Genomic DNA, 141,382 nt, shown 5'->3' on the forward strand with positions numbered 1-141,382 from the left:
TTTCTGTAAATACACATATGCTAAATATAGATAGGATCGGCAATCATATATATATATATATATATATATGGACCATATATTTTGTATATATACATGCTTAAGCAGGAAATTATATATATGAACATGTACAATAGTATCATAGAGTATGTATAAAAAAAGTTGTTTTGGAATAAAAAAATGGAATAGAAAAGAAGCCATGAAAAAAAAGAAATCATGGGTAAAAGAAGAAAACTAATCAAACAAGAACTAAATTGGTTTCCAAACCGGGAGTATAGGTCCCCTATGCACCGGTCTAGAGCCGGCGTCGTACCAATTAAACGCCCATATAATTTGCCGACCAATGGTATGTACGTACCTAGAGTTTAAAAAAAAAGGTTTGAAGCGCAATAAATACTGTGATATATTTTTGTCTTGTTTCATGTGAACGGATTATCATGTTCCATTGAGTTTTATAATTAATCACAGTAATAGCATATAAGGGCGCGTTTGGTAGGCTGTATATGCAACATCTCGCCACGAGCTGGCCTATGAGGAAACGGGTTTTATTTCTGTATCTCGGGAGCCACGTCTTGGTACCATAAAAATTTAAATACTATACTATTTAAAGTGTTTAGAGCACTAAAAACACCATAAAGGACCCAACCGTTCAGCTGTAAATCACATGTTCCAGAAAAAAAATTATACTTTTAAGAAAGAATGTTAGGGATGACGTGAAAGCAAGGACATGACACTAATATGGGTGTAGTATATTTAAGTTATTTAATGGTGTGCTCTAAATTTTATACAAATTTGTAAATAATAGGCACATTGTTTTTTTTATGAGTTGAGCCCTCCTATATTTTAAGACAAGACATGAATTTAAAGCAGTGTTGATGAAGGGAGGCTATACTACACGCTAAGCAAAGCCGTGATGTGGTCGGCGCGGCCACAATTTGGCATGTGTGTAAGCGGTCCTTGCGAGTTTTAAGCTGAGGTGAACGAGGGAGACGACGACAGAGGGGTGGGGTCAATGGTCCCCCTGCTGCTTGCATTGCTACTGCTAGTGCTAGTGCTAGCTGCAGCAGGTCGTCAACAGGTCTCTGCTAATAAAAACCATTGGTCCGTTTCCTGATCTGATACTGATGGTGGGTCACTCCATCGTCAGGACACCACCACCGGCATTCGATATCTTTCTCTTTCTTCTCCATATATTGTTGCCTAGCTACTTGCTCATAATCTCTCTCTCTCTCTCTCTCTCTCTCTCTCTCTCTCTCTCTCTCTCTCTCTCTCTCTCTGCATGCATGGACCATTCAGGTTCACTCTCCTACCACACCACCACTAGCAGCAGCTGCTCTTGTTCTCTCATCGTCAGCACATCGTCTTCCTCTCTAGACCTACCTTGTTTGAATGCACTTATTATATTGTACTCAGTTAGTCAGTTGTTTATGGTAGGAAGAATCTATACGTGCCATGCCATCAGATATGGATTTTTGGTATCTTAATTATTCGGTGCGAGTATATATGGTGGCCGAGCATATGTCTTTTATACCATTGTCATCCCTAACTACCGTATAAACATGTTCTTTCCCATGTGTGTGAAGGAATTATATTCTTCCAGAAACGACCGAAGAAAGGACCTAGTTACTTTAACATAAGACTTAGAGAGTGTTTGGTTTCTAGGGACTAATATTTAGTCCCGTCACTTCATTTTATTTTAATATTTAAATTATCAAATACGGAAACTAACTTTAGACAAAAAAGGTAAAGTATGACAAGTCACTACACGACGGTTCACTTACAGCGACCTACGGTTGGTTGCTAAAACGGCCTTCAGCGACCTACGGTTGGTCGCTAAAAACTTTTAGCGACCCATAAGGATGGTCGCTGTAAGTGCCGTCGCTAAAGGCTTTAGCGACCGGCATCTTTTTAGCGACCGACCGTCTGTTGCTAATATTGTACATTTAGCGACCAATCGTGGGTTGTTGTACTATAGATTTAGCAACCAACCGTAAGTCGTCATACTATACATTTAGCAACTAACAGAAAGTCACTCTTTTACAGTTGTCATTAATAATAATATACATTTAATTAAGCAGCACAAATCACTGATTTTTATACACAAATCATAAAGATATACACAGTTAATCAATATACCATAGCCATAGATCCATCGCATAAACACAAAAGCACCACAATTATATATTCACAAAAGCATCACAATTATAATATCATTCACGACTAGATCATTTACAGATAGCTAGCTAGATCATTCACAAAAGCTCCAGAGATGATCAGTCACAAAAGCACCACAACGACATCACTCCAGCTTGAAGCAGTTCAAAAGCCCACAACTACATCACTAATATTTCATATCACTCCAGCTATTGTTCAAAAGCCCACAACTACATCACTCTAGCTGCTCCAGAGTTGATCAGTCACAAAAGCACCAAAGCTACACTAATGCTTCAAGCAGTTCAAAAGCCTTCAGACAACCACTCCAGCTTCTTGTATCCTCCTGTTTTAAGGTACAAGCTTTCTTTGTCCAAAACACCCTAGAAAAAAGTACATCAAATTAGTATATTGTTGCTACATTTGCAAATAAAAATACAGTTTTGATGCCTTATCTACCTCCACTAGACGGTGTTGCAGCCTTATGCACCAACTTCCAAGCTCATTTAAAGACCCCTCCAAATAGTCCATATTATTATACTGATTCTTCAATATGACATCCCCGATGCATATGATACATCCAAGGAATAGGGAAACTTTTGAACCATCAAGAATAAATCATTTTACTAGGGAACATTTAAAAGAATTGACGGTTGAGGATCATTTCACAAAAGGATGTTTTGCAGAACCCTATGGATGAACATAGGTTAAACAAAAGACTAACATGTCACAAACAATTACAAAAATATGTATCCTGGTAAACTGCAATAATTTTAAAGGGTGAATAGTCAGTCATATAAGTATCAATCATCAGAAAAAATCATGAAGTAACATGTTACTCAGATTAAACGTCATATGGATCATGATAAAAAGACACACAAAATATGCATTAAATCACTAGAAAAACAATAATACCTTTCATAACTCATTTGGTTGTTTATTATTTCCGTCCGCATTAAATCACTAGAAAAACAATAATACCTTTCATAACTCATTTGGTTGTTTATTATTTCCGTCTCAATATTCACCCACTCTACTGACCATATATCCCTCTCCCTCAGTAAATATTTGAACTTTTTTTATTTAGTTCTTGAGTTCTCATGTGTTCTCTGTTTTTTTATGTTTGCTAATTAGAATGCGCTCAAAAGGAAGGTTTAATTTATTCAGATGCGAGGTAAACTGTTACCATGTAAATGACAAGTGGTTATAACTTTGAACAATCCCAGTCTAACCTTATTTGTCCTGTTATCCCACCAGTCAAGAGGATTAGCAAAGAACACTTGCAATTACCTTGCAATTTTAGATTCTGTTGGGAGTACCACAAAACGGAATATATAAAGTTAAGTTCATTACCTTGCAATTTAGTTTCTGTTGGGAGTACCACCGAACTAGCAAGTCAATGGAAGAATTAGCTCTCCCTTTGATTCCTATCCTAGCCAAAACTTTTGCAGAGTTATGGATACAGGAAACACTTGCATAGAAGCTTGCAAGCCAACTTACCTTGATTCTCATTCTCACCGCATTTGTTTTCTCTACTGCTGTCCCTTGTACTATTTGCAGTTGTAGCTAGGGCCATTACATACTACTAACACGAATTTTTGCATGTACAGGGCTACAGGCAGTGGATGCAAGTGATATGTGCCAGTCTAAGAACTTGCATAAGCTATATTTAGCTAGTTTAAGTTCAGAGTAATTAACCAAGCATGGAATTAGGAGTCTACTGCTAGTTAATAAATAATTAAAAGCACATATCAAATACAAATCAAACATAAGCAGTCAAGAGGTTAGCTGTCCAGACAACTCTACTGATTTTTTTTAAAAAGTGGAACAAGTCATCACAAATTATGAAACCTTTGAACAGTGTGCCCTCGGAATGGTACTTCTCAGGGAAACTTGCTCATTTAAGTCATATATAGTTATCACACTTAACCATCACTTTGTCTCATAAAGTAGAATTAAGAGAACTACAATACCTGAGCTCTTCCGAGAGCAAACGTTGGAATTAGAACTTTACCTCCACCAGAAACACATTTATGTACCTAGAGGAAACATATACTCAGTTATGCTTTGGAAGTAAAATCAACTGTGTACACTTCAGAAGATTGGTTTAATACAGTCAGAGTGCATCTTCTTGGACGAAAACATCAGGAATAAAAAATATAGATACACTTAGTGAACTGTGTTGTGTGCCCAAATAATATTAAGCACATACGATCCAAAACCTAGAAAATAGAGTAGTACACCATCGGAAAAGCATTAATTACGAAAATCTACAAATATATACACTGCAGGCTGCAGCAAAGTTCAGATTTTCATACCGCTTTTAAAAACTCCCTCTCTCGGGCAGGCTATATCTCACAAAAATATAGGCAAACAAGAATGGAGAAGGCAGTAACTTTATGATAAAAAAGGCTTCACAGCCTAACAGAGATCCACACCTAGGGCATCCTGGCTTGCCTCTGGTTCATATAATCAAACTGGCTGGGACTCGATGAAATTCAACTGTTGAACTGCAAGCTGAGAAAGAGTGCCATTAATTCCATTATTATCACAGAAAAGAGAAAAGAGGGATAATGAAAATGGGCGTGTAATGCAAACAAGTGAAGATGATACCTTGTAGTAAACATGCCGCTTCTCAGGTTGTAAGAAAAAAATTGCAGGTAGCAACATACTAAGGGAATGTGCTGATCAATATTCATTGCTCCAAAATAAAGTCCCTATTTAACTAAGGGTGTAACTCAATCGTAGTAAAGACTTTTTACACAACTTCATCGGTATTTCAAGAACACACTAATCATGCGTGTGAGATTGGAAACTTAAAGAACACAGACTTAATAATCATGTATGGAGGAAATATGGCACACATGGGACTACATTTCAGGATTCATGGCAGATCAGTGCAAGAAGTCAGAACAATCCAATGTTTAACTTATCTATAAAATTAAGCGGTTTGACATTACATCAAACACAAGGCATGCGGGGACAGTGAGGTCTCACCGGGGTTTGACGACACCGCAACCGGGCTGCCCAAAAAACCCACGGAGCCGACGACGTGCTGCTCGACCACTACCAAGGCGCTGTTGCCGGCTTCAAGTGAGGAGAGGGCACCGAGCTGGTCCCTAGCGAGCAACAAAAGGGAGCTGGGGCGTCCATGGCTGGAGGGTAGGGGGATGGAGGGTTGGCGTCCAGAACATGGGGCGAACTGCAGGTGGAGGAGCAGAGGAGGCGCCGAGTTGCAGAGATGAGGGAGAGAGGAGCAGCAGCCATGGGGTGGCGACCTGTGAGCTATGGCGAGGGAGGAGCTCAAGCAGAGCCGGTGGCGCGCTGGCGCGGAGAAAACATGGGGACAGCGCCACGACACAGGAGCGCGCGGGATCCGTCGAGGCCACGACCTGGGCGACCTGCAGAGATGCGGGAGAGAGGAGCAAAGATGAGGTTGGCGCCAGCGTTCAAGAGCAGCGGCTGGTGGAGCTCAGCGCCGTGGAGGAGCAGAGAGCACCATGGTTGGGGGAGACGCCATGGGGGAGCTCGGCCAGGGGCTTTGGCGGTCGTGTTTGGTACCATGGGCGGCGGCGTGCAGGAGAGGCTGAGTAGGGAGAGATGGAGATGGGCGCCGCGCCTCGCCGCCTGGCGGCCTGGCGGGTGGGGGCCTGGGCATGGCCGGTTGGCCTAGGGTTAGAGGCGTAGTGTGGGCTGGAATAGGATTTCGTTTGTTTAGTAGGCCTTTAGATGGGCTTTGTTGAGTAAATAAGAAACACAAAAATCACGTACCCCTATAGCGACCTACCATCAGTCACACATTTACCTCTATAGCGACCGACCATAAGTCGTTAAATTTTTAGACTTTTAGCGACCCACAGACCGTCGCTACAAACGCATTTAGCGACCAACCGTCAGTCCATAACTTTTAGCGACCAACTGTCGGTCCCTAATAAGGGTCGCTAAAGATCACCCGTCGTGTAGTGAGTTAGGCGGCGAACCAAACAGGTCCTCATCGATTTTATTAAATTTAGAAAATAACAAATGAGTACGAAAACCAGAGCGTAAAGTACACATACAATTATATTATCGTAATGTAGCAATACTCATGATCAGAAGGAACCTAAAACATCTGAAACAATTCCATCTGTAGGCTGTAGCTATGAACTCGTGGGCGCAAGAATTTGGATTCAATGGACGCTAGTGGGCCCTTCTTAGGAAACGAGACCGACTTGCGGGGTGCTAATGGGCTGCCATGTGCCGCTTTGCTGGGCTGAAACCTCAATACAAGCGAGGCAGCGGGAGAAAGCTAGCTGAGCGCTGAGCCAAATAAATAAAAGAAAATGGAAATAGTTACTCAATGGACTTTCAGCCCTGGTTGACGAACTTTCGGCCCGGGTAGGGAATCCAATGCCAAGGGGAAGGAGGGGGTACAGGTGGGTTTTGGCCCGGTAAATAAATTAAGGACTACCTCCTTCATCGTTCTTAGAGATTGAGTGAAAAACTAACTTATTTTCCTCTCAATCTCTAGAATCCTGAACAGAATTTAAGTTTTCAAACTAACCCTAGGGACCGATACGAGAATTTTGAAGGGCTTGCTTGATTCAAATCGGAACGAAGTTTCTAAGTTTACGAGTTTGGATGTGATTTAGCGGAACGACTAGAAGAGCTCAATAGCACACACAAATACAGCCTGCATGTGTGGGTATGATGCATGATTCTCTCTATAGATAAAATAACTTTTTTACCTATGCTACGACAATATACTCCTTTCCCTTCAAAAGTGACAAGTGTATTCTAAGTTTACGAGTTTGGATGTGATTTAGCGGAACGACTAGAAGAGCTCAATAGCACACACAAATGCAGCCTGCATGTGTGGGTATGATGCATGATTCTCTCTATAGATAAAATAACTTTTTACCTATGCTACGACAATATAGTCCTTTTCCTTCAAAAGTGACAAGTGTATTCTACGTTTACGAGTTTGGATGTGATTTAGCGGAACGACTAGAAGAGCTCAATAGCACACACAAATGCAGCCTGCATGTGTGGGTATGATGCATGATTCTCTCTATAGATAAAATAACTTTTTTACCTATGCTACGACAATATAGTCCTTTTCCTTCAAAAGTGACAAGTGTATTCTACGTTTACGAGTTTGGATGTGATTTAGCGGAACGACTAGAAGAGCTCAATAGCACACACAAATGCAGCCTGCATGTGTGGGTATGATGCATGATTCTCTCTATAGATAAAATAACTTTTTACCTATGCTATGACAATATACTCCTTTCCCTTCAAAAGTGACAAGTGTATTTTGAGTAAAACATCTTTTATATGTAAATCCTAAACTTGCATGTATTGACTAATTATCAATCAAAATACTGGATTTACTATCTAATTTTGTTAATAACCTTTTTATTGTCCAATTTTATTAATGATAGTTTCCATAATAAAACTCAAAGGTCCATTTGAGTTTTAAATTTTGTCTTGTCTTGCGCAATAAGTTCGAAACTAAATTCATGAAATCTAGAGATCGTAACCAAGTTTGTTTCGGTTTTCTATTCTTTTGTGTATAGTAATCCTAAATCTATCCTCCTATATAATCGTGAGTGTGTTCTCACCAAATGATACGAGTAATAACCAATCTTCTACGAGTTAGATTTTAGACAAGGAAGTTATCGGTACTACGCGATCTCAATCCTCTCCATCCCTAATGTCGATCTAACGAGGAGAAGGATAACAACGTCTGCAGAATCTCGCTCCGCTAAAGAACTTGTGTGAGTTGAAACGAATTAGGTTTGTAGGCATCGACCACACGATTGATCACCGAGTTGACCTATACCACAACGTCTAGGGACTTTAGCAACACTGCAAACTCATCTTCGACCATACTAGAGTAATCCTCGTCATGAGTAATTATGAGTTCATTCAAGATAGATTTAATCTACTACGTTAACATGTTTGTATTGTCGTGCATTATTTATCCATTGTTTATATAGTGTTTGCCTTAAGAATTAATTTAATCTTAAAACACACAACTATTTAATAATCCAAAGATATGATATGCACTTTAAAATAGGTAATAACATTGTTGAGGCGACAAACATAAGTTTTGTGGATCGGTCTTTTAAAAATGGACCATAAAATTTGATTTGTGGCTCACTGCTATGAACAATTTTTGGGTTGTCAAGCCTTATATATGTCCTCTAACTGTTGAAAAACGGGCAGAGGTCAGCAAGAATAATATGATAACAATAGGCTTCATCTTAAACATGTTGTCTGACAAGCTCTATGATATGTACATGGACATAAAGAGTGTAAGAGAGCTCATGGAGGCTATCGAACATAAGTATGATGCTTGCAATGCTAAACATGAGTTGTATGTCATTGAGTATCGTCATGACTACACGATGGTTGGCATCTACTCTGTAGTTGAGCAATCTCATGAGATGAACTCATTGTTGGTAAGCTCTAACAACTTTGAATGTATCTTGCGCTAATGCATTTGTGGCTAGCGACATTATTGCTAAATCACCTTCAACCTAAAGGGATTTCGCCACAGCTCTAAAACACGAGATGGAAAACATATCGCGTGAGAATTTGTTAGCCTCTCTTGATGTTGAAGAAAAGGCTCATGCAAAGAATGGTGCATCCAAATCGTGAGACATAGTCTAGTACTAATGTCACATAACATGCTGCAAAAAAGAAGGGAAAGCCAAAGGTAATACAGATAACTAAATATAATCTAATTAAATAACTAATTACATATATAAGAACTACATGGTAAGACGAGACACCTAATTAGTCTATGACCCGTTCATGTGATGCTACAAGATTAAAGCCATGTTTGGTTCCTTTTGTCACATGACTAAACTTTAGTTACTGAAGTATGATGTTTGGTTTTAATGACTAAACATTAATTATAATACACAAATATTATTATCCTATTTAATAGGGCACATGTAAGAAGGGAATGTTAGATATAGTAAAAACGTCATTTTAGTTATTTTTAGTCGTCATTGTCTTGGTTACTAAAGGTCTAAAGTTCAGTAGTGGACTTTTAAATTGTGTTTGGTTCATGACAAATATTGGAAATATGTTTTTAAAAATACATTATGTAAAACTTAGTTCATTCTTGGCTTTGGATTCTGTGCCGGAGAAATAAAATCCAAGAATGAGGTGTGAGCTGCATTTTTTGGGATAATGTGCAAGGGTCATATTCTATATTACACGGAAAATCAAACACGAACTTAGTCACTCGACAAATAAAAAAAACGAAAAAATCACTATTTAGTATTCATCTATATAATTAATATTAAAATTAGATTATATTTAATAATTACATCCAAATACTCAATGGGAAACGAGCAAACGAAACACATACGAAAACAAACCGTAGCAGTTGCCCTGCTCCGTGCGATACGACGCGTGGGCAAATGAGTGATGGGGGAGGGCCCATCCCACGGTGACCGAACAAACAAGTACCACCCAGGCAGGCAGGCTTCTTCCTGCGGGATTCGACGCGGAGCGGAAGCCCCAGTGGCCAGTGCCCACCACCTTCACGCCTCCTCGCGTCGTCGCAACCGCAGATCTGGCCAACGGCCCCCGACCGATCGACCCCCCTCCCCCTCGGCGCGGCGAGGCGCAGGTGAGGCTCGTCCTGTTGCGCGGCTTCTTCTGCTTTGGTAATTTTCTTCTTCCCCAACGCCATCGTCCCCAGCGAGCGGCCTCACAACAGCACTAACCCAACCTCTTCACGCTCTTCCGGGACTGGGGGTGGCGGGATCCTCAGCTGCTGGCTCCAACCCCGCTCTGATTTAGTTTCCTAATTAAAAACGTGATAAATATGTCCCCCCTCCCTCTGTTCCCCTTCCTCCCCCCGTGCAATTCCCACGGCCGCCGCATCCAGTTAGTTGCGTTGTGTATTAGGGAACTCCACGCGGGAGGTCACATCTGCTCGTCTCATTTATATATCTCTAGTTTTATTTACCAGTACTATACTATATCTATCTATCCTTACGAACCCCGTTGCCCGTCATCATCTCCTTGTCAACTTCGTTGCTTCTTCCATAAAAGTAAAGTGGCCTGCGATTTTTCTAGCGCCGATCCGCCCTGCCACGTCTTGCCATCACGCGCATCAGCGGCTGGCTGGTTCTACATGCCAGCAGCCCAGCACACCTTCCTTGCGCTACTATTATTATCTTAATATCCGCGGCTGCGCTTTGGAAGGTTCTTGCTTCGGCATACCGCTAAGTAGTTCCCCTATCATGGATCATCACCCATGTTGCACTGACTCGATGTTGTTCTGCAGCAATTCAAGTGTATCACCGTTGTTACTTCCATAACGTGCTAACAGGTATAACACTGTAGTTTCTTTTTAATATGCACTAGTCAAGTTACTGTCAGTGCTCCAGTTATAGTAAAAAAAATTCATGGGAGAAGGCACTGGTGATAATTTAGACATGTCAATTCTAACAAGAATTGCTACAAACGATGCACCGCTGTTGAAATTTGGAATTATTCTGTGTCTGTTAAAGTTTAGGTCTATCGATGTGAAAAGTGCCTCTAGTTTCACTGCTATCCTTGCCATCAAAATCGTGTTCTTGCGTTATTGTCACTCATGTCCATCATGATGCCCTGGGCACCTTCATTGCTTAACCATGAAGCAAGCTGCAATTTTCTAACGTCTTTGCGCTCTGTCCTGTTCGTCATGTGCATCATACCTTGCATGTTTCAATCGTCCACTTTGCACATTGCATATTTACTGAGCTTTGTAAGGTTCTTGCTCTGACATAGGGCTAACTCTGAATCTGGTGCCGCTCAGATGCTGGAATCATTGATACCACCCGAATATTGTTCATTTTTTGTAGTAGTTAGAATAACACCTTTTTTTCCTTTGCATTATGCTGCCTAGTGGTGTGGTACCCATGGTAGTATTCCCCCATCATGGATCATCACCCATGTTGGCATGTTGCACTCACTCAATGTTGTTATGTACAAATTTAAGTGCATCAGAGTTGTTGCTTTTATAGTATGCCAACATGGATAACCCTGTGATTACTTTTATGCAGTCAAATTTGTCAAGCTACTGTTGATGCTCCAGATATAGTAGAAAACCATGGGAGAAGTTAGTGATGATAATTCCAACATGTCCTTTCTAAAAAGAATCGCTACAAGTGACGTGCCACTGTTGAAAGAGTATGGTGTGAATGGAGTTGTTGTCGCCCTGCTTCTGGCTGTAGTTACTCCTGTCCTGCTTTCCATGATGTTTGGCAAGAAGACAAAGCAAAGGGCGGTGCGAGCTGATGTGGGTGGAGAGGAGGGATTTGCAATGCGGAACAACAGGTTTTCCTCCTTAGTTGAAGTCCCATGGGAGGGCGCCACGACAATGTCAGCTCTGTTCGAGATGGCCAGCAAAAAGTACTCTCGACAGAGGTGTCTTGGCACGAGGAAGCTAATTAAGAGGGAATTTATGGAATCTTCTGATGGTAGGAAGTTTGAGAAACTGCACCTTGGTGAATATGAATGGGATACCTACACTGAGGCATTTAATCGTGCATGTAATTTTTCTTCTGGACTTATCAAGATGGGCCACGACCTAGATAGTCATGCTGCTATCTTCTCTGATACAAGAGCTGAGTGGATCATTGCTGCTCAGGTAATCAAATAATGCATGCCACTGTATCAGGACACCCGTTGGAACTTGTGAAGCTCTCTGACTGTAGAATCATCTTTTTTCTTTTAGGGATGCTTCCGACAAAATTTAACGGTTGTAACAATATATGCATCTCTTGGTGAGGATGCATTGGTGCATTCACTAAATGAGGTAATGTGGATTTGGTGCACTGTCATACAGTTTTTATTTTTTTGGTGGGGGGGGGGGGGTCATCTTTCCTTGGACTCTATCCAGTTGAGAACTACTCCGTATGCAATTAGCCAATTACGTTTGTATGTAGTCTTTATTTAACTTGATAGCTTTAGAAACAAACCTGTATGTCAGTTGTTTATAAGTGCTTGATGTCCGTATCAGAACGTGCTTAGTGCTTACTGGTATACTCCCTCCGGTGCAGTAAAAGAAGTCATCCTGCGCGTGACCGAGCGTGCACAAAAAGAAGTCATAGCACGCGTGGGTCTGGGATTTGGACGTTGTTGCCCCTAGTAATTGCACAAAAAAAGATGCATTTAATAGGAATCGAACTTGAGACCTCCAGTCTAGAATGCCTTGGAGCTGCTGCAGCAACCAATCAAGCCTGATTGTTTTAGTGATGTTAATGCACCCATATCCCTATTTAATAGGGGCAAACAGGGAAAACTCTATGATAATTAATCACTCCTTGGTATGCACAATCATGTCCTAAATGACTACCTTTACTGCACTGGAGGGAGTACATTATTTCGAGTCCAAGTGTTGAAGTACTGGAGGAACTCAATGAGCACTGAGCAGCAATTCATTTGGTCACACATCTTAAATACTCCTTTGTTGAATTTCAGACACAGGTTTCAACTCTGATATGTGATTCGAAGCAACTTAAGAAGATACCTGCAATCAGCTATAAATTGCAGAGTCTTAGGCGTATTATCTATATTGAGGATGAACCTGTCGAGGCTGAGACACTGAACCAAGTGAAGCATTTGACAACATTGTCTTTCACTGAAGTAGAGGAGCTTGGCAAGACATCTCATGTTGATGCAAGGTTACCTTCAGGCTCTGATACTGCAGTTATCATGTATACAAGCGGAAGTACTGGTCTTCCCAAGGTATACTGTTGATCAAAGATTTTGCAATTTTTTATGTGTTCATAATCTTGTAATTTCCATGAACATAAACAAAAAAGTTGAAAGGAGACTGGTGCTGAATAAAAAATCAGAACCCACAGTTGGTCCCAATATTTGCTTGGATATATGTGAGTGTCCTTACTTGATGCAGAATCTACAGTGGCAGGACCAATTGGGTCATTACGAGTGATGTGGAACAAATGAGCCACATCTTGATGTTCATTGCAGAATTTTTTAGTCTAATGCATAGATGATAACTAACACTGCAAAATTTATAGTGGTCAAAGCTTTCACTTGACATTGCTTATAAAATATGCATACCAAACTCTGATGCTAGTGCACTAAAATGTGTAAGAACTGAAAGACTAGTTTTCTGGAGTTTATCATGCCACATCGACTAGTTAGTTATGTTGTAGCATGTTAGGGGTTTAGTTTCTTCCTATGATTTTTATTGCTGAAATCATTGTTTTACTAGGTGTGTTCCTCTCCTGTAATTTAATTATTCATTTCGATGTAGGGTGTAATGATCACACATGGCAACATGGTGGCCACAACTGCAGCAGTCATGACAATAGTCCCAAACCTTGGCATGAATGATGTTTATCTGGCTTATCTTCCATTGGCTCATGTCTTTGAACTAGCAGGGGAGGTGATATATATATTATAATTCATATACATGTTGTTTTACAAGAGTTGCCACTATCTTTAATGATACGATGTTGTCAATCCAGACTGTCATGTTAGCTTCTGGCAGTGCCATTGGATATGGTTCAGCATTAACTATGACTGATACATCGAACAAGATTAAGAAGGGAACAAAAGGAGATGTTTCTGTACTGAATCCTACTCTTATGATTTCAGTTCCTGCAATTTTGGATCGTATCAGAGATGCAGTATTTAAGAAAGTGAGTTTATTTCTTGAATTTTATATTTCCACCAAATGCCCTTGATTAGCATTGTTACTGTTAGAATATTCTATGTATATGGTAATTATAACCTAGCATAGAATGCTTTGGCTAAACGTTCCTTTGTATAGTCACCATTGTGCTCAGCTTTTTGTGGTGCAACTATGCTCAATTGATAAAAGTGGTACATAACTTGACCAAGCTTTAGATTTTGAGTACCCCTCTCTTTTGGCATATCTTGTCACACTTTTAATTTTGTGGCTAGAATATGAGGTCACTGTTAAGAGAGTTCATTTGTTTCATGTGGTAGGATTTCCAGGCAGTTATACAAGGTCACATACTATGCAGACAACCATGCTTCTATGTCTTTGAATTAGATTGGCATGCTGATTTTCAATAACACATACTCCCTCCGTTTCTTTTTATTTGTCGCTGGATAGTGCAATTTTACACTATCCAGCGACAAATAAAAAGAAACGGAGGGAGTAATTAACTTCCTTTAATGGCATTAATCATGTAGGATCATGAGTAAGCAATCAACAATTTTTTATTGGGAAAATTAATGTTTCTATTTCTCTTTCCAGGTTGGTGAGAAGGGTGGCCTGACAAAAAAGCTGTTTGATTTTTCATATAAGCGAAATATTGCAGCAATTGAAGGGAGTTGGTTTGGATCTTGGGCACCAGAGAGGATGTTATGGGATCACATTATTTATAAACCAATACGGGCAATGCTTGGAGGACGTCTAAGATTTGTTCTTTGTGGTGGTGCACCTCTGTCAAGTGACACACAAAGATTTATGAATATATGTCTAGGGTAATGTCTTCTCCCCTGCTTATCTCAAATTACAATTTATTATCTTAGCTGATCGAATGTATGGTATAATATGATTCTTAGTTATGGAACAGTATATCATTGAGATCCTATATTCCACTAGGCTCAGAATCTTCAACTAGTTGTTATACATGAAACTCTTAAACATAGTTACTTGGTTCGTAGCAGCTGTAAATTCATTCCCATACATTTGACTAGGGATTGTTAGACTATGAATTTGCAATCATAGTTTGCTTTTAAAAGCTCTTGACCAGTGTTCTTGTTGAATTAAAAAAAAACTCGGCCAGGGAGGGTAAGGTATTATCTTAATAGAAGGCCACGACAACGGTCCCGACTGAGAAACCCCTGATTTCTTGTTGAATGTACACAAATGACAAATTTGACATGCTCATATTGGGTCCAGGTCCATGTTATCCTGATTCAGTCATTATCAGTTGTATTAGTTCATTCTTAAATATGTAGAGTTATTATTATTCTGAATTTCCTTGCTGATTCAAAGGTGATAAACTGAAGAGTACTAATCAGTGGAATTTTCTACATTCAATCGCATGTGTAGCCTATGAACTTTCCTGACAAGGCAAGTTGTTTCCTTTGTTTCTTGTCCTTAATATGCTACTTAATTGTTGCTGCAGTGTCCCAGTGGGTCAAGGCTATGGATTGACTGAAACTTGTGCTGGAGCAGCTTTCACTGAATGGGATGATACAAGTGTGGGTCGTGTTGGTCCACCACTTCCTTGTTGCTATGTGAAGGTTTGTGTTCACGAATTTGATGTTTGCTGGATCTGTTAACAAATATATTTGATATTCATGTGGCAGATGTAGCAGATGAAACCTGCATTAAAAGGAATGAGTGATAGATTTAAGTGTCTGAGAGTGTCATGCTTGGCACTTTTTCTGGATGCACTTTATCAACCACATAGCTAAGAATTTTAGTTTCTTTCAATGGAATGCTCAAACTTTCCTGTTACATACTTGCCCCCAACTATTTATCTGATTTTGATTCCCTAACAAGTACACTGGACACTTCCACTTCCCTGAAAGACTCCTCTTACCAGCATGTCCAGGCCTTAATTATCTGAAATATGTTATTTTTTTTCGTTGAACCAATGTAGCTTGTCTCATGGGAAGAAGGTGGTTACAAGATTTCTGATTCTCCAATGCCGAGAGGAGAGGTCGCGGTTGGTGGACACAGTATAACAAAAGGTTATTTCAACAATGAAGCAAAGACGAACGAAGTATACAAGGTAAGATTCTATCAGAGGTCCAGAACATTATAGCCTTAGAGGGTTGACTTTATTTCCATTTCATATGACCTACAGGTTGATGAGAGGGGCATACGCTGGTTCTACACTGGTGATATTGGTCAGTTCCATCCTGATGGGTGCCTTGAGATTATTGACAGGAAAAAAGATATAGTAAAGCTTCAGCATGGAGAATATGTGTCTCTTGGCAAGGTTTGTTTGTTAGTTTTTTTTAAAAAAAATTCCTACTGTGAATATTTTGTTGAACGAGTGATTTACCGTCTCTCTTTGCAGGTTGAATCGGCTCTAGCAACAAGCAACTATGTGGAGAACATCATGGTTTATGCCGATCCATTTCATAACTACTGTGTTGCCCTGGTTGTTCCAGCGCACCAGGCCTTGGAGAAGTGGGCTCAGAATTCCGGGATGAACTATGAAGGCTTTGGAGAGCTTTGCCAAAACGACCGAGCAATTAAGGAGGTTCAGCAATCGCTATCAAAGGTTAGACATAACTCAGTTGATGGCGTCTTACATGACTAAAAAACTATACTAACAGAGTTCAAAGGCCGTGTGTCAAAGGAAGAGTACCTCTTTGGTTTTCAGAGGCACAATTTTGCATCTGAAAGGTTGCAGCGTGTTCTGCTTTGCCTTTTCTCGTACCAATAGCGAGCTAGGCAACAGTCATGTGCCTTGAAACCTTTTTTTTCCCCATGGTGGACATGTTACTCATGCTAGGTTTTTTGTTTATGTTGCAACGGTGGATTAGAGCCTATGTGGACCATTTTTTTTTTTCAATTTTACAAAGGTGTGACATACTCGAACTGGTGCAGGCCGCAAAAGCAGCGAGGCTCGAGAAATTCGAGGTGCCAGCGAAGATCGTGCTGTTGCCTGAACCGTGGACGCCGGAGTCCGGGCTGGTGACCGCAGCGCTTAAACTGAAGAGGGAGCAAATAAAGGCCAAATTCAAAGGCGATCTGGACAAGCTCTACCACTGAAGAAGCGACAGAGGACGGTTTAATTTGCACCTACTGCTTCCAGACGCTTGCGGTGCCAAAAGCTGCCTGGATGGAACTTTTACTGACCTGCACGAGTGGTGTGTGTGTGTGTATCCCAGCTGCTGATACACAGGAGCTTCGTTCTTCTGTGACTGTGACTGAGGGAAAATAAACCCAGTGTTGGAATGATCTTGATTTGTAATAGCTTCACGTCATGGGATTTTAATTTTGTCATAGCACAGAGGATGCTCAATTTCACGTCCGTTACGGGTCAGTTATGACACTAAGCATATTGTAAATGATGTTTTTTTATATAGACACAATAAATAGGCCCTGGGCACATCACCTAATGGTACTCTATATCGCCATCTATTGATTTGTAATGGGAAGACGGACGAGGTTGGTTAGTTTTGAGGTTAAAGTAGGATGAGGCGGAGGCGATCCCCTCGATTTTTTAGACCACGTCATCACTAAAAGTAGCTTTGGTGTTCACCTTGTTCTCATGTGACTTGTATCTAAACACTAAAGAAAATATGACTAACTATTTCTATCCTTTCTTGTAGGTCCAACCAAACACTTGGCAATCTCTTTCTATTCTTTTTTTTTGACGTCTAACCAAACATAATATCGCGCGTCCATCCATCTGACTGCGTCCAACCAATCCATCCATTTGACTGCAAATAACGATGCTTGCAAATCTTATTCCTGTGTAGGACTGGGTATAGGACTGGAGAGTCTGGAGTATGCATGTATGCGTGCTCTAACATTGGAACCATGCATGATAGTCTCATTCCCATCATGCCCCACGTACGTATGTGGGACTTGGGAGCATGCATGCAGATGCAACGATATGCACACTTCAGATAAAGTTCATTCATGCAACAAGACCGAACTTAGTAGAGGTTTCATAAAAGTTTTTTTATGGATACGACGACTAAATATACACTGACATAGCACCGTATTGAGGAAGATACACGATCAAAGTTTTACATGAGCGGGGGGATAGAGAGTTTTATGGAGGATCAATCTCTCCTACATTGTTCTCAAAATATGGGTGTGTCGAAAAAGCTGGTCTTGTCGTGAATTCAAATGAGTCGAATATTTGCCCTTCACGACTTTGCCATGGTAAATTTGATTATTTGACACAACTATCAAATTTAAATTTAATCCCGAATTACTTTAGTCAACGATTATATGTGTCACGTGCGCGTAATCTAAGAACCTCTCAAGCCTCACAAGGTAGCAAATGTGAGTTATTTGCCACTGTTAGAACTAGTTTATTCTGATTTGTCCAAGATGAATGTTATAATTAAAGGTAACAAACTACTTCATGATGCTTATGGATGATTGTACTGTATTTTGCTATGTATACTTGCTAAAACAAAAAAAGATTAAGTTTTCAATTACTTAAGACCTAGAAAGTTGGTGCAGAAAATTAACGTGAAAGGAAAAGTGAACATTGAGCTCGATAGAGTTTGCGCTTATTACTCTTAGTGATCGACACACGAAGTAAAACATAGTCAACTTTAAGTAAATATATATAAGATAGTCATAATATTTATGATATATGGTACGTATAGTAATATTAGTCATTGAATATATTTTTTATAATGCAGTTATTCATCGATACAAATGCTGTTAATATTTTTTAATCAAACTTAATTAAATTTTTTTGACTAACACTTTTTTTTGTGGCACTTGACGAAATTAAGGACGGAGTAGTAGCGAGGGAGTAGTTAGCTAGTATTAATTTCTATAGAACTAGGTGAGTGCCCGTGCGTTGCAACGGAAACATATAATAGCATGATAATTTATATACAAATGTATGTTATAAGAAAAAGATTTCGTAATCCATTTGTGATCCTAGTTATACATAAATTTTATTATTTTTATGTAGCTATTTCACCACTACATTGCAACCATCAGTACTATACAGACTTCTATATATGATTTTAATAATGTCATATCAATTGCATCATTTAAATACTAAGACTATCACAATAAATTACAAACTTATACAAATCTTTAGGAAATATCACAAGGCCTTACAATTCAAACAGATACTCAATATATATAACAGTACATTCCATTAATAACATGTCCACAAGTCATCATATGCCATATGTCTTTTACCTTAAACTCCTAGTAACAACGAAATTGATCAATGACACATATCGCAACAGTTATCTTTTGTGCCGGTATCTTAGGGGATTCATAGAGAGGTCGAAGAACCTCAAGCACACAGTAAGCCTGTATTAAAACACAAGAAAATTTAGATACATATCTGCTAAAAATTAAAATATGAGTAGATGTATATCTTAACAACCTGATCACACGAGATAGAGAAAGTGCACTGGAAGCTCGTGGTGGAGCAAACAACAGAGAGTTTTAATAATTAAGATGTTGCTATAAAAAATTTTCAATCTCTCTAGGTTGTAAATGTAGGATGTAACTATTGAGAAATTGAACAAGATCAATAGAAATAGAGATCATACCCGTCATCATGGGTGTGGAAAAAGCAAAATGTCAGCTAAAGTAGGCCTATATAGTATCAAATATGGAATTAACTAACCTCAATACAAGAGAACAACATTTCGAACACTTTGGTTCAAATCATTCATTAATTGCAGGACCTGCGCAAGACAAAAATTCTTGGAGCTTCTAGATATATCACACCATACAAAAGGATACAAATTTGGATATGATGTCAACAGTGACATCGGAACCCCCAACACTGTCTTCGAGGTAATTCAGATCTAGCACAATACATTATTATTGTTTGACTTTTATTACCATAAGACTACTGCTAAAGTTATGAAAATTAGGTAGGTTCCTGTGGAGCAAAGGAGTAGAACACAAATAGACAACACTACAAGATGTGACAGTGTCTCGCATTGGAAGCCTAGCATATACAAGAGCTAGTGTTGTAGCATTGATGCAAGCTGAGTAGCTGACCTTGTTCCTGTTGTGCATATGGTGATGGTCAAGACGACAATAATTTTGAAGCACAATCTATGGTTACATTATTTCCAAGAAGCAAAAGAATAATATGTTATAACATGACTCAATAACATAGGTTAAATTATTTTCAAGAAGCAAAAGAAAAATATACCATAGCATGAGTAATAATTGACTAAGATAGAAACAAATAGTATGCTACACTGGGTAATGTAGATAAATATAAAAGGCATACAACATAATTGGTATACATTCTCCAGATTGTCTCATCATGCCAAGTAAAAAATCTAGATTTACTCAACCCACAGAAATAATGGTCTTGCTTGATCTCATTTTAGGACATAACAAAAAAGGAAGCTTTGTTCAAAAATAAATAATAGAGGGGTTCTAAGAGTGAATACAACCTGGGACAACTTCAACAATGAGAAAGAAGTGAAGCAGAACACCTACCATCATCAGCTTGAAGAACTTGGACATGACATCAATCTGCAAAAAAGTATAACAAACATTGTAAGTTGGCCCTGATATCATATTAAAAAACTGATGTTTTTTAAAAGACCGACCTGAGTGTGGCATTAAATGCGTTAATATGCTTGCCTTCGTTTTATGTCGAATAACAAGAGAAGTTTCTGTTGATCGCCTGTCAGATGATTGTAGCGTTATTTCACTATCATAGTTATTTGGGAAATGAAAGACCATGTACCTTCAAGCTGAACCCACTTTAGTTCACTATATTTCATGCAGCTATCGATTTTGCACAATGGGTGTTCACCTAACAACAAATAAAGCAAGTCAACTAAATTATACTGCAGAAATATAGTATTGTTTGTTATGCTGGATGCTACTCGTGAAATTCCTGGTCTTAACCACCATCCAAATAAAATATACATTTCCTTTCAACTACCACTCATTTTATTTTCTATTGATTATTTTCCAAAACAAATTGCATAGGCATTGATGTGCTAATATTCGAAATTATACAAATTATTTATAAACTTTAATTACATATAAAATAATCTTAATTATTCCTGCAATTGTATAATACAAAAACAAATTATGTTGTACTTCAGTTTTTGATGAATACAAAAATGAAAGGCACAAAAAATTATTTTGTAAACAATTTGGCAAAAAAAATTTGTATTCGTCCACCTTTCTTTGTTGCAAACTTCACATGCATGACAGTAACATATGCATCTTTCGAGTCCAAGTGTGATCCACTTTTGACAGTGCACACATCTTGCATCTATTTAATTGATGGGAATCACTGGAAGAAATGAGTTGCCTTGAACATGTTACCAATTGCATTAGCTTAACTAATCTCAAAATGGATCCCGATTATATTTGGGACTTGGGAGCAATAGGGAGACAATAAGGGGTAGAGTACTCACAAGTCCTAACAGCCGAGAAAATTGTGTTCCTAAATCTTCTCCTTCATTATCCGAAGGCATGACCCTGTACCATCAAATAGGAAGGACAATTTGATTTTCAGAGTTCGATTTCAAATTGAGGATAAATATATGCACATGATTACAAATACAAATTGTTGAAAGGACAGGAGATGATTCAATTGGCTAAATAAAAAATACCATGTTCACCTAGAAAATGGATATAGGCATTCAAAGGCAATCAGAAAAATGACGCCCACATCATGTATATAAGGCCACCAATTGTACTCCACTGAGGAAGAAAGAATTAGTGTAGCCATAATCCTACTATGATCATAATGAATGGATTTTGCATTACTTCAGGAATAACAGATCCCACCCTCACCAACACCAAATGGATACAAAAAGTTAACAACCCAAGCAATACAAAAGAACATGCATAAAACCTCTTGAGGCTGAACCAAGCAAGACATAACAGATTATGCTAATACTTGATGACAAATCTATTGCTCTGGTGTCCAAAGTTAATTATATGAATCCAAGGGGAAATGGAAACAAGAGGTCACAAAGATGATACCGTTCATAACAGATTAAAAAAGTTTTCTTCGACATAAGGTTTATTGGTCTGATATTAGAACAATAGAAAGTCATTAGGTTGTCAATGTGTATTTGCAGAATTAAAACGAAGACAAACTAACCTTCAACCTAAATCCAGTAAAAATAATACACCTAAACAATACTGGCTTCAAATTGGCTCGATTTCACTTCCACACAAGAATCGCTAACATTAGCACATGATGTATTTAGTCACCTGAGAAACAGAAACCTTGTAGTCGAGTAGCATCTGGGGCATCTTCTTCATATGATCTAGGTCATTCAAGCTAGGCTGCTAGCTTCCGCTGCCCACCAGCCTCATGTGGTGCACAGTGCAGACGTCGGAGCCGGGTAGGAGGGGAGCAGGAGGATGACACATAGAGTCGCCGGTCGATGTGCGGATGACCGGAGGCAAGGGCGTGAGGCGATTGGCGAGACACGTGTGGGAGAGCCACTTAGGCAGACATGGAGTTTAGGATTGCCCTGCTGTTGTTGAGTGCCCAAGTATCAGCGCCGACGTCGCTGCATGCCGAGGGTAACTCAAGGATGGAGCGGAAGCCAGTAAGGATTTAGGATGACAATAGTGACGCGGGATGAATACCCTGCACTCCAGGAACTCCTCAGAAAGTCCGGGAGGCGGGGGAGACTATCGTCGCCTTGAGCGTTGCCCGAATACCATTTGTTGCCAACCTCGCCATGAACGCGGGAGACAACGAAGTTGGCGACCGCTCGGTAGAGTCCAACATCATCTGGAGGGAGAGAGAAGCTTACCATGATTTGGCATGCACCATAGGGGGCACCGCTGCAGCGTGTAGCGTGCTCCTGTAGCCGCTAAATAAGTGGTGGGGACACTCCAACAAGAGACTGTAAACACCATGTACCCTAAATATAGAGGTTTTACATGTCCAATATTGCTCCAACAAGAAACACTAAAACTTCTGCTAAAATATAGCATGCGAACATTTGGCGGAGTGGCGGCCGCTCGCTATCAACTGTTCACGCGCGCGCCTCCTCCTCTTGTTCTCCCCTACGCTACCTCAGAAGCTTCTAGAGGTCAAAGAAGCAATGTTGCCGAGGGGAGCAACTTGGTTCAGTCGCAACGCTGACGACATCAGAAATTTGTAAAACAGGGTGCTAGAACGAGGAAAGAGAGGAGATCGAGTGGATACTTGGGATTCAGAGATCGAGCGCGGAGATGGAGGTGGCATTGCCCGCGATGTCTCCAAGCACGACAATGTCGACCTCCATCATGCGACGTAGCCACATCTGGTGAAGAATGTTGAGCTCGATGGAGGCGACGTTGGCCACGGGCTCAGAGCTAGGACAGGGTGAGGACGGACACACGATGCATGTCTGGGACGGGGCAAGAATAGAGTAGACACGAATCAGGGGGGTGCCGCTAGCCATGGGCGCAGATCAGGGAAGGGTCGACGTCGGCCATGTGCGGAGGAGGACATGGTTGAACACTGGGGCTGCCTTCTATCTCGTGAGAAGAAATATGGTAGGTCAACGACGAGCAAACCCACAACAGAAATTATACGACCCATTTATGGCCCAAAACATTGATTATGTTGATATAGAGGATGTAATTCAGAGGACGCTGCTAGAGATGTAAAAAATGTAGAGGATGGAATCTTTTAGAGAGAACTGTAAATGACGGGAAATAATCATTTACGGGATGAAATTTAGAGGATGTTGCTAGAGACAGCCTTAGACTGTCTTCAGTGCCCCCCTAAATTATGCCCTCTATATCCCGCTTTCACACCACATCAGCAATCGCTCTCTGTCCCTATATCTTCGCACTTCGCAGGACCATCCCAATAAAATATACATTTCCTCTTAACTACCACTCATTTTATTTTATTTTTGGGTTTCCAAAAGAAAAACCATACTTGCAGTTGGGATTAAATTATTAAGCTTAAAAGTATTAATAAACACACATTAGATGATCGAGTCTTATTAGAAATAGTACTAATTCATTCGTATTCAATAATATCAAACAAATTAATATGGATGAAGACATAACCATCAAAGTGTTATATACATTAACTAATCAGTAACAGAAACAATTTCAAAGAATAATACAAAACACATTGATCTTCATTGTTCAGACTGTCGGTAAGCATTTGTAGAACACAACAATACATTTTTATATTCGTTTGTAATGGTGGTTTGTTCGTAAATACTGTCAAGAAAGGGAAAAATGAAGACTTTACAGTTTTCCTTGCATTAGAAAAAGAAACATGAGTTCACCATATAATCGGTGTGAATTTCCATATTCACTCGTTACTGATAGAACACAGGTACTCCAATGGTTTTGTTGGTATTAAATCCACGGATTGCGTCAAAATGAAAACAACAGGGAAGAACAATACTATGTTAATCACTTAATCTTTGGTAGACAAGTCGCAGTTGTAAGTAATTGCGCTCACAAAAAGGAAGGGGAAGCATGTACTAATTTAAGTCTGTACCCACTAAATGTCATGTACTGCTTCATATTTACATTCTTGTTATAAACAAAACCTTCTTTGTTTCCTCGTATTGCAATAATGTTGCAACTACCAACTACGGCATTGCTTGAACACAAAATATGCTAGACAGTAGAGGAATTTGTTTTAATCTTCTATCATGCCTGAAAGCTATTTTCCTTTGGTCTGAATTCTACGCCTAGTTGATTCTGATGGAAAGCCTGCTGTGGCATTCATTTACGATCTAGTTAAATTTGGATTGGTCGAATGAGTATACTTTACTGGTAGTAATTAAGCTGAAATGTCCTACATAACGTTCAGATTTGTACCTTCATATAAAGTGAACAGAAACAGCTTGCTTAATCAAAGCTTCAACAACACAAACCGCTTCAAATCGTGAGACGCAGTCTCTGCAAGCAACAATGATTGATTAAAAATTAAAATCTTTAGGGCATTTTGGATAAAGCATAAACCAATCAACCTCCAAGCGGTGCGGGGGGGATGAGACGCAAAGGAAAAAAGAAAAAATGGCGCTCGGTCCCCTGGGCCGCTTCTTCTTCCTCCGGCGACCTCCTTTCTCCGTTGCATGGCTTGCAGCGGTGCGGGGCTCGGTCTCCTGTTGTTGGGCCGTCTTCTTCGTGCCGTTCCCTGGCCCAGGGATACAGTATCCCGTCGCTTTCAGCGGAGCGGCCCCTGAAGGCGCGTTTTCCTTGGGTCGGGTGGAGTCCGGGGGTGTCGCCGGTCTCTTCGCGTCTGCTTCCCCTCTCGGGTGAGTCGCCTCGTTCGTTGTCTTCTCCGCCCGCAAAACCCTCTCCCTCGCTAGGGTTTCCTCTGGATTTTGTTGGTGCGCATTCTTTTCCTCACTGTGCCGCCTTCCTCTCGCACCTCTGGTCTCTCCCGTCCTCGGTGAGGTCTAGTTTTGGTGGGGGTTGGTGCGTTTCGTCCTTTCGTCCTCCGGTGGTTGAGGAGGAGTGGCCGCGTCTGGGTTCTGGTGTTCTTCGTTGCCCTTCGAAAATCGCTGCTATGGATCCGAAAGGAAAGACCCCCCAGAACTCCCAATGGGATCGTTGGGGTCCGTCGGAGAAGCCGCAAGGTTCTCATCCTTGGAATAGACCAAGAAACCTTAGCTGGAAGCTGAAGCCTAATATCGGCAAATCTGAGCAGCAGGAGGGTGTGTTGTCTCCTCATCCTGTTGAGGGAAATCAACCTGGTAACTCTTCTGTCTCTCCTGTTCCTTTGAAGAAAGATCTTGATCTCGTTCGCCCTGCGTTCTGTCAGAAATGTGGTGTTGAAGGACATCATGCCAGAAATTGTTTTAACGCTTTGTGGTGTGATATTTGCCGCAAGGAGACACATGTCACTTCTCGCTGTGTTCTTCCTAAGCAAAACAAATCCACCATGCCCATTGTTGGTTTGGCTGCTGATGGTTTAGGGTTTTATCTGTCTCACTTCGCTAAACCATTGACCAAAAAGCCAAAAAGGGTTTTTATCGGTCTGGTTAAAGTGGTTGAGGGACTTGTCTCGGCTGAAGATCTTGAGAGAGATTTCGGGTTTCACTTCCCATGGAACAAAAGGTGGAAAGCTACTAAATGCCATTCAGGATTTCTGATGCACTTTCCCTCCCAAGAACGTCTTGAGGAAATGATAAGCTTCCCGGAGCTGAAAATGAAGATGTCTGGGGCCAAGATCGTTGTTGTGCCTTGGAGTTCTAGGGCCAAACCTAAATCTAGACTCCATACTGTGTGGGTTATTGCTGAAAATGTCCCTGAGGAATTACAGAATTATCAATCTATCTGTGAAATTGGTTCAATGATAGGCGCTGTGGAGGAAGTTGACCTTATGTCTCTAGATTCTGATGATATTGTGAGATTTAAAATCCACATTAAAAGTGTGGCTATGATCCCTCCTGTGGTGGAAGTGGCTGTCAAGCCTTTTCTTTATGATATCTTCTTTAGAATTGAGTCTATTTGTGATGAAGGATGGAATGATGATTCTGTGAATTTGGGTAAGAGAGCCTCGGTTCAAATTCATGGGTCTAATGATCCACTCTTTGACAAATCTGGGAAAAAACCCAAGAATTTGGATGATGTTACCCCCGAAGAGGAGCCTAATCCTAATCTCAAAATTGGGGAGTCTTCTTCTCAAGGCAAAGAGTTTGCCAAAATGTCTGACCCTAATCTTGTGCCTTCTAAAGATATGTCTGATGATGAGCAGAAGCTTGATAACCTTTCTGATGAGAAAGTGGATTTTGATCCAAATGAAGACGATCTGCTTAGCTCTCAAGAATTGGAAGAATTCGCTAAGGATATGGAGGAAGATCCAACTGATTTTCAATCAAAAATTGGTGCTATGATCTCGATTCCCCCCAATGATGAGATGGTTCTTGATGAGAAGAACAAAAAGCCTCTGGACTTGCCTGCTAACACGGCTGATGGCGTCAGGAAAAGTTCTAGATTGGAGAAGAATGATGATGTGAAGGTGGCTGATAAAGCGATATACAGAGCAGAAGCCAAGGATGCCTTCCTCAATAAAGGTATGTGTTCTAATTCCTTTTCTTTGCTTGATTCTAATAATGATGATTTGATAGATTTAGCTTGTAAACTTGGAGTTTCTTTGGGTCCCTCTGACTCTGATGTCATTGATAATTTGGAGTTGATCAAAGATCTGGAACGTTCCAGGAAAATTTTGGCCTTCCAAGCTTGCAAAAATAAAATGACCCCAAATGTGGAGGTCCCCTCCCTTGTTGATCACATAAATATGGATAGTAGTGTCCATGATGATTCTGACCTGAATATTGATCAGGACTTACTTGATGTGATGGTTTTACGAAAAGGTAGGAAAATTAAGCATCGGAAAAAAACGATTAAAAAAAAGGCTTCCCCAAAAAGTAGAGGTTCATCTACGAAAAAAGGGGAGTCTGTCTGTTCTGACCTCCCTCCTGATCCGTTTTAAATCATGAGAGGCCTTATTTGGAATTGTCAGGGTTTGGGTCGCGACACTAAGTTTGATTTCCTGAGGGAAATCATTAGGGAAGAGAAAATTGACTTCGTTGGTTTACAAGAAACTAAAAAAGAACATTTTAATGACTCTCTTCTGTCCTCGCTTGCGGGTAGCAAGCTTTTTGCCTGGTTCTCCTCTCCTCCCAATGGGAGATCGGGAGGTCTTTTAGTGGGTTTTAATTCTGAGGTGTTTGATGTTAGAGAATTTGAAGCGGGTGAATTCTTAACTCGCTCCCTTGTCCTCCACAGAGAAAAAAAATTTATCTGGAATTTCGTTAACGTTTATGGGGCTGCCCAAAATGAGCACAAATCTCGCTTTCTCAGTGAATTGTCTGCAGTTTGTTCGAGAAGCCAGGTCCCCATGCTAATTGGTGGTGATTTCAATATTCTCAGGAAAGCTGAGGAAAAAAATAAACCTGGTACCCTCAGCAAATGGAGTTTTCTGTTCAATAGTATTATAGATCATCATGGTCTAGTTGAATTTGATCTGAAAAATAGACTATACACGTGGTCTAACAACCGTAATGATCCTACTTTTGAAAAACTTGACAGATTTTTGGCCAGTCCTGACTGGGATCTTGCTTATAATAATATTAGTGTTATTGGATTAAATAGATCCTTTTCGGATCATGTTCCCCTTTGCCTTCACACTGATTTCCTGCCCTTGGTGCGTAAGGATTTTCGTTATGAGCTGTGTTGGAAGGTTAGGCCTGATTTTCACAAATTAGTGGAAAATGTTTGGACTCTTCCGGTTGGTGTGTCCAATAGTCTTGATGTTTGGAAATTAAAATTGAAACGTCTGCGTCAGAAGCTTAAAGGTTGGAACAGTAATATTGTAGGTCACTACAAAAAGTTGAAGAAAAACTTGATTGAAAAAATTGATATTCTGGATAAGGTCAGTGAGACCTCTGGCTTATCGGATGCTGACAGATATCTGAAATTAGATTTGGAATCTAATCTCAGGAAGATTGTTGATGAGGAAAACATTAGCCTTAGACAAAAAGCTAGAGATAAATTCTTATTAGAGGATGATGAGAATTCCAAGTATTTTCATTTGATGGCTAGGCACAAAAAAAGGAAACTGAAAATCTTGACTCTTTCTCACGGTGATATCGTGGCGCATGACGATCATGGCATTAATCAGTTGGCGACTTCCTTTTACAAAGATCTCTTTGGTCCTTCCCGAGAATCGAATATTTCTTTGGCTAACTTGGACATGAAACAGCTTGTGGAGGGTGATAGAAATCTTCTCACCAACCCTTTTTCTTTGGAAGAGATCAAAGATGTGGTGTTTGCTTTGAAACACAATAGTGCACCGGGCCCCGATGGCTTCCCTTCTGAATTTTTTCAGGAGTTTTGGGATGTGATCAAAAGTGATTTGTTCAATCTCTTTAAAGATTTTCATGATGGCTCTCTCAACATTGAAAGACTAAATTTTGGTATTGTCACTCTTATTCCTAAGGTCCCTGATGCGACTGATATTAAAGCCTTTCGCCCCATTTGCTTGCTTAATGTTTGCTACAAAATCATTACCAAAGTTCTTACTAACAGATTGGCTCGTTGCATTACTTCTGTGATTAGTGACCTCCAATACGGGTTTATAAAAGGAAGATATATTATGGATGGTGTTCTTTCTTTGCATGAGATTATTCATGAAGTTAAACGGAGGAAACAGAATGGGGTTATTTTCAAAGTCGATTTTGAAAAAGCTTATGACAAGGTTAATTGGAATTTTCTTCATAATATGATGATAAAAAAAGGGTTTGGAGATTTGTGGAGTGATTGGGTTTTGAAGACTGTGAAAGGTGGCAAAGTTGCTATCCGAACTAATGATGTGGTTGGGCCCTACTTTAAAACTCATAAAGGTGTTCGCCAAGGTGATCCTTTCTCCCCTCTCCTTTTTAATGTGGCTGCTGATGGTCTTGCTTGTCTGATCCAAAAAGCCAAGGATGAAGGTGTTATCAAAGGTCTTATTCCTCATATTGTCCCTGGTGGCTGCTGTTGTCTTCAATATGCAGATGACACCATTTTTCTGTTTCAGGATGATTTGGAAAATGCTAGAAATTTGAAGTTTATTCTTTGTATCTTTGAACAGATTTCTGGCTTAAAAATTAATTTTCATAAAAGTGAAATTATCTGCCTGGGAAATGCTTGCAACAGAGAACATCTATATGCTGAGATCTTCACCTGTCCTCCCAGTGGTCTTCCTATGAAATACTTAGGGGTTCCTATTGATAACAAAAAATTGTGCAAATCTTTGTGGGATCCCATAGTTGGAAAGATTGAGAACAAATTGGGTTCCTGGCAAGGTCGGTTCCTTAGTTTGGGTGGTCGGTTAGTCTTGCTTAACAGCAGTCTCACCAACGTTCCCCTGTATATGCTTTCCCTGTATAAATGCCCCAAAGCTGTGTTAAAAAAATGGATATCTTCAGGAAAAGATTATTATGGCAGGGAGGTCATGATCAGAAAAAATATCATTTGGCTGCTTGGAATTTAGTCTGCTCCCCTAAAAATATGGGCGGTCTTGGTGTTTTGGATTTGCAAAAAATGAATGAAGCTTTGTTGGCTAAATGGATTTGGAGACTAGAAAATACTAGTGGTTTGTGGCAATCCATTATAAAAAGCAAATACATTAAGAATAAACCTATTATTTCGGTGAAGGATAGACCTTCAGATTCTCATTTCTGGAGAGGTATTCTCTCGGTTCAAGACAAATATTATAAATACTGCAAAATAAAGATTGGTGATGGTAAGAGTTCCAGTTTTTGGAAAAATATTTGGTGTGGCAATGTGACGCTGGCTGACAAGTACCCTAATTTGTTTGAGGTGGCTTATGACAAAGATATCACTGTTCATAAGGTTGTCTCCTCTAATTTTCAGTTGCTGACTTTCAGAAGAAGACTTATTGGTGCTTTAGGAGAGGCCTATAGTGACCTTATGGATCATTGCAGCCAGGCCTTGCTTTCTGGAAATGCTGATTCTTCAAATTGGTTGTTGGGGTGCAAAGGTTATTCGATAAAATCCTTTTACAAAATGTTAAATAATTCCAGGATTGTGGTTCCTGTGAATTTTATGTGGAAAACCAGACTTCCGCAAAAAATTAAAGTGTTCTTATGGTTGGTCAGAAATAATAAGATTTTGACCAAAGACAATTTGGTTAAAAGACACTGGCATGGGAATACGGCATGTATCTTTTGTGGATTATTAGAATCCATAGATCACTTATTTTTTCATTGCCCTGTGGCCAGATTCATTTGGAGAATCATCCAAATTGCTTTCAAACTGTCTTCTACCCCTAAAAACTCAGCTGACCTCTTTGGTCCCTGGATTGATAGTTTCCATAATCCTGAAAAGAAACTGATCCTTTTTGGATGTGGTGCTGTTATTTGGGCTATTTGGCGTACTCGTAATGATTGCTGCTTCAATGCTAGGCTGATTGATGATCCATCTAATGTGATTTTCTCCTGCTGTTATTGGATTGATGCTTGGTCTATTCGACAGACAAAGAAGGGAAAAAGACTGGTGGAACAAGGAAGCCGCAGAATTCGAAAGATAACAAGTGATATCTACAGCAAGGCCCATGGTTGGAAGCCGGTTGACAGGCGTCTCCAGTGACATTTTGCTGCTGCTCATGCATCTTTTGCTTCTGGATGTATACAACGTGTCTGCTTTTGGTAGATAAAATCTAGCGTTCTAGTCATTCCTGGTGATGCGATGTTCCTGGCTGCTTTTGGGATCTATCCTTTGTAGATATTCAGTGATATCTGTTAGACTGTCGGTCTTCTGTTGGTTGGCTGTGTTCCTTCTGCTGGGTTTAATACTTTTGTGTTGCTGATAATGTGGTAGGCTTATCGGCTTGTGACTGTTGGTTTGTCGTGAATCCTGTAAGAACTATGTTTGGTTTCTATTTTTTAATGAAATAGGGGGTATCCCATTGTCAAAAAAATCAACCTCCAAGCGTGCTTCCCCCAAACTTTCCTCTTCCCGTCTTCTAGACGACGACTCTGTCACCGGCCTCCACGGTCTTCAAGCGTGCGTGTTAGAGAGCAAGGAGGAGCAGAGCTGGCAGAGTGGATTTAGTGGAGAGGGAGCGTGTGGGCATGGACTGAAGATGGCGCAGCGGTTGTGAGGAGGAAGGCGCTACCGTGTCTCGGGAGATCGATGTGAGGGAGCGCTTGCAGGGAGAGGTGGAGGGAGGCCTGCTGGGCAGGGAGAGCAGCAGAGGTGGACTCGAACGACAGGCTGGACCGGGGCCAGAGGCGTGCAGCCTGCTAGGCATGCGACATGGGCCGCACCAAATAAGCTGTGGGCTGCCGTCGTCGTCACAACTTGCAAAATATAGTACCATACTGGACAGCCAACAATTGCGGTACCAACTTATAAGCTATGCTGCTTCAGAAGAAGTAATTGTGGTTAAGTGCTCTTGCCAGTCTCTACTCCTGGCAATTTTTTGCGCGAGAGAACGTTGAGTTGCGACATGAAAAGGAAGAGAGAGACTGTCAAGTGGACCTCGGCGTGCAGAGTATTCAGAACAAGAATGGTTTGCGTGATGGGAATGGAGGAGTGTGCTGAGAACAGGGAATCCACTATGAATGGCAGAATCGGGAATGGGAAATGGCAAAGGAAGAGAGAGACTGTCAAGTGGACCTCGACGTGCAGAGTATTCAGAACAAGAATGGTTTGCGTGATGGGAATGGAGGCGCGTGGATTTGAGTGTGCTGAGAACAGGGAATCCACTATGAATGACAGGAAATGGCAGAACCGGTAATGGGGCAGCCTACCCCAGGAAGTCAAAGGGAGAAGGTACCCTAGTGAGTGGCAGCATGCATGCATGGTGGTTTTGTGGTCCGATCCGATCCAAGATGAGCGTGCGCCATGCTCAGCTGCGCCTGCACGGCTGCACGTCGTCGATCCCAGCAGCAGCGGCAGCCTGCAGGCGCGCGAGATGGATCATGAGAACAGGCGCGAGCAGCAGAGCAGAGAGCACCTGCAGCACGAAGCAGGCCGTTGTGTGCGGTGGCCGCGGGAGGGGACAGGGTGACGACAGGAGCTCAGGACAGGTCGACCAAGCGCAACGGCGCCCGCGCTCGATTCGAGTCGTTGACCGAGGCAAGCAGGAAACCGCGCGCGCGCGGCGCACGTCGTCAACCTCCCCCTCCCTCCCCGTCCCCGTCCCCGGCCGCCAGTCGTCACGTCACCACTCACCAACCAACCACGACGACGCCACGACGACGCATGTCGCCATCGCCGGCGGTTTCCAAACCACCATCACACGTTTTTTTTCTTCTTTTTACGGGGCGGAGACTATTAGCTATAGATCACCGCCTCTACCTAAACATTCGCGCTCCTTCTCTTACCTTGGTTGGTTCTATCTCTTCTTAACCACCACCTGTTCGTTTTTCTCTCTGCTTGCGTAGTTGCGTCTCCCCCTCCGCCCCGCCCCTCTCCATTTGGCAGCAGCCAGAGCCACGCGCGCGCGCCGGCCTCCCTCCTCGCGACCTCCTGGCCCGCTGATCTCTGGCCGGCCGTCGTCGGTGTAACCATGGCGGCGGCGGCGGCTTTCGTCGTCGTCGTTGTCCAACTCCAAGCATCATCAGGAGGTATTACTCCCCGTTCCTTCCTTTGCTGCCTGTTAGTTAACTAATTAGTTTAGTTTCTTCCTTCCATTAACTCCATCGCTGCTTCGCTCGTGCCTCGTCTCCCCTCTTTCCTCCCTTACACACTCACACCTTCGATGATGCTGTATATGCATTTCCATGTTCCTAGAGAGCTCCGATCCTGCTTTTGCATTGCATGCATCTTTCTATATGCCTTTTCATTAATAATTCCGTTTATTAATCTTTACCTAGAGAAGGACTTTCTCTCTCTCTATCTTTCTCCCTCTTCCTTTAGTCCTTTTCATTGCTCACACAAAACAATCAGTATTGCAGCTTTTCTCCCTAGGCAAGTAACTATATACAATATATATAATACAATCACCGCGCTAATCACAATGAAGTTTCATTCGCCCTTTGCCAGCCCTCTCCAGTTAAATCCAGAAGAAAACACCAAAACCCGGGTCAATTTCCCTTTCCCCTTGGAGCCTCAGCCCCCCCATCCTCTGCGTCCGTCCATATGATTTGATATTTTGATTTGCATTGCACCAGCTTATTATTACTACGAAGAAGGGCGTCAAAGCATTGGTTGGTCCTGCAGCTGTCTGGCCTGTTCCTCCTGTCTGCATCTGCAACTGTCTTGGAGGTTTCTGCAGGAGGGCACGTACTGTCCAAAGAAGCTTTCCTGATTTCCAGCCATTCCGTTGCTAAGCTAGCTAAATAAGGTGATGGTTCCTAGAGCAACTAACCATTGCCCCGCCCTCCCGGCCCTCTTTTGGACGATCGAGGAGCTGATGATAGTTGTTAATTAACACAACTTGTTAATATTAGCTGTTGACAGCCTGCTAGCTAGGTTAGGTTAGTTAGTTTATTCAGTTCTTGGCAGCAGCTAGCTAGCTTTCCTTGCTTCCTCCTTACTATAGCTTAGCTTTTCTGGTGGAGAGTACATGGAGACAGCTCGTCAAACCCCCAATTTTTTTTTCTCAAGCGTATTTTGCTCCCCTTCATCCGGCCATTCATTTCATTCATCCCCTCCTCTCCCTCGCCATGCATCATGTGTAAGATCCTCATCAGACTCCCTTTTTTTCCTACATGCGCGAGCCTTGTTCTAGAGTTCCATCATTCACGATTCTCTCTATCTCCCTCTCTCTTGTTTTGTTCGTTGTTCAATTCGTCGATCGATTGTATCGAGAAGGAAATGGTACGTACGCGCAGCAGGTTCCCTGCACTGGCCATTTGGATCTTCCAGAGAATTAGGATATACTGGATACATATATATAGCCTATTGCTGCGCCTTCTCAATTGCTTTGTTGTGCCTTTGAATTTCCTCTGGCATCCGTCCGTCTTTGTCCAAAAGAACAAGTCTTTGAAACCCTCTGTGGGTCGGCTCGTGGCTACGACGCTACGTACGTTTGATTTGATTTCCTGTCTGCCTCTTCTGCATGCGCAGTTTCGTTCGCCCTGCAGTCTCCGTTCCGTGATGAGCTGCTCGCCGTTTGAAGCTGGTCGCGGAAACTAAACCGGCCGCGCGCGGGTTCAGAGACACATGGACAAGAGCGGCGGCAGCAGCAGGAAGACGAGGAGGAAGAAGAAGGTAAGCATCTTTTCCGTTTCGTGTTCCCTTCCCTCCGGCCGGCCAAAAAAACCAGCTGAAACACTAGCAGCCAGTTCATTTACACAGCTTCTCTCTTACCTCTCTCCTTTCCAGTCTCTCTTCCCAAAACTCCACGGAGCAGAAGATGATGTTGGGAATAATGATGCCTCGCCGAGACGTCTCGCCGCAGGTCATCAGTTGATTAATTTGACAAGTTGCTATTATTAATATTGTAACTTGAACTTCAGTCAAATTAATTCAGAAAAATGCCGTTGGTTTGGTTTGGTTTGGTTTTTTTTTTCTTTTTCAGTTGCTGGCTTGAAGGAGTCCCCTGAACGGTGGTCAGTGGCAGCAGTGGCTTCCCCGTCAGCGTCAGCGTCGTCCTCATCCTTCTTCAAAAGCCTTTCGGGTCCGCTCCGCTCCGCTCCATCGAGATCCAACGCTACTCAGCCTTTGACTTCGCTTCCCGTTTTTTCTGACTCCATCCATCCATCCATCTTTCTTGCTCCAAAACTAATTAACAGAGAGCAGGAGTCTAAAGTTTGGCGGCGGTTTCGGTTCGCCTGCACCAGCCAGCGCCGCTGCTCATACGGAAGCTTTCAGGTGAGCCTAGCTACTCATCCGTTTTTCTTTAATTCACAATATAATATATATAATGTTGGTTCATTTCCTACTACTCCTTTTTCGTAGGGTGTTTGCAGCCACATGGAACGTAGCCGGGAAGGCCCCGGACAAGGGTCTAAGTCTCAACGATTTCCTGCCTTCTGATGACTACTCGGACATTTATGTGCTAGGGTAAATCTGACTGTATCTACTAATAAATTATAGCGTGGCCAAATTAAAGCTGCATATCATTAATTATTGCCATCGTCGTCTTATTATCGGATTGAGACTTGGATCGAAACATCACATCTCTTCTCTCCAGGCATCGCATTCGGTTCAGAGACACGTATATATGCTTGCTTAACTTTCCGGCTTTAAATCGCCGTCGTTTTCGTGTCTCCGCAGCCACAAAAAGAGATAATTTTCAGCACATTTTTTTAAGTTGCGCTCTTCTTCATCTCCTGAACCACACGGTTTTTTTCTTCCTTGTGGTTATCCTGCATTAATTTCTCTAAGGTCTTATTCCACTGACAGTTACCTAGCTAGCAACCACTGACACTGTTATCTAGCTAGTAGTTTCAGAGTACTGGGAAATCAGTTACTGTACTATGTATATATATATATATATAACCTGATCCACATACGTAGTAACTAATCTGACAACCGTAATTACGTACAGTTTTAGTTTCAACAAGTAATGTAACGAGGGGTGGGAAAAACTGCAATTTTAATCCATATAGACATAGACTCTGACAAGTACCACCATCAACCACAGTCTGCTTACTTAATTTGAAGCTTGAAGCAGTTTTAACTTGGTGGGTAGGACTTTTTTTTTGGGGGGGGGGGGGGGGGGGGGGGGGGTTAAGCTGGTGTCATCAGATTTTTACCCCGCCATAATTGGAACCGATGCAATGCAGGTTCCAGGAAGTGGTCCCGCTGAACGCCGGCAACGTGCTGGTGATCGAGGACAACGAGCCGGCGTCGAGATGGCTGGCGCTCATCAACCAGGCGCTGAACCGGCCGTCGCCGCCTTCCGACGCCTCCGCGGCATCGGAAGCTCCAGCGACCAGCTGCTCGTTCAGCCGGTCGTCCCTGGACACGGCGGCGGCGGCGGTGGCTGTGCAGACGCCGGCGACGCCGAGCGCCAGCCCGCTGGACCCATCCCGGTTCCACAAGGCCTCCAACAGGGAGATCCGGCGCGCCGCCATCACCCGCGGGCGGCGGCTCAAGGCGTGCACGTGCCCGTCGCCGGACCACCAGCACCGTCGCCGCCGCCGCCGGCGCCTGCCGCTGAGGGCGCCCTGCCTGATGGGCTGCGGCGGCAGGGGCGCGAGCGCCGCAGCCGTCGAGGGCGACGACACGACGACGACGTCCGACGAGGAGGACGAGGAGGTCAGGGCCAGCAGCTTCGCGGCGTCCGACGTGACCAAGAGCCCCGCCGCCGCTGCCGCCTGGGCGGCTGCGGGTGCGGGGGCGCCGGGCCGGCGCGAGAGGTACTGCCTGGTGGCGTGCAAGCAGATGGTGGGGCTGTTCGCGACGGTGTGGGTGAGGCGCGGGCTGGTGCCCCACGTCGGCCACGTCCGCTTCTCCTGCGTCGGCCGCGGCATCATGGGCTACCTCGGCAACAAGGTCATTATTTCTCATTTCCGATCCTCCCAGCTGCAATTCTGTACTCTTGAATTGCCAGTTGTTGCCACGCCGTCGTCAAGAGTCAAGACTCAAGACCAACCAAGTGATGCCATCGTTTATTTTTGCTTGTGCGACGACGACGACGACTGCAGGGGTGCATCTCGGTGAGCATGTCGCTGCACCAGACGAGCCTGTGCTTCGTGTGCAGCCACCTGGCGTCGGGGGAGAAGGAGGGGGACGAGCTGAGGCGGAACTCGGACGTGGTGGAGATCCTCAGGAACACGCAGTTCCGCCGCCTCTGCAAGCGCTCCGGCCGCCGGATACCCGAGCGGATCCTCGACCACGAGTAAGCCAGCTACCCCTGCCCGCCGCCGCTCATCCACTCAGAACGCACCTGTGAGTGACTAATCCGACAGACGACGGGTGCATGGCATGCATGCAGTCGTGTGATCTGGCTAGGCGACCTCAACTACCGGATCGCTCTGAGCTACACGGAGGCCAAGAAGCTCGTCCAGGCCAACGACTGGGCCGCTCTCTTCGAGAAGGATCAGGTAGGTAAAACCATGCAATGCAATGCAACAAGCATCTGGCATTTCTGTTGAGATCCAAAGCGTTGAGCAGCTCAAGACTGAAAGGGAGAGCGGGGTGTTCAGAGGGTGGAACGAGGGCAAGATCCTCTTCGCCCCGACGTACAAGTACTCGTGGAACTCCGACACCTACGCCGGCGAGGACGTGTCGTCCAAGAAGAAGAGGAGGACGCCGGCATGGTGAGCCTTCGCCTCCCCTTCTCCATCGTTGCTGCTGCTGACGATGAAAACAAAAACAAAAACAAAATCCTGCCTGCGCCCGCAGGTGCGACCGCATCCTCTGGCACGGCGAAGGGATAGTGCAGCTGTCCTACATCCGCGGCGAGTCCAAGTTCTCCGACCACCGCCCTGTCTGCGGCGTGTTCATCGTCGAGGCCGCGGTCGTCCCCGACAGCAGCCGCCTCGTCAAGTTCGCCTCGGGCCCCAACATGAAAGTCGGCGCGGAGGAGCTCCTGCTCGCCTCCTCCAAGTATGATCTATAGCAGCGCATGGCAATCCAAAGCAGCGGCCCTACTAGAGAGACTCAGGAAGGCTAACCGAAAAAATGATCAAGGACCACACCACACGCCGTTCTGTTCATTGCTATTACTTCAAGAACCAAGACTGCTCGCTCCCATCCACAGAGTACCATCAGTACAGACTACAGAGTACAGCACTGATACAGCATCTTCATTCTATATATGGGCCGTGATTCATTTGATTTTATTAACTTAAAGTTGATGTTTTTTTCTTCTCCATTTCAAGAGGGAAACAAAAATGCAGTCTTGTGCATGTTTATGCAATGCCCATACACGTCTGACTGGCAAATGAAATAGTTGCATAAATATATGGAGTATGGTATTGTGCTTTCTCTGAAACACTCAGATCCGGCGGTTCCTTCGGGCTTGGTCGACCCTCATCCCTTTCTCTCGGCATTCATCGCTGCAGAAAGCGCTCTCTCCCCTGCACCGGCATCAATTGATCAAACAAAAGGAAGGAGCAAAAAAATAAAATAAATAAAATAAAATCTCCAACTTACTCCAGGGCTGAGGGAAAATAATACACATGCTTACAACATCAAACTGGTTCTGTTGGATGCGTCATCATTAAATATACTTCTGTTTGAAACTGTAGATGCTTCATATATCTTTCTATATACTAGGTCAAAGTTACGAAGACTGGTAGGAGTAGAAGACTGAACAGCATATATATAAAACGAATAGGATCCTTACTTATGAAGAGTGACCTGAACAAACCTCCTTGCATGAACAGAGAACATGACAAAAAATCTCAAGAACCAACACACGTTCTGACGAAAAGCAACCCGATTAAACCTAGCTCATTGCATGAACACACTTACGGTCGCAGATCAAAAGCTAACGTGACTACAAGTTCCAAACTCGAGTATAACAGCCAGATGATCGAAGTTAGGGGGAGGAGCTAGGAAGCTGTAACTTTTTATGTCGTCGACACAGTATCTAGCTAGGCACCAAGGCAACAAGGCCAAGAAAACGTACTTGTAGATGTAGATGTCAAGCTCTGGGCCAAGCGCACGGTTGCACAAGGCACAGTGCTGAAGAAAGCGCAGGGGCTGCATCTGCACGCCTGCAGACGGCACTGAACGAACAGCACAGGTCTCGATGTGGTGACCGTGTGCTCCGCCGTCCATACCTGTCTCTGCCGTCTGAGCAAGGTTCCGCGACATGGAGGGCGTGGTGCTGCTCATCGTGAACGAGAGGTTTATTAACCTCTCTCTCTCTCTCTCTCTAATGGCGCAGCACAGTGACGCTTTATTTATAGTTTGCCAGTTCCTGTGCTTCTTCTTCGCCTCTGTTTCTATGGCGCCGCATGTCCTTGTTTCTTGTCAGGTTGCCTGTCTCGCTGTTCTCGGCGCAGGAAGTGAGAGGATGATATGTACGCGCGGATTAGTGATCTGTAAGAGTCGGCAGGCGCACTTTTTTTCCTTCTTAAGGGAAAGAGGACACGGTAGGTTAGGTACCATTTCGGCAGGTTGATTGGTGACGCTGACATGATGGGACGCTACTAGTCTTCTTCTTCTCGGTAAGCATGTGGTCGTGTACTTAGTAGCGATGCAGTGATGCTCGCCATGGTAACAGTAAGGAATCTGCTCTGTTTTGGGTAGTTTGTATTGAGCATTATTTGTGTCACTGGACACGATCGGACTGTCCGTTCATAAAAGCGGACGGTCCACGAATAGATCAGATCAGACGATTAAACTCATATCGTCTCATATTTTTATTTCTCTAATCTCGAGGGAGTTGTCGGAGAACGTTTAGGAATAAGTCTAGAACTCCCTCTTATATATTTGATAGGGTACGACCGATTGAACAACCAACATTCGATCAAACAACTAATTTATCTTCAATTTTGTTATAAATAAATGCGACACAAATAGGATCAATCACAGAGAAGACACAGATTTAACGTGGAAAACCCCTCCAAAGTGAAGGGGAAAAAACCACGGGCGCCGGCCGGCAACTTCTCACTATTTTCGGGTGGTTACAGATCGCAGGAGATTTTCAATTGAGATGAATATCTCCTGCGGCTTACAAAGATATTTATAGAGGTGAAACCCGGCCCAAGCCTCCCGGCGACGGGCCTCCGCTTCGCTCGCCAACTTGGTCGTCTTCTTCAGAATTTGGATCACAAACTCAACAAATTTTTACCTTTTGCCCTAAGAGTAGACTGTAACATAGATTTCTCCCTTGAACCTTCATCATACTCTGGTTCTACGTCGTTTAGAGACGTCTTGGGTGGCCTGTCGATCTTAAGACAAACCCTAAGATCTCTCACCCCCGACGGTGTCCCTACCGAAAGCGAGATGCAGGTGCTGTCGGCGAACTCCGTCACCTCTGTGCACGCGCTGACCGTTCAGCCACCAGGCGCGGATCGTTCGACTCGTTGAGCAGAAACCTAGCCTCTGCGCCAGGTCACATCCGATCCTCGGTCGTCGACGCCTTCATAGAGAACACCGCCGCCGGTACTCAGCATAGTGATTGGCGTTCAGATCGACGCCAACATATTTGGATTATATAGTTGAAGAGCTGTGCTTTATGGATCATCTCAATTCCCATGGGGATGGGATGGTAGGATCTGCCTGCATGAGCATTACTCCTACGCCTGCGCCAGCTGACTGCAGCTGATGCGTTTGTTTTCCTGAAGAAGAGTTGTTTGGTTCTGTAACCTGTGTTGGAAATGACTATACATTCCAGCTTTTGTTGGTTGGCATGATTGTTATCGCTCTGATAACTGAGGAACCGCAAGTTGTTTTCACTAGGCAGAGGGAGAGCGAGAGCGAAAGAGAGAGAGAGATAGAGTTTCGGTTTCAGAACGTAGCATCATCATCATCGATGGCCCTTTTCGGATGTCAGTTTTACTCCACTGTTTCGATTTCGTTTTCCTTGTCTTTATCCTGCAAAACGACGAGGCGCCGAGGTCCCGGCTCCTCGAGACCGCTGCAAAACGTATAGCCAGGAATTGCAGACGAGTGGCCGTTTTTGGTTAAAGGTTCGAGATTCTAGAATTATGTTGGTCGCAGTGGATTTGATTATTGCGAGTATGTGGTTGATATACGTCTAAGGTTTTTAAATATGACGAGTGATTGTCAAGAAGATAATCAATTTTGGTTTAATTTGTAGACTAATCATAGCGTGAGTGTGGTGTCCTGCAACATGTCATTTGGTTTGTGGTGTAAAAATGTGAAGTATAATGACGATGGTAGGCAGGGAAGGCAAAGGTCATATGGTAGACAAAACAAACATTGAGGGACATCTTATCTTTTATTCTAAATTTCATCTTATGAACAATGTGGTATATAGCGTAAAACAATGTTTTACGCGATTATATACACGATATGCTGAAGACAGTCTAAACATGGTCGATAATACTTGAGTCATCAACAAACTAGAGGACGACAGTAAGCGGATGATATTTGTGGTCATCCACAAGTGCAAGAGAAAATGGAGAAGTAGACCATGTTGATGATGGTTGATGGAGTCAAGCGAATTCACGTATCAACTTGACTATCAGGCGGTCAAGAACCGGAGGTAATGTTAAGAACTGGAGCTAATCATGAGTGGTTTAGTGGTTCGGACCTCAAAACCTTCCGCGGAAGGTAATCATCAGTCATCACGCTGAAACATTACAACGATTATAAATAGACGATCTAGAGTACCAAATCCTCCAAATGAAGGCATCAGATCAGACATCAGAGGCGCGGAAACAGCACACCAAGGCGAGGCTTGCTAAAAAGTTTCACAAAACAGTACAAGTCTCAGCATTCTGAACTGGAAGTGAAGCCTTGAGCCAACATTTCAGCCAGTGACAGCAACACACGACACCACACCATCGATCGATTGGTTGGTTGGTTGGTGCTAAATGCTAATGAGGTTGGGATGCTAACCATTCCCTAGCTTCTCTGGGTGTTGGATAAGACCATGCTGTACCAGCAGCAGGTCCGGGCTCCTGCACCAGCGCAGTCGTCGCCCTGAATCACCCACATAGCAAGCTCTCCACCTGTGCCAAGAGAACTAATGAATTTGTAGACTTCTCGAGTCGGCGACAGGCAAAATGAGGTCGCGAGAAGCATTTTTTCAATAAGAGCAAAAACTAAGGGCACCGGTAGATTCATGTGAAGCTAGTGTCCATTTCCCAGCCCCCCCACTACGCTAAATTGTTAACTGACAACAATATTTTCTAGGTTCGCAGCAGTAATGGACATGAACCGGCCGTAAACGTTCCGACAAAAAACCTAAGGAACAGCTCACCTGCATATTTCACCAGGGAACGGTGGGAAGGTAAAGGGAAACTGCGTGAGTTTTTTCGGTTCCCTCTAGATATCAGATAGATGTACATGAGTCACGGGCCCGTTAACCCGGCCCGAGGCCCTTTTTTTGGCCCGGTTCGCGCCCGGCCCGGCACGTATGGAATGAGCCCGGGCTGGCACGGCCCAGTGGAGCAGGCCGTGCCTGGGCCGCTGGCTAGGCACGTGGGCCGACACGGCACGACCTGCTCCGTGCGGACAGCCCGGTCGAGGCCCGTAGCCGACGCCGTGGCCAGCCGCCCCCTTAACTCCTCGGCCCATGGGCCCCACCTCTCAGTCCATCGCACTCGCATTCGCACCCGCTCGCTCCCTGCTCCCTCTCTCTCCCGATTCGGCGGCGATTGACTTGGCGAATCGGCGAATCCCCTCCGTCGCGGCGCCGCCCCGATCCAGCGACCTCGGCTTCCGTCCCCGACGCCGGTGACCTCGATCCACCAGCTCCTCTCTAACCCTAACCCCTCTCCCCTATCCAATCCCCTCTCTCTCGGTGAACTATGTGAGTTCGTGTTGTCGTCTCGCCCTCCCCTCCGGCCCTCCCCCGCTCGCCGTCGTCTCTAATCAGTCTCTGTCTGTCGTGTGTCGTCTGGGTGGCCCCCGTGTTCTCCGGCATCGGGCTCCGGTAGCACAGGTAAACCCTAACCCTAGATCTTTCGTAAACCCTAACCCTAACCCTAACTGTATATTGTTTTGCTCTTTTGTAGGTCAGTTGCTGATGCCTCGTCTTCCTCCTCTGGGGTAGATCGGGCACGGCGACTGCGTGCTCCGTTGAGGGACGGTGCTGGAATTACAGAAAAAGGTCATTGGTCTTAGGCTTATTGAGGTTAGACATACTGGTCAAAATATTGCTGAAAGAATTGGTGTTGTGGTTGAGGAGTTTTGTCTGGTTGACAAGATTTTCTCTGTCACTCTAGACAATGCTTCTTCTAATTCAAAGGCTATGGATACATTGACACCTTTGTTTGCTGGTTATTTGGGTCCTGATCCTTCTTCTAACTACACTCTTATGCATCAACGTTGTGCTTGTCATATCATTAATCTCATTGTCAAATCTGTAATCAAGAGACTGAAACCTTTTTTGGAAGATTTTAGAACTCTAATTAATTTCTTAAATGCTTCTAATTCTAGAATAGCAACATTTAAAGAGTACTGCTTAGCAAGGGGTGTTAGACCCAGAAAATTTGGTTTGGATATGGATGTTAGATGGAATTCTACTTATTTGATGCTTAAACACTTGGTCCCATACAAAACTGTTTTTTCTGTCTTCATCAATTCACATTATGAGTCACAATTGTTGCCTCCTAATCATTGGTATGTTGCTGAGAAGATTTTAGAGTTTCTAGAACTGTACTATGACTCTACTGTTGTTCTGTCTGGTGTTTATTATCCAACTAGTCCACTAGTTCTTCACCATATTCTGGAAATTGCATCTCATTTGAAAGCATGTGAAAGATATTTAAATCTTAGAACTATTGTGTTTCCAATGCAACTTAAATTCCTTAAATACTGGAGTGACATACCTTTGCTATATTCATATGCATTCATTTTGGACCCTAGAGCTAAGATGAGAGGTTTTTTTAATGTGTTGCATTTACTTGGAGAGTGCACTGAGTGTGAGTACAATACATATTATGCTGATGTCAAAAATGAATTGTATAAACTGTTTACTAAATATGAGACTAAGTTTGGTGCAGTTAGGGCTCAAAGGGCTGCTCAGCCTTCTATTCATACAGGTAAAAGAAAACAAGCTTGAGGAAGAATATTTGGAGATTCCAGTTTAGGTGTTGTTGGTCCTCCCCCTAGCTCTACCCCTTCTGCTTCATCTTCATCTGCTATTTGTGAGCTCTCAGCCTACTTAGACAGTGATAATGTCACTTCTTATGAGGATGATTTTGATATACTTCTCTGGTGGCGTGACCACAAGCTAACATATCCAGTTTTATCCATAATGGCTAGGGATATTATGTCTGTTCCTGTATCTACTGTCTCTTCGGAGTCTTGTTTCAATTTGACAGGGAGGATAATTGAGGAGCGACGACGACGCTTATTGCCTGAGAATGTGGAGATGCTGACTTGCTTAAAAGATTGGGAATTAGGAGAAAAGAGAGAACAACATGCTGTTGACAATCCAGAGCTTGAGGACTCATTCCAGAACTTATTCCTTGATGAAGATGAACCTGTTGCTGCTTAGTGACTTTTGGTATTTACTACTTAGTTCTAGTCTTCTAGACTGTGATGTGGTCATCTGATCTGTGCTTTCACTGCTTTGTGCCTTTGTCATTGAGCGATTGTGAGATAGTCATTTTGTATTGTAATATACATTTGTAACAGATACAAACTTAGTGATTAAACTTTGAGCTGACTGCACTCTTTTTTCTTTTCTAGGGTTTCTCACAAGGGTGAGTTTTACCTAGAAAGGTTTTTAATGAGGCAGCATTGCACAAAACAACTCATTTATTATATTTGTCTATATTTTCTGCAGTTTTTTTTAAACTTTGGTTAAATTTATCTATATTTTCTGCTGTTTGGGAACATTAGCGGGCTGATGCTGGCACGACCCGTTTTTTTGAGCGTGCCTAGCGGGCTGGCCCGACACGAAAAGTGACCCAGAGGGCCGTGCCTGGGCCAACGGCCAGGCACGTGGGCTCTCTAGGCACAGCCCGTTCAGCCCGTATACCCGGACCGGCCCGTTGGCTGATGGGTCGTGCTTCCCCGGACCCGTGCCAGGTCGTGCCGGGCCGGCCCGTTGGCCATCTATACATATCGTTGATCTCTGCCATGAGACGTCACGGGTGTCGACTGTGGGCTCGAACAGACACAGACCATCCTGGGCATCGAATTTGCAAGAACCGTTCTGACCGGGTTTGCTGGTAGGGTTATTATCTTCTAGGTCCACGTCAGCAGCTAATATGGAGAGAAACAACCAGAAGCTGGGGCAGCTTTTCTTCTATCTGACAGTGCGTTGGCTTTCCGCTTTGCTCTGTAGCATTTCAAGTTCAGTGGTCTCCCAAACATACCGTTTATATCATCCATAGCCTCCTTTAGGTTGACAGTTGGATCGACTAACCCATGGTGGCATGCATTTTGCACCGTTGATCCGACAAATCTGTGAATGGCAGTATCTTCTCCAAGCCCAGAAGAACTCGCAGAATGAGAACCTTCACGATATCTTGTTCCTGAATCATCTCGAGCTGGACAGGACAAAGTATTATTATCGTCGTCATGACTTTTCTCACATTGTTCGTCGTCGCTGTCGCTGTCACTGTCGGTGAATATGTAGGCGAGGCTTCCGCGGAACAAGAGGAAGAGCACGAACAGCACGGCTCCGATCGAGGACGAGGTGGCCACCACGTTGTAGATGGCGAACTTGGCCCTCCTCGAGCTCCGCCTCCGTTGTCGCTCGTGCCTCGTGGCTTCAGCAGTGGCACTAGCTTACCCGCCTCCTGCGCTACTTCCGCCGCCGCTCCGCTCCTCCATCGTCTCGCGCGCGAGAGAGAGAGGGTACGACGGGGTAAGTCACGTGGTAGTTTTGCAATACTGGTCAGCGGGCCTGCCCCATCGTCGCCGATCATCAGATTCAACTCTGTCAGATGCCTAGTACTGCAGCACATTGCAATTGCCCTTACTTTCGCTAATACCCACTGTTGTTCAAATAACGTCCGTGTCTCCTTTTACCTACTGTTCTCCGGGCAATAGAACCGCATCGCTCAGACGACTTAGAGTCCACAAGTACAGAGAAACCATACATTGACGATTGGAAACCTACTTACTAGCTTTTTTTCGGAGCCATCAGTGCTAAAGGCCATTGAAAAACAATATATCCATTGACGGTTCTCTTAACGCACCGCCCGTAGTCATAGGCCAAGAGATTCCTAAATAAGAGTGGTCTCCGGCGGGTAATACGAGTGAACTAAATACAACGAGTGGTTTGTTCCTACGCCCCCGGCGGCGACGGCGACACTGCAGCCAGCTGCTGCAGAGAGATGGGGCCGCAGATGCTGGTGGCGCCGGAGCCGTCCGACGACCAGGACCAGTTGGTCACGAGGGCATCCGCGGCCTCCGTGGGGCTGTAGATGTCCCACCACACGTGGCGCTCCGGCGCGCCGCACGCCATCTCCTTGCTGACGCAGCCCACCGTGGCCCTCATGGGCCCCAGCCCGCAGCATGCCTCCCTCGTCTCCTCGAACCCTGTAATTAGAGTTTTAACGTGTTTAAACATAGTTCTAAGGGGATTTTGGATCTGTACCATTAAAAGATTACAACTTTAGATATATACAATTACTATCTCACCTACGTATGTGGGGTCCCCACATAAGTCAATGACATGTGAAATTTATAGTATATATCTAAAGTTGTAATCTTTTAATGGTATATATCCAATTATTCCTAGTTTTAATAACATAGCCTTACCACCCTGCTCCTGTGCTTAGGGTGGTAAACTGGTAATGGGCCGAGTCCCATCTTCTGTTTCGCAGCTCAGCCCTTTCCTGTTTCTTATCTGGTTTTTCGTGTTCGTCCATCACGGTAGTCGCTGGGCAATTCGGTACTTGTCAGTTGTTACTAACTCCTTTTTTTTGTAATATGTCGAATGATATAATCTATTTTTTGAATGGAAAAGAAAAGAAAACCCAAGACTGCCACTTCTGAAGGGCTCACTAGTGACTGCAACGATCTAAGTTCTGGACTCTGAAGAAGACATACACTTTCCATATGCGTGCTTCGTAGTGCAGGGAAGGAACTGCATGACAGTTTAATTTATGACCATCGACAAAAAAGGCCGCATCCCTTTCAGAGTTTCAGACATGCAGTTTGATGAGGATAGTTTAAAAAATTAATCCGAACTATGTGATGTTCTAAACCATGCCTTACTCGTGGAGTTTCAAATGGAAGAAAAAACAGTGGAGCGAAAGGTTACCATACGTGGTCGGGTTGGAGATGATCTCCATCATCCCCTTGTACACGTCGCAGAACACAACGTCGGCGCCGGCCAGCGCCAGCCGCAGCTCGTCCAGCCTCGCCGCGAGCCTGCCGTTGTACCCTTGGATCAGCTCGTTCGCCTCCTCGACGCATCCTGCGCCGCCGTCGCGGACGGGGGACGACCGCTCCCACACGACGCGCGGCGCGCACCCCAGCGGCGGCACCCCCATCACCGCCACCCTCCTCGCGCCGGCCTCGTACAGCTCCTGCGGGCACGCACGCCTCGATCGCGCCGCGTCAGAATGAACGCTCGCAGACGAAACAAGGGCGTGCGTACGTTACGTACCGAGACTGCGCGCGCGACGCGGTCGGCGAGGAGGCGGGCGAGCCCGCGGCGGCCGTGCTTGGGCGCGGCGGCGGCGGCCTCGGCGGGCCCGCGCGCGAGCAGGCGCGCGTAGGCGTCGGCGCCGAAGGACAGGACGAACACTGCGGCGGGCGAGGACGACGGCTCCCCCGGCGCGGCGGCCTCGAGCCGCAGCAGCTGCAGCGTCTCGGAGGCGAGGCGGACCTGCTGCCCGACGGCGCCCGTGAGGAAGACGGACGCCGGCCCGCGCACCCCGCCTCCGCCTCCGTAGAACAGCAGCTGCCCGCCGCCGCCGCCGAAGTTGACGCCGCGCGCGGCGGCGGACGCTGTGCCGTTGAGCGCGGAGATCGGGGGCGGCGAAGGGAGGCCCATCTTGGCCGCGAGGAGGTCCGGGACGCGGAGCCGCGCCTCGTGGAAGAAGAGGCACGGCTCGCCGGAGAGCGAGGACGGCAGCGTGGTGGTGGTGGTGGTCAGGTTGAGCGACAGAATGCTGCTCGCCGTCGCCGCGGCGCAGCCGACCGTGGAGTCGCCCAGGACGAAGAGGGCAGTGGCCGGGGAGCGATGCGGTTCAGCGCCCGCGCCAGCGCTGGCGGCGGAGCGGAGCAGGACGAGGAGGAGGAGGAGCGCCATGCGTTCGGCGCTGTGGCGCGAGCGCGAACCGGTAGCTGGCGTTCGCGGCGAGGTCGAAATGGAATCGTGCTAGCAACTGGCAGGTGGGTCCTCGTGCAGTGCTCGCCTCCCTCGTCGAAGCCAAAGAACGTGTCTCGCAACATATTTGTACTAACACCCCTGAAGTAGAAGAAAAATGCCGTGAGCGCAGCAGATGTCGTGCGGTGCAGTGCAGTGCAGGTGCGGGATCTCTGAATCGCTGACGCCCAGCCTCCTCTGTCATCTCCCTCCTCGGACCTCGCCACCTCACGCGGAAGGAGGGGAAGAGGAAGCGCGGAGACTGGAAATCGGGCCCCAAATCCGCTTCGGTCTCTCGATCGGCGAGGTAAGCGAATCGGTATCTGATGCAATGCCGCTGCTTATCCCCACCTCCCTCTTTTCTTTCTTTTCTTGGAGGATTTCATGCGGAATGGATTGAATGTTGGCGGGATGCCACCTAGGAGTATGGGCCTTCCCAAGATTCAACCATCAGAAGTCAGAAACCACCTTCCGCATGATGGAAAACCGCCTAAATTTTGGAATTTATTTCCGTGTTGGCCGTGAGCTCGTTGGGGGGCAAGTAGTAGCTGCGAGTTAGCGAAAACTGCTGCCAGCGTTTTAATTAGTTGGGCGTAGATTCAGTTGCTTAATTTTGCTGGTATTGGCTTGCTTCCCTGTATTTCATTAGGAGATTTCTCTATGGATTTTGTTTATTCAATCTGTCCTTTACTGGGAACCGCCCAGTTATGTATGTCAGCATTCTCTGCTTTTTATCTCATTCAGTAGTTAGTTTGGTCTTTGGTCAGCTGTTTTCAATGTATATTCTTCCAGTGAGACTCTGTGATATCTTCCTCTCACAGCAGGCATGATTCATACAACCGGCTAGGATGGCCTCAAAAGCTATAAAAAGAAGGCCTATCAGCGCTGAGACTGATACAACAGGGGAAAAACAAATGGATACAGCACTGTCAGATCCTGTAACAGAACCTCTTCTAGGAAACACTCCTCAGGAAGAGAAATCCAAGGTCTGCGCTTCTCCTGAAAACTTAGGGCCGTTGACCAGCTTTCGGTTCATGCATTCTGAACAAGCATTCTCTTTTGTTTGTTTGTAGACATATGAGCCTATTACACGGTCAGGTTTCTGGGATGGGACGGCACAGGAGTGTCTTCGTTGGACACATCTTTTAGCAGCTTTTGTTGCTCAATCTGCAAGAAACATAGGTACTTTTCATGGAACCTTAATCCGCGTAGAGCTAGATAATGATGTTTTCTCTGTATATCAAATAATCTGCTCCTACAGTGCTACTTGATTCATTCATCATCTTTGGCCAACTATTTATGAGTTGTCACTTGGATGTTGCTGATAATGATGTTTCACTGATAATGATGTTTCTGGAAACATCTACTTATCTCACTTTTCTCCTTAAGTGCTTTGGACAAATGTATGTTGGATTTCTGTATAGAAGATCCTCTACTACAACAATTATGTATTGTTTGTGTCGAAATTCACCCCTATCATTCTTTTCAGAGCTATACAGGCTGTGTTTACTTTTCTGAGTTATACACACTGAGTTTACTACTCTTATCCATGCCATTCTGATGTTCCAGTGTTCTAAAAGAGCCCGACTTTTCACTTGCAGTAAATGTTCTTTCTGAATTTGGATATTTGCTAGCAAGACTCTTTGGTTGCTCTTCTGCTTCCAAAAGTTCACAAAATGGACAGACACTTCCAGTTAACCTCAGTCCATTACAGGTACGGTGGTGCTTGCAGAAGCCCTATTTTCATTTGAACTACTATGCAACACTATGGGAAGGGAGTCGTTTCATTGAAGCATGGGTTTCTTACCACCAAGATTTTCTTCTTAGTGTTAGTACTTAGTAGAAATGTGATATTAGTATAAGGCTAATTATTATATTCCCCTTATAGACTGTATAACATTAAGATCTTGGATTAGTTGATTGGTGCTTAAAGTAAACACCTTTGTTTAACTCAGTGTCTGCATGTTTCTTTTAAGGTGCATGCAGAAACATTTTTACCTCAGTCGTGAAGACAACTGTCGGTGTATCTATGTCACATGTGGTGTTAATTTATTTTCAGTTGTTTTTCTCCTTGTTGACATGCATGCTTATAAAGGAAATCAAATGAATCCTTCTTCCCTTATTTTTAACCTTTTTGAGAGATCAGCTTTATATATTCGCGGTTTCCTGCTGGGTTGCCAATGTTCTGTTTACATTGAGCAACTTTGTTAGGACACTGCGTTCTGGTATTTGACACTTAACAGTTTCACTTTGTAGGAAGAAAGGTTAAGATTGTTGAGACAAAGGATAGATGTGCCATATGACTGCTCCTCTGTCAAGCATCAGGTTCTCATTCTGTATCTTTTTTTTGACAAAGGGGAACACCCCCTATTTCATTACGAAATAGAAACCGAACCAAGGTTTTTACAAACCACAGACTTAACCAATATCCAAAAGCCGACAAGACTACCACACTATCAGCTACGAACGGGATAAGCCCAACAAAGGGAACACATCATTCCAGAGATATATGAAAAAAACTAACAACCAACCAGAGAGACCAACTAGAGACAAGACCAAACGCAGCCTGGACTAGCCACCAGCAGCGACGACCAAAGCTAGGTTTTTATCTACTGGAGAAGATAAGCTGATTACATCCAAACAGAACAGGACATGAAAAGATGCATCAGCAGCCAAAATGTCACTGGAGGCGTCTATCGACCGGCTTCCAACCATGGGCCTTGCTGTAGATGTCACTTGTTATCTTTCGGATTCTGCGGCTTCCTTGCTCCACCAGTTTTTTTCCCCTCTTTGTCTGCCGAATAGACCAAGCATCAATCCAGTAACAACAGGAGAAAATCACATTAGATGGGTCATCAATCAGCTTAGCATTGAAGCAACAATCGTTACGAGTGCGCCAAATTGCCCAAAGGACAGCACCACACCCAAAGAGAACCAGCTTCTTTTCAGTTTTATAAAAACTATTAATCCAGGGACCAAAAAGGTCAGCTGTGTCTTTGGGAATAGAGGACAGATTAAAGGCAATTTGGATAATTCTCCAAATAAACCTGGCCACAGGGCAGTGAAAAAGCAAATGATCTATGGACTCCAAAAGTCCACAAAAGATACAGTCCGGATTCCCATGCCAGTGTCTTTTAACCAAATTATCTTTTGTCAGAATCTTCTTATCATTCTGTATCTAGTTTTACCTTTATGGCATTTCTTTTTATTATCAAATGAATGGCAATTTTATACCTGTGAAGAATTGGATAAATGCAATTAACTTTGGTATGTGATATTCGTGACCGATAAAGGCACTGCAATTCAGAAGAAATAACATCTTTTTTCTGTTACAGGATGCCCTGAAAGAACTTTGGAAGTTGGCTTACCCTAACAGACAACTTCCTCCTCTGAAGTCAGATCTCTGGAAGGAGATGGGCTGGCAGAACTCCGATCCATCCACAGATTTTAGGTTCAGTTCTGCAGTGATGACGTTTCTTGATAAATTGTCATGCATTATGTTGACATGATTTGAGCCGGATGATTTGTATTTTAAAGTATCCTATGCTTGCAGAGCAGCTGGGTTCATGTCCTTGGAGAATCTAATATATTTTGCCAGAAATTACCCAGTATGTTCTATTCATCCTGGATTCCTGGGTGACTCAATTGTGTTTAATGCTGTGCAGTTGATTTTACATGCAGGATTCCTTTCACAGGCTACTGCATAAAGCAGATGGTAAGAGAGCTGAATGGGAGTATCCTTTTGCAGTAGGCGGCGTAAACATATCCTATATGTTAGTTCAAATGCTGGATTTACAGTCAGGTGATCGAATGCAACAATCACTAAAATATTTCAGTATCATTCAGATTCATTTTCCCTTCGCCCTGCCTTCAGATTATAATTCATAAGCAGGCAATCTATGGAGAACGGAGTCTTATCTTTTATACCTCTTTGTAGGAAAAATGAGAACAAAAGCTGGTGTTCACTTTGTTCAACTACTCGATGATGACGGTGTGGCTTTCGATAACCTTTTCTGTGTAGCATTTCAGGTGCTTGATTCTCAATGGCTTGCAAGGCGAGCGAGTTATATGGAATTCAATGTGAGCATTCTTCACTAGGACAACAATTTATGCATGCTATTGGTTCCCCATGTCGTCATCTAGTCTGAGTTGATTATCTTTACGTCCGCATAATCAGGAGGTTCTGAAGTCTACACGGGGTCAGTTAGAGCAAGAGCTTACTATCGGAGGTATTTCTCGCATTCAAGACATGCCATCATTCAGAATGCTGAGAAGGTAGCGCTGTTTGTACTTCACAGGAAAAGAGATACATTTTAGATTCCAATATATTGTTTAAATTTGTTGTCCGTTCTTTCACTGGATTTTGAAGACGTGACATTGTGTATGTTATTGAGTATATTGTTTGTAATGTCGCAGCTTAAAGCTACAGATCATAATATATGATATGATATCTTGAAAAGAAAAACTACGACTTCCAGACATTTTTATTCCCTGGACAATACGTGACAAATTATTTCTAAGTGTCTCAGAGTAAATTGTCTGCTTCTGAAAGCGTGTTATATGTATGGATGAAAAACAAACTGTTCCTTAATCTGGAGCTATAGGGTTACAGTTACAGCTGTTCAAACGAACAAATCTATGCTGCATTGGCAGAATTGCCATGTGAAACTGTGATACTGCACAACTACTTCAGATTCAAGGATGTGATTAGTCTAATCTAAGCTAAGCGAGACAGTGACGAACCCTTAAGGTTAGTCAATGCCTAAAGCATATCCAAAGAATTAAGGAACACCAACACACTTGTCTAATGCCAAGCTGCCATGTGCTTTCTACAAGAAGTTCAGCTGACTCGCAGCAGTGGCACCGTGGCATTGGACAAACCAAGTATACCCAAAGACAGGACACTTGTCGCACGCCACGCATAGGTCTCAGAATCAATTGCACACACTGATTATCGTTGGAGGTTGTATCCCCTCTTCCATATCCGAAAGAACATCCTTCAGCTGACCATCACCTGCTTCAAACAAACTGAAATCCGCCACACCTACGCCACCCTTGCTTCCTCCATCAACTGCAGAGCGCCCGTCGAACAGGCATCCCAAGTCGCTGTCGAAGTCTGCGTCAGTGAACCACTCGCTCAGGTTGATCGAGCTGCCAAAGTTAGATCTCGACATGGTGTCTAGCTCATAATCCATGCAAGGACTCCATAAGCTCTCCTCGACGCTGTTGTCGACCGTGATGAGGGGCTCCGCGATGTCATCAGGCTCTGCATTGTCATCCGCCGGTGTCTTGGCTTGGCTTGACACAGGCTCTTGGGCTGTGGTTTCAGGTTCTCTCTGATCAGCCTGAGGTTCTTGGTCGAGCGCTGGCACCACCTGTGGCTGCTCCTGCTGGAGCTGCGCCAGGAACAGTGGGTGGTCCAGGTAGCAGCTGATGTCGAAGTTGGTTACAGCATTGGCACCTCGGTATTCGATGGCCGCAAGATCATAGGCCTTGGCTGCCTCTTCTTGAGTGTCTGCAGAAACAGAACTCTTGTCTGAATGAGCGGATAAAAATGGAAGTTTAGACATGCTGCTTGGCTAATATCTTGAGATACTCCACAATGCAAAAAATCTGTTCAAGAGCCACTGTTCTCAGAGCACAGCAGTGCCTCTAGAAAGCCGTTTGTTTATCTTCTAGATTATATAATCCAGCTTAAATAAGTTAAGTTGAGAGGTAACAAACAACACAGACTATTAGGTGGATTATATAATTTAGATACCTAGATTATGATAATCCATAAGCAGGTTAATAGGTGGCCGCCTAATATATGTTGCAGCTGAGCAACGCAGACAAGTGAAAAAGAAACAAAGAAAAGAAAAAGGTCGGCAGTGCTGAGGAGCTGAAGATCCCTAGGCACCATCTTATTATTACTGCCACTAGCAGCGGCTGGCAGGTGAGTGAGTGGTGACTACTCCCATCACCACGTGCTTATCACATGAGCTTGGAGGGTCATGTAGTTTCGGCTGGTAATTAGCCAACAGTTTGACAGTTTTATGCCAATATTTTTTGGGGCAAGTTGTTCTGTTTGAGGATCAGTCTGTCTGGGGACTGCTCTCACAGGACAGTAGTATCATGGTCTCAAGATCTTGATCTTGGCAGTCAAGAAAGGGACAATATTTTTGGGCAGGGAAAGTGTAATTATGCTCCTGTGGCATGATATGATTTGATGGATGGTCAGATCCGTTTTCTTTTTTTCTTAAAAAAAAAGAAACACTGCAGTTAGGATCACCAAGTCTGAACAGGGACAATATAGCAAGGGAATTGCCAGCCCTGCATTGAAGGGAAACTAAGAAACATGAGCCATTCAATCGTGTACTGTATAGGAGTTAGGTTGATCAACCTCCATAAAAAACCGGTTAAAGTTAGGTGGCCCTTGCAGTAAGTAGGACAGCTCCACAACAAACAAGAGTTGCGCTTAAATGCCGGCATAAACTGACTCGTTCAAAGAAGCGCAAAGAGCACGAAACTAGTAGTTCGTAATAGATATCATATTGAGGGATCTGGTACGCTTGTCCATCCATACCGAATGTTCCCAAGTAGAGGTACTTGTTCCCTAAAACTCGCCCGATCCGTGCCTCCCATCTCCCGTTGTGGTGATGCCTAGACCATGGAAGCAACAAGAACATCAAAAGTTTCGTCCTTTTTAGCTGGTTTCAGACCGAAATGAGCTGAAAATCATGCACTGGTTTCAAAGTAGTCTGTGGTGCTTGCAGTTCAGAGCTGGCATTTTCTAGGTGCACAAGCACAGTGCCTGGTGATGAGTCATGCACAGCACAATGGCTGGCGTGGCGTGTGTGACGTGTCACAGGCCCAGGTGATGCATGCCTGATCTGACGTTACAGGTGGGCCTCATCTTGCACCGTGTCACCCAACTAGAGAACATTGGTCCGAGTCAGTGTGAAGCCTGGACCCCCATTTCACAATCACCCAACTAGAGAGCATTGGTCCGAGTCAGAGCTAGCACAGTAGTACTAGTACAATTCTACATGAATGACAGATCCTACTTGTAAGTAAATTCTAGTGACTAGTGAGAGGGTTTAAACTAACATTAGGTGATCAGATCGAGGCGTAGGTGTTCAAATCAAGGTTTTAGTATAATGAGTAGATTAATGAGCAGTAACCACCTGGCGACGCCTCTGTACTTGGAGACCCCCCTGGAGAAGCCGCTGCTCCTGCGGCGGAGGGAGGCCAGGTACTCCTCCCGGGACGCTGCCTCCATCTCCGGCATCTCGCTGGAGTAATCCTCCACCTGCACCAAGTCAAACAATCACGCTTAGCCCATTGATTTCATGCAGTAGGAGTAATATAGTACTCCTCCTCCTCCTACTGTTAACACGCATAGGAAACGCAAACAAACAAACAAACTTTGAGGGCCAGTTACTCCTCCTGCTCGGCTTGCTTTACGACCACACATTAATAGTCCGCGCGTTTATTATATATATGATGCCATGTTTGATGTTTCCTACTACTAGTAGGAGGAGTTGCAACGAGCCGACAGGGGTTGTGATCTCATTGCTCAGTGTCACCTTCATTTGTTACTAGTAGCTGTCTGGTTGTCTGTCTGTTCATAAATATTTCACCAATTCTTTTTTGTTTTTTTTTTAAAAAAATCCATTTCCCCCTCCAGTCCCTTCCTCTGGGTTCTTTGGCTATGCACATTGTTTTTTTTTTTCCATGCATGAACAAAGGACCTCATGATATTGCTAATTAAACGGGGAGCACTAACTTGTTTCTGGAGCAAACAATGTCAACTCCTGCCTTTTATGTAAGAGATAAAGAGCAGACAGTTCTTCAGGGACAGAGTACAAACATGGACGACAGTTCTGTGTTTCCCAGGAGCAGGCGGGCGAGCAGTGCAGGAGGGGGGAAGTGGGGAACTCACAGGGAAGTTGAGCAGAGCCTCAGGACCCCAGTACTTGAGAGCTGCAAGGTCATAGGCACGAGCCGCTGCCTCCTCGCCGTCGTACGCCCCTGCAGATCATGCACACGCACGCATGCATAATTGACCGAATTAATCCCGGTTCCGCCCCGCATTAAGACAAGGACGCAGATCGCAGCAGGATCTGGCGACAAGCCATCAAAGGGACGCAGACTTGCCCAGATAGACTGTTGATGGACGATGCAGCCAGCAGCAATAGATCGCCAGATCACCGTCGCGACGCAAGGGGACCCCCACAGAGATGGCGGCAGAAGATAAAAAAGAAGAAGAAGAGAGAGATATACAAAGCCTGATCAGAATGTCAGCCTTAAGAATTTCGGTGCACTTTTGAAAGAAAGAAAAAACCATGTTGCTTCAAAGGTAATTACGATAAAAAAAGTGTGGGGATGGATTCTGGATGACAGTCAGAAAGGAACAGCAGCTCACAGTGCATACACACACACCTTGCCTGCCTTTCTTCTTGTTGTGGAGCGCGGCGAGGCAGTGCTTGTCCCAGAGATGCGCCTCGAACCTGCCCGTCCACCTGTGCCTGGGGTTCACAACAACACGCAACATGCAGCAAGCACACGACGCGTATGAATGTGGATGTTGGTGAGGAGCATGCACAGACAGGCATAAACTTGTGCAATTTTTCCTACTGATGATGAAGAACAAGTCGAGGAACCACAAGACTAGATGGCAGGCAGTACGTAATGCAGATGAACCTACTTTTCCTACTGCTAAAACGACCTCCTTTTTTTTCTCTCCCTCTGACTGGGCGACTGCCCCTGGAAGTGAAAGCGATGCCGTGGAAATGGAGCAGGAGGCCTGGACCTGGACTGGACTGCGGAACGAGGCGGCGGCGGATGTGACATGCAGCTGACGGTTTCGCGGTCCAAGGCGATCGGAGCCGGTGGGGGGAATTTGGGATCGGGACTCCGGTTGCTGTGGAGAGAAAGAAGCGAACTTTGCGGCAATGCAGGATCCGCGTGCGGGTGGCTGGGATGGGATCCGTGGGCCGCCGGCGGTGGAAAGGGAAGGGAAGGCATGCAGGCGAGAGACGCGTACCTGGTGACTCCTCTGTATACGGAGCTCCTCTTCCCGGCGGCGGGAGGAGGATCAGAGGGGTCCTTGCGGGCCCTCTTATTGGCCTTGGCTGTCGCCGCCCTCCGCCGCCTCTTTCCCGGAGGGACGAGGACGGTGTCCGCGGAGACGCAGGACGAGGAGGACGACGGCGACGGAGGAGACTGCTGGTGCTGCGGTTGAGATCTCTCCATGGTCATGCATGAACGGTGGTGGAGTGGACTGGCGGTGCAGGGGAGGGAGGAGGGGGTTTTATAGTGGCTGGCGGTGGGGTTTTTGCTCCCCGCGCTCTGCCAACTGCATTGCTGTTGCGTGGCGCGTGCGGTGCTGCTTCCCGTCCGTCCGTCCGGCCTGCCGTTGTGCTCTGCCTCTGCCTCTGGTCATTCATGCTCGCCTGGCATCTCGCCTACGTGGCATGCCGCCATGAGGAGGCTGGTGACAGGTGGACGGACCCGCACGCGCCTCCACCTGCCAGCCTGTAGCGTTGCAATGGCAGTGTGGTTGCGTCAGCAGCAAACACATGGTGGACGCGTCCTGTCCAAATGGCGGCAGGCAGGCAGGCAACCGCCGGCGCGTGAGCTATATATATCCTTGAATTCAATATCTCCGCCTATGTTATTATGTAATCAGTGTTTGCACTTGTTTTTATATTCATATCCAAGTGGTACACGGTATTAACCGGATCTATGGCCATCCATAACGTGTTCCTCCGAATTCAGATAAACTGACAGCCGAGAAAAGATTTCTTCCAAACCCTCCGACGACCCCGTGAAACTTGGCGTATCATCTCAGCTCTGAAAGTCTGAATTAGTTATTCAGAAAAAACAGATTAAGCAATAGGATGCAAGTTCTAATCACATCGCATCCCTAGCGTCTGCAGCTGGTTTAGTAGTAGTAGCTAGCTAACCTCGTTTCATTCATTATGTTCCCAGCTACTTTAGCATCTATAGATCGTCGTTGCTTGCGTTGACGGGCTTCTGCAGCCACGACAGGAAAAATTCCAAACCTTTCTATCTGACAATAACCTAACCTAACCTAACCGCCTCTCTCCATTGCCACTTGCCAGGCCAGTCTCCACGGTTACTTATACAGACATATCACATAGTATGCAGCTGCAGCGAGCATGCGTGTTGTTTGCATTGCTTGATTGCAAGTTACCTGATGAAGATACATAACTGGTAATAAGCTCTAAATTTTACACTATAAAATTTAAGTATCCAATCGGGCTGGGCTCTGCTCCTATTCATTTTCGAACTAAAATTTATTAAGGACCTTAACTAATTTACTATAAAGAAATATTTGAATCGTGATCCATTTTGACTGAGATAGAAGTAGTATCCACAGTAGAACATCGGATGGCGCAAGAAGTCAAGCCTGCAATTTTTATGGGGGAGAGTTTGCATGCATATGCATGGAGGGAGCACACTCGATCAGTACAGTAGTACTCAGGGGCTGTTTGGTTCGTGGCTAAACCTGCCACACTTTGCCTAAGGTTAGTCGTTCGAATTGAATAACTAACCTTAGGCAGAAAAGTTAGGCAAAGTGTGGCAAGTTAGTCATTAAACCAAACAGGCCCTCAATGTTTTTTACGCCTGAATAATTAAGCTAGCAGAGGGCAGGGGACCAAGGCAATCCTGTCATGGCTGATGAGGAATTATTCAACACCGTACGTACGGTCGTACCTCCCTATATATATCTACCAGGCTGCATCTCCAATTTTGTGCTGCTTCCTTTGGATCCAAAATAGTTAGCGTCCTCATTTTTCATGAACCAATCGATTTTTTTTACTTTGATCAAATGTATTGAAAATATTAATATTCATAGTGTATAATTATCATCATCATTAAGTAGGTAGTTGAACATATTCTTATAATAAGCTTATTTTAGAGATCTAGGCAAACAACATTGTAAGTAGGTAGTTTTAAGTATGTTCGTCAAAATGTATGTTATCCAACGTTCTTTCGACGTCAGAGAAAGAACGTTATTTGTTTAAGCACGTCAAAATGTGTATTAAGACCGATTTTCTTAAGCTAAGTACGTCGGTCCATTAGAGAAAGAACGACCGACCTTCTTTCGACGGTTTCTGCAGTGATGAATTATCCAATTTTTTTGCGCTTCCCTCCACAATGCCATTGAGCGAGCATTCGAGGTCCTCAAGCAAAAAAAAAGGGGGGGCATATTGAAAGCCATCCCAAGTTTCTTAGTTGAACGACAAAAAAAGAGATTATTATAGCTTACTTTGCATTACACAATTTCATTCGTAACAGCGAGTTGCATGATAAAGAGTTTGAGAAGTGTGATGCAGACGAGAAGTATATGAGTAGAGCATCAAATATTTCTATCACTTAGAACATAACACCATTAAATCCTGTGAGATGTTACTAGAGCTTGCTCACGCTCTTGTATAACCACTGTAAAGCGATCTAATGCGACGCGTAAACAATTGGCAAGGTCACCACATCCAGCACCTTCTCCTCCATGAGCTTCTTGAACAAGTCGTTCGTGGGTGATGGGTGATCTCCTCAGAGGCTAGGGTCCTCGCTGACAGCAGAACTCTGCAAGAGGAACACGTCCTCGCACTGCATATTCGGCGGCGCCTGCACGGCTGCACCACTGCATATCCGTTTTTTCTGCAGCCGTTTCTTCCAGTTTTCAGATACCTATGAATTTAAAATTTTAGCACGTAGATCGAGTTAGAGAGTTGTAATTAGTTCTGAGAAATAATGACCCACACAACATGTCAAGAAATATCAAGAAATAATGACCCACAACATGTCCCAAGAATACTTCTGAGAACTCAGTACAGCAGGGTCATACACTCATACTACTGTGCTCAAACATCAATCGAGCCAGTGCTAATGTCCCCCACATGAATGGGGTCTGAAAAAACACATATCAAAATGTTCTTCACGAGTTGAGAACATATCAAAATTAGGACCTCAATGAGCGAACTTCAAAGGTTGACCTCTCCCTGTGGAAAAATCTACTATTGCTGTTTGGTGGGACATTCGCAACTGAATTTGGTTGAGGGTCATCAGGTGATGAGAAACCAGCGCTATCCATTGTTGAAATAGCAACACGTTCCTCAAAACAATTCATTGCCTCTTCAGCTAAATGCCTCGACACTCAATCTGACGGAGCGCGAGCGGGTGGCGGCGCTGGCACGGGGGCGGGTGGTGGTGGTAGTGGCGTGGTGGACTTCAACGCCGCCGCCGCCATCCGTGCGCGCCGGCGGTTGGCCGAATCCGTGCAGCAGGCGTTGAAAACGAAGCGGCGAGGATGGAGGGAAATGCGAAAAAGAAGGCAGAGCGGGTGGCAGGGGTCGGTGCCCTGCGGTGTGCCTGACGGAGGATGACCTGTGGGCCAGGTTACCGGCGGGAGAGAGAAAACGCGTCTGACGGAGGATTACATGTGGGCCAGGTTACCGGCGGGAGAGAGAAAAAACGTCTGACGGAGGATGACATGTGGGCCAGGTTACCGGCGGGGGAGAATAAAAGAAAAACAAAAAATGGAGATGCGGGGGATCGAACCCCGTGCCTCTCGCATGCAAAGCGAGCGCTCTACCATTTGAGCTACATCCCCTAATGAATTAGATTTTGTTAACTAGTATTAAGTAATTGTAAACTAGAAGATAAAAACTAAAATACAACAGCAGCAACTAATCTTGTCAAAGTATATCATCTAGACCCAATCCCAAAAGTCCTAAAATATATATCCAGGTCTAGCCACACGGCACACCATAAGTTCAGAACCCATGGTGATCATGTTGGCACCAATAGAGATGAAAAACGGTTCATAAGCATTAAAATCATTTTTATATTTTCCTCGAAAATAATAACTTCGAGAACGGAAATGACACCGATAATTTAGAAACAAAAGTTCGGTACAGAAAATACAACGATTACGGACAGAATCTAAGATACGATCGGTAAAAACCGTAACATGTATTCAGAATTGACTTCAAAAACTCACACGTAAATAATAATGATAATATATAAAATATTCATAAATTTATGAAATATTAAAGGATAGCTCACAAAGTATTAAAGAAATATCTCACAAATACGATTAAAAATACATTGATAACCATAAAAATGCATAAAACAATGCCATACACCAAACTATGGAGCATAGAACTAGCTATATAATGTGACCCATTATAATATAAATAATAATTTATAAGACATTTTGGAGAAACTAGATGGTCAGCGTAACTCCTCACATCTCCAATATTTTTTTGTTATTAAAATTTAATTCTAAGAAAAATAAGAATGTTGCCAAATTATTAAATTCATGGATCTAGATCAAGTGGTATGACGATAATCCATACGCAACGAAATTACTGGGTTCAACTATTGGTATCTCTAATTATTATTTTATTATTACTCTCTATTTAAATAGAACAAAGTTTAAATATAAAATAGTTTACAGTGCTAAATCACACAAAAGGGGATGTTGCTCATCTTTCATAGCGTTAATCAATAAATGATGATAAAGGCACGGGTTCAACTCCTTGCATCTCCAATATTTTTTTATTAAAATTCAATTCTAAGAAAAAAAATAAGAATGGTTCCGAATTATTAAAATCATGGATATAGATTAATTGGTGCGACGTTAATCCATACACAATAAAATTACTTGTTCAACTTGTTGTATCTCTAGTTATTATTTTTATTACTCTCTATTTGAATAGAAAAAATAAATATAAAAAACTTTATAGTGCTAAAATAAACAAAAGGGATGTAGCTCATCTAATAGAGCGTAAATCTTTTCATTATATAAAGGCATGACATTCAAAGGAGGACGAAGTTATCGTGTTCCGAAGTTTTCTGAAAGCTAGGCTTAGATTTCCTTTGCATAAGATAGTGTTGGCGTTCCGAGACCGGGGGTCCCTGAGCCGACGAGTGAATGTCGCAGCGTGCCCCAGCCCAGATGGGTCGAGCGCGAGGCCGAGCGCGAAGGGGGGAGAGCGAGGCGGCCGGAGACCGGCGTGAGAGAGGTAGGAATCCCGCGGCCTTCGTGTTCGTCCCGCGCCCAGGTCGGGTGCGCTTGCAGTAGGGGGTTACAAGCGTCCACGCGGGAGAGGGAGCGAGCGGCTTCAAGCGAGCGCGTACCTCGTCCTCGTCCCCGCGCGGCCAACCTTCTCTAAGAGGGCTCTGGTCCTTCCTTTTATAGGCGTAAGGAGAGGATCCAGGTGTACAATGGGGGGTGTAGCAGAGTGCTACGTGTCTAGCGGAGGAGAGCTAGCGCCCTAAGTACATGCCATTGTGGCAGCCAGAGAGATTTTGGCACCCAGCTGGTGTGATGTCGTGGCCGTCGGAGGAGCGATGGAGCCTGGCGGAGGGACAGCTGTCGGAGCGGTTGAGTCCTTGCTGACGTCCTCTTGCTTCCGTAAGGGGGCTGAGAGCCGCCGTCGTCACAGAGTATGCAGGGCGCCATCATTGCCGATCTGGCGGAGCGAGCCAGATGGGACGCCGGTCTTGTTCCCTGCGGCCCGAGTCAGCTCGGGGTAGGGTGATGATGGCGCCTCCTGTTGACGTGGCTGGTCTGCGCCCTAGGTTGGGCGATGTGGAAACTCCTCCGAAGCCGAGGTCGAGTCTGTCTTCCGTGGCCGAGGTTGAGTCCGAGCCCCCGGGTCGGGCGAGGCGGAGATCGCCGGCTGATGCCGGGGCGGAGTCCGAGCCCTGGGGTCGGGCGAAGCGGAGTTCGTCGTCTTCCGGGGCTGAGCCCAAGTCCGAGCCCTGGGTCGGGCGGAGCGGAGTTCGCCGTCTTCCAGGACTTAGCCCGAGTCCAAGCCCTGGGTCGGGCGGAGCGGAGTTCGCCGTCTTCCGGGACTTAGCCCGAGTCCGAGCCCTGGGTCGGGCGGAGCGGAGTTCGCCGTCTTCCGGGACTTAGTCCGTGTCCGAGCCCTGGGTCGGGCGGAGCAGAGTTCGCCGTCTTCCGGGACTTAGCCCGTGTCCGAGCCCTGGGTCGGGCGGAGCAGAGTTCGTCGTCTTCCGGGACTTAGCCCGTGTCCGAGCCCTGGGTCGGGCGGAGCGGAGTTCGCCGTCTTCCGGGACTTTAGCCCGTGTCCGAGCCCTGGGTCGGGCGAAGCGAAGCTTCCTATGGTGCCTTCGACCGGGCCTGACCGCCTGTCAGCCTCACTCTGTTGAGTGGCACCGCAGTCGGAGCGGCGCAGGCGGCGCTGTCTTTCTGTCAGGCTGGTCAGTGGAGCGGCGAAGTGACGACGGTCACTTCGGCTCTGGGGGGCGCGCGTCAGGACAAAGGTGTCAGGCCACCTTTGCATTAAATGCTCCTGTGACTTGGTCGGTCGGTGCGGCGATTTGGTCAGGGTTGCTTCTTAGCGAAGACAGGGCCTCGGGCGAGCCGGGAACACATTTGCCGTTGGAGGGGGGCCTCGGGCGAGACGGAGACCCTCCGGGGTCGGCTGCCCTTGTCCGAGGCTAGGCTCGGGCGAGGCGTGATCGGGTCCCTCGTATGGACCGATCCCTGACTTAATCGCACCCATCAGGCCTTTGCAGCTTTATGCTGATGGGGGTTACCAGCTGAGAATTAGGAGCCTTGAGGGTACCCCTAATTATGGTCCCCGACAGTAGCCCCCGAGCCTCAAAGGGAGTGTTAGCACTCGCTTGGAGGCTTTTGTCGCACTTTTTTGCAAGGGGACCAGCCTTTCTCGGTTGCGTTTTGTTCCGGTGGGTGCGCGCGAGCGCACCCGCCGGGTGTAGCCCCCGAGGCCTCGGAGGAGTGGTTTCACTCCTCCGAGGTCTTAATGCCTCGCGTAATGCTTCGGCTGGTCTGGTCGTTCCTTCATGTGAGCTGGCCGTAGCCCGGGTGTACGGTCGGGTCCCAAGTTCTCGGGCTGGTATGTTGACGCTGTCAACGGTTCGGCCGGAGCCGGGTTTGCGAGAGCAGCCCCCGAGCCTCTGCACAGGGCGAGAGGGCGATCAGGAACAGACTCGGCTTTTTTACATACGCCCCTGTGTCGCCTTTCCGCAAGGAGGAGGGGGGGAAAGCGCCATGTTGCCCTCGATGGGCGCCGAACATGGTGTCTCCGGTGAGCTGCAAGCGGGTAATCCGAGTGGACGTCCGTGCCCCGTTCGTTAGGGGTCGGCTAGGGGCCCAGAGGCACGCCCAAAAGTACCTGCGGGTGATCTGCCGGACCCGGTCCCCTGGCGACGGGGTCTGAGGGCTCGATGCCTCCCTCTGATGGGATTCCGTTACAAGATCGTTCCCGCTGGTCTCGGAAATGTCCTAGGGTACCTCGGGAGCACAGCCCGAGCCTTGGTTATGTATCGAACGTACCCATGGTCATCCCTCGCTCGGCGTCTGAGGCGGCTGTGAACCCTTCGGGGGCCAGCCTTCGAACCCCTGATCAGTAGTGGGCGCGGAGCCCGAGTAGCCTGAGGCGGCCGTGGAACCCTTCCGAGGGGCCGGCCTTCGAACCTCTGACTAGTAGTGGGTGTAGGGCCCACGCGATCTGAGGCGGCTGTCGAACCCTTACGAGGGGCTAGCCTTCGAACCTCTGATCAGTAGGGGGGCTCGGAGCCTGGTTCCATCTCGGGGAAGGATCCTTTTCGGGGTATCCCCCTTTCCCGGTCCCTGTTGCAAGAGAGAGAAAGAGGAAAAAAGGAAAAGGATACGAAATCGAACGACGCGGCGTACCTTTTTTGATGCGGTCATTATGGCGAAGGCGAAGCGTCGCCCGCTTCTCCTGCCAGAGGCGCCGCCTGTCCCGCTGCGGAGTTAATGCGACGGGGCGAGTGGTTGGCGGGGTGGTCGTTGTGCGTGCGCGAGCCGTTCGAGGAACGGATCACGGGCGCGTTGTCTTCACGCCGTGAGAGAGGGTTCTCTCGCTGCCCCCGGACGGGACGTGAGCTTGGCTGACGACGTGGCCGCTGCTCCTGCCCGCCTGCCACCGCCATTACTGCTGGCCCACTTTTGGCCGCATTGACCGTCGCGCCAGGCTGGCATTGCTGGGTCGCGCGCTGGGTCGCCTCGAGTCGCGGTGTTGGTTCCGCAGTCGAGGAGGCGAGGTAGTGGCGCAAGTGGCGGTGCAGTTGCATGCACGAAGCATTTGGCGCGACGGTTGCATGACGCGTGGGCCTGGGCCTCCATGCTGGGCGTGTTGGGAGTCGGAGAAGCGCGCCCACTTGGCGCGGTTGCGTGCCGCCTGCATGGTTGCCCACCCCTTTCGCCCGTTGGTCTGGGCAAAAGTGGAGAGTCGCTTGTAACCGCTGGGCGGTTGTACGCACCGCGCACGGCGGTTTGGCTTCTTCCGCTCTGAGCCGGCTTGCATGACGTGTGGGACCCAGCCCCCGCGCCGTAGGGGAGGACCTTGGAGTGTGTTGGAGGAGACTCAGCCCACGACGGCTGGGGACGCAAGTAGGGAGAGCCGCCTTTAAAAGGGGGGTGACTCCCTTGGAAGGCAACCATGTCTTCGCGCTCCCTTATGCATCGTGTCTTTCCACCTTCCAAGCCCCCGGATGGGGGATATCCGTTGTCTTTCCGCCTCGTCGTTGGAGGAACGCAACTCCGTGGGAGTTGGTACCTTTCAGCCATCGTTCGGCTTCAAGGATTTTCATCATGCAGCCCGGCTGCACCCCTCCGCCGGCGGTCACCCAAGATGGTGACCTCTAGTTTGATGGTGGGGGAAAGCGAGCCGGGCTGCGGCCTCTGCCCCTCCCTCAGCCTCAAGGATTTTCATCACCAGGGCTGGGGAGGGGAGTGAGCCGAGTTGGGGTCGGCCCCTACGTGGGCGGTGGCCCTCTCCTTCCCTCAGTGATCGGGGGGAAGGGCGGCTGTCGTCCGTGGCGCCGGCAGCTGCAGCGTGCCTGGCTCTCGGACCCGAGTGGCTTCGGAGCCGTTCTCGGCGCCGGCTTTCGCCACGGTAGCTGGAAGAGGTTCTTCCGCCGACGAGATAGCCAGGGCCGCCCACGGGCCGACCTCCAACTCTACGGCCTTCTGCCCGTCCTTGCCTCACGAGTTTGGGCATGGGCGGGGGCCTCTTGGCAGCAGCATCCGCCCTGAGGTCAGCGCTGCCGCTGTTCGGCCCCCCGGAGCAGAAGTCGTCGTCGTCGTCGCCGCTGCTGGAGCGGGCGACGACACGCCGTTCGTTGGTCTTCTGTCGCTCCGCAGGCTCCCCCCCATCGAGTGGGGTTGTTCGTACCTGCGGAGGTGGAACCGGAGTTCCGTTTGTAATGGCACTTTGAATGCCAGTGTTTTTGTTCATTGTGGCTGTCGGGGCCTGAACATGTATGTATTTTCGGCACGGAGCCATGTTTTTTCCTCATTTTCGAGCACTAAGACTCGCCTGTTGGTTGTCTGAACCGCTTCATCAAGCGTGAGTCGCCCCGTGTAAAGGTGACGAGTGAGGTATCCGCATCCCGGAGGCGTAGGAGTCCCTCGGCTCGGTCGGCCTTGTTGTCCGAGGCTTCTCTAGCTTAGTTAAAGGAACCCCTCGACCGCTCTTCGATGAGCCGAGGCCAGGGGTAGCGGTGTCAGCATGAACAGAGGCGGGGTTGGCTCGAAAAGGAAACCTGGTTGGCCGGAGCCTAGCCGGGTCGTCCGTTAGCGGGACCGACACCGGAGTTGACCAGCCGAGGCCTCGGGTCGGGCTGACGTCCTTGGAGGACGGCTGGCCGAGGCCCCGGGGTGACCGGCCGAGCCGCCTGCTCGGACCGGATTCCCGGAGAAGACCCTGGCAGCGATTACCCGGGCGTGGCGATGACGTCGTCCTTTAGAGTGGAGATCCTCGGACCGCGTCGCCGTCCGAGGCCAGGTCGGACCTCGCCGAAGGTGTCGTCGATGCCGAGGGTGCCGCTGCTCCCTTCAGCCGTCGAGATCCGAGCCTGCAGGATCGAATTATCTTGTAGCGTGTGTTTTCTGCGGCCGCCGAGGCCTAAACACACCTTCGCCGTGTTGTAAAGCTGCGTCTCTTTTCCTCTTGTTTCGAGTATCTGGACTTTTTTGTCGGTAACAGAATTGTTTTGCGCGAGCGAGAGTTGCTTCTCACGGAAGGTGATGAGTGAGGTATCCGTATCCCGGAGGCGTAGGAGTCCCTCGGCTCGGTCGGCCTTGCCGCTTACGCGCACTCTTGCCCGTCCATGGGGTTCTGTTCCCGACGCAGTCGAGAAGGCTCAAACAATCGCTTCGGCAGAAGAGCTTCCGAACGTGAAGACTTGTTCGGTCCGCGGAATCACTTATCCGAACGTGAGTTACTTATCGCAGAAGGTGATGAGTGAGGTATCCGTATCCCGGAGGCGTAGGAGTCCCTCGGCTCGGTCAACCTTGGCTGCTTACGTGTACTCCGTCGTTTTCAGGATCCACTTTCGAAGTAATCAAAAAGCACGAAAGACATTCTGGCAGAAAAGATCTTTTTTCGAGGAAAAAATTCGACGCAGAGGGGGTTCCCCCCCTTTTAGCCCCCGAGGGAGGGTCGGGCTTTGCCGAGGCAAGGCTGACCCTTCCTTGATGACTAAACTTTGCGTGGGAGCGAGGTTTATGAACAACTTGAAAACATCTTAAGGGTAGAAGCGACGTAGCTGTTGGATGTTCCAAGCGTTGCTGTAGACCTCGCCTTGACTGTTGGCTAGCTTGTACGTTCCGGGCTTCAGAACTTTGGCGATGACGAACGGCCCCTCCCAGGGGGGCGTGAGCTTGTGCCGCCCTCGGGCGTCTTGTCGCAGTCGAAGTACCAGGTCGCCCACCTGGAGGTCTCGGGACTGGACCCCTCGGGCGTGGTAGCGTCGCAGGGACTGCTGGTACCGCGCCGAGTGTAGTAAGGCCTTGTCCCGAGCCTCCTCCAGCTGGTCCAGCGAGTCTTCTCGGCTAGCTTGGTTGCTTTGGTCGGTGTAGGCCCTCGTCCTCGAGGAGCCGAATTCCAGGTCTGTAGGCAAGACGGCCTCGGCCCCGTAGACTAGGAAGAACGGCGTGAAGCCCGTGGCTCGGCTTGGCGTTGTCCTCAGACTCCAGACCACCGAGGGGAGTTCCTTCATCCATCGCTTGCCGAACTTGTTGAGGTCGTTGTAGATCCGAGGCTTGAGCCCTTGTAGAATCATGCCGTTGGCACGCTCTACTTGCCCATTTGACATGGGATGAGCCACGGCGGCCCAGTCCACCCGGATGTGATGATCCTCGCAGAAGTCCAGGAACTTTCTGTCGGTGAACTGGGTGCCGTTGTCGGTGATGATGGAGTTCGAGACCCCGAAGCGATGGATGATGTTGGTGAAGAACGCCACCGCCTGCTCGGACCGGATGCTGTTCAAAGGTCGGACCTCGATCCACTTGGAGAATTTGTCGATGGCGACCAGCAGGTGCGTGTAGCCCCCGGGTGCCTTCTGCAAGGGGCCAACGAGATCCAGACCCCACAAAGCGAAAGGCCAGGTGATGGGTATCGTCTGCAGAGCCTGAGCGGGCAGGTGGGTCTGTCTTGCGTAGAACTGACATCCTTCGCAGGTGCGGACAATTCTAGTGGCGTCGGCCACCGCCGTTGGCCAATAGAAGCCTTGTCGGAAAGCATTCCCGACAAGGGCTCGAGGTGCTGCGTGATGGCCGCAAGCCCCCGAGTGTATCTCTCGCAGGAGTTCCTGACCTTCGGCGATGGGGATGCATCGCTGGAGGATGCCCGAGGGGCTGCGGTGGTAGAGCTCCTTCTCATCTCCCAGCAAGACGAACGACTTGGCGCGTCGCGCCAGCCGCAGAGCTTCGGCTCGGTCGGAGGGTAGCTCTCCTCGGTGGAGATATTGCAGGTACAGGGTCTGCCAGCTTTGATCAGGCGTGTCCCCACTTCGCTCCCCCCCCCGACGTGCAGCGTCTCGCCCTCGGGGGCCGAGGGTGCCTCGGGCCGAACCGAGGATGCCTCGGACCGAGCCGAGGGTGCCTCGGACTGGGCTGAGGGTGCCTCGGGCTCGGGCGTGTCGTCGATCTTGACGGAGGGTTGATGCAGATCCTGGGAGAAGATGTCCGGGGGAACCGTCGTTCGCCCCGAGGCTATTTTAGCCAGCTCGTCCGCAGTCTCGTTGTAGCGCCGAGCGATGTGGTTGAGCTCGAGTCCGTAGAACTTGTCTTTCAGGCGCCGAACCTCATCGCAGTAGGCCTCCATCTTCGGGTCGCGGTAGTGGGAGTTCTTCATGACTTGGTCGATGACGAGTTGCGAGTCACCGCGAGCGTCGAGGCGTCGGACCCCTAGCTCGATGGCGATCTGCAACCCGTTGACCAGAGCCTCATACTCGGCCACATTATTGGACGCCGGGAAATGGAGGCGTAGCACGTAGCATAGGTGCTTCCCGAGGGGCGAGATGAAGAGTAGGCCTGCGCCGGCTCCTGTCTTCATCAGCGACCCATCGAAGAACATGGTCCAGAGCTCCGGCTGGATCGGAGCTGTTGGGAGCTGAGTGTCGACCCATTCAGCTACGAAGTCCACCAAGACCTGGGACTTGATGGCCTTCCGAGGAGCGAACGAGATCGTCTCGCCCATGATTTCCACCGCCCACTTTGCAATCCTACCCGAGGCCTCCCGGCACTGGATGATCTCCCCCAGGGGGAAGGATGACACCACAGTTACCGGGTGAGACTCGAAGTAGTGTCGCAGCTTCCGCCGCGTTAGGATCACCGCGTACAACAGCTTCTAAACTTGTGGGTAGCGGATCTTGGTTTCGGACAGTACCTCGCTGACGAAGTAAACTGGCCTCTGAACGGGCAATGCATGCCCCTCCTCTTGCCTCTCGACCACAATCGCGGCGCTAACCACCTGAGTGGTCGCGGCGACGTAGACCAAGAGGGCTTCTCCGGCAGCTGGGGGTACCAAGATAGGCGCCTTCGTGAGGAGCGCCTTCAGGTTCCCGAGGGCTTCCTCAGCCTCAGGGGTCCAAGTGAAGCACTCGGCCTTCCTTAAGAGGCGGTACAGAGGTAGACCTCTTTCGCCGAGGCGTGAGATGAAGCGGCTCAGAGCTGCGAGGCATCCCATGACCCTCTGTACGCCTTTCAAGTCCTTGATGGGCCCCATGCTGGTGATAGCTGCGATCTTCTCTGGGTTGGCTTCGATGCCCCGCTCGGAGACGATGAACCCCAAGAGCATGCCTCGGGGCACCCCGAAAACACACTTTTCGGGATTGAGCTTGACGCCCTTCGCCTTGAGACATCGGAATGTTACTTCAAGGTCGAAAAGGAGGTCGGAGGCTTTCCTCGTCTTGACTACGATGTCATCGACGTAGGCCTCGACCGTTCGGCCAATGTGTTCGCCGAACACATGGTTCATGCACTGTTGGTACGTCGCACCCGCATTCCTCAAGCCGAACGGCATGGTGACATAGCAGTACATGCCGAAGGGTGTGATGAAAGAAGTCGCGAGCTGGTCGGACTATTTCATCCTGATTTGGTGATACCCCGAGTAGGCATCGAGGAAAGACAGGGTTTCGCACCCAGCAGTGGAATCCACGATTTGGTCGATGCGAGGCAGAGGGTAGGGAACCTTTGGACATGCTTTGTTGAGACCAGTGTAGTCTACACACATCCGCCATTTCCCCCCTTTCTTTCTCACAAGCACAGGGTTGGCAAGCCATTCAGGATGGAATACCTCCTTGATGAACCCTGCCACCATTAGCTTGTGGATCTCCTCGCCTATGGCTCTGCGCTTCTCCTCGTCGAATCGGCACAGAGGCTGTTTGATGGGTCGGGCTCCGGCTCGGATGTCCAGCGAGTGCTCGGCGACATCCCTCGATATGCCGGGCATGTCCGAGGGACTCCACGCGAAGACGTCGGCGTTCGCGCGGAGAAAGTCGATGAGCACTGCTTCCTATTTGGGACCGAGCTCGGAGCCGATCCGGACTTGCTTGGAGGCGTCACTGCTGGGGTCGAGGGGGATGGACTTAACCGTCTCCGCTGGCTCAAAGTTGCCGGCATGACGCTTCACGTCTGGCACCTCCTTCGAGAGGCTCTCCAGGTCGGCGATGAGGGCCTCGGACTCGGCGAGGGCCTCGGCGTACTCCACGCACTCCACGTCGCATTCGAACGCGTGTTTGTACGTGGGGCCGACGGTGATGACCCCATTGGGGCCCGGCATCTTGAGCTTCAGGTAGGTGTAGTTGGGGACGGCCATGAACTTCACGTAGCATGGCCTCCCCAGTACCGCGTGGTAGGTTCCTCGGAACCCGACCACCTCGAACGTCAGGGTCTCCCTTCGGAAGTTGGAGGGTGTTCCGAAGCAGACGGAAAGGTCGAGCTGTCCGAGGGGCTGGACGCGCTTCCCGGGAATGATCCCATGGAAGGGCGCAGCGCCTGCCCAGACAGAGGACAGATCGACATGCAGGAGCCCGAGGGTCTCGGCGTAGATGATGTTGAGGCTGCTGCCTCCGTCCATGAGGACCTTGGTGAGCCTGACGTCGCCGATGATGGGGTCGACGACTAGCGGGTATTTCCCCGGGCTCGACACATGGTCGGGGTGGTCGGCTTGGTCGAAGGTGATGGGCTTGTCGGACCAGTCTAGGTAGACTGGCGCCGCCACCTTCACCGAACAGACCTCTCGGCGCTCTTGCTTGCGGTGCCGAGCCGAGGCGTTCGCCGCTTGCCCACCATAGATCATGAAGCAGTCGCGGACCTCGGGGAACTCTCCCGCCTGGTGATCTTCCTTCTTGTCGTCGTCGCGGGCCTTGCCACCCTCCGCGGGTGGCCCGGCCCTGTGGAAGTGGCGCCGAAGCATGACGCACTCCTCAAGGGTGTGCTTGACGGGCCCCTGGTGATAGGGGCACGGCTCCTTGAGCATCTTGTCGAAGAGGTTGGCACCTCCGGGGGGCTTCCGAGGGTTCTTGTACTCGGCGGCGGCGACAAGGTCCGCGTCGGCGGCGTCGCATTTCGCTTGCGACTTCTTCTTGCCCTTCTTCTTGGCGCCGCGCTGAGTTGACGCCTCGGGGGCATCTTCCGAAGGGTGGCCCTGGGGCTGCTTGTTCTTCCGGAAGATAGCCTCGACCGCCTCCTGGACGGAGGCGAACTTGGTGGCGATGTCCATCAGCTCGCTCGCCCTAGTGGGGGTCTTGCGACCCAGCTTGCTCACCAGGTCGCGGCAGGTGGTGCCGGCGAGGAACGCGCCGATGACATCCGAGTCGGTGATGTTGGGCAGCTCGGTGTGCTGCTTCGAGAATCGCCGGATGTAGTCCCGGAGAGACTCTCCCGGCTGCTGTCGGCAGCTCCGAAGGTCCTAGGAATTCCCGGGGCGCACGTACGTGCCCTGGAAATTGCCAGCGAAAGCTTGGACTAGGTCATCCCAGTTGGAGATCTGCCCCGGAGGCAGGTGCTCCAACTAGGCGCGAGCGGTGTCGGAGAGGAACAGGGGGAGGTTGCGGATGATGAGGTTGTCATCGTCCGTTCCACCCAGCTGACAGGCCAGATGGTAGTCCGCGAGCCACAGTTCCGGTCTCGTCTCCCCTGAGTACTTTGTGATAGTAGTCGGGGGTCGGAACCGGGTCGGGAACGGCGCCCGTCGGATGGCCCGGCTGAAGGCCTACGGACCGGGTGGTTCGGGCGAGGGACTCCAATCCTCCCCGCTGTCGTAGCGTCCCCCACGCCTGGGGTGGTAGCCTCGGCGCACCCTCTCGTCGAGGTGGGCCCGACGGTCGCGGTGATGGAGCTTGTTGCCGAGGCGACCCGGGGCCGCAGGAGCGGTGTTGCGCGTGCGCCCGGTGTAGACCGAGGCTTCCCGCATAAATCGGGAAGTCGCGACATGAGGTTCCGAGGGGTACCCCTGCCTTCGGGAGGCAGAGCTCTCGACCCGTCGGACCGCGGCGCCTTCCAGGAGATTCTTGAGCTCCCCCTGGATTCGCCGCCCCTCGGTGGTTGATGGCTCCGGCATCGCGCGAAGAAGCATCGCTGCTGCAGCCAGGTTCTGGCCGACCCCGCTAGATGCGGGTGGTGGCCTGACCCTGACGTCGTCGGCGACGCGGTGCTGGAAGCCCTGGGGTAGATGACGTATTTCTCCGGCCGGGGGTTGGCCCGCCCATGCCTGCCCGACGTCCCGGCGGATCGGCTCAAGCGCTCCTGCCCCCTCGTCGAGCCTGGCCTGCACCCCGCGGATTTGCTCAAGTTGTGGGTCATGGCCCCCCGCCTGAACGGGGACCACAGCTAGCTCCCGTGGGATGTCAACGTGAGGCACCGGCCTAGGGAGTTCACCGTCCTCCGGCATGCCGAGATGGTTGCCTTCGGAGGGACCCCCCAGATCGACGTGGAAGCATTCGTGACTTGGTCCGCAGTCCTCGTCGCCGAGGCTACGATTACCGTCGGAACAGTCGGAAAGGCAGCAGTCGCATGCGGTCATGAAGTCCCGCATGGCACTGGGGTTGCCAAGTCCAGAGAAATCCCAACAGATGCTGGGCTCGTCGTCTTCCTCGGACCCAGAGGGCCCGTAGGTCGAGACGTCCGTCAGCCGGTCCCAAGGTGACCGCGTACGAAACCCCAGAGGGTTTGGACTTGCCTCTATGAGAGCACCCGCCAAAGCGAAGCCGCTAGGCGGGTCGAGGCTGAATTCGAAAGACGTGGGATGGGAATCGGTCGGTACCTTCTGGTCGACGGGCGGCGATGAGGTCACGTCGGGGACTGACTGCACCGTCGTCTCAGGTACGAGGGTGACGTCCAGCAAGCTTTTCGCGAGCGTGCTGGCGTCGTCCGCTTGCCCGGGATTGGCGTGTCGCGGGGAGACGGCGCTCGCCTTCGTCTCAAACGCGAGGTCGATGCCCGACGCGCCCCCCGTTGGGGCGCTGGGGCCGTCGACTCGCTCGACAGCCGACGAGGCGCTGCCTCCTGCTTGGCCTTGGTTGCCCCGCCTCCTCCTCCGTCGGCGGGGGAGAGGACGGGGTGAGCTTGAATGTTGTTCTTCCACCACGCGGGGAAGACGTCGTCGATTCCGCCGCCGGCGGGCGGGCTGTCGGCCGCCATTGTCATTGTTGCACAGCGGTGGAAGGAGTATCATGTCGTAGCTGCCGTCGAGGGACAAAAACTCAAGGCTCCCGAAACGGAGCACCATCCCGGGTTGGAGAGGTTGCTGGAGACTGCCCATCTGGAGCTTGACGGGAAGCTATTCGTCAACACGCAGCATGCCCCTACCTGGCGCGCTAACTGTCGGCGTTCCGAGACCGGGGGGTCCCTGAGCCGACGAGTGAATGTCGCCGCGTGCCCCAGCCCAGATGGGTCGAGCGCGAGGCCGAGCGCGAAGGGGGGAGAGCGAGGCGGCCGAAGACCGGCGTGAGAGAGGTGGGAATCCCGCGGCCTTCGTGTTCATCCCGCGCCCAGGTCGGGTGCGCTTGCAGTAGGGGGTTACAAGCGTCCACGCGGGAGAGGGAGCGAGCGGCTTCAAGCGAGCGCGTACCTCGTCCTCGTCCCCGCGCGGCCAACCTTCTCTAAGAGGGCCCTGGTCCTTCCTTTTATAGGCGTAAGGAGAGGATCCAGGTGTACAATGGGGGGTGTAGCAGAGTGCTACGTGTCTAGCGGAGGAGAGCTAGCGCCCTAAGTACATGCCATTGTGGTAGCCGGAGAGATTTTGGCACCCAGCTGGTGTGATGTCGTGGCCGTCGGAGGAGCGATGGAGCCTGGCGGAGGGACAGCTGTCGGAGCGGTTGAGTCCTTGCTGACGTCCTCTTGCTTCCGTAAGGGGGCTGAGAGCCGCCGTCGTCACAGAGTATGCAGGGCGCCATCATTGCCGATCTGGCGGAGCGAGCCAGATGGGACGCCGGTCTTGTTCCCTGCGGCCCGAGTCAGCTCGGGGTAGGGTGATAATGGCGCCTCCTGTTGACGTGGCTGGTCTGCGCCCTAGGTTGGGCGATGTGGAAGCTCCTCCGAAGCCGAGGTCGAGCCCGTCTTCCGTGGCCGAGGTTGAGTCCGAGCCCCCGGGTCGGGCGAGGCGGAGATCACCGGCTGATGCCGGGGCGGAGTCCGAGCCCTGGGGTCGGGCGAAGCGGAGTTCGTCGTCTTCCGGGGCTGAGCCCAAGTCCGAGCCCTGGGTCGAGCGGAGCGGAGTTCGCCGTCTTCCGGGACTTAGCCCGAGTCCGAGCCCTGGGTCGGGCGGAGCGGAGTTCGCCGTCTTCCGGGACTTAGCCCGAGTCCGAGCCCTGGGTCGGGCGGAGCGGAGTTCGCCGTCTTCCGGGACTTAGCCCAAGTCCGAGCCCTGGGTCGGGCGGAGCGGAGTTCGCCGTCTTCCGGGACTTAGCCCGTGTCCGAGCCCTGGGTCGGGCGGAGCGGAGTTCGCCGTCTTCCGGGACTTAGCCCGTGTCCGAGCCCTGGGTCGGGCGGAGCAGAGTTCGTCGTCTTCCGGGACTTAGCCCGTGTCCGAGCCCTGGGTCGGGCGGAGCGGAGTTCGCCGTCTTCCGGGACTTTAGCCCGTGTCCGAGCCCTGGGTCGGGCGAAGCGGAGCTTCCTATGGTGCCTTCGACCGGGCCTGACTGCCTGTCAGCCTCACTCTGTTGAGTGGCACCACAGTCGGAGCGGCGCAGGCGACGTTGTCTTTCTGTCAGGCTGGTTAGTGGAGCGGCGAAGTGACGGCGGTCACTTCGGCTCTGGGGGACGCGCGTCAGGACAAAGGTGTCAGGCCACCTTTGCATTAAATGCTCCTGCGACTTGGTCGGTCGGTGCGGCGATTTGGTCAGGGTTGCTTCTTAGCGAAGACAGGACCTCGGGCGAGCCGGGAACACATTTGCCGTTGGAGGGGGGCCTCGGGCGAGACGGAGACCCTCCGGGGTCGGCTGCCCTTGTCCGAGGCTAGGCTCGGGCGAGGCGTGATCGGGTCCCTCGTATGGACCGATCCCTGACTTAATCGCACCTATCAGACCTTTGCAGCTTTATGCTGATGGGGGTTACCAGCTGAGAATTAGGAGCCTTGAGGGTACCTCTAATTATGGTCCCCGAGAGATAGTAATAGCATGTGGCTAGTGCTTGCATCTCTTTGTCTGACAAGTCAGAACAAGAAAAATACTAGAAACACAGACCCAAAATAGCGAAAAACAAACTCGGGTATTCAAGCTCCTTAGGTATGTAGTAAACCCAAAGAATACGTAGTTTGTGAGCATAAACTAGATAGAAAAATATTTCCTCAGTCTAGGTACATCCTATTGACCTTAATAGTGGTCTAAGAATGTCCGAAAACCAAATGTTTACGGACAACGAAATCAACATAAATCAGCGAGCTATAACTCACAAAGAATGGTGAAAACGTGAAAATTAGTCCAAGAGCACGAGACACCAAAATCAAGACAAGAAAGTCGGCCCAACAAAATAATATTTGGCTGAATGCCTAGACCTCCATTTTTGACAAACTGAAATAAACAAAAAGACTAGAAGTCGCAATACCCAAAATAGCAAACATTATCATGACCCTTGATATTGGAGCTCCTCGTGAGTGTAGTAAATCCAAAGAACTTGTTGTCTTTGAGTAGAAATTAACTAGAAAATATTATCTCGGCCTAAGTACATCTTGGTCATCTTAATAGTGGTCTAAGAATGTCTAGGACTAGATAGTTCTAGGGCCCCAAAAATAACTGAAATCGGTGGGTTGTAGCTCACGAAAATGGTAAAAAATGTGTAAATCGGTCCAAGTGCACAAAACATAAAAAAAAGTAGACAAGAAAGTGGGCCCAAAAACAACATTTGGTTTAGTGCCTAGACTACCATATTGACAAGCCAAAACAAAAAAATAGAAATCACAAACACCAAAAAACGAAAAAAAACTCATGACCTTAGATATTTAACCTCCTCATGGGTATAGTAAATCTAAAAAACTCGTTATTTCTAAGAAGAAACTAGCTAGAAAATTATAGTCTCAGTCTAGGTACAACCTTGTTGGCTTGATAGTAGTATAATAATGTATAGAACTTAATAGTTCTAGGACCCTAAAACATTTGAAACGAGTGAGCTATAGTTCACAAAATATGGTGAAAACGTAAATATCGGTTAGTGAACATGGGACATCAAAAATCAAAACAAGAAAGTCGGTCCAAGAAAAAAAAAATAGTTCGTTGAGTGCCCAGACTGTCATGTTTGATAAGCCAAAAACAAACAAAAAGCTTAGTAATCGCATATCTAAAGTAGCAAAAAAACTCATGCCCCTATATATTTGAGCTCCCCACGGGTGTAGTAAATCAAAATAACTCATAGTTTACGAGAAAAACTAGCTAGAAAAATATTGCATTGTCTTATATATACATCCTAGTAACCTTAATAGTGATATAAAAATGTCTAGAGTCAATAGTTCTGGAATCCAAAAATTTAGCAACCAACTATCGGTCTCTATCTTTAGCAACCAACAGTTGGTGCTTAATAAGGATCGCTAAAACTGAATCGTGGTGTAGTGAAACAACTAGAATAAGTGAGCTATATAGCTCACGAAAAATTGAGAAAACATGAAAATTGGCACGAGAGCCCTAGGGCCAAAACCTAGAGAAAAAAGTGGGCTAAAACAACATTTGCCTGAGTGCCTTGACTGCCCATGCTTGACCAGCCGAAACAAACCTAGGAATCACAAATCCAATATTCACTACCGGAAACAGCTGCTTTGCTGAGTATTTAAACCACTCGGCAAAGCCTGTAAAAAACTCGACAAAGTCTTTATCGAGTGTGACACTCGACAAAGAAGTCTCGGTGAACTGTACATCGGCAACAGCTTCTTTGCCGAGTACGTTTTGTCAGGCACTTTGTCGAGTGTCAGGAGGCTCTCGGTAAAGAAAAGTCGTCGTCACGGTGTCAGGTGATGGCGACGGCGACAGAGACTTTGTCGAGTGGCACTTTAACACTCGGCAAAGGCTCTCTCTTTGCCGAGTGTCTATTGTACTAGCACTCGGCAAAGAAGGCTCTTTGTCGAGTGTCAAGACCACAACATTCCGCAAAGAAGTTTTACCGATTTCGAAGTGTGTCTTATTTGCCGAGTGTCTATTGTACTAGCACTCGGTAAAGAAGGCTCTTTGTCGAGTGTCAAGACCACAACATTCCGCAAAGAAGTTTTACCGATTTCGAAGTGTGCGTTATTTGCCGAGTGCTATGGTCTTGACCCTGAGTATTTGAACTTTTCATGGTGTAGTAAGTCCAAATAACTCCTTGTTTGTAAGAAAAAAAACGCTAAAAAATATTGTCTTAGCCTAAGCACATTCTAGTGGCGTTACCGGTGGCGGTCGTCAAAGAATGTATCGAAGCCGATAGTTTGGTGATCTCGAAAACACATAAAAACCAGTGAGCTATAGCTCACGACGACAAATAGCAGCCCATAGCAGCTGACTAAGATCGAGTTGCCTTGATGACCAATCCTTCACTAAGAATTCCTCGTCGATCTCATTTGGCAGTGTTGAAGCCTTGCTTAATTACATCCGTCCAAACGGTCCAAGTCCAGTCGTTGCAAACAGCTAGCATGTGGCAGACGTACTCCTACTCCAACCAAGTTCATTCCCCCATGTTACTTGCTTTGCTATACACCATGCATATGCCATCTACCGCTGCGGTCCAGGAGCAAAACGGCCAAGAATGAACTGAACTGACGACAACGTCCCAATGATTGGACTGCGGAGGAAGCTAGATAGCTAGCTAAAGAAGCAGCAGCTCGGCAGTGCAATTTGCCGACGATATATGGGGTCGACACAAAGCGCGGCCGGTCAATGCTGTGGACACTAGCTAAAAGAGACAGATGGTGCTTGGCCAACTCCTCCTCCTCCTCCTCCTCCATGTGGAGGGAGACGCATCATCTCAACTTGTTTATGTATATATGTAGTGGTCAAATTCAGACGAACATCACTTCACAATGGTCTTTTGCTCAGTCAAAGAGAAGCAAAAGGTCGTGTGTGATGACTGATGAGGTGGTGACGCAGATCCCATGCATCCTCCTCTCAGGGCAACACGCATGTTCACACAGCTCAGCCATATGCTCTAGCTACTCTCCGCCCAAAGATATGGAGGAGAGCACGTAGCATCCACGTTCCCTGCACGTTCCCACAGTAACCAAGTTAGCTAGGGTGCTTCGTCTTCTTCCACTCTCACCCACCCATGTTAGCTAGCTCTATCGTACGCAATATACTGCAATATACCACGGCATATCATATGTATATATAGCACGCGGTTACCTACACTATAGCTATATATCTCTGCAAGTCCAAGATCATCTTCTACTCCAACTGCAACAGACCATAGACCTACCAGTCCTCCTGCTCCTGCTCTGCTGGCTACTGCTTGTCACACACACAGCTCAACGCTCTGCAGATGAAGCAGGCTGCATGCCGCTGCCGCGCGGGCGCGGCCACGAGCGCCGTGATCCTGCTCTATCTCCTCCTCCTCCTCAACAGCAGTGCGACGGCTGCAGTGGTAGTAGTAGCGTCGTCGTCGTCGGCGGCGGCGGCGGCCCAGCGTGCAGGCGGCAGCGACAGCAACCCTGCGGTGGCGGCGGCATCGCAAGGCTGGGCGCAGCGTCGTGCCACGACCTCATCAAGGAGGTTGCTGCGACCGGCGGGGGCTGCCACCATGGCCACCAACACCTTCGACGTCAAGAGCCATCGGACGACAGCGTCCCCGACGGCAACGACGAAGCCGGGAGTGGAGTTTAACGGCAGCACCAAGAGCGCGCCGACAAGCAGATACAACCCCCGGCAGAATTAGTAGCCCTGACGATGAACCGGCTGATACAGCTTAGCATCACTTGTTCCTTGATTAATTCCTTCGTTCTCTTTTAGCTAGCAAACTAGCATGTAGCCAACCTAGCTTGTGACTTTACTCTCTTCATGTTGTGTAGAGCAAAAACTAAAGGACTGACCTGATAGATAGGTTTTGTTGTCAGCGCTCACTCAGCAGGCAGCCATTTTTGCATTTCCTTCCTTCCTAGCTATAGTGCGTAGCTTCAATAATAAGAATCAACATATTTAAACAGCATGGGAAATATTTGCAGTTCATTATCATATCTGAGACTATGACCGGTAGTTCCACAGCTGTTTCAGTCCTAAAACTGTTTCCATCAGTTGGGCAAACACCAGTTTTTTTTTTCTTTCCAAAGTCACTTTCTTCTGCCTCGGGGGATCAATGCAAACGGGAAAAAGGAAAAGTTAAAACTACTCAGACAAACAAAACAAAACAAAAAAAAGTGAATAGTTATACATAGCAGAGGACGCATGCCTATTCTACAATCTCTCTAATTCGTGGCCATTGGCCCTGCCTCGCTTGCAGGACCAGCCAGCCACGTTTAAGCTCGACACAGAGTGAAATATTGTTCAGTGTACAAAGTTAACACACAAGGGCGCCGCTGCCTTTACGCCCATGAATGCCAGAGCCACCGTTGAGTCACTGGCGTTGGGCAGATGGAGATTGCTGCACCTGCGCAGGCGGAAAGAACCCCATGCCCGATGACTGAAAGAATCCAGTTGATGTTGGTGATTGCTGTGCCGCCTGAGGAGACTGCTGCTGGGGCTGGCTCTGAGCTGGTGGAAGTGGAGGTGGAGGAGGTGGCCCACTTGGTCGCGGAAAACCTGCCGGCAGAATGTTGGACAATGGAGGCGGAGGTGGCATAGATCCAGCCATCATCCCGAAAGGTCCTCCCATTCCAATCATCCCTCCAGTATTTTGACCGAACTGTTGCAGGAGCGGTGGCAGTAGAGACGGCAATGGCGGTGGAGGTGGTGGGAATGAGCCTGGAGCTGGAGCTGGTGGATGCGTGCCTCCAATCTGTTGTTGCACCTGTGCCGCTTGCCCAAAAAAGGGAGGAGGAGCACCCATGTCAGAGGCCTGACCTGTTTTCTCAAGCCTAGGCCTCTTATCAATGTGGAAACCTGGTGGTCCTCCAGAGAATTCCCCAGAAGATGATCCACCATTTATGGAAGCAGCTTGCTCAGCAGCAAAAGATGAGAGAATGGAGGTCAGCACCTGCACAGGTGCTGACAAAGATGCAAGCTTATCCGCCATAGCTGCCGCCGTTCTCTTGGACTCATCACCCACTGCACTGACTGTAGGGGGAAGCGAAGCTGCAGGATTCAGTGGTTGTGACTGGGGATGTGTCGATCTTACTTCTGAACCCTGCATTATAGCCGAAGTTTGTTCTGGTGGAGTAATCATGAGCGGACTAGAAGTAGAATGTGTGACGCTCGTGACAAGGGCACCCCCCAGTTGTTTCCTAAGTTGGATGACACGTTGAGCCTCTGTTTGAGCAACCTGTTTTGATAATTATATTAGAGATTAGCAAGATGAGATGTCATGTTACAATCATAAAATGGCTAAAGCATGACTACAGTTGCATAAAAGATACTAATATAAAAAAACAGTGATATCTACCAATATTAAAGAAAGTTAATTGTGACCTCAAAAATAAATTTTCAACAAGTTAATTGAGAAGCAGCAACAGACAAGACGCCTGTTTAAACCAAACTCAAGCCTGTTTAAATCAAACTCATGATGTTGAGCATTTCATGCTATATATAGGCACAACAAACTTCAGTGAACACTAAGGCTTTATATATATATATATATAGTATTTAGAGCCCTGGGCTCTGTATAACTATTGGAAGCCCCGACCACCCACCGACCAGGTGCGCAGACCGCACCAGACCCTTTTTGGCTTATTATACCTAACTGCTTACGACAAATTATAATACGAGTTATGCTGATGTGTATAACAATTTATGCAAATTTGTGGGCCATCGCGTAGATTTCGTCCCGCATATTACGTGCATAGGGCCCACGATCCCACCCATGCGCTCGCAGTTATCCAGTCCCACGCCGCCACTATAAAAACACCCCCACGCCGCCAGGGATTAGGTTTTAGCGGCGGCGGCGGTTCCCTCGGGCGTGCGAGCGCCGGTGATCCTGGGGGCCAGCAGCGGTGCCGCCCTGAGGCAGGCGACCGACGACGGCGCTCCACCAGGAACGAGCGACAGCGACGCTCCCGAGGCGGGCGCGCAAGCGGCGACGGCGTTCTCGAAGCGGACGGACGGCGGCAGCGCACCCTAGGCCCAATGGCAACGGCGTTTGTCCCGTCCGTCTCTGCGATGGCCACCGCCGATGTCGCTCCAGCGTCTGAAGCGCCGTCCCCTGCGCCAAAGGCCAACAACAGCAGGAAGGCGGTGGTGCTTGGGATGACTGGGTACGAGCTGCTCAAGCGCGTCAAGGAGTCGGTGGCGCTCAGGGACATCCTCGTCGTCATCATGTCGTCGGAGAACGTGCCCACCTGCATCATCCCGCTGCCTGGAGGAATTCGACCCGCGCCTCGCCGTAACTTAGGCCCTATTCGTCGTTACGAAATAAATTGATGATGTACGCTAAAATTTGTACCCATTTACGCTGTTTTGGTTCATGTTTTACGCTGAAATTTGACCGAGCCAGAATCCGTGCACGATAGAACGTGCGCAATTTTCACGCCGTAAGTTTCGGGCCTCATTCATTGTTACGAAACAGGTCTATAATTTACGTAAATTTCCTATTCATTTACGCTATTTCGGTTCACGTTTTATGGTTAAATCCACCCGAGCCAGAACCCTAGCACGATCGGCTGCACGCGATTTTCACGCCGTAATTTTGGGCCTCGTTTGCTGTTACAAAACAGATATAGGATTTACGCTAAATTTTGTATTCATTTACGTTGTTTTAGCTCACGTTTTACGCTGGAATCCGCCCGAGCCAGAACTCGTGCACGATCGGCTGCACGCGATTTTCACGCTGTAATTTTAGGCTCTGTTTGCTGTTACAAAACAGATATTGGATTTACGCTAAATTTCGTACTCATTTACGTTGTTTTATCTCACGGTTTACGCTGGAATCGGCCCGAGCCAGGACCCGCGCACGATCGGCTGCACGCGATTTTCACGCCGTAATTTTAGGCCCTGTTTGCTGTTACAAAACAGATATAGGATTTACGCTAAATTTCGTACTCATTTACGCTGTTTTAGCTCACAGTTTACGCTGGAATCCACCCGAGCCAGAACCAGAACCACATACTGCATGATTTATGCTGTCAAGTACATGTCATTATGCGGTCGTAAACGTTGTCCACAGTGTCATATTCGTTCCACGTGATTCGGGCGTCAAAAGATTCTTTTATGCATGGTTTACGCATCTTTATCCATATATATATATGCATTTGTATATTGTCTTACACTTATCGTCCTGGATTCTTGGCTGTTGACTGCATGACTGACGCAAGCACGCAGGTGCTGGGTCGACCGCGTCCTGACTGGGGCTTCCATTAGTAGGGGAAGCCCAGGGCTTCCATTACCTCTTCCCTATATATATATATATATATATATATATATATATATGAAAGGAACCACATGAGACTACAAAAAAAATGCAGAAGGACAAAAAGAGACCAGGATGTGAACCTGGGAAAATAAAAAAACCACTTGAACATATATAATAAGAATCTTTGCCCTCCTAAGTGTCTCAAGATTTATGTGAATAAAAAGTAGGTAGAAGACACGATGGTGATTTGATTTTTAACAATTTCCGTCAATCTCAAAAAGGATGCTATTGGGTAAACATCACCCACACAAGCATGTGCACTGTAATGACAAGCAAGTTCTATAGCAGGTGGGCTAAGCCGCCAGGCAACCCATCGGCCAAGCAGTCCAAGGAAGCCGGGCCAAATTAGATTGATTATGAATTTATGATAGATAGATTCAGAGTAATAATAGGATATTATGGATAGGTTAGTTGGTCGGCTACTTATAGACCCCACCTTGTATCACAAAAACTAAGCAAAAGATCAATAAAGAAGGTTGGTTTTTGCCCTAGCGGCCATGCAACAGCTTGGCTCCTCGCCATCGCTCGCTCAAGCCTCGCCCAGCAATATCCCATAGCTACAATCTACAAAATAGGCACAGTCCAATCAATCCGGTATCAGTTATGCCGGGTTCCAACAGAGACAGCAGCAAGGTGAACTCCAGCGCTGTCGCCGCCAACGTGTCCACAGTCGCCAGCGCCGCATTCGGCCATAAGCTCGACAATCTCACCAAGATTGTCACAAAGCTGGCAACCACGATGTCCGGATTTTCGGCATAGCTCTCGGACATCGAAGACCGCATCGCTCCACCAGCTCCAACTGCGTCAACGACGACGCTCGCCAACTCGCCGAACTTCCCCATATGGGCTTCCAGAGTATGGCAGCTTACCGGCCCTCCCATCCACATCCAACCTCACAGCCACATCTGCCCTGATTACAACCATCGTGCCGCCCTCCACTGCTCCGCTCGCCACCGCGCCGCCCTCCACTGCCGCTCCACAAAATATCCATGCCGCACTCGCCTTCACCATTACCCCCACATACCTATGATCTCCACCGCGCACCATCATCCATTGCCCAGCACATCGACCTTGTCAATCAGGTTGTGCCTTGCTTCCACAAACTAGAATTTCCACCTTTGACGGCAAGGAAGATCCGATCGGGTGGCTTAATAGATGTGAACAATTCTTCATAGGCCAACATACGCTGGAATGCAACAAGGTGTGGCTGGCTTCGTACCATCTCACCGGCCAAGCCCAGACATGGTTCTTCCGGCTGGAACACGACATCGCCAGCCCGCTCATGTGGCCTCGATTCAATGAGATGTACAACCCACTCAGCGAGCTCGCCCGACTCCAATTCCACACTACGGTGGACAATGTCAGGAACGGTTCTGGACACTGTTGTGTCATGCCGACCCCATCGCGCTGGCACAACAGGTCCAGTTGTTCACAGCTGGACTGTTGGACAGCATCAAGATCGACGTCGAGCTGCTCAACCTAGTGCGAACATACGAGCACCGTTCCCAGGCTTTGGACGTAGTCCCAACGCTGACACGCTCACTTGCACCCAAGACGTCCATGAGGCCATCGTTCCTGACGGTGGAGACCCCTCCCCCGGCCACTATTACCACAGCACCGGCGGCCAAACAGCCGCCACGACCGTTCAAGCGGCTCTTAATGGCTGAGATAGTAGAGACAACAACAGGACATGTGCTATAACTGTGACGAACAGTATGTCCAGGGGCCATTGATGTCCTCGCCTATTCTATCTTAAGGTCACGGACTACGATTTGTGAGGATGAGTCAGATGCAGACGACAGTTCAGGAGACGATGATCTAGTGATCTCTCTTCATGCTTTGACCGACATCCACACGGAGGACACGATGCAACTTCATGTGTGTCTCAAGGACAGAGAGCTCACTATTGCTTGACACGGGCTCCACTCACAACTTCGTTGATCATAAGGTGGTGTGTTCTATCGACCTGGAATTCATCGTCTGCCATGGCCTCAACGTTACAGCGGCCAACGGTGACAAGATCACATGACGCGGCTTCCCAACAGCCACAGCATACGCGTGGGGGTGGAGTTCACAATTGATGTTTTCGCCATCCCTCTCGATAGCTTTGACACCATCCTCGACGTTGAATTCCTACAGACACTTTTTTCTCGAACGTGCAAGAGACATGTGCACATTTCATTAAGAGCAGAAAAAAGATCCATAAAGGATCAATACAGGGAGACAGAAAAAGCCCCCACTACGGTGGCCAAAAACAAAGAAACAAAAAGACACCCATGGTAGGAACCAAGAACTACCCAGACCTAAAGACCTGGGATTGGGGCTGTTAGGAGCTCTAGGTTTTTTAGCCCCCTAATACCCACAGATCCCTCTCTTCCTCGGTCCTTTTGATGGCTACAACCATTACGGTGGTTCCACAAGATCCAAAGGCCAAGACTAATAAGCGAATTAAGGCCTTTTCTGGCTATTCCTTGCAGCTGATCACTACTTCTTTTCCACTATAGCATGGTATTATCTTCTTGCACTTGAGGAGTGAGATTATGGAGGTTAACTTGTCCCATCAGCCTGAACTAGTAGCTTCTCGCGAACACATCCCACAAGGAGATGGTCAATGGTTTCTGGTTCCTGGTCACAGAGAGCACATTGATCTGGGTGATCCCGCCCCCTCCTTTGAAGTCTATCAGTTGTCCAACATATCTGAAGCGCCATAAGCCATAAGAAAAATTTGCATTTGGGGGGACCAGGACTGCCAAATCCTGTCGCAGTGTTCAAAGTATGTTGATTCAATGTTAGGGTTGCCTCCCCCTCTTCTCTGTGCGTCGATCACCCCCTCCCCACGTCTCGTTTCTACGCGTCACTCGCCCCTATCTCTACGCCACCACTCCCGCTCCTCCAAGGTCTACACCGCCTGCTCCCCCAAGCTTTGCGTCGTCGCTCCCGGAGCCTCTGCGTTGCCGCTCCCGCTCCCCAAGTCTCTGGTAGGTTTATTGGTTGATCTCCTTCCGTAACTTCCCCATCCCCTCTTGCCTCTTTTGCTATTTCGTGGCTAGGCGATGGGGACGCCTAGAATTTTCTGGATGCCTAGGCGACGACTTTGAAACTATGAGAACAACAAATGAAAAGGGCAACAACATGCAATAAGATAAGAAAAATTCTTACTTGCAATTGATCGCGAAGAACTAATGATTTCGACTCCTGTTATAAAGAAGAAAAATATATGATTTTGAACAGCAAAAGGTATGTAATTGAGATGGAATGTTGGGAGGATAATGAAAAAGTCTCAAAACCTGTTCGTTGAGAGCTTCTTTCAATTGATTGACCAGGGATATCCTCGCCATATCTACACTTTCGAGTTGTTTGATACAATGTTTAAGGGTCATTTCCTGTTCTTGAAGGTCAGAGATCAATGACAATGCTGGCTGATTACCTTATGAACATAGAGGATACAAATATCAAAACACATTGGAAAATAGTCGAACTTTCTTCAACGGCAGATCGCAACTTCGAATAACTAGTGAGCAAGGAAAATCCTTACCGTTGATGATAGAATCATTAATATCTTTATTTATCCTCTCCAAAAGGCCCAAAGTAGTCTTACATTTGTTTAAAGCAGTGTCTTCATCAAAATGCTGATCAAGCACTAATTGGTATGCAGACACGATCTTTTCAGGCATACCACCAACAGTGAGTTTCTACAGTAGAAGTCAACAATGAGGTGGTGCTCCCATATCCAATTCAATATGTCAGAAGTCAGATAAACCCAAGATAATAAGCAACTTACTTTTACTATTGTACCAGAATCCTTCCGTGCAGCTTTAGAATTTGAAGTGGGATTAGAGCTAGGATTTAAACTATTCCCATTGTTATCCAATATAGGAGGGTTGTCACCAAGAATGCCATTTTTCATACTTTCAATACGGGTCCCAAAAACTTTACGGTCATCCCAGATTGATATCTGTGGTTCAAAAAAAAGAACAAGATAGAAACATTTAACTTGTTTTCCATTTGCAATAAAAGATGACATAAAAAATCCATCAGCTATTCCATAATTAATCTAGCAAAATATACCTATGATCATGTCTTAGAAAAACATAGAAGTAAACAAATACCTGGAATCAAGATAAGTGTACCACGGGAGTAATAATGATAGTTGCATAAAATAAAGCAGCAAAAGCATATGACTCCAATAGTTTGCTATAACAAATAAACTAAGGATGGTCACTGATCCAATTGTACTATATATAGTAGCAAGATGGTACAGATCCTCCTGCGTCATTGGACAAGGTTCTAGGACAATTCTAGAATAAAGGTGCTTCTCAAATGCAAAGAATTAATCGCATAACAAAAAAAAATTAAACCTACCAATCTCGCCACCTGATTCTTCCCTTCTCCTCCTCCTTTTTCATAGACATGCTTCAGGGATCTAGGTAGAACCCTCCAGAACTCATCCACATAGTCTGCTCCCTTGCGTTTACTGTTTTGCAGGATATCATTTGATAGATATAGGAATGATATTTTCTTATCCTCCCTTGCACTAGTAAACTGTTTTTCCCATGTGTCTACAACCCTTTTGGCCTTCTTGCGGTGAAAAATGCACCAACGCGAAAGAGCTGCATAAGAATTAAGGAACATAAAAAGAAGAACCACTAATGCAATCTCTACATGCAAATTTACATATGAAAAAAATGAAATTCACATAAAAATATAACATCATTAACAGATAGGATACATGGAAATAAATAGGCAGACATTTAATACTCGAGGAACCTGGACTAAATCAAACTTCAAACTATACTAGAAAGGCATACTTAAAGCACACAAGATATATAAACTACAGAATTGAGAGCACAGCCATGAAGAAAAAGGGGAACACAGTTCGTAGGTTAATAAAGGTTCCGTCATTGTAAAATGTGAACTTCCTACCATGTAGGCTCCAACTAAAAAGTGGTCCTGGTCCATAGTTTCAGCCATCTCCTCTTAATCCGATAGTGTAATTATATTACATCTCTAGAAACAGAACATGTTTTGAGGCCAAAAAATAGCAGCATTGCTCACTAAACCTAATGGTTTGGACATTTAGTGGTGAACAACCAACTTAGCTGAGTGTAAACTGTAAACATGGAAAGATAATGAGGGGTGAGATTATTTCGTTCTACAGGGTACTAATGATTATTTCGTTGTATATCTCATAGTTGTTAGAGTGGACGCACTAACCAGTTCAACCCAAAAGCTTAAGCTAATGGGAGAAGGTAGTCAATCCATTTATACACCCCCACTCACGTGCAACCAGAGATAAAGGCGCAAACGTGGAAATAAATGGGTGGAGGCACAAATAAAGTCTCTGTCAAGATTTAAACTTGAGACCTCTAGTTTTGACTAGTGGACACATTAATCAGTTCAACCCAAAAGCTTAAGCTAATGGGAGAAGTTAATCAATCCACTTATACACTTCAACAACAGTAACTTGTGTAGAGATGGAGTTGCATATAACAAGGATTCCTCAAGCAGAACCAAGCACAATGATATTGAAACAATCATACGATTCTCTTTTTTATTGATTAATACTGCACTGCACCTTACTTCAAACTCCAAAAATAGGGCTTGCAGGATTTGTTTAATTAATAAGGAGTTAAGGGTGTAGGATATGTCTTCACTTCACTGGTTAGTTGGCTTGAAATGATGATATATGGCCACGGTTTTTTGTGACCAGGAAGCTGAAACTATTGACCATATCCTTGTCTCCTGTGTGTTCACAAGAGTGTTCTGGTTTACTCTTCTTAAACCGTTTGGGTTTCAAAGTCTGGCTCCCCAGCCAGGACATTCTTCTTTTATGGCTTGGTGGGAGCAAATCTCAGGGTTGGCTACTGGTCTTCCTGGTAAAGGTCTTAACTCGCTTGTGGCCTTAGGAGCATGGACAGCGTGGAAGCTTCGAAATAGTTGTGTTTTTGATGGTTGTACTCCTAGTTTAGATCTGTCCATTAAGTTAGCTAGGGAGGAGAGGCAGTCTTGGGAAATGGCCGGGGCTAAAGGTCTTTCATACCTTGCTGCCCTAATTCCTGGAGACTAGGGAGTTGCAGGTTGAGTTTGATGGATTTTTTCAGTTTCCTGTGTTTCTGGCCTCCCTAAGGAGGCCTTGTAATCTGTCCAGGTCTCTTTGACCTGGACTTATTTCTTCTTTTTAATATATTGAGGCGCAGTTCTCCTGCGTTTTCAAAAAAAAAGATATATGGCCACGATGTAAAAGGTGAAGTAGTATTGGCAATACCTTTTCAGTGCAATAATATGCTAACGCAATTTAGTTTGAACATGGAACAGGTAACAAAAGAACATCAGAATACCATAAAGTGCAAGCAGCAAACCAAAAGCAAAAACAGGCTTACCAGTTACTACCATACTGGTGCATAAATAGCAGTAAGAGACATCTCTTGGTTGTTGAGACATATATTTCTGCTATCCTATCTAATTTACCATATTAGGTGAGCAGAACAACTATATGCCACATCCTTTACAGGGAGCCTACATACCAATACACCAAGATAGGGATGTATCCCGTATAAGATACGTATCCAATATGGATACGACATGGATACACGTTGGGTACGTATCCGCGAAGTATCCATAAAAAAAAATCAACAATATTTTGGACGCTCCTCATAGATACATTAGGCTTGTTTGATACGTCGGTCTGATATGGCCCAACCTATCAACTGCTTATTGGATAACTCCTCACTCCCCCGCTCCCCACACCTGCTTCCTCTCTTCTCCCGTAATGCTACACAGCCGCCACAACACGTCCGCACGCAAGAGCTCCTCCATGGCCGAGCGACGGCGGCGATGGCAAGAGGTCCTCCAACCCACCACTCTACCACAGTTCCAGTGGAGACGAGGCCAGTGAGATCCTCGCGGACAAGCTACAGTGCAACATGGTACTGCAGAAGCTGATGTGACAGTTGCGCTTGTGCTAGGCAGCCTTGGTGCGAGGAGCCAAGGACAGTGCTCGGTTGGCCGCACAATATGACTATGGTGTGGACCCTTCTCAGTTGCTACCACCAGAATGTTGTGTGTTGCTTGCTGGCCATGATCAGCAGTTAGGCTACCTCAGTGAACTTTCCCCTTTCCCCTTCCTCTAATCCCCTTTTTGTTTAATTTCTCTCCAGATCTTAATATTATATGCAACATTGTGATATAACTGAATAATCTAATCCTCCCTCAAGTTGACTAGTTCCACTTCTGCACTAAATACCTATGCATTCCTAATTGGATTTTGAGGATTGGATGGAGATGCTTGGCAAGCTTGGCTGTTGGAACTTTGGCTAGATGGAAATACAGAAAACAGGAGCAAAACAACAAGAATGCAAGCCTTATCTGCTACTGATTTTAGATTTTTAGTATGCTTTATTATTTATTTATTAAAAATACTAAAATGTATCCACGTATCAGGTTCTTTTTTAAAATACTGTATCCATGTATCAATATCCTTGCTGCATAGCTAGGAGCTAAAGTTTAGCCATGCCGTTCTAACTTGTAAACTAATTTGCAATTATACTCTAGCGATTGCTAATAAGATACAATGTGTAGTCTTAGGAGTTCATGTTATCATTTTCCATTTCACAAGAGAACAAACTCAAAAGACAATGAAATTCATCTCTATAGAGAGATAAAAACCAAGCAATGCCAGCAATAATAACAAAAACAAAGTCGTTTAGTCTCCAGAAGGGCAGGCCAGAGTTAGAACCCACCAAGAGCCACCAATGAGGATAATTAAGTAAAATGAAAAAGGCCTTAATGACGCAATCCCATCGTTGTTCCTCGGCCACTCTTGGGTTACGACTCGGATGTGCGCCACCCTCAGGCCTGGGTGGGCCTTTGCAGAGTGGTAGCTTGACCCGGCCCGTTAGTGATAGGAGGACAGGGTTCGGGGGTTTCTCGCTCAGGACCATTGCCACGGCCGTCTATTAATATAATACTGCGAGGGTGGTCTTACCCTCTCCGGCCGAATCTTAATAACGCTAGTAACAATAACTGTACTAGTTGTAAAAAGAGAGGCAACGACTGCTATGCAAGCAGTCCTTCTGTGCAAGCGTGCAAGCAAACCATCTGATCCATTAGATCGTGATCCAACCGTAGGTCACATTTAACGCTTAAACCCTTCCACCACCAGTTCAATAATCTTTATAAAAAAAACTAACAAACCATGGTTGTATCTGTGATTGGATCGTAATCTAATGGGTCAGATGGTTTGCTTACACGCTTGCACAGAAGGACTGCTTGCATAGCAGTCGTTGCCAAAAAGAGATGGTAGCATATGTCGTCTTTCGAGTGTGTGCAGTGCAGTACAAAGCTAATTCAAAAACCAAACTTGTACCATGATTTATTTGCATTACGATAAGAGAACTATCTTTCTCAAATAAACTGCATGAGAAAGATTCTAAAATCAAGAGAACTGTCAGGAAGTAGAACAATATAAATCATACAGTAACATCGATGCACTACACAAGAGGATTTGTAATCCCTATATACGTGAACCTCCAACCTAACAACACAGTAAGCACTGTGCGGAACAGAACAAGACGGCTGTACTTAGATCCCCTTGCCAATTGTACTCACAGGGATTGCAATTTACAAGTTAGGGCTTTACTTAGTCAAGAGAAAACAGACAGCAACACCCTAGGCTACCAAATTTGCAAGCGCGCAGGAAAGTAAATAAGGAAGAAAGGATACTCTGGATGCTAGCGGCTGAGTTGTTGAGCCTTTTGAGCTTATCAATCAGCCTCTGCTCGCTGAAGGAGCCGCCGTCTCCTGTTTCCGCGTCTACATCCGCTTTCGCCCCCGCCATCAGGAAGCCTCACCCTATTCCTGCTCCCTGGTGGATACGCCAAATCCCTAGAGAAATTGGTACTCCTGCGAAAGCAAGATAGATCTAATTTTGAGCATAAAAAATCAGAGAAGTATCCAGATAAATCAGAATCCATGGGATTGTGGTGGGAGATTGAAGCTCAGAGTTCTAGAGAGAGACGCATACCTCGGTTGCGAGCTCCTGAGCTTGAGCTTGCCGCTTCGGACGAGGAGAATAGGGAGTGGCAGGGGAAGGACCGGAGGAGGCGGTGGGGGGACGAAAAGCCAAATCCAATCCTTATTCGACGAGCGCGCGTCAGCACTGCTAGCTACGCACGGCACGACGTCTTCAGCGGCGAGGATAGAGAAGGCGCCGGATGGGGAGAAGTGCGGCGCGGCGGCGTGCAGCGTGCAGCGTGCTGGTGGTTTTCGTGGGAGGTGGATGTTTTCCTCTATGTTATGCTGTTTTCGCCCTTCTCTTTTCTCTTTTCCAGGGTACTAGATTAAAATAACAAAGTTTATATATGGCTAAGATTACAAATTGATTATGAAACATTTTCTCATAATAATGTAACACAGATTTTGTATATAAGTTATCGTAGTATACTGGTATTATATATTTTCGTTGCAACGCACGGACATCCATCTAGTATATATATATATATATATATATATATATATATATGCGTTATGGTGTACCTGGTGATATTAATTTGGTGCTATAACTGCATAAGTATAAATATTGGTGCGCTTCGTTGTATTATTCTTTAACATAACAAAGTGCTTGTTAATTACAGACTAGAACATTAGGCGCCCCTTCGGGCGCCCTACAGTGGTTAAAGGCAGAAGATAATAATTGCAGGTCAAGAAGGACGTGGGCCTTCATCCGGGACTTGGGCGTGCCGTGGACCGTAAGCTCGAGAAGACCAGGAATCGCCCCTTCGTTCAGGATGAGGTCCCTGTACCTGCTGCGGTCGCTCTCGCACATTGTCAGGAGCGCTCCCACGGCGTGTTCTCTGCCCTGAAGGGAGCCCTCCTCAAGCACCTCTACGACGGCGAGCACTCCGCCTTCCTCGGATGTCAAGGCCACCCGACACTGGTCAAAAGCGAGCAACGACTCGAGAAGAGCACAGCATTTGTCGGCTGTTTTGGAGGACCTCTTGCCACCCTTCAGTAGCTCTATTAAAGGGGGGGGTCGGCTGGGCAGAAAGGATAGCTTGAAGGTTGTCTGCGATTGTGGAGAGGTTGTACAGGGCCATCACAGCATCATTCTTGGCTTGGGGATTCCCTCCTTTGAGGACTTCCACAAGTAGAGGGATTGCTCCTGAGGCACCTATGACAGGCTTAGTGGTGGATGAGGCTGAAAGTGTAAGGAGAGCAGCAGTGGCGTACTCCTGCAAATTTGGATCGCTTGATCGCAAATAACCAAGCAGGGGCTCAAGTGCACCAGCATCCACTATCTTGGTTTTATTTCTGCATAGATGCAACAAACAATAACTTAGGAACTATTTGCATCATAATTAGTCCGCAACAAGCCAAAATATTCCACACCAGGTCAGCTACTCCAGATTGTACAGAAATTTAAGGCTATACAACGACATAGTTCACTGATGGCATCCAAGTATGAACTTAGGCCAAGATCCAGACAAAGCCACAGTGACAATACATTTTACTGAATTCCAAGTATTATACAACGATGTTACTTCTTTCCAAAAAATTAAATCAATGCACAAGACACTGCTGGCTTACATCTTCAGCTGGTTTCTCTTTCGAAATCACAACATATGAGATTGTAAGAAAATGTTCCTGAATGTTCTCTACTTTTCAATAAAAAATAATAAAATTTAATTCAAGTCAACATAATAAAATTTGTAGAATAAACCTGAGAATGACAATAGTGAATGTTGTGCCGATTACTAACTTCCAATGACTGAATTACAGAAAAATTTTACAGTTATGCACTATTGTCACATTAATATTCTGTGCATTGGCTGTTAACGAAGCTATAGATAGGAAAAAATCTAACCATACCAAATTCTGAGTTTCCAGTAGTCTACAAGTCATGCCTACAGCCGCAACGGAAAAAAAGCTATCAAGTCATCCCTGCACCGAAGATAAAAATAGTTATAGCAGCATCTTTCAATGAAGCACTTATAAGGAATTTACTAACATTAGATCATAGCAAGTTTCAGTTCAAGTGATTTGTTTACACGAAGCTAATATACAATATGCTTACTTAACTTCATTTTGGCTCTATTAACAATTAATTAGGGACGGAAAGCGAATAAAACTGAAGCCATCACAACAACTGATATGAAAACAAATATTATGCATTCAAAATAATCACCACCATGGCAAAAGGAGTAAACTAATGAACCCATCTCATAAAATCATACACCATTCAGGAAAATGCAGCAGGCTTTTCAACCACACTTAGCTTCATATTTTGGCACGTACCAAAAAGGATCCTGTTGGAGCCAAAGAAGGCGTTGTTGCAACTATTACCTTCGTTCCTAAAAGACTGTCATTCTGGCTATGCACCTCTCTAAGGAACAGAGGTAGTGGCTGATATAACAGCATGTAACTAAATTACATGGTACCGTGCAACGGCAAATAAGCCGAGTATATCTCAATTTTACCACCTTCCAGCTTATAACTGGTCTTCCAAATTATAACCGGTCATTGAGGATTTCATAATCCAAAGGGAAAAAATTATATGACAAAGAAAACATAACAAACATAAGATTGCTCAGTCAAATACTTCAAGAAATTTCATGTCAGATCTGTTTGATATTTGAACAGAAAATTTTTTATCATAACAGGAATCGTGATGTCAATTGTCAACAGCAAGAGGTAACCAGAACCTATGTGCCTATGCTACTTACTAATTGCATGAACACTGACCAGATAATTAAAAACAAACAATGCTTCCAAACATGCTAAGAGCTAGCACAAAAAACTTAAAAAACTCACAAAAACAATAAAGAAAATAATAGGTCCTGTGCACCAGTGTATCACTGCCAGGAAATGACAGGAACAGTATTAGTATCATTCCACTAAATGCATGAATCTTTGATTGGCAGACATAACAGCTGCGCAGTTTAGCAGTGAACACCAATGACACTATCATGTAAGGTTGCCAGAATTATAACATATTTTCTGTATAAGTAATAGATGGTAAAGAAAGGATCCATAATTTTCACCTGTCAAATCAAAGAACAATTCTGACCTCTGAGAGCTTTCTAGGAACACCTGACAAATAATACAAGTAATGAGAACCTGAAGGACGATAAATAGCGAAGCGTATTAATCAGTAAGCATGGGCAATAAAATGAGAAATAGCTAACACGAACCTTTATGCAGCAGGTAAGCTGAAGCCATATACAACAGCATAATCACATGACTACAGCCTTTGTTGATAAACACTGGAACCTTTCTCATTCTTGGCAGGCTCGACATTGACCAATGAAGAACCAAAATTTCAATAGAAACTAAACAAAAACCTTGAACTAAACAAAAACCTTGAACTAAACAAAAACCTGGAACAGACGCGTCTGATTGGTGACCACATAACAATTATATGTTAAAGTGAGTGGAACAGCAAATAGATAGCTCGTAGTAGCATAATACGACAAAGCCAAATAGTAGAAGTACCAAGGGAAGCAATGTGTCTGATTTGTTCAAGCCTAGACTACATAGGCATGCTTTACATATCACGAGTATGGTCCTCGCAAGATTGCACGCATAGCATAGATATAATCAGTCACTACCCTAGAAGCACCAAAAGGCATATCTTGCAGCAAAGCACACATCATAGCGTTGCTCATATCTTACAAGCATAGAACGGTATTCCTTGCACAACAGGGAGGCAAGTTCTAAGAGTAACCTAGACGAACTGGGACAGTTCCAAAAAGCGAGCCTTAGTTCCCAAAAGCGAGCTTCCATAGTTGGTGGTGCTCGTGTCCAGAAGCACTGCAACAAAAAAGGGTAGCAGTCAATTAAGAAGTTTTGGCAAGCACTGCAATCTCAAATATAATGTCTAATTTTTTTATGTAGATTTCGACCGAAGAAGTTATGAAGGGAATACATTTGAAATCATTTGACTATCGATTTGTTGACTTGTTGATGTCTCAGCCTATTGACATCTTTCCTGAAAGCTTGCTAATCTCTATTTTGATCTGTATTGGTAGAAGGTAACACCACTTTCTATTTTGTTAATTTATTAGTTCAATGGACCCCATATGGACCCATCGTTAGTTTTAGAATGCTTTGTTTGAAATATCTGATGACCTCAGAGCATGCTTTGAATGTTGTTCCTATGCATCATAGTGTTTTAGTTGGCTAAAAGTCGTTACTACTGATCATTTGGCTTTTGATGTACCTAGTGGCCACTACCTTATACTATATACAATTGGGATGCTTAGAAGCATATAGCTTATCAATTGTAGGGAAGAATTGGACATACCATTACGCAGCATCAACGTCTGTGGAACCAGCAGCATCGTCATCGGTTATGACTTCATCTCTAAAAAGTTTCTTGGCAGCCTTCTTGGAAGGTGATGTGCGAGACCTTTGTAAATTTTGTTCCCATGTCATTCATGTAAGAGTGATGTCATTACATGGGAATAATAGTGTAGGCAATTTTCTTGGCATGAAGCTAACCTTTTTCCGGTAACACTTTTGTCAGTCTTGTTTGTAGATCCATCTAGCACACTGTAAGCGTCATCCTGCGAATTTGACAGTTCTAGAGGCAGCTGGAACAATGCAGAGGGCATAACATGCATGCTAAGGTAAATGGATGCATAGATGAAGCATATTTAGACATTTTGTTGAGGAAATGGAAGCTGCTTGTAAGCATACGCAGCAACGGAAAATGTTTTTTCATGTTAACTCAGCAAGAGGACAAGATACAAACACTGAGGATAGGCAACTAATATTGATGACTGTGACATGGAGTTCATACCAGGCGGAGAGTGTTGGCACCAGGGGTGTTGTGGGCTCCTGATGGTGTCTGCACGTTAGGCTAAGCAGGGATAATTTCTTTTCCTAGCAGCAGGTTGTCTCCCTGATGTGGGGTTGTCTGTATCATACAATGCAAATAAAAGACATGTGTGGAGCTTGTTTCTCAGTGTATACAGAAGGAGAATGAGGCTTTATATTGTAGATAGCTGTTTTTTCCCACTGAGTACAACAGTGCACCTTAGCGCTAGACGAAACTTTGCGACTCTCCGGTGTTAGCGACGGCTCGCGGATGAAGGCAGCCCCCTTGTTTTGTGTGACACCTGATCCTTGCCCTGCTGCAGAGTTAGCAAGTAGTCCAAAAAGCAGGTTAGAGACACAAAGAGCTGAAGTGTATGAGTTTAGTCGTTTTTTCATGTGTACTAATCATTCTCATTTTGACCATTTGAGTTTAAATGAGGCTAGTTTCAGGTGAGAATTCTGCAGCCTGTGTCTATTGGGCAGATGCTGCAGTCTGTGTCATTTTAGCCCTAGGTGACCCGACATACACAAGTAGAACGGAGTGGAACATCAAATAAACAAGCAGAGAAAACGAGCCATAATTTTCATTCCTAACTTGGCACAAACTAATGTACATAGCTCGACTAAACAAACACGATAAGCTTTACCTTGAGATAGTATGGTCGATGATGGCTGTGAGGCCGGTGTAGTTGGAAGTGTGTTGCCACCATCCATTTCTGCATTTATAGCATTCACTTGGAAGGAAACACTGCTATAAATAATTGTGCTTTCGGTGAAGCTAACATTCCACTCGAAAGACTTCTCCAGTAGGTTTGTAATTTCGTTTGGAATGAAACCAGGTGGATTAGTTGATATGAGGGTGTCCACATTTTTTTAATGAGGCGCTGCGCCATCCGTCCAAAGAAGATAAACTCGGCGGTGTCAGTGTCGTCTTCAGCGGTGAGGCATATCTTGTACGTGCAGAGAGTGGTTTGATTGGTAGACATCACTAAACATGGAATCTGTAGACAGTGAAGGCCTTAGTTCAATTTAGATCTAGGTTTTGGCCGAGACACTAAATATGTCCTCTAGTTGCCATGGTCTGTTTTCACAAGGTTTCTTTCATCCATATCACAAAAAAGAAGCACACTATGCACAAACTGACATAGGCTTATCCGACCACTGTTACGGTATGTTAATACTTTGCGTACTAAAGTACACTAAAGTCGAGATACTCTAACTGCAGAGGCCATATACTGGCTAGCCTCCATCATAGTAACTCTTGTGGCAGTAGATGCAACTTAAGCAGCCATATGTACTATTTACGCGTTTGGTAAACAAGCCTTGCACTGGGATGTTTCCCATGTTTCAATGCTTTGCATACCTCAAACAAATTTCTAGGGCGTATTTACATCACAGACATCAGATTGGGTATCTATGAATCTTTGCATTGTCAAAACTAATGGGTTCAAGAATCAAAGACATATAGGAAATGTGTACGGTGATTTTTTTACTTTTTTTTATTATTTCCTTGCAAATTGCAATATGCAACTGAAAGGGGTAGAGTTGGTCTGTGTCTATCATGCTTACAGCGTGTCTAACCTAGAACACGTATGAGTCAACATATTTAGATAACAACAGAAGATGTCTAGCAGGACCTTAAAAAGCATGGAGAGACATATAAGAGCTGACCTTGGGGTAGGCGATCCGATGGTGTCACAGGAATTATTGGTGCATTTGTATGTGTCACCGTGTGGTTTGGTTGTCCTAAGGCATTTTTTGCATGCGTTGTACCACCACGATCTATCAATTTTTAGCACCTTTACTATGACAAGCCATTCCTTCTTCTGTAAAAAATGTAATTCAAGTAAACAGCTATGAAACCGCGATAAATCTTAGGGCTGAAAGGTTTAGTCAAGTAGAGGGACCTTATTTTCAAAAGGATGGAGGTACTTAATATCCTTGAGTTTCTTGTGTTCGGGAACTGCGACTATTGTACTCTCAGCAGCCACTTTTCCCTGATCCCAAATGACAGGGCGGTGGTTTGGTTCAGCACTGTTTATCCATGTCGGTTTACAAATGGCAGTAATCAGATTTGGTGAGAAAGATGACTGAAAACTGTATGTATGTAAACATAGGATGAGTAAGCTACCTAGCTCTGAGAGCGTTTACTTCTGGGACCGGTGCATTTATGTACCACTTGCATGATGATCCACCCGATAAAGACACGTTATCTAAAAAACAAAGGAATTTTTCAGATGGCCATGTATATTAGCTGAGCAACCAAAGGGCTGTGATAGACTTACCAGCGTAACTCCTCACGAGAGTGCCAACAAATATTATGATCTGTGGCGAGGAGCCACTGTCCTTGTGCACCTGTTCAGCTGGGAAAGCTGTGGCTCGCTCGCCCCAAAGCACGACATCAACAGTAGGCCCAGTATCCCTGTTTGAGTGTAGAACAGTAAATCTACAAATAAATTGCTCATCGCATCGTGCTAGGTGTGGACATCGCAAAGAAACAAAAGCCATAAACTGTATATCTAGAGTGCTATTTCATATTGCAAACTATGTGCGAGGTACGTAGAACACTAAATGCTAGGCTTCAAAATTGCTGCTTGTTTAAATGGTCGATGGCAGCTGAAGCTGTTTAGTAATCTTCTATGTGAGCACAGTGTGCATGGTAGGCCCATGTACTAAAAGAAAGTGTGTCCCGGCAATGGATAATATTAGGCATGGAGGATTGAATGAGCAGGGAAAAGGGTCTCTTTCTAAGGTACATTGCAACGAAGTATGGTCGGTTGGAGACATAGGTAGTTTAGAACCAGTTTTGGTCTGCAAGGAAGATGGCATTTTTCATTTCCCACAATGGCCAATCTGTTTGCAGCATAACCCCTGCATGAGTTGTGAATATAGTCCTGCTAAGTTTTTGGATGCAAAATGACCCCTGCGTGATCTAATGACGTTCTTAGTGCCTAGATGCATTTTCCTTTTATCTATTTCCTTGAGCATATGGACAATTTTGCTAACGCAGAGAATAAAAAGCGGTAGCCCCCACACGGATGGTAATATGTGGTTCAGGTTGCAGGCTGTTCACAAGTTCCTTCCTATGTTATGGCAAATAAAACTGGACCACATACACATAAGTGGCAACCAAAAGGAATGTATAGCAGGCAAGAATGCATAGGATACCTTGCATTGCTTATAGTGACTGTTCTCTTCATAACTTCAGCCTGTCGTCCCCTTGTGCGTAGTGATGAAACATGGGAGATCACACTGACAACACCGAGCACATCTACCATAGACATTGCGAGGGCATTAGTACCGTATCTATGTTACTTGTAATATGTAAACCACTATGCCTAGAAAGTTACCAGTGAAATATTCCTTGTAGTCCACGCGCGGCTGGAGCTGTTCTATGGGAGTGAGGTTATACGTGCAAACTGGAAAAGCAGGGGGATCTGGAGGACAACCTCAAATGTAGTCCACTTTGTAAAGCTGATCATGCTGCAGTTTTCTACCGGTTTGTAGAATCTGTTAGCTTTCCTGACTAAGAAATACTTCAAGTTGTATACCCCTCCCTCATCAAGTAGAGCACTAAACTGCTGGCATAACGGAGGATAGATCTGGGCATGTATGCTGTTTCCCTGCAAAAGGAGGTGACATTTTAAACAACGCGCAAGAATTGCATAGAACATTGTATATCATGCTCTATGAGCTGATGGTTATTATGCATGTGCAAGTATTAGACCAGTCTAAGGGTGCATCTACCTCTTCATCAAGCAAAACAAGATCAGTATGGAGGAGCCTACTGTCATCCTGAGGATCAAGGAACTCCCAAAGTCTAGAGACACGCACACACAAGCTGTGAGAGCAGTCTCCAACCATAAGGCTAGGAATGAGTATGTCCCCCATCTGTAGTAATGAAGCAGAGGTCAGTCATTTCCAGCTAAAAAAGCAACCACCATAAAACAGTAAACGTTACACCTAATGTTGATAAGGGCAACATATTTACCAAAAAAACTATCTAGGAGAGGAGAAACATGGCAGGTAAAGTTAGTGCAACATTATTTAGTAGGCATCCAGCACAGACGTTATATGACAAGATTTATTGGAGTATGCAGACATAGCTGTTTCCCTTTGTAAAACTGCCACGTATAGTGTTTTCATGCCAGATGGTTGCTAGGTGAGTGGTACTGGAGGTGATTTTTTTTCTTTTGATAAGGAAATAGTCGTATAGTGGAGTAGGTATGGAAACTAAACACGTTGCTGGTATATATTTTTTATTTTACACATAGCTTATGTACAAGTCTGAGTCGATCATGAACTAAGAAGTCGGATGGGGGTCCGCATCTACGGCCCGCAACACTTCCCGGTAAACAACATTCCGAGTCTGCGACCCGCAGGAACCATCAGGATTTTCAATCAAAATTCTAAGACCACTTCTAGATGTAACCCTTGAAAAGCGACGTAAAGCTGGCCATGCGTAAACACAGGTTTGTCAAGGTACAAGCCAACTGTTGAGAGGGTCTGACCCTGGCTCTTATCAATCGTCATGGCATAGCATATTCGTATTGGAAACTGTCTTCTTTGCAGCGTGAAGGGCCATTTGACGTCAGTAGTGTTAAGCGCAATCCTTGGTATGAAAACCTCTTCACCGACTCCGGAGGGTGTTAACACCATGCATTTAAGAATACGATGGCCGATCTCAGTTACAAGCATCCTTGTTCCATTACAAAGTCCTGCGGTCTGGTTCAAGTTACGTAGCAGCATGACTGTTACGCCTCTTTTTAGCACGAGTTTGTGGCAGGGGAAATTTGCCGCATTAATAGAGTTTAGGAATTCAGTAGGATATAGCATGTCAAAATCAGGTATGCGTTCAGACGACTTTGATATTGTGTCACAGCTAAGGCATTGTACACCATGTCCAGGGAGCAATGAGACAATGTAGTCGTTTATTTTATCAGCTGTAAGGTTATTAGGACATACAATGGCACGTGTAGCTAAGTATGTAGGGTCCATATATCTCTCTAACAAATTTGGGTAGACCTCGGATATGAGCGACGCAGCGGCATCCCCATCCGTGCGTATCAACAAATCTTCAGGAATCGTAACCCATGTAGGTTCGGACTCGTCTCCTCTTGTCACGGCCGGCAGAGCACCATCGCCGATATCCAAGACCCATTTGCTAAATTGTTCCATGTCTGCACGTTCCTTCCCATGTAAAGAAGGGTTGGAGAGCCTCATATTTGTTCGTAGTTTCAAAACAGTTGCATGTTGCCACAGCGGTGAGCTTGTAATTGATGCGTTCACTATGGTAGATCGTGAGCCTTTCCGCACAACGGGTAAAATTTGGCGAAAGTCTCCTCCAAGCACAATAGGTTTGCCACCAAATGGTATGTTCGCATTTTCTGCTTTATGTTCCGATAGAATATCACGCATAGTCCTATCTAGAGCCTCAAAGCAATGCCTATGGGTCATCGGCGCCTCATCCCATATGACAAGAGAAGTCCGTTGTATAAGTTCAGACAACATGGTACCTCTCTTGACACCACAAACACTACTCTCATCTAGATCAAAGGGTATTTTGAAACGCGAATGAGCAGTGCGACCTTTTGGTAACAGCAGCGAAGCCACACCAGAGGACGCTACAGCAAGCACTATTTTTTGTCGGGATCTCAAATGCGCGAGTATAGCGTTCCACAAGAAAGTTTTACCCGTCCCACCATGTCCACATACAAAAAAATAGGCCCGACGAGCAGGAGAGCGCATATTTAATCAACATTTCAAAAATGAATCGTTGGTCAGCATTTAGCTGCGAGACAGCAGCAGCGGCAGCATGGTCACACAACAGTAATGGTTCAGGCCTTAGTTCGTCGTCTATCAGTCGGTTGCCAAACACTTCATCACCACGGGCCGATAAGATTGGCAGGTCATAATCAGCTATGTTGGCACCACTGTTAGCAAACGTATCTGCTAGTTTCCTCGAAAGCAACATGAGGAGTTGTTCATGCGGAGCTGTGTAGTGCGGGTTGCCAAGGGCTTCTTTAAGTCCACGTTGTATGTCATCGGTAAAGTAGATCCAATATTTGTCGAACAGAGCATGAACATTGCAAACAGGACAATGAACGACAATGGTAACGAACAGCTGACGAAGTTGAGACGCCGAGGCAGAGACTACAGCCTCATCAAATAGAAGGGTCCACTCGTTGTCATCTTCGAGCAAACCACGAGCTTCGCACGCCTCTCTAAACGTTTCGTACACAGTATTTTGGAAGGTCCTTATATCAACGAAGCTCGTTGCGCCGGAAACAAACATCAAGAGCATGCGTAGATAGTAAAGTTCCCCAGCTGTTGGGTGGACGTAGTACATGCGGCCAATCTTGGCAGACGACAACCTCCTTCTACGCCAGCACCTAATAGAAACGTCCCACGACCACTCTTTTGGGAAATCACAATAAGTCAGGAGACGCGCATCACTGTATTTCAAGTTTGTTTCAAACCATTCAGTTAACATTGTCTTGTTCGCTGCACGGCTCAAAAGCAATGTATGTAGGTCTGCCCTAGGCTCATAGCGTACAATGTTTTTTGCAGGTAAGTGTATGGCCAGACGTTCCACAGAAGGTACTCTAAAGTGAATGTCGAATTCAAAGATTCGCCATAGAGCCTCACATGTTGATAGGTATCTAGCATCTATGTATTCGCGGATCTCATTTGGTGGTGGTATTTGAGGACCTGGAGATGCATTATTTGTGTTCGCAGTCAACTCAAAATATATCCTAGCTCGATCGCTTCCCTTCGTAACATATTTAAACAAGTACTTGATCATGTGTGTTTTATTGCACCACTCGACATTAATATGTGCCTTGTATTTTTTGAGCAATTGCATATTGTATGGCACCACGCTCCTACTGTCCAATTTGACTCCACTTTTTACTACGAACCGACCATTATTTCGTCTTCTATAAAGGGTATAGCCCAAAGCATCGATGACAGTCTCGTCTTGGTACGATTTAGGGAATTTCTTAGAGCATCTATCACTTTTCATGCATGGACACCGCCTGTTGTAATCACCGCACGGACCATGTATCATGAATTCATCAACCAGAGCATAGCCCAAGGGATCAATGGCAACGTCAGGTATCTCAGCACATATAAAAGTGTCGATGGCACATGCGTCGGTCTCCGAACGACCACCAAGCAACCACAGAAGGCAGTGTATGTGCGGTAGGCCCCTTTTTTGGAATTCTACGGTGTAAATCACTGCATAGGTCATACTATAGATGAGAGCATGCAAAAAAAATATTAAGGAACCACTCAATGTGACAAGTTAAGATGAAGCTCACCAGCACGGATAGGACCGAAAATCTTAGTTTCTCTAATGTCTGCTATGAATTCATCGACCTTCATATGGAAGACCCTTACAACGATATCAGAACGATCGCATGGTTGCTGACCAGGCTCAAAGCGCAGCGCATCGACTATCTCCTTCCATTTAGGGTTGCATGTGAACGTGACAAAGAGATCTGGTGGGCCGTATACTCTGCAGATGGCCATCGCGTCCTGGTAGTTCATTACATGGTACCTTCGCCCGCCTGTAAAAGACGCCGGCACAATAACTCTTCCACCAACCGAATCTGCACTGGTGAGACCCTTGCCAATGGCATCGGCTATCCCCTGAACGGATTCACAACACAATTCCTTTTGGTGGTCCGCTATGAACTGCAATCGAGACGCTTCGATCGTAGAATATGCATCAACCGCTAACTGGTTGCTCAGCCTGCCGTAGCAAGTGAATGGGTTCGGTTCGTTGAGCCTGTAATGGGAACGATGTCTAACAAATTCAAGCATTGTAACATACTTGCGACTTGAGACATCGCCTCCTCCCACGTCAGAATATTTTATTCCAAGGTGGTATCCACGATCACCATAAGGGAAAAGAAGCGGGTACTGTAAGGCCAGGTAGGATGGGTGCAAGCACGAAACATGTTTGAGGCCACCCTCTCTAGCGTGCACGAGGACATCGTACTTGAACTGTGAAGGTGAGCAATCGCCCACTATTATAGCAGCAACCTCACCATTGGCCGGTAGGTTATATTGTGCATCATGTCGTGTGTTGCAGCCTAACAATCGTAACGTCACCTTTTGGTTGCCTGCTTCATCTAATCGTTCTTTAGCAAAGCGAAATGCTGCGACCAGACTATTATGCTCATCTAGCATGTTAAGCAATAAACGGGCCACCTCTGGGTCCGGACGATCATGGACGTCAGCCTCATTCTCAAACATGCCCAACCTATTTTGTACCTCGTGTTCAGTGTCATATATGTAAAGCTGTGCAAACTGTGGTCGCAATCCATGGCTGGGTAGCAGCGAGCCAATGCGATGGTGTACGACACCATTGATTTTGAATACATAAGGTGCTGTACCGTTATTTATCGATCTATCAACGACGACACCCAGTGAGGTAAACGCGAAAAGGGAATTGTATGAGCGAATTTGCCTAAGGAACCTTTTGGCACGATTATCACCATCGAATCGCAGTAGGTCACTTAAGGGAGGCGGCGGACATTTGTAAGGCTCCAAAACAATCTTACCTCCTCTGCAACAAAGGTTGTACACAAGTCTGCGCTGCGTAACTGTAGAAGCGCTTTTGACCCGTCCTTGAAACCAGAAAACGGCGCCACAATGTCGGCACTCGTCTGATGGGCCACCATAGTATGAGCGATCTTTGTAGGTCTCTACATGCAAATATGGGTCCAGGATGCATGGATTACTTTAGGAATACGTAGACAAAATAATCTAGGCAGGCGGAACATAAGCACCTTTAAGCAACTCGACATATGATCGTTGAAGAGGCGGTGAGGCTGCATCCGTGCTAACTATAAGCAGCAAGTTGGCCATAAATTCATAGGATTTTTGAACGCCCATCAGATATGAAAGCAAAAGATGTTTTTCAAAAAGGTAGGCGGTAGGGAACAGCCATTGCTGGCACCTTGTTCAGCAGACGCAAGCGTACAACACATCTTTTGTCTGCGATGTTGTCTGTTAGCGGTGGCAAGCGGCGCAGGAAAGTCGAGTAAGGATTTGTCGCCTGCAATCGACGTGCGCACACGTCTTAGTATGCGCATAGAGATGTAGCAGATAAAGGCAGCAGCAAAAGCCCGAGAGGCACTAACCTGGCCGCTTTCGACGTACTGGCTGTGAGTGGAATGGAACTACATAACGCGATGCATGTGCTGGCGCCGAAGTGGATGGCCGATCAAGTGTGTTCATGTGTTCGATAGTAGCTGTTCAAAGACATAACAGATGTTTGGTTGGCCATGCGAAAGGGAAAGAGACAGATTGGCTTTAATTAAGGCCATATTCAACCCAAAGAACGCATAATATCAGTATAGACTTTGTGAAATTGCAAAACGTTGGGTAATGGGGGTCTCGACGTGAACACTCCATGGTCTCTCATGTACTCCCATCCATTAGCGACAACATAGACAACAACAGTGATGCCAAACTAACAGGGTCGTATGGAAGGGAAGATACTACTGCCACATCTCCGCGAAAAAGGAGGCAGCAAGCGCAACAATAGGACCAATGAGAAAGCAGCAAGTACGCAACACCATATATGGCCAACGGGTCACTGCGCACTGCGCTACGCGAACCACATAGAAACACAACAACAGTACTGCTAGCTAGATGTGCAAAACTCATCAATAAGGAAGGCTAACACTTTACAATGATCTTCCTTAATGGGTTTTGGGTATTTATTGTGTTCCGCCTTTGTATGTAAAGTTCCAATTTGGGTGTGCTATATTAACAAATTTTATAAGAAACAACCAACAAGTTCTATGGAGTTTTGTTCATTTAAAGCGAGGACCGGTGGAACGATTACCTCAACCAACTGAAGTTGATTTAGCTTAACTGAACCGACACCTTACAAAAAAGCACAGTTGTGTTTTTAGTTCTGTGTTCAGGTGTTTTCAGTTTGACTGAACTGAACCGACAGATAACAGTATATCGGTCATCCAAACAGAAAATCAGTTTGGACTGAACTAAACCGACAGCCTACAGCTTACAGTCAAATACAGGTTACCGTATATTGGCCATCCAAACAGAAAATCAGTTTTTGTTTACAGACTGATTCTATTTTATCATGCCCATTTCACACTATTGCCTACTCGGTTTTCTGCTACTTCAGAAATTCAGTCTGCTCGGTTCAGTCTGCTCGGTTTTCTGTCAGAAATTCAGTTGCATTTTTAGAGCAGAGTGAAGTAAACTGAAGCTAACTGAAATTGCAGATGTGCTTAAACTGAAATGTGGCAGCTGTCCAAAAATCTGGCAGCCATACCAAACTGGACACATTTGATCTTGCCCTTGTCACTGAACTGGACACATTTATTACTGTAAGGGCTGTTCAACGCTCATCATGAGAAGAAGCTTCTCACTGGCAGGAGTAGAAGTGAGGCTATCTGTAATATAACCAGAAAGCAAGGCTATCACTGGCAGAAATAGAAATGATCATCAAATGATCACCTCCTGTCATCTTCCCCATAGTAGAGCAGAATGAAAGTGGCCACGCTGGACCAGAAATGAGCATTTGAGTCTGTTATCAGTCCAAACAGAAATGAGCTGACAGAAATAGAAATGGCACTATTTTGGTCTGAACTGGAGAAAACTATCAAGGGTGTTCAGTCCAAACAGAAATGAGCTGACAACACAGTACATTGGACACATAGCACTCTAAAAAAGAAGACACTGATATTACATTTGAAGAAGCGTTCAACCAAGGAATTATCAGAGAACACTAAACCCTCAAAGTCAAAATTTGTTGAACTCTCAGAAGAGAAAATTGTAAAGCATGGAAGCGTTCTGGAAATTTGTTGAACTTTCATGTGCATCGGTGTGTACTGCAATGAACCAAAAAACCAAAGCAACATAACAAAGCGAGGACCGGTGGAACGATTACCTCAAATCGTTGAAGAAGGGAAGACTGGACGATTTCAGGACCTGTGCTTGTTCGCCAGTTCTCCAATGCGGCAGATCTACACGAGCGACATGAACGATGAGCCAATGCACATGAATCCGGTGCCGGAACGGAAAGCAATCGAAACAAAAGAAATAGGGATTCCAGGAAGAGGAACGGATGACGGCGACAGAGTCAACGAGAAGGAGCGCTTGCAGTCAGGGGGAAAAGGAACACAACACAACAGAGGGCCTCATATAAGGGATTGGGAGAAATCAGCGGCATGGGCGCTGCGGTGGAAGGACAGGACACAGTGAGCTGACGCTGTTACGGAGAGGGAGGACGCTCAGAGGCACGACAAGGCGCGGATTCATCGGATTTTGGAATCCGGTGAACAGCCATCACATGGCGGTATGGGCAGGCGCACCGGACCGCAACGGGGAGAACCGAGGAGAGCGGTACTGACCGGACAAACAGCGACGCGCCGGACGCCACGGACGCGCTGGCCGCCACCGACGCGCTCGGCCCGGCTCGAGCCGTAGCAAGGACGCCCAGGCGGAGGCCCCCAGGTCCGCGAACGGGAACGCCTCGACGGCCGGCCCGAACATCTTCGACATCCGCGCCGTGGCGTCCCTCACCTGCACCGGGATGGAGAAACTGCTGCGCCTGGAGAACCGCGTCGAGCCGTGGGTCGCGGTGGTGACGAGCGGACGCAGCGATTCCCCTCCATGGACGGCGCACGGGAGGTCGCGGGCGCGAGAGAAGGACGCCGCGGATCTTGGGAAGCGCGCGGCGGACACGAGAGAAGCGCGGTGTGGATTGGAGAAGCGCGCAGCGGACGAGCGGACGGAGTCGAGTGCGTGCTCGTCTGACGGCGTGACGCTACCTGGGGCCCCACACACAGCTGCCAGCGCGAAGCGCAGACGGAGCTCGTCTGACGGCGTGACGCTACTGAGGGCCCCACACACAGCTGCCAGCGCGAAGCGCGGACGGAGCGTGAAACCCCAGCGGGTTTTAACAAGAAGTAATTTTGCGCGTGGGAGTCCGAGTCAATCAGATAATAAAGGTAGCGTTTTTTTTAATTGTGACAAATATCAAAATAAGACGAAATTATTTTTGTCGTTTTAATAGAGCTACCTTGTTTTTATCCGCATATAAAAATTATTGACAACTATATCACATCCCAACAAATTAGCAATTAAAGTCGAATAGAGGTGATGAATAGATTAAATCTGAAATTTACAACTTGAAAACGCAACTTGATCCCAATATTATGGTTAGAGCAATATAAGGACTAGTTTGAATGATAGAGGAGTTTAACTTGCATTATATTGAGGACACCAGGACATGATAATTTGTAGCTTTCCAAACGAAACATACGTCTACGTTGACGAGTTCCTAAGATTGTTTCTAGTATAGTGTGTAAAATAGGGGACACGGAACAGTAGAGGACACTATTTGACACAGTTTGTAGAGAGATGTTTGAAATATGGGATGATATAGGGGATGGGATAGGGAATTTGTTGGAGATAGTCTAAGGACTTAGTCTCTTTCAATCATTTTCGCACTCAAGTGATCACCAAGATTGAACATGAGTCTTCTTTTCTACCTGAAAGTGAAATGTGCTAGATAGTCATTTCTACCTGTTTTGATGATTAAATGTCCAACACACTACCTTGGACTAATTATCTTGATATGAGTATGAGCACATGTTTACTTGGAGGCAAATTGATGGAACTAAGTCCAAATGAGCAAAAAGTGGGGACTACAAAGTGCAATATGGGTAAAATGGTAAAACCAACAGGTTTGAATGTTCAACTAAGTTGCATATGCCAATTTTTAAGTGTTAGCACTTTTGTTTGGCTAATAACTCAATCAATTCTATAAGAAAAGTGCAATTTGGACCTGGTTTAGCTAAAATCAGAATACTTATTGAAGATATGTGAAAAGGTGAGTTTTCCACACTTAGTCCATTGGATTATGTACTAATCATGTTTTTTAAGTCGTAGGGAAGCTCTCAAGATTATTCGAAAAAATTGGAGGAATTGGGCTCAAAAGAGCCTAAGATGTGCTGGTCTAGACCTCACCGGACTAGTCAGATGGTGCACTGGACCAGGTATGTGGGGGGCCAGGACTTGGTCGTTGGGCGGCTAGCGCACTAGATCGGGTTCGTGTGCACCGAACCGCCTGTACGTCTGAACCGGTGGTCTCGGATTTTTATTTATAAAAAAATCACTGAACCACCACCATTCATGGTCCGGTGGCACACCGGACTGCCTCCAACGGTCGGGGTCAGTGCGCACCAGTGAGCCAACGACTAGCTGACATGGTGCTCAGTATGATGGTGCATCAGATCGATGCAGTGCCCACTAGTGAAGGAGGGCGTCCAATTATATCGTGGACTATGGGCACATGGACCCAGACTGGTCCGGTGCGCTCGTAGTCAACCGGTTTTTAGCATGTTTTTGCAAGATAGGAGCAACGACTAGGGGCTCATTTAGGGCTATAAAGGGACCCCATGGTGACATCCTTCAGCAACCAAAGCACTCCAAGAGCAACTCAACTCTCTGACACTCTACCACAATGTGATACTGTGATTCTAGTGAGATCCGAGCTCCGTGTCGAAGCCTTTCTTGCGATTCTTGTTGTTGCGCTCATTTGATCCTCTTTCTAGCTTTGTGTTGTTGCTCTTGTGTAGGGATGGCAGCGGGTCGGGTAAAGTGCGGGTAAGCCATTTACCCGCCCACCAACATATTCGCGCCTCTAGTGCTTACCCGTGCCCGCGAGAGCTTGCGGGTAAAATTTTCGACCCGTACCCTCAGGATATCAGCGGATATCGGGCAACCCGTTACCCGCCAGAAAATACCATACGAGTATGTGGTCATGTTAATTTCACCAAGACCACCAACAACTTGACAGACATAATATAATGGCAAGGAACATAGTTCAAACTTCAAAGTCCACAAACATGATCGATCATCCACAAACATAAGTCTCAAACATAAGTCCACAAACATGATCGACTGGGCTGTGGCCTGTGGGTCGATGGCATGGGGATATTTTGATGGACTAGTAAATTAAGCGGGTAACAGGTAATACCCGCGGACGAAATTTTATATACGTCAATTACCTACGGGTGAGAAGTGTTGCCCGTATCCTTACCCGTGGGCGAGATTTCTTACCCGTATCCATGTCCATCGGGTACGAAACCCGCGAATATCCGTGCTCGCGGGCAGAATTGCCATCTGTTGGGGACTTGTTCTCAAATGCTTCAAGAACAAGGCAACATAGAAAATGTTAATCGGTTAAGTCCTTCGTCCTACGAAGCATTATTTCCCTTGGGATATAATAATTTTCGGACGAAGGTCACAAAGGGCGAACCTTTATAAATGCATTACATATTGACGAAGAATGAATTACAAGAAACATAAAGAATTACGTAGATCAACATATATCATTATTATATATAAATAAAAATAACATTGAATTACAGATGTACCTCCAATTTGAAGGAAATGAAAGTACAAGCGTGACGCAAAAGTGAACACCAAATCAGCGTGAACAGTACGGGGGTACTGTTCACCTATTTATAGGCACGGGGTACAACCCATACAAAATTACATACATGCCCTTTACATTTGGTGGTAATTCTATAGTAATCTATCGAGGTCTAAATGGCCTTTTCATCTTTAAGTCGGTTCCCTTTTCTGCGAACATGCCGAAGCTTTCCTGCTTCACAGCTTCGGCGCTGTGTCAACCTTCGTATCTTTTGAGCTTCTCCCTCTCTGATACGAGTCCGAAGATACCTGTTCACACATTATACTCTAGAAACACTGTTAAATCATGTTTTTGAGGACCTTCGGAAGCCGAAGGCCCCCAACACCATCCCTACTCTTGTGTGTGTTCTACATCTCTCTTGTGCTATTTGAGTTGTATTTCAGACTTTGTCTAAGGTTGTAAGAGACTCCAAATTCTAGAGATTCCTTGCGAATGGGAATATAAGTGATAAGGAAGACCGTGACACTAATTTCGATCTATGTGATCACTTGAGAGGGGTTGAAAGGAACTCTTGTCCAAAGGGAGAACACAACGTGGATGAAGGCAAGCATTTCAGGCTTGGCCGAACCACGGGATAAAATTGCATGCGCCTCTTTGCATTTACTTTCTTGTGATCTTATCTCTTCCTTAGTTCTCCGTATTCATTTGTGATATTGCTTTCATTTTAATTTATATCTTGAAAGAGCAATAAAATGAAGGGAATTTTCTCTCTTCTTCTCGACTCAAACTTGATTTATATAACACTAACTCTCATTCTAGATCAAGTTTGTGGTTTTTACTGTTAATTTTGCAAGATCACCTATTCACCTCTCTCAAGGTTCACTCAACCCCCTTTATAATACGACTAAAAATAAATAAAAGGTCCTAACTCTATACCAAGTGTCTGATAACTCCTTCGACACTTAGTTGGACCCGCGAGGACCCTCAACCGACTAGTGAATTTGACGTTGCGTGTCCCTGCCCAGATGGATTGATGCAAGATAAAACACAAGAGGGGGATGAGGCTTATATTATCTTGCACCGGGGTGCTCGTAGTAGGGGTTACAAGCTTCGCGAGAGAGGGTTTGGCCTTGAAGTGAGCCATCTGAGTTAGCCTCCTTTCTCCTTCGCGTGCCTTGGGAAGGCCCTGGGCATCCCCTTTTATAGATACAAGGGGATGGTCCAGCTGTACATATGGGGGTGTAGCTATGTGCTAATGTGGCCGGCGGAGAAGTGCTTGAGCCCTGTAGAAGCGTAGCTGGCGGTGCGGCCCTAAGTCCTGCTGACGTTTATTTGCCTTCGTAGAGAGCTGAGAACAATTGACATCATGGACGCATGCAGGGAACCATCATTACCTGTTGCTAGAGTAATCTAGATGTGACACCGGTCTTGTTCCTTCGTAGCCTGAGGCGGCTAGCTAGGGGTAGCGTAATGATGTATCCCCCATAGCGTAGTCGATCCGAGGCCGAGGTCGGGCGAGGCGGGGACCTTCTCCTGAGGCCGAGGCTGAGGCCGTGAAGCGTCCCGATCCTTTGGGACTCAAATGTGATACAATTACTAGTCCCAGGAGGCTAGTAACCACATTCCTTACTTCAATTAGTACAGAGTTTAAATAAAAGTTATTACAATACCGGGGTACAAGCTCGAGAGAGCCAGAATATATAGCGCAGTAGAAAGTATACTAGCCCAAGCCACAGGCAAAACTGAGTGCAGACACGACCCTCTCAATCAAGCATAGCAGAAAAGAAGTCTTCGGCTGCTGAAAAATATAAATAAATCTGTGTGAATACACTAGGTATTCTGCAAGCCCACCCCGCTCCCGTAAAGAGAAAGAGACCTATATCATACATGCTTTATTTGGTGGAGTTGAAGTCACTCTTCATTTTCTTAGAGAAAGGCAGTTGATGTAAGGTTTTTCTCAAAGACTTAAAAGTAACAAAATACTCAACCACCACTGAGCTTCCCGCTCCTGTGACCTTGTTTTCTTTTCAGTACACACTTACACACACATTTCCCTATTCACGGAGGTTATAGAAATCTCTAATTGTCATACCACACGAGACTCGTCCATACCAGTGGACACGGACTATTCGAATAGGTTTCAACTCTACGCAGAGGGGTACACTTTACCCACTAGTCCGGTTTCTGCGATCTCACCATCGTGAGACCCGAATGCCGGATCTCTTTCTTTCCTCGCACGTCCTAACCTTAACGGTTATACCGAAAGGAGTCAGACCACCGCCATTACCAAACCGGACAAAACATTCCTCCTCTTATCTTCCTGGTGCTCCCCAGCCTTCATAACCCTGGGGTCGGACCGTACGAGTTCGGATTGAGTGACTGCCCACACAGTCTCGAGTGGTTGTACTATTTATGAGTACAAGTAGTGAAAGATGACAAACCAGTCCTTATATGAGGGGACAATCCTTCTGCTCACGCCTAAACCAGCTGAGCCAACACCTTAGGCCCTCCCCTAAACCAGGGAGTCCCTGATCATCCCACTCCGAGGTGATGAGGGTGAATACCCTTCATCGCACAACCCTTTTTTTGAAACAAAACCTCGATTGAAGAAATGTCACACCCGGGTTTCGGGGCACCAAGACCCGGGCGCGAACATAATCACCAGGTGTGCTGGGACCAAGTCTCACACATATGATGAATCATGGCACATGATCGAATGTCACATGTTTACTATATAATAGGAGTTCTATACAAGATAAATAAATAATTACATCAAAAGGAGACAACGGTCCAGCAACCCAAAGTTGACTGGGAGACGACAGTCTAGACCTCTCACGAACTCGCACAACATCCTCCATGCGCCTTATCCTGCGGTACCTGTTCTTGACCTGTGGGGGGGTGTGAGACAGCAAGAGTGAGCTCACATACGTTCATCGCTCAACAAGTTGTGGGGAATAATGTGAATGAACTCGCCAAAGGTGGGAGTTCATGTGAAGTGTAAGGCTTACCAAAGAGGATGGTTAGAGCTGAGCATTGCTTTTAAAGTTGGTCAAAATTTTATTAGCAGTTACTAAGTATAAGTAAATACCAACCCAATTAAGAAAAGTAATAACATCACCTGCGATGCAATGCATATGGCAAATTGAATTTAGTTCCATAAATTAATCATGTGAGGGTCCGAGCTGCTCATGACCGTGAGCACGACTAGTATACCAGTTTTACACTCTGCAGAGGTTGCACATCTTTACCCACAAGTCATGTTACCCATCTGCCAAGGGATCGCGACTTCCCATACACCTCTACCGAGGAGGCGAGGCAGGGTAACACTACGAGGCCTTTACAAAGTTCCACTAGCTTCAGAAAACCCGCTACAGTTTATAGGAAGCTCCAATGCAGGGATCCCTCGCATGATCGCCATCGCAGCAAAATCATCCCAAGGACCTCCCTACACTGACCACTCCCCTACTGCCCTTGCCCCTTTCGGGTAAGGTAGTCTTCCACTAGCTTTCCTAATTAATCAACCAAGGGCGTCCATAAACCCTTGTGGTAGCACTGTTTTCCCGGGTGGTCGCTCCATGTTCCAATTAATATAATGATCTTATCATGAACAGTAATAATAAATAGATAATAAAAGTGTGATCGTGAATAATGTACCTTCATACCCAAAACCACATAAAGCACTAGCAAGTACTACCCAAAAAGTTCAGTGGTAAACAAGGTATAAAGATAATCAAAGTAGGGTAACCTATTGGGTCCCATCAAAATTAACCTATGCAGATCATTATGATTAATTAGAACATGAGTGGGTAAAAAGAAGTGATCAAGGGCACAACTTGCCTGGCACTTGAGATTCCAGGCACCAACTTGCTTTTTAGATGACACGTGACCTCGCGCTAGTCGTAGCAATACAAACAAACATGGTATGGGCAAAATTAACATCACACCAAACATAAGATCAAATTGCATAATAATATTCTACGCTGCGTAACGAGATCATAGAAACAAGAACCACTAAATTCGGAGCTATGGTTATTAAGTTATGAATTTCCGAAATTATTTAGTGCTTAGAATAGATTAATCCAAATGAACAATTTTAATTCAAGTTTCATGGCTAAACAGTGTTATTGGTTGATAGACAATATTAATACAAAATTATTGCCACTAAAATGGATCAATTTGGAGTTAGAATGAATTAAACAAGTTTATGGATTTATTTTTATACTAAAAACCCATTTCTTTATTAATTTCTGAATATCCTAAGTGTTCTGGACCGAGGACACTAATATCAGAGAGCCTAGGGTTAAATTTATAAAACTCTACCAGACTCAGACTACTCCCGCGAGGACGGGGGGTGTTTTCTGGAAATCATAGGGGCTCTTTAAGAAAATTACCCAGCCGAAGGGGTACTCGTGAATGACGACCGCATGATCTGTAATCAGTGGTCCAGATTAGACCACGCAAAGCCTGAACCGGTACTCACTCGCGACCCTCGGATCTAAGATCCACACTCACGATTAGCCATAGTACGTTTTAAATCTAACCCGTTTGCTCCAACATCAACGCCCGAGATCCGGCCACGTCCGCACCTACGATCTACCCTCGGATGCACCATCTACGGTTTAGGTTTAAAACGCGAAGGGGTATTTCTTATCTCTAATCGCGGCCGTCCACGCGAGGATGTACGGCCGATCTACCGTTGGCTTCACACGACGCACCCGACGGCGGTGCCGCCCCTGAGCACGCGGTGGAGCACCACCGGAGAACGCCCGGTTGCGCACCGGAGCCCTATTCCAATTCCCGTTTCGAGCTATAATGTGCCGAGGCCCTAACGAATCCACCAGATTTGGCCGAACAAGGAGGGCGCCCATGTCACGGAGCGGCTCCGCGGTGGTGGTCGCACGACGGCGAGCAATTGCCGACCCATCACCCCACTAACCCTTACGATTCTAGGTGTTCTGCAAATTGCGAAGGCAATGGAAGACATTACGGCGAGTCTCACCTCGGTTTGGCGCCCGCGAGTGCGTTGTCCACAACGAGCAGCGGAGCTGCGGCGGAGGCGTTGCCCCGGCGGTGGATTCCTCGTACTCCGGTCGCTGATTACCCACGGTGCTATAACGGCGACTTGCCCAAGCTCCGTAGAGTGCGCCCAGGATAGGCCCGAAGGCTTCACCGGCGGCGGCCAATCGAGTCCGCGGCGGCGGCGCCGCTTCCTCTCTCTCTGCGCTCGGTAATGGCGGACACCACGGATGCAACAGGGACGACTTGGTTTTATACGGCTACGAAGTTTCGAGTCCAGGGGAGCCTGCCCGCAAGCGATTAGCACGGCAGGCGAGATATCCGGTTAGTTGCAACAGAATCCGAGCATCGCGTGGGGGAGAAATTTAGCGGCGGCTGTGAACGGAGAAGGAGAGAAGAAGGTGCTGACTTGGTGACCCCACATGTCGGCGAAGCGGAACCCGGGCGCGCACCGCAGTGACCGGTAGTGCGGGCCCGCGTGGCGGTGTCAGAACTGAAGCGTGGCTGCTTCCTGGGACAGCAGAGGGGAAATCGGCACGGTCGGGCCAGGTGGGTCGCCAGTGCGCGCGAGGGGAATGGTGGGCCGGGTAGATTTGGCCCAGTACAGGGTTTTCTACTTTTTCTTTTTATTTTATGATTTCATATTTCAATCCTAATTTCAAATCAGGTTTTAAATTCCAAATTTCGAATTAAATGTAAATAGAGTTCAAGCTTAAAACAATTTATGCGCACATACAAAACTCCAATATGAATTCAAAAGTGTAATTTTATTTATCATCCCTTTTAGCAAATGTTCTCAACATACAAGCCATGAAATTTATTTTTTTTTGGAAAAATAAATTCTAATGTGTAACCTTCATTAAAAGAAGATTTTACTTACCCTCCTTAAGAATGTCCCTCAACCATATTAGGAAAAAAAATCTAATTCATAGGAAGATCTTTTCACTTTCTTTAATTTCTTCATTTATTTATTTTCTATTTGCATAAACTAATGCCATTAGTTAAGTATGAAAGAAGGGAATCAAGGAATCCCTAAAACACCTGATTTTAAATTTATTTATTTATTTGTTTTTTTATTATTATTATTTTATACCAATTTTTTTGGGCAAACCTTTATGAATCTCCAAAATTAGGATTTTGGGTGTTACAAGAAACACACTGAAAGTCGCCTAGAGGGGGGGGGGGGGTGAATAGGGCGAAACTGAAATTCTCAAAAATAATCACAACTACAAGCCGGGTTAGCGTTAGAAATATAAACGAGTCCGCGAGAGAGGGAGCAAAATAAATCGCAAGCAAATGAAGAGTGTGACACGCGGATTTGTTTTACCGAGGTTCGGTTCTTGCAAACCTACTCCCCGTTGAGTAGGCCACAAAGGCCGGGTCTCTTTCAACCCTTCCCTCTCTCAATCGGTCCCTCGGACCGAGTGAGCTTCTCTTCTCAAAATCACTTGGGAATCAAACTTCCCGCAAGGGCCACCACACAATTGGTGCCTCTTGCCTCAATTACAAGTGAGTGTTTGATCACAAGAAAGAATCAATAAAGAAGGAAGCAATCCAAGCGCAAGAGCTCGAAAGAACACAAGCAAATCTCTCTCTCTAGTCACTAGGGCGTTGTGTGGAATATGGAGAGGATTTGATCTCTTTGGTGTGTCTAGAATTGAATGCCAAAGCTCTTGTAGTAGTTGGGAAGTAGAGAACTTGGATGCAATGAATGGTGGGGTGGTTGGGGTATTTATAGCCCCAACCACCAAACCTGACCGTTGGCTGGGCAGTCTGTTCGATGGCGCACCGGACAGTCCGGTGCACACCGGACAGTCCGGTGCCCCCGCCACGTCACCAGTGCCGTTGGAAATTGACCGTTGGAGTTCTGTCTTCTGGGCCCGCCTTGATGTCCGGTGGCGCACCGGACATGTACTGTAGGATGTCCGGTGCGCCAACATGGGCGTGCCTGACCTCTGCGCGCGCTGGCGCGCAATAAATGCACTGCAGGTAGCCGTTGGCGCCTGAAGTAGCCGTTGCTCTGCAGATGCACCGGACAGTCCGGTGCACACCAGACAGTCCGGTGAATTATAGCGGAGCGGCTGGAATGAAAACCCGAGGCTGGCGAGTTCCTGAGGCCGCCCTTCCTTGGAGCACCGGACATGTCCGGTGCACACCGGACAGTCCGGTGAATTATAGCGGAGTGGCCTCTGGAAATTCCCGAAGGTGACGAGTTGAAAACCTGAGTCCTCTGGTGCACCGGACATGTCCGGTGGCACACCGGACAGTCCGGTGCGCCAGACCAGAGGAGCCTTCGGTTGCTCCTTTGCATTTTTGTTGAACCCAACACTTGGTCTTTCTATTGGCCAAGTGTGAACCTTTGACACCTGTATAACTTATACACTAGAGCAAACTAGTTAGTCCAAAGATTTGTGTTGGGCAATTCAACCACCAAAATTATTTAGGAACTAGGTGTAAGCCTAATTCCCTTTCAATCTCCCCCTTTTTGGTGATTGATGCCAACAACCAAAGCAAATATAAAAGTGCATAATTGAACTAGTTTGCATAATGTAAGTGTAAAGGTTGCTTGGAATTGAGCCAATATAACTACTTACAAGATATGCATGGATTGTTTCTTTCTTATTTAACATTTTGGACCACGCTTGCACCACATGTTTTGTTTTTGCAAACTCTTTTGTAAATCCTTTTCAAAGTTCTTAAGCAAATGGTCAAAGGTAAATGAATAGGATTTTGCAAAGCATTTTCAAGATTTGAAATTTTCTCTCCCTGTTTCAAATGCTTTTCCTTTGACTAAACAAAACTTCCCCTAAAGGAGATCCTCCTCTTAGTGTTCAAGAGGGTTTTGATATATCATTTTTGAAATACTACTTTTTCCCTCTTTTGAACACAATAGGATACCAATTGATAAATACTCTTGGAAAACACTAAGTTTTTGAAATTGGTGGTGGTGCGGTCCTTTTGCTTTGGGCTCATACTCTCTCCCCCTTTGGCATGAATCGCCAAAAATGGAATTATTAGAGCCCTCAAAGTAGTGTCTTCCTCTTTGGTCATAAACAAATGAGTTAAGATTATACCAAAGATGAAGTCCTTTTGTTCTCTCCCCCAAAGATGGAGAGTGGCTTGGAGCGACAGCGACGGATGGGTTGCGGAGTGGAAGCCTTTGTCTTCGCCGAAAACTCCAATTCCCTTTCAATATACCTATGACTTGATTTGAAATAGACTTGGAAACACATTAGTCATAGCATATAAAAGAGATATGATCAAAAGTATATAAATGAGCTATGTGTGCAATCTAACAAAAGAAGTTGCGGGAATCAAGAATATTGAGCTCATGCCTAAGTTTGGTAAAAGTTTGTTCATCAAGTGGCTTGGTAAAAATATCGGCTAATTGATCTTTAGTATTAATGTAAGCAATCTCGATATCTCCCTTTTGTTGGTGATCCCTAAGAAAATGATACCGAATGGCTATGTGCTTAGTGCGGCTATGCTCGACGGGATTGTCGGCCATTTTGATTGCACTCTCATTATCACATAGCAAAGGAACTTTGGTTAATTTGTAACCGTAGTCCCGCAGGGTTTGCCTCATCCAAAGTAATTGTGCGCAACAATGACCTGCGGCAATGTACTCGGCTTCGGCGGTTGAAAGAGCGACCGAATTTTGCTTCTTTGAAGCCCAAGACACCAAGGATCTCCCCAAGAACTGGCAAGTCCCTGATGTGCTCTTCCTGTTAATCTTACACCCCGCCCAATCGGCATCCGAATAACCAATCAAATCAAATGTGGATCCCCGAGGGTACCAAAGCCCAAACTTAGGAGTATAAGCCAAATATCTCAAGATTTGTTTTATGGCCGTAAGGTGGGATTCCTTAGGGTCGGATTGGAATCTTGCACACATGCATACGGAAAGCATAATGTCCGTTCGAGATGCACATAAATAAAGCAATGAACCAATCATCGACCGGTATACCTTTTGATCCACGGACTTACCTCCCGTGTCGAGGTCGAGATGCCCATTGGTTCCCATGGGTGTCTTGATGGGCTTGGCATCCTTCATCCCAAACTTGCTTAGAATATCTTGAGTATACTTCGTTTGGCTAAGGAAGGTGCCCTCTTGGAGTTGCTTCACTTGAAATCCCAAGAAATACTTCAACTCCCCCATCATAGACATCTCGAATTTCTGTGTCATGATCCTACTAAATTCCTCACAAGTAGATTCGTTAGTAGACCCAAATATGATATCATCAACATAAATTTGGCATACAAACAAATCATTGTCAAGAGTTTTAGTGAATAGAGTAGGATCGGCCTTGCCGACTTTGAAGCCATTAGCGATAAGGAAATCTCTAAGGCATTCATACCATGCTCTTGGGGCTTGCTTGAGCCCATAAAGTGCCTTAGAGAGCTTATAGACATGGTTAGGGTACTTACTATCTTCAAAGCCGGGGGGTTGCTCAACATAGACCTCTTCCTTGATTGGTCCATTGAGGAAAGCACTTTTCACGTCCATTTGATAAAGCTTAAAGCCATGGTAAGTAGCATAGGCTAATAATATGCGAATTGACTCAAGCCTAGCTACGGGTGCATAGGTTTCACCGAAATCCAAACCTTCGACTTGGGAGTATCCTTTGGCCACAAGTCGAGCTTTGTTCCTTGTCACCACACCATGCTCATCTTGCTTGTTGCGGAAGACCCATTTGGTTCCTACAACATTTGGGTTAGGACGTGGAATTAAGTGCCATACCTCGTTCCTAGTGAAGTTGTTGAGCTCCTCTTGCATCGCCACCACCCAATCCGAATCTTGAAGCGCTTCCTCTACCTTGTGTGGCTCAATAGAGGAAACAAAAGAGTAATGTTCACAAAAATGAGCAATACGAGATCTAGTAGTTACCCCCTTATGAATGTCGCCGAGGATAGTGTCGACGGGGTGATCTCGTTGTATTGCTTGGTGGACTCTTGGGTGTGGCGGCCTTTGCTCTTCATCCTCCTTGTCTTGATCATTTGCATCTCCCCCTTGATCATTGCCGTCATCTTGAGGTGGCTCATTTGCTTGATCTTCTACTTCATCAACTTGAGCTTCATCCTCATTTTGAGTTGATGGAGATGCTTGAGTGGAGGAGGATGGTTGATCTTGTGCCTTTGGAGGCTCTTCGGATTCCTTAGGACACACATCCCCGATGGACATGTTCCTTAGCGCGATGCACGGAGCCTCTTCATCACCCATCTCATCAAGATCAACTTGCTCTACTTGAGAGCCGTTAGTCTCATCAAACACAACGTCACATGAGACTTCAACTAGTCCAGTGGACTTGTTAAAGACTCTGTATGCCCTTGTGTTTGAGTCATAACCAAGTAAAAAACCTTCTACAGTCTTAGGAGCAAATTTAGATTTTCTACCTCTTTTAACAAGAATAAAGCATTTGCTACCAAAAACTCTAAAATATGAAATGTTGGGCTTTTTACCGGTTAGGAGTTCATAGGATGTCTTCTTGAGGATTCGGTGAAGATATAACCGGTTGATGGCGTAGCAGGCGGTGTTGACTGCCTCGGCCCAAAACCGATCCGAGGTCTTGTACTCATCAAGCATGGTCCTTGCCATGTCCAATAGAGTTCGATTCTTCCTCTCCACTACACCATTTTGTTGTGGGGTGTAGGGAGAAGAGAACTCATGCTTGATGCCCTCCTCCTCAAGAAAGCCTTCAATTTGAGAGTTCTTGAACTCCGTCCCGTTGTCGCTTCTTATTTTCTTTATCCTTAAGCTGAACTCATTTTGAGCCCGTCTCAAGAATCCCTTTAAGGTCTCTTGGGTTTGAGATTTTTCCTGTAAAAAGAATACCCAAGTGAAGCGAGAATAATCATCCACAATAACTAGACAGTACTTACTCCCGCCGATGCTTATGTAAGCAATCGGGCCGAATAGGTCCATGTGTAGGAGCTTTAGTGGCCTGTCGGTCGTCATGATGTTTTTGTGTGGATGATGGGTACCAACTTGCTTCCCGGCTTGGCATGCGCTACAAATCCTGTCTTTCTCAAAATGAACATTGGTTAATCCTAAAATGTGTTCCCCCTTTAGAAGCTTATGAAGATTCTTCATCCCAACATGGGCTAGTCGGCGGTGCCAGAGCCAACCCATGTTAGTCTTAGCAATTAAGCATGTGTCGAGTTCAGCTCTATCAAAATCTACTAAGTATAGCTGACCCTCCAACACTCCCTAAAATGCTATTGAATCATCACTTCTTCTAAAGATAGTGACACCTACATCAGTAAATAGACAGTTGTAGCCCATTTGACATAGTTGGGATACGGAAAGCAAATTGTAATCTAAAGAATCTACAAGAAAAACATTGGAAATAGTATGGTCAGGTGATATAGCAATTTTACCCAATCCTTTGACCAAACCTTGATTTCCATCCCCGAATGTGATAGCTCGTTGGGGATCTTGGTTTTTCTCATATGAGGAGAACATCTTTTTCTCCCCTGTCATGTGGTTTGTGCACCCGCTGTCGAGTATCCAACTTGAGCCCCCAGATGCATAAACCTACAAAACAATTTTAGTTCTTGACTTTAGGTACCCAAATGGTTTTGGGTCCTTTGGCATTAGACACAAGAACTTTGGGTACCCAAACACAAGTCTTGGAGCCCTTGTGCTTGCCCCCAACATATTTGGCAACTATCTTGCCGGATTTGTTAGTCAAAACATAAGATGCATCAAAAGTTTTAAATGAAATGTTATGATCATTTGATGCACTAGGAGTTCTCTTTCTAGGCAACTTGGCATGGGTTGGTTGCCTAGAGCTAGATGTCTCACCCTTATACATAAAAGCATGATTAGGGCCAGAGTGAGACTTCCTAGAATGAATTCTCCTAATTTTGCTCTCGGGATAACCGGCAGGGTATAAAATGTAACCCTCGTTATCCTGAGGCATGAGAGCCTTGCCCTTAACAAAATTAGACAATCTTTTAGGAGGGGCACTAATTTTGACATTGTCTCCCCTTTGGAAGCCAATGCCATCCTTGATGCCCGGGCGTCTCCCATTATAAAGCATGCTACGAGCAAATTTAAATTTCTCATTTTCTAAGTTGTGCTCGGCAATTTTAGCATCTAGTTTTGCTATATGATCATTTTGTTGTTTAATTAAAGCCATATGATCATGAATAGCATTAACATCAACATCTCTACATCTAGTACAAATAGATACATGCTCAACAATAGATGTAGAGGGTTTGCAAGAATTAAGTTCAACAATCTTAGCATGAAGAATATCATTTTTATCTCTAAGATCGGAAATTGTAACTTTGCAAACATCATAATCTTTAGCCTTAGCAATTAAATTTTTATTTTCTACTCTAAGGCTAGCAAGAGAAATATTCAATTCTTCAATCCTAGCAAGCAAATCATCATTATTATCTTTAGGATTGGAAGTTGAAACAATGCAATCATGAGAATCAACCTTAGCATTTAAACTAGCATTTTCATTCCTAAGGTTGTCAATCATTTCACGGCAAGTGCTTAGCTCACTAGATAATTTTTCACATTTTTCTACTTCTAGAGCATAAGCCTTTTTAACCTTAACATGTTTCTTGTTTTCTTTAATTAGACAATCCTCTTGGGAGTCCAAAAGGTCATCCTTTTCATGAATAGCACTAATCAACTCATTTAATTTTTCTTTTTGCTCCATGTTAAGATTGGCAAAGAGGACACGTAGATTATCCTCCTCATCACTATTATCATCATCACTAGAAGACTCATATTTAGTGGAGGAGTTAGATTTAACCTTCTTCCGTTTGCCGTCCTTTGCCATGAGGCACTTGTGGCCGACGTTGGGGAAGAGAAGTCCCTTGGTGACGGCGATGTTGGCGGCGTCCTCGTCGGAGGAGGAGTCGCTTGAGCTTTCGTCGGAATCCCACTCCCGACAAACATGGGCATCGCCGCCCTTCTTCTTGTAGTACTTCTTTTTCTCCTTTCTTCTCCCCTTCTTGTCGTCGCCTCGGTCACTGTCACTTGATATAGGACATTTAGCAATAAAATGACCGGGCTTACCACATTTGTAGCAAACCTTCTTGGAGCGGGACTTGTAGTCTTTCCCCCTCCTTTGTTTGAGGATTTGGCGGAAGCTCTTGATGACGAGCGCCATCTCCTCATTGTCAAGCTTGGAGGCGTCGATTGGTTGTCTACTTGGTGTAGACTCCTCCTTCTTTTCTTCTGTCGCCTTGAATGCGACGGGTTGAGCTTCGGATGTAGATGGATCATCAAGCTCGTTGATCTTCCTCGAGCCTTCGATCATGCACTCAAAACTTACAAAATGCCCGATAACTTCCTCGGGGGTCATTTTAGTATATCTAGGATTACCACGAATTAATTGAACTTGAGTGGGGTTAAGGAAAATGAGATATCTTAGAATAACCTTAACCATTTCGTGGTCGTCCCACTTGACGCTCCCGAGGTTGCGCACTTGGTTCACCAAAGTCTTGAGCCGGTTGTACATGTGTTGTGGCTCCTCCCCTTTGCGAAGCCGGAACCGACCGAGCTCCCCCTCGATCGTTTCCCGCTTGGTGATCTTGGTGAGCTCATCTCCTTCGTGCGCGGTTTTGAGCACATCCCAAACCTCCTTGGCGCTCTTCAACCCTTGAACTTTGTTATACTCCTCTCTACTTAAAGAGGCGAGGAGTATTGTTGTCGCTTGAGAGTTGAAGTGCTCGATTTGGGCCACCTCATCCTCATCATAATTCTTGTCCCCTACTGATGGTACCTATGCACCAAACTCAACAACATCCCATATACTTTTGTGGAGTGAGGTTAGATGAAATCGCATTAAATCACTCCACCTAGCATAATCTTCACCATCAAAAGTTGGTGGTTTGCCTAATGGGACGGAAAGTAAAGGTGCATGTTTAGAAATGCGAGGATAGTGTAGGGGGATCTTACTAAACTTCTTACGCTCTTGGCGTTTAGAAGTTACAGAGGGTGCATCGGAGTCGGAGGTTGATGTTGATGAAGTGTCGGTCTCGTAGTAGACCACCTTCCTCATCCTCTTTTGCTTGTCCCCACTCCGACGCGGCTTGTGGGAAGAAGATTTTTCCTTCTTCTCTTTGTGGTGAGAAGAAGATTTCTTCTCCTTCCCTTTGTTGGAGGAGATCTTCTTCTTCTCCTTCCTCTTGGTGCGGGACTCTTCCGATGAAGTGCTCCCGTGGCTTGTAGTGGGCTTTTCGCCGGTCTCCATCTCCTTCTTGGCGTGATCTCCCGACATCACTTCGAGCGGTTAGGCTCTAATGAAGCACCGGGCTTTGATACCAATTGAAAGTCGCCTAGAGGGGGGGTGAATAGGGCGAAACTGAAATTCTCAAAAATAATCACAACTACAAGCCGGGTTAGCGTTAGAAATATAAACGAGTCCGCGAGAGAGGGAGCAAAACAAATCGCAAGCAAATGAAGAGTGTGACACGCGGATTTGTTTTACCGAGGTTCGGTTCTTGCAAACCTACTCCCCGTTGAGGAGGCCACAAAGGCCGGGTCTCTTTCAACCCTTCCCTCTCTCAATCGATCCCTCGGACCGAGTGAGCTTCTCTTCTCAAAATCACTTGGGAATCAAACTTCCCGCAAGGGCCACCACACAATTGGTGCCTCTTGCCTCAATTACAAGTGAGTGTTTGATCACAAGAAAGAATCAAGAAAGAAGGAAGCAATCCAAGCGCAAGAGCTCGAAAGAACACAAGCAAATCTCTCTCTCTAGTCACTAGGGCGTTGTGTGGAATATGGAGAGGATTTGATCTCTTTGGTGTGTCTAGAATTGAATGCCAGAGCTCTTGTAGTAGTTGGGAAGTAGAGAACTTGGATGCAATGAATGGTGGGGTGGTTGGGGTATTTATAGCCCCAACCACCAAACCTGACCGTTGGCTGGGCAGTCTGTTCGATGGCGCACCGGACAGTCCGGTGCACACCGGACAGTACGCACTTACACACACATTTCCCTATTCACGGAGGTTATAGAAATCTCTAATTGTCATACCACACCAGACTCGTCCATACCAGTGGACACGGACTATTCGAATAGGTTTCAACTCTGCGCAGAGGGGTACACTTTACCCACTAGTCCGGTTTCTGCGATCTCACCGTCGTGAGACCCGAATGCCGGATCTCTTTCTTTCCTTGCACGTCCTAACCTTAACGGTTATACCGGAAGGAGTCAGGCCACCGCCATGTCCAAACCAGACAAAACATTCCCCCTCCTTATCCTCCTGGTGCTCCCCAGCCTTCATAACCCTGGGGTCGGACCGTACGAGTTCGGATTGAGTGACTACCCACACAGTCTCGAGTGGTTGTACTATTTATGAGTACAAGTAGTGAAAGATGACAAACTGGTCCTTATATGAGGGGACAATCCTTCTGCTCACGCCTAAACCAGCTGAGCCAACACCTTAGGCCCTCCCCTAAACCAGGGAGTCCCTGATCATCCCACTCCGAGGTGATGAGGGTGAATATCCTTCATCGCACAACCCCTTTTTTTTGAAACAAAACCTCGATTGAAGAAACACACTGCCCTTTCTTCCATCCCATATTTTGTATCCAAAAGATATATGTTAATGCGGGCTATCTCTCTACTCATAATGCAGATATCCCACCCTGAAATCCCAGCCTAGGTAGTGGTAGAAAGAATAGGTAATTTATGCATCAAGGGAAGGATGGACTTGCCTTCATCGAAGCTTTCCTGGCACAAAAGGTCTACCTCCGGGAGATCGGGCTCCGGCCCTTCTTCCAGGGTTACGGGTTCCGGATCGATGGTCCCCGCTTCTTCTAGTAAAACAGGCAATAAACAATACATCAATAGTGGTTTACTAATTGGAGTGTGTCATTTTCTAACATTATTATTACATGTGACTTTAGAAATTATTTTGATAATTTTGTGGTGCATAAAATATTGAGAAGTAATAATTAAAGGAGAAAAGGCTGAAAAAGGAAAAAGAAAAGGAATTAAACTCTGGTGGGCCGTGGGGGTGGGGTGGGGTGGGGGGGTAATCTGGCCCAGCCGGGCGTAGGGCGCGCGCAGTCACGAATGCGCCGGCCCAGCTGCGGCCCAAGGCGGGAGACGGCGCGGGCGCGCGAGGGGGTGACGACGTCTCCGCGGGGCCCACACGTCAGAGAGAGCGGGAGGGGGAAACGGCGCCAACTGTCGACGACGGGGTGAACCGACTGTCCGCAGGGGAGAACCCGGCCGCCGGTGGGCTCGGTGGTGATTCGCCGCCGGTGACCCGGTTCTTGGGTAACGGGTAGGCGCCCTAGCACGAGGAGGGGCTGGCAAACTTAGGGGCGGGCTCAATTTGGCTAGAGGGGGCCGGGAGGGGGCTGACCGCGGGGAGGTGGCGGAGCTCCATGGTGGGAGTCGTCGACGACGAGGTTTGGGCGGAGATTAGGGTAGGGGAGTGGTGTCCCAAGTTCACGTCGGTGTGGCGAAGCTGATAAGCCTTTCTAATTTCTCGCTGAACCACCAGAGGGGAAGGGAGAAGAGGGGGAAGGCTTACCAGAGGGGAAGAAGACGGCGGCGCTTTCGTGACTGAGCTCAGGCGAGGGGGAAGAGGGGTGGCTGAGGTCGGTGCGGGGCAAGGAAGTGCTCGAGGCGACCCTTTTATAGGCGCCCGAGGGAAGGGGAGCGGTGGAGCTCGGCGGACGCCGGTGAGGTGCACAACGCTAGAATTAATGCCGCACAGCGGCGACGACGAGACCGCACGGTGGGCGGTGCCGTGCATGGACGTGGGCGCTGCGGCGAGGACGGGACGGTGCCAAACTTTCCTGTGCGGCAAGGGGATGGGTGAGGGGACGGGGCGAGGAGGAGGACGGTGGCCGGAGGTGACCGCGGTGAAGCCGTACGCGGCGAGGACGACGGGGCGGCTGACCGGTGGGGCCAGTTTGCCAGGGGGAGCGGTCGCGAGCGAGGGCGAGGGGGTGGGGACTGACGAGTGGGGACGGTGCGTCAGTGTGCGCGGGCGTGAACGCGGAGTGGGCCGGAGGTGGGCCGAGGGGAAGGAAGTCACGGGCGCGAGAGGGGAGGAGCGGCCGCGGCGGTGGGCTGGATTCGGCCTAGCTAGGGGGAAAGAGGGGTTTTTCCTTTTCTTTTTATTTTTCCAATTTCTATATTCATTTTTATATCCTTTTCTTTTGAACAATTACTTTACTAGAAAATCTTAGGTGCTAGAAAATAAAATCTAAGTGAGGTGCTTATAATCAAACAAGGTGTATGCATATGATGAGAAAATCTAGGGGAGTTTTGGGATAGATAATAAGAAGAGGGGTTAGATTAGGGTTCCAAACCTGGGTTAAAAATTGGGATGTTACAGGCCGAGGCCTGGGGTCGAGCGAGGCGGAGACCTTCTCTCGAGGCCGAGGCTGAGGCCGAGGCCTAGGGTCGGGCGAGGCGGAGCTCCCTGTTGCGCCCGAGGCTGAACTCGGGAGAGGCCGTGACTTACTGTTGTTAGTCTTACCCTGGTGGTTGGCACAGTAGTCGGAATGGGGTGAATAGTGTTGTTTTCTTGTCAGAACGATCAGTAAAGGGGCGAAGTGACTGCGGTCATTTCGACCTTGCCGACTGAGGCACGTGTGTCAGGATAAGGTGTCAGGTGATCCCTGCATTAAATGCGCATGCGATACGGTCGGTGGTAAGGCGATTTGGCCGAGGTTGCTATACGACGAAGTTTGCCCGAGCTTAGCCTCGGGCGAGCTGGGGGTGCGCCTACTGCCTAAGGAGGCCCTCGGGCGAGGCGTGAATCCGTCCGGGACTACTGTTCTTGCCCGAGGCCGGGCTCAAGCGAGACGAGATCGCGTCTCTTGGTAGATGAGGCCTTAACTTTGAACCACGCTTACCGGTCTTTATAGTTTGTTTTAAAGATGTTTTCCAGCCATGCTTAGGAGTATTGGGGGTACCCCTAATTATGGTACCCGACAGTAGCCCCCGAGCCTCAAAGGGAGTGTAGGCACTCGCTTGGAGGTTCTGCCGGATTTTTTGCAAGGGGACTAGCCTTTCTCGGTTATATTTTGTTCCGATGGGTGCGCGCGAGTGCACCCGTCGGGTGTCGCCCCCGAGGCCTCGGAGGAGTGGTTTGACTCCTCTGAGGTCTTAATTCTTCTTATGATTCCTTGACCGGCCTTGTTGTTCCCTCATGCGGCCTGGCCGCAACCCGGGTGCATGGTCAGGCTCTGAGTTTTTAAGCTGGTTTGTCAACGTGGTCAACAATTTGGTCGTAGCCTGGTGCGAGAGCAGCCTCCGAGCCTCTGCACGGAGCGAGAGGATGATCGAGGATCGTCTCAGCTTTTTATTGTACGCCCCTTCGTCGCCTTTCCGCAAGGAGGAGGGGGGAACGCACCATGTTACCCTCGGTGGGCGCTGAACATGGTGTTTCCAGTGAGTTGCTATTGGGTAATCCGAGCGAACGCCCGAGCCCTATTCGATAAGGGTTGGCTAGTGGCCCAGAGGCACGCTCCAAAAGTACCTGCAGGTGATTTGCTGGACCCGGACCCATTCGATAGGGTCCGAGGGCTTGGTGCCTCCCTTCGGTGGGATTCCATTACAAATCGTTCCCGCTGGTCTCGAAAATGTCTTAGGGTACCTCGGGAGCGTAGCCCGAGCCTTGGCCATGTAACGGACGTACCCAGGGTCATCCCTGACTCTGCGTGTTCTAGGGCAGCTGTCGAATCCCTTCGAGGGGCCAGCCTTCGAACCCCTGATCAGTAAAGGGCTCGGGGCCCGTTTCTTTTGCTGTGAAGGGCTCCTTCGAAATGTCCCCTTTCCCGATCCCTGCAGAGAGAGAGAAAGAGAGAGGAAAGGAAGAAAGGAGATATTTCAAACAGTGTGGCACACTTTTTTTGAGGCGGTCATCATGACGGAGGCGAAACAGCGCCCGCCCGCCTGCCAGAGGAGACGTGTGTCCTGCCAGGGAGTTAATGCGACGGGACAGGCGACTCGCGGGGTATCTGTTGCACGTGCGCGAGTCGTTCGAGGAATGGGAAATCCGTTTTGCCATTGAGTTTGAAATTCACGAAGGGTTTGGGCGAAGTTTTGGGTGGATTTCGCCCGGGCCTTTATATACCCGGAAGAGGGGCCGATAGTGGTTCTTTACCCTGCCATTTGCTCTTGTCTTCTGCTTTTGTCTTCGTAACCTAAGAGAGTAGACAGAGAAGAGAAAACCGCGCACCTCATCCCCTCCGCTTCCACCGCTTTAGCTCGGCGATGGCTGACAAGGCGACCGTCATTCCGCCGCGTGACCCGTGGCCTTTCTCCACCGTCACTTTGGAGGATCTACAAGCCCTTGTTACCAAGGGTTTACTCCGTCCTCTCTCCAGCGGGCCGCAGACTGAGTGGTTGGCCCCCGGGAGCGAGGCCGAACCGACTCCGCCGCCGGGGTACGTGGTCAGTTTCACCCCCTTCCATGAGCGGGGGTTTGGGATGCCGGCGAGCCGCTTCATGCGGGTGCTCCCGCATTACTACGGGGTGGAGCTTCACAACTTCAACCCCAACTCCATCGCGCAGGCGGCTATTTTCGTGGCGGTTTGCGAGGGGTTTCTGGGGATTGACCCCCACTGGGACCTATGGACCCATCTCTTCTCCGCGGAGTTCTTCGCCACGTCGACGGACGTGAAGAAGGTCCGTATGGCGGTGCAGGCTGGCGGCTGCACCCTCCAGCTGAGGTCAGGGTGCGCACAGCAGTACATCCCCGCCTCCCTTATATCTTCGAACAAGGGGTGGCAGAACCGGTGGTTTTATCTCCGGAACGACGACGGGATGCTTCCGCCGTTTTCTCAACGAGTGGTGACCGCCGCCGGTGATAACTGGCGCTGGGGGGCCACACGCGAGAACCAGGAGAAGCTTCAGCCCATTCTATGTGCCCTACAGAAGCTACAAGCCGAGGGCCTTACCGCTGCGGGGGTCGTTGCCGCTATCCACCACCGGAGGGTGCTCCCATTGGCAGAGCAGCGGTTGCGGCTTTCGGAGATGAAGCTGGGGGTTGATTTGGAGGGTTCACGGATGTCCTCGACCTCCCTCTCCGCCGACGACCTCCTCAGACGGGTAGCGGGCACGGTAGGGAGGCTGGACGCTGGTGTCCTTAGCTAGCCCCCGATGCGTCCCGACCATGGGTATGTGTCCCTGGTAAGTGTATGACCCTCCTTCTGTTTTGCGCCGTGTTTCTTACATCTTTAGTTCTTACTGTTGGGATTTTCGTTTGTCCCCAGGGGTTGAGGAATTTTAAACTCTCCCGGCCACCAGTCCCAGAGGACGCGGCGGGCCGAACCGCGCGTAGGCTCACCGTGGAGAAGGATAAGGAGAGGAAGGACGCGGAAAAGGCCCGAGCTCGCGAGAGGATGCGAGCTCGGGAAGCCTTGGAGAAGTGTCGTCGGAGGTAAGCAAGGGATGTCGCCGGACACGCCTGACGATGATGATGACGATGATGATGATGATGACGAAGACGATGACATGGCGGCTCGACTTGGCCTCAGTCTGGATCCGAGGCTGGGCCAGAGGTCGTCAAGCCAGCTTGCAGGTGAGCTGGCGCCACCAGCGTTCGGGGCCGGGACGCTAGGGTCCCGGTCCGAGGAGCGGAGGCGGGCCGAGGGGGTACTTGACCCCTTGGCCGAGATAATTGGGGCGACTCCGGGGGGTCAGGCCGAACCGCATGTCCCCCAAGAGCAGGTGCTCGTGCCGGCTGTACGGGAAGTTGGTCCCTCGGCCATCGTGACGTCGCCTGGGCAGGCCGCCACCTCGGTGCCTCGGGCGTCCGAGGTGGAAGCGGCGTCGAAGCCGGCTGCGGGACAACCCTCGGCAGCGCCTGCGGAGACCGGGGCCCGAGGGGTCTCCCCGCAGGCACGATTGGCCTTGCCTCGGAGCGGGTAAGTATCTGAGGGTACCCCTATTTCAGTTATTTCGTTGTGTGTCTTGATTTTGCCCTTTCTTCCTTTCAGCAAGCGGAGGCAGGGCTCGGCTGGTCTGGCCCCCACGAAGGCCCTTAAGATGGGGTCGGCCTTTGCAGCCGGAGTTACGGCGCGCCACGCTAGTTGGTTGGCCTCCACGCAAGGCGCCCTTTGATGGGGGCCCAGGCGGCACGGGCTGTCATGGGGCAAGCCTCCCAGGTCGACCCTCCTATTGGAGCGGCCATCATGCCGTGGGAGGCCATTGACACGGCCGCGGCCCCGATCCCGCCTGTCCTGTTGCCGGCGCCAACATCGATTCCTGCCGGGGCCGTTGATGATTCGCCCACGGAGCCGCCCGTCATCGCTGATGTTGAGATGGCTGAGGCGCCTCTGGCCTTGGTCATCCCCGATCTCCCCATTTTCGACCATGAGGAGGGGGCGGCTGTTGTTGCCGAGGTCAGTGAGCGGAGGCTTGTCACCTTGGCCGAGGAGAGGCCCGATACGTCGACTGCGGTGGCACCCGGTGCACCGACTGTAGGGGGACCCGACGCCTCGGTCGCGGGGTGCGCAGAACCGTGGCCCATCTTGGGGAGCAGCGGCCTTATCCCCCACGCAGCTCAATCCCAATGAGTGGTGTGGGCAGCCGCTCCTGTTCTGGAGCCGCGACACCTCGAAGCCCCTCCTTTCCCTTAACGATGAGTTGGAGGAGCAGTTACGGGATAATTTCTGTGAATATACCGAGGCGGCGATGCGGTCGCTTCGGACGACCATGGAAATCCTTTCCAGGGACGTTCCCAGGGTCTTCTAGGTAAGGATTTAGACGTACACCTCGCGTGATCAGGGCATTCTTTGTGATATTCTATTTTCCTCCCTCAGGAGCTCGCGAACGTGAGCACCGCTAAGTCGTTGTTCATCCGTCGTGAGAGCGACGTTTGGGAGTCGCTGCGGTCCCGGTGGGCCGCGCTTACCGAGGCCAATGAGCGCCTCGCCCAACGGAGCGCCGAGGTGGCGGACCTTCGGCTGCTCTGTGATGAGCTAAAGTCAGACGCAGCGGCAGCGCGGACAGAGGCGGCGTCGGCACGAACGGAGGCTTCGTCGGCACGGGAGCAGGTGGCTTCCCAGGCCGAGGAGATGCAACAGCGACAGCTGGAGCTCAGCCAGGACACCAGCGAGCGGGACCAATTTCAGAGCCAAGCTGTCGAGGCCGTGAGCCGGGCTGAGGCCCTTAGGGGACAGCTGGCTGAGGTTACGGAGCGGCTAGCCGAGGCGACCGCTCGGGCCGGGACCCTTGCGGAGGGCCTGGCCGTGGCCGTTGGGTCTGCCTGGTCCGCCCAAGCCATGGCCTCGCAGCAGCGTGCCCAGGCCGAAGGTATTTTGCCTGCTTTGTGATTTTGTTTTAGCTTCATTCTTCTCCTCGTATCTGAAGAATATCGTCCGACTGTCTTCAGGGTTCGAGACGGCCCTTAACGAGTCCGTCAAGAACTGCAAGGCGCTTGCCCAGGCGGCTGAGCAGAAGGAGGCCGACCGCATGGCCATGTCCGAGGCCATCTCGGCCTTCTACCGGACCTTTGGCCTCGGCGACGTCCCCTCGGGTAGCTCCCCCCAGAGTCGCCTGCGGGCCTTGGGCGGTCACGTGCGCATCAGACTCCGCGGGGCGCTGCACCACGACGTTAGGCGGGCCTTCGCTGTCCTCGCTTCCCACTACGACGTGGATTTGGAACGGGTCAGCGAGGGCTACTTCTTACCCGACGAAGAGGAGGCCGCCCTAGCCGAGGTCCAAAGGCTTGATGCGGCTGCCGAGGGCCCAGGCACGGCGTTGGCTTCCTTTTTTGAGGTGGAGATCCTTCCGCCTATGTCACCGTCCGAGGCCGGGCCAGATTCCGCCACGGGTAGGAACGACGCCGAGGGTGCTGCTCCTCCCCCTGCCGACACCTGAGCCTGTGGGGAACAGTTTATTCTAAGTATGTGTATGTTTCTTGCGGCCGCTGAGGCCTAAACATTTTTAATGTTAGAGTATAAAGCTACATTTCTTTCCTCTTGTTTCGAGCATTAGGACTTGTTCGGTAGCAGAATCACTTATCCGAGCGTGAGTTACTTTTCGTGGAAGGTGACGAGTGAGGTATCCGTATCCCGGAGGCGTAGGAGGCCCTCGGCTCGGTCGACCTTGCCGTTCAAGGTCTCTCTCGCTCGTTTTTAGGATTCCGTTATCGATATAGTCGAAAGGCACGAAAGTCGTTTTGGTAGAAAACTTTTCCGAGGAAAATTTTGACGCAGAGGGGGTTCCCCCTTCTAGCACACGAGGGAGGGTCGGTTTTTGCTGAGGCAAGGTCGATCCTCCCTTGACAGTTAGACTTTTTATTTATACATGTAAAGGGACCGAGATACATGAACGACTTGAAACACTTTAAGGGTAAAAGCAACGTAGTTGTTCGATGTTCCAAGCGTTGTTGTAGACCTCGCCTTGATCGTTGGCCAGCTTGTATGTCCCGGGCTTCAAAATTTTGGCGATGATGAACGACCCTTCCTAGGGAGGAGTAAGCTTGTGGCGCCCTCGGGCGTCTTATCGTAGCCGAAGCACCAAATCTCCCACTTGGAAGCCTCGGGGCCGAATCCTTCGGGCATGGTAGCGTCGCAGAGACTGCTGATACCGCGCTGAGTGTAGTAAGGCTACGTCCCGAGCCTCTTCTAGCTGGTCCAGTGAATCCTCTCGGCTGGTCTGGTTGTTTTGGTCGTCGTACGCCTTTGTCCTCGGGGAACCGTATTCTAAGTCCGTGGGTAGGATGGCCTCGGCCCCATAGACTAGGAAAAACGACGAGAAACCTGTGGCCCGGCTCGGCGTCGTCCTCAGACTCCAAACCACCGAGGGTAGCTCTTTTATCCACCACTTGCCAAACTTATTGAGGTCGTTGTAGATCCTTGGTTTTAGTCCCTACAAAATCATGCCATTGGCACGCTCCGCCTGCACATTTGTCATTGGGTGAGCTACGGCGACCCAGTCCACACGGATGTGGTGGCCTTCGCATAAGTCTAGGAACTTTTTCCCGGTGAATTGCGTGCCATTGTCGGTGATGATGGAGATTGGGATCCCAAAGCGGTGGATGATATTTGTAAAGAACGCCACCGCCTGCTCGGACCCGATGCTGGTTAAGGGTCGGACTTCGATCCACTTGGAGAATTTGTCGATGGCGACCAACAGGTGCGTGAAGCCCCCGGGTGCCTTCTGCAAGGGACCGACGAGGTCCAGACCCCACACGGTAAACGGTCATGTGATAGGTATTGTCTGTAGGGCCTGAGCGGGTAGGTGCGTCTGTCTCGTGTAGAATTGACACCCTCGGCAGGAGCGTACAATCCTAGTGGCGTCGACCATTGCGGTCGGCAAGTAGAAACCTTGTCGGAAAGCGTTTCCTACGAGGGCTCGAGGTGCTGCATGGTGACCGCAAGCCCCCGAGTGTATTTCTTGTAATAGCTCTTGTCCTTGGGCGACAGATATGCATCGTTGGAGAATGCCTGAGGGGCTGTGGTGGTTGTCGGGTACCGTAATTAGGGGTACACCCAACACTCCTAAACACGTCTGGTAACTACCATCATCGCAAGCTGCAGAGACTGATGGGCATGATTCAGGTCAAGGCTTCGTCGACTCAAGGGACGCAATCTCGCCTCGCCCGAGCCCAGCCTCAGGCGGGAACAGAAGTCCTAGACGAATTCTCGCCTCGCCCGAGGGCCTCTTTAAGCAACGGACGCACCCTCTTCTCGCCCGAACCCCAGCTCGGGCAGGCTTCATTGTGAAGCAACCTTGGCCAAATCGCCTCACCAACCGACCGTATCGCAGGCGCATTCAATGCGAGGATCGCCTGACACCTTATCATGACACACGTTCCTCAGTCGGCAAGGTCGAAGTGACCGCAGTCACTTCGCCCTTCCACTGACCGACCTGACAGGAAAACAGCGCCGCTCGCCCCGCTCTGACTGCTGTGCCACCCGCCAGAGTGAGGCTGGCAACAGCCAAGTCCAGCCTCAGGCGCAAAAGGAAGCTCCGCCTCGCCCGACCCCAGGGCTCGGCCTCAACCTCGACCTCGGAAGGAGGACTCCGCCTCGCCCGACCCTAGGGCTTGGCCTCAGCCTCGGCCTCGGAGGGTGGTCTCCGCCTCGCCCGACCCCAGGGCTCGGCCTCAAACTCGACCTCGGGAGGAATCGTGTCCTCGCCCGACCCCGGCCTCGGCCTCAGGAGGAGTCTCCGCCTCGCCCGACCTTGGGCTCGGACCGACCACGCTACGGGGGATACATCATTACCCTACCCCTAGCTAGCTCAGGCTACGGGGGAACAAGACCGGCGTCCCATCCAGGCTCGCCCCGGTAACAAGTAATGATGGCTCCCCATGTGGGTTCATGACAACGGTGGTTCTCAGCCCCCTACGGAAGCAAGGAGACGTCAGCAAGGTCCCAGCAGCCCCGACAGCTGTGCTTCTACAGGGCTCAAGTGCTCCTCCGACGGCCACGATACCGCGTACACAGGGCTCTAGCACCTCTCCGACAACCACGTTGGCATGTACACAGGGCTCAGGCACCTCTCTGCCGGACACGTTAGCGCATAGCTACACCCCCATTGTACACCTGGACCCTCTCCTTGCATCTATAAAAGGAAGGTCCAGGGCCCTCATGCGGGAGGGTCGCGCGGGAGGACGGGCTGACGAACAGGCTCACTCTCTCTCCCTCGCGAACGCTTGTAACCCCTACTGCAAGCGCATCCCCCTGGCGCAGGATAACACGAGCCACGTTTTCCCCCTTGTGTTCCATCTCGCGCCAACCTATCTGGGCTAGGACACGCAGTGACAATTTTACTCGTCGGTCCAGGGACCCCCCGGGGTCAAAACGCCGACAGCTCGCGCGCCAGGTAGGGGTCTGCTGCATGTTGACGAACAACTTCCCGTCGAGTTCCAGATGGGTAGTCTCCAGCAACCTCTTCAGCTCGAGACGCTGCTCCATTTTGTGAGTCTCAAGTTCATGTCCCTCGACGGTAGCTACGACATGGTACTCCTTCCCCCGCAGCGCGACAGCGACAACGACGGCCGTCAGCTCGCCTAGCGGCGGCGAACTCGACGATGTCTTCCCCCCGTGGCGAAAGAGCAGCATCCGGGTTTGTCCCGTCGCCTTCCTCGCCGCAGGAGGAGGAGGCGTGGCAACCGTGGCCAGGCAGGAGGCGGCACCTCATCGGTTGTCGAGCGAGTCGACGACGCCGGCACCCCAGCGGGGGACATGTCGGGCGTTGTCCTCGTACCTGAGACAACGACGGGTGTCGTTTCCCCGCAACATGCCAGCCCCAAGCGGACAGATGACGCCAGCACACTCGCGAAGGACTTGCTGGGCGTTAGCCTTGTACCTGAGATAACGGTGCAGTCCGTCTCCGACGCGACTTCTGAAAGGGAAATGTGCCCTTGGGCCATTTCTAAGTATTTTGGTGGTTTAGTGCCCAACACAAGTGCCTAAGTGTAAAAAGGTGGACAAAGTACAAATCAAGGATAAAGGTATGTTTCTCAGACTTAGTACATTGTTTTATGGACTAATGTATTGTGTCTGAGTGCTGGAAACAGGAAAAATCCAATTGAAAATGTCTTGGCTCGAGCAGCCAAGACTCTGCTGAGTCTGGGAGCACCGGACAGTCCGGTGGTGCACCGGACAGTGTCCGGTGCGCCAGACTGACTCGGGCGAACTGGCCGCTCTCGGGAATTTACCGGCGACGTACGGCTATAATTCACCGGACTGTCCGGTGAGCCAACGGTCGGCCGGGCCAACGGTCGGCCACGCGATCTACGCGGGACACATGGCCGAGCCAACGGCTAGAAGGGGGCATAGGACTGTCCGGTGTGCACCGGACATGTCCGGTGCGCCAACGGCTCTCTGACGGCCAACGGTCGGCTGCGCCGTTTAAGGAAAGAAATCGGGCACCGGACAGTGTCCGGTGTGCACCGGACTGTCCGGTGCACCAGTCGACAGAAGGCAAGATCAGCCTTCCAGATTTGCTCTCAACGGCTCCTAGCTGCCTTGGGGCTATAAAAGGGACCCCTAGGCGCATGGAGGAGCACACCAAGTATTCCTACAACATTCCTAAGCACCAAGACATCGATTCCGCGCATTTGGTTCATTGTGATAGCATCTAGAGCTCTTGTTGAGTTGTGAACTCATTGAGTGGTGTTGCGAGCTCTTGTTGTGACTTGTGTGCGTGCTTTTGCTCTGATTTTGAGTCTTGTGTGCGTTGCTAGTTCCTCCCTTACTCCGTATTTCTTTGTGAATCTCAAGTGTAAGGGCGAGAGGCTCCAAGTTATGGAGATTCCTCGCAAATGGGATATTGAAAGGCAAAGCAAAACACCGTGGTATTCAAGTTGGTCTTTGGACCGCTTGAGAGGGGTTGATTGCAACCCTCGTCCGTTGGGACGCCACAACGTGGAGTAGGCAAGCGTTGGTCTTGGCCGAACCACGGGATAAACCACTGTGTCATCTCTGTGTTTGATCTCTTGCGGTATTGTGTTTTGTTGAGACTCCTCTCTAGCTACTTGGCGATTATTGTGCTAACACTTAACAAATTTTTGTGGCTATAAGTTTAATATTCACAGGATCACCTATTCACCCCCCTCTAGGTGCTCTCAATTGGTATCAGAGCCGTTCTCTTCACAAAGGGACTAACCGCCCGAAGAGATGGATCCTAAAGGGAAGGGAATCGTGATCAATGACAAGGAGAAGGAGTCCTTCGTCAACGAGCCAAGGGATGACAAGTCCAACGACTCGGGCTCGGGCCACAGACGCAAAGATGGGAAGAAGAAGACAAGATACATCAAGGAGATCGTCTACTACGACAGCGATGAGTCTACTTCCTCCCAAAAGGACGACGACCACAACGAATACGAGAGAAAGAAACCGGTCAATTCGAACTTTTCTTTTGATTACTCTCGTATTCCTCAAAGTACTAATGCTCATTTATTATCTATTCCACTTGGTAAACCTCCTCATTTTGATGGAGAGGTCTACGGATTTTGGAGTCACAAAATGCGTAGTCACTTGTTCTCTCTCCATCCTAGCATATGGGAGATTGTAGAAAGTGGAATGCACTTTGATAGTACGGATAGTCCCATGTTTATTAATGAACAGATTCATAAAAATGCACAAGCTACTACTGTGTTGCTAGCCTCTTTGTGCAGGGACGAGTACCATAAGGTGAGCGGCTTGGACAATGCCAAGCAGATCTGGGACACCCTCAAGATCTCTCATGAGGGGAATGATGTCACCTTGCTCACCAAGATGGAGTTGGTGGAGGGCGAGCTTGGACGGTTCGCAATGATAAGGGGCGAGGAGCCAACTCAAACATACAACCGGCTCAAGACTCTTATCAACAAAATAAGAAGCTACGGAAGCACGCGATGGACGGATCATGACGTCGTCCGCCTAATGCTAAGGTCCTTTACCGTTCTTGATCCTCATTTGGTGAACAATATTCGTGAAAATCCTAGGTACACCAAGATGTCGCCCGAAGAAGTTCTGGGGAAGTTCGTAAGCGGGCGAATGATGATCAAGGAGGCAAGATATGTGGACGACGCGTTGAACGGTCCTATTCATGAGCCTCAACCCATTGCTCTCAAGGCAACGAGGAGCAAGGAGGCGCTACCGAGCAAGGTGGCGCAAGTTGAGGCGGCCGGGCTAAATAATGAGGAGATGGCCCTCATCATTAAGCGCTTCAAGACGACGCTTAAAGGTCGCAAGGGACAGCCAAGCAAGACCAAGACAAAGGAGAAGCGCTCGTGCTTCAAATGTGGTAAGATTGGTCATTTCATTGCTAACTGTCCCGATAATGAAAGTGATCAGGAAAAGGGGAACAAAAGGGAGAAGAAGAAGCATTACAAGAAGGCCAAGGGCGAGGCACATATCGGAAAGGAGTGGGATTCGGATTGCTCCTCCTCCGACTCCGACAATGAAGGACTCGCCGCCACCGCCTTCAACAAGTCATCCCTCTTCCCCAACGAGCGTCACACTTGCCTCATGGCAAGGGAGAAGAAAGTAAGCACTCATGATACTAGTACTTATGCTTCTTCAAGTGAGGATGAGTCTAGTGATGATGATGAGATAGATTACTCATGCTTATTCAAGGGATTAGATAGATCTAAAATTAATAAGATTAATGAGTTGATTGATGCTTTGAATGACAAGAATAGATTACTAGAAAAACAAGAGGATCTTTTATATGAGGAGCATGATAAATTTGTTAGTGCACAAAATTCTCTTGCTCTAGAAATTAAAAGGAATGAAATGCTCTCTAGTGAATTATCTACTTGTCATGAATCCATCTCTAAATTAAAAAGTGTTAATGATGATTTGAATGCTAAGTTAGAAATAGCTAGTAAATCAACATCTTGTGTAGAAATTGTTGAAACTTGCAATAGGTGTAAAGATTTTGACATTGATGCTTGTAGTGAACACCTAGTTTCAATTTCCAAACTTAATGATGAATTGGCTAGTCTTAATGCTCAAATTAAGACTAGCAAGAGTAATTTTGATAAGCTAAAATTTGCAAGGGATGCCTACACAATTGGTAGACACCCCTCAATTAAGGATGGACTTGGCTACAAGAAGGAAGCCAAGAACTTGACAAGCCATAAGGCTCCCATCTCCGCCAAGGAGAAAGGGAAGGCCCCTATGGCTAGTAGTGTGCAAAAGAACCATGCCTTTATGTACCATGATAGGAGACAATCTAGAAATGCTCATAGGAGATGTAACGCATATGATGCTTTTGATTCTCATGACATATTTGCTTCTAGTTCTTCTTATGTGCATGATAGAAATGTTGGTAGGAGAAATGTTGTTCATAATATGCCTAGGAGAAATGTTGTTAATGTTCCTAG

At 47.3% G+C, this 141,382-nt stretch overlaps 6 protein-coding genes, 3 long non-coding RNA genes, 1 other non-coding gene and 1 pseudogene across 20 annotated transcripts; 3 read left to right on the plus strand and 8 right to left on the minus strand.

Moving 5' to 3' along the window:
* Positions 1 to 2,067: 2,067 nt before the first annotated feature.
* Positions 2,068 to 3,120, minus strand: LOC118476994 (uncharacterized). The gene is made up of 2 exons (XR_004857894.1): positions 2,608 to 3,120; positions 2,068 to 2,531 (listed from the first exon to the last, which is right to left on the minus strand). It is a non-coding gene; the product is annotated as an uncharacterized lncRNA (long non-coding RNA).
* A 720-nt stretch (positions 3,121 to 3,840) lies between these two features.
* Positions 3,841 to 5,826, minus strand: LOC103654313 (uncharacterized). Its single transcript, XR_002269242.1, has 3 exons — positions 5,146 to 5,826; positions 4,587 to 4,665; positions 3,841 to 4,187 (listed from the first exon to the last, which is right to left on the minus strand). It is a non-coding gene; the product is annotated as an uncharacterized lncRNA (long non-coding RNA).
* A 3,773-nt stretch (positions 5,827 to 9,599) lies between these two features.
* On the plus strand, positions 9,600 to 17,239 carry LOC100304373 (uncharacterized). 5 transcript variants are annotated; one of them, XM_020551627.3, is made up of 13 exons: positions 9,600 to 9,815; positions 10,442 to 10,486; positions 11,202 to 11,788; positions 11,876 to 11,956; positions 12,622 to 12,888; positions 13,424 to 13,555; positions 13,638 to 13,811; positions 14,396 to 14,625; positions 15,276 to 15,393; positions 15,756 to 15,887; positions 15,963 to 16,097; positions 16,179 to 16,385; positions 16,715 to 17,239. In XM_020551627.3, exons 3-13 carry the CDS (start codon positions 11,249 to 11,251, stop codon positions 16,877 to 16,879), a joined length of 2,181 nt encoding a protein of 726 aa, XP_020407216.1. In that variant the 5' UTR covers positions 9,600 to 9,815; positions 10,442 to 10,486; positions 11,202 to 11,248; the 3' UTR covers positions 16,880 to 17,239.
* A 1,690-nt stretch (positions 17,240 to 18,929) lies between these two features.
* Positions 18,930 to 20,581, minus strand: LOC103654314 (uncharacterized). Of its 2 annotated transcripts, none has more exons than XR_566022.2 (5): positions 20,541 to 20,581; positions 20,401 to 20,477; positions 20,288 to 20,323; positions 19,452 to 19,512; positions 18,930 to 19,129 (listed from the first exon to the last, which is right to left on the minus strand). It is a non-coding gene; the product is annotated as an uncharacterized lncRNA (long non-coding RNA). The 2 variants fall into 2 exon arrangements; XR_566021.2 differs by having other exon boundaries at positions 20,242 to 20,323.
* An 11,879-nt stretch (positions 20,582 to 32,460) lies between these two features.
* Positions 32,461 to 38,140, plus strand: LOC103654315 (type I inositol polyphosphate 5-phosphatase 10). Of its 4 annotated transcripts, none has more exons than XM_020552771.3 (11): positions 32,461 to 32,883; positions 34,328 to 34,471; positions 34,586 to 34,661; positions 34,782 to 34,880; positions 34,996 to 35,074; positions 35,162 to 35,266; positions 35,992 to 36,703; positions 36,856 to 37,049; positions 37,146 to 37,254; positions 37,325 to 37,470; positions 37,556 to 38,140. In XM_020552771.3, exons 2-11 carry the CDS (start codon positions 34,424 to 34,426, stop codon positions 37,770 to 37,772), a joined length of 1,785 nt encoding a protein of 594 aa, XP_020408360.1. In that variant the 5' UTR covers positions 32,461 to 32,883; positions 34,328 to 34,423; the 3' UTR covers positions 37,773 to 38,140. The 4 variants fall into 4 exon arrangements, with proteins under 4 accessions (XP_020408360.1, XP_020408362.1, XP_020408361.1 ...); XM_020552773.3 differs by lacking the exon at positions 32,461 to 32,883 and adding an exon at positions 33,305 to 33,602; XM_020552772.3 differs by lacking the exon at positions 32,461 to 32,883 and adding an exon at positions 33,643 to 33,935.
* A 7,614-nt stretch (positions 38,141 to 45,754) lies between these two features.
* LOC100191707 (uncharacterized) lies at positions 45,755 to 48,125 on the minus strand. Its single transcript, NM_001137136.2, has 3 exons — positions 47,373 to 48,125; positions 47,030 to 47,292; positions 45,755 to 46,297 (listed from the first exon to the last, which is right to left on the minus strand). The coding sequence occupies exons 1-3, from the start codon at positions 48,018 to 48,020 to the stop codon at positions 45,982 to 45,984; spliced, it is 1,227 nt and encodes a 408-aa protein (NP_001130608.2). The 5' UTR covers positions 48,021 to 48,125; the 3' UTR covers positions 45,755 to 45,981.
* A 75-nt stretch (positions 48,126 to 48,200) lies between these two features.
* LOC100383240 (ELMO/CED-12 family protein) lies at positions 48,201 to 52,564 on the plus strand. 2 transcript variants are annotated; one of them, XM_008679372.3, is made up of 10 exons: positions 48,201 to 48,384; positions 48,899 to 49,063; positions 49,151 to 49,259; positions 49,679 to 49,791; positions 50,334 to 50,402; positions 51,413 to 51,528; positions 51,631 to 51,685; positions 51,759 to 51,879; positions 52,015 to 52,157; positions 52,255 to 52,564. In XM_008679372.3, the coding sequence occupies exons 2-10, from the start codon at positions 48,926 to 48,928 to the stop codon at positions 52,354 to 52,356; spliced, it is 966 nt and encodes a 321-aa protein (XP_008677594.1). In that variant the 5' UTR covers positions 48,201 to 48,384; positions 48,899 to 48,925; the 3' UTR covers positions 52,357 to 52,564. The 2 variants fall into 2 exon arrangements, with proteins under 2 accessions (XP_008677594.1, NP_001169373.1); NM_001175902.1 differs by having other exon boundaries at positions 48,207 to 48,384; positions 48,902 to 49,063; positions 52,255 to 52,537.
* A 77-nt stretch (positions 52,565 to 52,641) lies between these two features.
* On the minus strand, positions 52,642 to 57,329 carry LOC100193098 (uncharacterized). Its single transcript, NM_001138261.1, has 7 exons — positions 57,106 to 57,329; positions 56,502 to 56,587; positions 56,217 to 56,225; positions 56,002 to 56,090; positions 55,244 to 55,368; positions 54,643 to 54,719; positions 52,642 to 53,592 (listed from the first exon to the last, which is right to left on the minus strand). The coding sequence occupies exons 1-7, from the start codon at positions 57,318 to 57,320 to the stop codon at positions 53,012 to 53,014; spliced, it is 1,182 nt and encodes a 393-aa protein (NP_001131733.1). The 5' UTR covers positions 57,321 to 57,329; the 3' UTR covers positions 52,642 to 53,011.
* A 3,300-nt stretch (positions 57,330 to 60,629) lies between these two features.
* TRNAA-UGC (transfer RNA alanine (anticodon UGC)) lies at positions 60,630 to 60,702 on the minus strand. Its single transcript has one exon. It is a non-coding gene; the product is annotated as a tRNA-Ala (tRNA).
* Positions 60,703 to 79,936: 19,234 nt separating this feature from the next.
* LOC100278822 (uncharacterized) lies at positions 79,937 to 92,653 on the minus strand. Of its 2 annotated transcripts, none has more exons than NM_001151972.2 (8): positions 92,369 to 92,648; positions 92,068 to 92,247; positions 87,709 to 87,956; positions 87,128 to 87,301; positions 86,882 to 87,038; positions 86,634 to 86,773; positions 86,506 to 86,541; positions 79,937 to 81,264 (listed from the first exon to the last, which is right to left on the minus strand). In NM_001151972.2, exons 2-8 carry the CDS (start codon positions 92,180 to 92,182, stop codon positions 80,401 to 80,403), a joined length of 1,734 nt encoding a protein of 577 aa, NP_001145444.1. In that variant the 5' UTR covers positions 92,183 to 92,247; positions 92,369 to 92,648; the 3' UTR covers positions 79,937 to 80,400. The 2 variants fall into 2 exon arrangements, with proteins under 2 accessions (NP_001145444.1, XP_008677047.1); XM_008678825.4 differs by having other exon boundaries at positions 79,998 to 81,264; positions 92,068 to 92,266; positions 92,369 to 92,653.
* LOC103655783 (U-box domain-containing protein 4-like) lies at positions 92,230 to 96,689 on the minus strand (annotated as a pseudogene).
* Positions 96,690 to 141,382: the final 44,693 nt, after the last annotated feature.

Source organism: Zea mays, chromosome 4 (assembly GCF_902167145.1).
Source record: "Zea mays cultivar B73 chromosome 4, Zm-B73-REFERENCE-NAM-5.0, whole genome shotgun sequence".
Lineage (NCBI taxonomy): Eukaryota > Viridiplantae > Streptophyta > Magnoliopsida > Poales > Poaceae > Zea > Zea mays.

Coding starts and splice junctions, on each gene's coding strand:
- LOC100304373 (XM_020551627.3), top strand. CDS start 11,249: ATGGGAGAAGTTAGTGATGATAATTCCAACATGTCCTTTCTAAAAAGA. Junction 11,957..12,621: donor TGGTGCATTCACTAAATGAG/GTAATGTGGATT, acceptor GTTGAATTTCAG/ACACAGGTTTCAACTCTGAT. Junction 16,386..16,714: donor TTCAGCAATCGCTATCAAAG/GTTAGACATAAC, acceptor GAACTGGTGCAG/GCCGCAAAAGCAGCGAGGCT.
- LOC103654315 (XM_020552771.3), top strand. CDS start 34,424: ATGGACAAGAGCGGCGGCAGCAGCAGGAAGACGAGGAGGAAGAAGAAG. Junction 36,704..36,855: donor TGGGCTACCTCGGCAACAAG/GTCATTATTTCT, acceptor CGACGACTGCAG/GGGTGCATCTCGGTGAGCAT. Junction 37,255..37,324: donor CTCTCTTCGAGAAGGATCAG/GTAGGTAAAACC, acceptor AGCGTTGAGCAG/CTCAAGACTGAAAGGGAGAG.
- LOC100191707 (NM_001137136.2), bottom strand. CDS start 48,020: ATGGCGCTCCTCCTCCTCCTCGTCCTGCTCCGCTCCGCCGCCAGCGCT. Junction 47,293..47,372: donor GCGTCGCGCGCGCAGTCTCG/GTACGTAACGTA, acceptor GCGTGCCCGCAG/GAGCTGTACGAGGCCGGCGC. Junction 46,298..47,029: donor ATCATCTCCAACCCGACCAC/GTATGGTAACCT, acceptor CTCTAATTACAG/GGTTCGAGGAGACGAGGGAG.
- LOC100383240 (XM_008679372.3), top strand. CDS start 48,926: ATGGCCTCAAAAGCTATAAAAAGAAGGCCTATCAGCGCTGAGACTGAT. Junction 49,064..49,150: donor CTCAGGAAGAGAAATCCAAG/GTCTGCGCTTCT, acceptor GTTTGTTTGTAG/ACATATGAGCCTATTACACG. Junction 49,792..50,333: donor TTAACCTCAGTCCATTACAG/GTACGGTGGTGC, acceptor TTCACTTTGTAG/GAAGAAAGGTTAAGATTGTT.
- LOC100193098 (NM_001138261.1), bottom strand. CDS start 57,320: ATGACCATGGAGAGATCTCAACCGCAGCACCAGCAGTCTCCTCCGTCG. Junction 56,588..57,105: donor GTATACAGAGGAGTCACCAG/GTACGCGTCTCT, acceptor TGTGAACCCCAG/GCACAGGTGGACGGGCAGGT. Junction 53,593..54,642: donor CCTCTACTTGGGAACATTCG/GTATGGATGGAC, acceptor CTGTTTCTGCAG/ACACTCAAGAAGAGGCAGCC.
- LOC100278822 (NM_001151972.2), bottom strand. CDS start 92,182: ATGGCGGGGGCGAAAGCGGATGTAGACGCGGAAACAGGAGACGGCGGC. Junction 87,957..92,067: donor CTCAGCCGCTAGCATCCAGA/GTATCCTTTCTT, acceptor ATTCTTATGCAG/CTCTTTCGCGTTGGTGCATT. Junction 86,774..86,881: donor TAATGATTCTATCATCAACG/GTAAGGATTTTC, acceptor TATGTTCATAAG/GTAATCAGCCAGCATTGTCA.